General features: G+C 41.7%; 4 protein-coding genes and 1 long non-coding RNA gene across 12 annotated transcripts; 1 reads left to right on the top strand and 4 right to left on the bottom strand.

Moving 5' to 3' along the window:
• Positions 1 to 27,262: 27,262 nt before the first annotated feature.
• LOC135541041 (probable G-protein coupled receptor) lies at positions 27,263 to 33,249 on the bottom strand. Its single transcript, XM_064967177.1, has 4 exons — positions 32,896 to 33,249; positions 29,943 to 30,306; positions 29,384 to 29,544; positions 27,263 to 29,099 (listed from the first exon to the last, which is right to left on the bottom strand). Exons 2-4 carry the CDS (start codon positions 30,182 to 30,184, stop codon positions 28,189 to 28,191), a joined length of 1,314 nt encoding a protein of 437 aa, XP_064823249.1. The 5' UTR covers positions 30,185 to 30,306; positions 32,896 to 33,249; the 3' UTR covers positions 27,263 to 28,188.
• A 381-nt stretch (positions 33,250 to 33,630) lies between these two features.
• Positions 33,631 to 38,844, bottom strand: LOC135541672 (uncharacterized). 3 transcript variants are annotated; one of them, XM_064967995.1, is made up of 6 exons: positions 38,577 to 38,844; positions 38,044 to 38,174; positions 37,613 to 37,769; positions 36,609 to 36,808; positions 35,981 to 36,209; positions 33,631 to 34,067 (listed from the first exon to the last, which is right to left on the bottom strand). In XM_064967995.1, the coding sequence occupies exons 2-6, from the start codon at positions 38,152 to 38,154 to the stop codon at positions 33,958 to 33,960; spliced, it is 807 nt and encodes a 268-aa protein (XP_064824067.1). In that variant the 5' UTR covers positions 38,155 to 38,174; positions 38,577 to 38,844; the 3' UTR covers positions 33,631 to 33,957. The 3 variants fall into 3 exon arrangements, with proteins under 3 accessions (XP_064824067.1, XP_064824066.1, XP_064824065.1); XM_064967994.1 differs by having other exon boundaries at positions 35,981 to 36,206; positions 37,993 to 38,174; positions 38,577 to 38,840; XM_064967993.1 differs by having other exon boundaries at positions 37,993 to 38,174; positions 38,577 to 38,839.
• A 247-nt stretch (positions 38,845 to 39,091) lies between these two features.
• LOC135541671 (U3 small nucleolar RNA-interacting protein 2-like) lies at positions 39,092 to 43,729 on the top strand. The gene is made up of 14 exons (XM_064967992.1): positions 39,092 to 39,305; positions 39,412 to 39,497; positions 39,609 to 39,721; positions 39,860 to 39,927; positions 40,222 to 40,263; positions 40,487 to 40,613; positions 40,775 to 40,992; positions 41,083 to 41,183; positions 41,271 to 41,405; positions 41,544 to 41,606; positions 41,749 to 41,894; positions 42,526 to 42,605; positions 42,809 to 42,882; positions 43,390 to 43,729. The coding sequence occupies exons 1-14, from the start codon at positions 39,225 to 39,227 to the stop codon at positions 43,502 to 43,504; spliced, it is 1,449 nt and encodes a 482-aa protein (XP_064824064.1). The 5' UTR covers positions 39,092 to 39,224; the 3' UTR covers positions 43,505 to 43,729.
• A 4,697-nt stretch (positions 43,730 to 48,426) lies between these two features.
• Positions 48,427 to 118,813, bottom strand: LOC135541670 (metabotropic glutamate receptor 2-like). 6 transcript variants are annotated; one of them, XM_064967987.1, is made up of 13 exons: positions 118,044 to 118,813; positions 106,170 to 106,192; positions 103,565 to 104,209; positions 66,369 to 66,638; positions 66,019 to 66,198; positions 65,416 to 65,806; positions 63,382 to 63,500; positions 62,958 to 63,122; positions 57,112 to 57,225; positions 56,551 to 56,982; positions 56,044 to 56,283; positions 50,149 to 50,362; positions 48,427 to 49,728 (listed from the first exon to the last, which is right to left on the bottom strand). In XM_064967987.1, the coding sequence occupies exons 3-13, from the start codon at positions 104,078 to 104,080 to the stop codon at positions 49,643 to 49,645; spliced, it is 2,727 nt and encodes a 908-aa protein (XP_064824059.1). In that variant the 5' UTR covers positions 104,081 to 104,209; positions 106,170 to 106,192; positions 118,044 to 118,813; the 3' UTR covers positions 48,427 to 49,642. The 6 variants fall into 6 exon arrangements, with proteins under 6 accessions (XP_064824059.1, XP_064824060.1, XP_064824058.1 ...); XM_064967988.1 differs by lacking the exon at positions 106,170 to 106,192 and having other exon boundaries at positions 118,044 to 118,163; positions 118,602 to 118,813; XM_064967986.1 differs by lacking the exon at positions 106,170 to 106,192 and having other exon boundaries at positions 103,565 to 104,217.
• Positions 118,814 to 120,666: 1,853 nt separating this feature from the next.
• LOC135541040 (uncharacterized) lies at positions 120,667 to 123,096 on the bottom strand. Its single transcript, XR_010455906.1, has 2 exons — positions 122,429 to 123,096; positions 120,667 to 122,234 (listed from the first exon to the last, which is right to left on the bottom strand). It is a non-coding gene; the product is annotated as an uncharacterized LOC135541040 (long non-coding RNA).
• Positions 123,097 to 144,179: the final 21,083 nt, after the last annotated feature.

Here is a 144,179-nt window from a genome sequence, read left to right as displayed (position 1 = left end):
GGTCAAATAGCCCTTACACAGCCTGGAGGTGTTTTGGGTCATTGTCCTGTTGAAAAACAAATGATAGTCCCACTAAGCACAAACCAGATTGAATGGTGTATCGCTGCAGAATGCTGTGGTAGCCATTCTGGTTAAGTGTGCCTTGAATTCTAAATAAATCACAGACAGTGTCACCAGCAAAGCACCCCCACATCATCATACCTCCTTCTCCGTGCTTCACAGTGGGAACCACACATGCGGAGATCATCTGTTCACATACTCTGCGTCTCAGAAAGACACGGCTGTTGGAATCAAAAATCGCAAATTTGGACTAATCAGAAGAAAGGACAGAGTTCCACTGGTCTAATGTCTATTGCTCGTGTTTCTTGACCCAAGCAAGTCTCTTCTTATTATTTGTGTCCTTTAGTAGTGGTTTCTTGGCAGCAATTCGATCATGAAGGCCTGATTCACACAGTCTCCTCTGAACAGTTGAGGTTGAGACGTGTCTATACTTGAATTCTGTGAGGCATTTATTTGGCCTTCAATCTGAGCTGCAGTTAACTCTAATGAACTTATCCTCTGCAGCAGAGGTAACTCAGGGTCTTCTTTTCCTGTGACGTCCTCATGAGAGCCAGTTTCATCATAGAGCTTGATGGTTTTTCCGGATTGACTGACCTTCATGTCTTTAAGTAATGATGAATTGTTGTTTCTCGTTGCTTATTTGAGCTGTTCTTGCCATAATATGGACTTGGTATTTTACCAAATAGGGCTATCTTCTGATTGGCTCAAACACATTAAGAAGGAAAGACATTCCACAAATTCCCAAGGCACACCTGATAATTAAAAATGTGTTCTAGGTGACTACCTCATGAAGCTGGTTGACAGAATGCCAAGAGTATGCAAAGCTGTCATCAAGGCAAAGGGTTGCCAATTTAGAAGAATCTCAAATATAAAATATATTTTGATTTTTTTAAGACTTTTTGGTTACTACATGATTCTATATGTGTTATTTAATGGTTTTAATGTCTTCACTATTATTCTACAATGTGGAAAATAGTAAAAAATAAAGAAAAATCTTTAAATTAGTAGGTGTGTTCAAATTTTTGACTGGTACTATATGACGTGAAGAAAAGGTTAATTATAAATTATTTTTTATTAGTTAAGATCAAATTGTTATCCAGTAGGCTTTGATTACATTTCCAATATCCCCGTCCATGTGCACGTTTTTTAAGGTTAATTGGAGGCCAATTAGATGGTGGTCCGAATCGCATTCGGTCTCCTATCAATACTTTTTTTGCAAGAATGAATGAAAATGAGAATGAGACCAGGAAGTAGTCAAGACGGCTAGCTTGATTAAGCCTCCTCCATGTACGCTGTACAGTATATACAAAAGTATGTGGACACACCTTCAAATTAGTGGATTTGGCTATTTCAGCCAATACCAGTTGCTGATAGGTGTATAAAATTGAGCACACTGCCATGCAATCTCCATAGACAAACATTGTCAGTAGAATGGCCCGCACTGAAGAGCTCAATGATTTTCAATGTGGCACTGTCATAGGATGCCACCTTTCCAACAAGTCAGTTCATCACATTTCTGCCCTGCTAGAACTTCCCCGGTAAACTGTAAGTGCTGTTAGTGTGATGTGGAAACGTTTAGGAGCAGCAACGGTTCAGCTGCAAAGTCATATCCCACACAAGCTCACAGAGTGGGAGTGCCGAGAGCTGAAGCACATAGTGAGTAAAAATGGTCTGTCCTCGGTTGCAGCACTCACTACCAAGTTCCAAACTGCCTCTGGAAGCAACATCAGCACAAGAACTGTTCGTCGGGAATTTCATGAAATGGGTTTCCATGGCCGAGCAGCCACGCACAAGCCTAAGATCAACATGCGCAATGCCAAGCATCTGGCAGACTGGAGGACGGATATGGGTTTGGCGGAGCCCAGAAGAACGCTACCATAGTGCTAACTGTAAAGTTTGGTGGATGAGGAATAATGGTCTGGGGCTGCTTTTCATGGTTCAGTCCCCTTTGTTCCAGTGATGGGAAATCTTAATGCTACAGCATACAATGACATTCTTGAAGATTCTGTACGTCTAACTTTGTGGCAACAGTTTGGGAAAGGCCCTTTCCTGTTGCAGCATGACAATGCCCCCGTGCACAAAGAGAGATCCATACAGAAATGTTTCTCCAGATGGATGTGGAAGAACTTTACTGGCCTGCACAGAGCCCTGACCTCAATACCATCAAACACCTTTTGGATGAATTGGAATGCTGACTACAAGCCAGGACTAATCCCCCAACATCAGTGTCTGACCTCACTAATACTCTTGTGGCTGAATTGAAGCAAGTCCCGGCAGGAATGTTTCAACATCTAGCTGAAAGCCTTCCCAGAAGAGGAAGAGGCTGTTATAGTAGCAAAGGGGGGACCAACTCCATATTAATGCCCATCATTTCTGAATGAGATGTTTGAGGAGCAGGTGTCCACATACAACCATGTACTTGTGAAATTTGCACCAAAGTGATTGAAAAAAACTGCCTGTCCAGTTGATTTTCAGGCACTAGTATTCATTTGTTGTTTTAGGATGCCATCTTGTGACTAATTAGAAGCACTACAGGGCTTTGCTTTTTATTCTGGTTGAAGTTTGGAGTGGCCGGTATGACCCATTCATTACATTTACATTTAAGTCATTTAGCAGACGCTCTTATCCAGAGTGACTTACAAATTGGTGAATTCACCTTCTGACATCCAGTGGAACAGATTCCCCTAGCCTCGGTCAGCTTTTTGAAGTGTTCATTATTAACTAGAGGTGTTTTGTGTTTGTCTAGGTCCCATGCTCCTGTGCCCCTTGTGGGTGACATACCTTCAGATTTTTACCTTGTTCATCGGCAGAAAGACAGATGTTTACCTTGTTCAGGGGCAGAACAACAGATGATTTTTACCTTGTTTAGGGGCAGAACAACAGATGATTTTTACCTTGTTCAGGGGCAGAACAACAGATGATTTTTACCTTGTTTAGGGGCAGAACAACAGATGATTTTTACCTTGTTTAGGGGCAGAACAACAGATGATTTTTACCTTGTTCAGCGGCAGAACAACAGATGTTTACCTTGTTTAGGGGCAGAACAACAGATGATTTTTACCTTGTTCAGGGGCAGAACAACAGATGATTTTTACCTTGTTCAGCGGCAGAACAACAGATGTTTACCTTGTTCAGGGGCAGAACAACAGATGTTTACCTTGTTCAGGGGCAGAACAACAGATGTTTACCTTGTTCAGGGGCAGAACAACAGATGATTTTTACCTTGTTTAGGGGCAGAACAACAGATGATTTTTACCTTGTTCAGGGGCAGAACAACAGATGATTTTTACCTTGTTTAGGGGCAGAACAACAGATGATTTTTACCTTGTTTAGGGGCAGAAAAACAGATGATTTTTACCTTGTTTAGGGGCAGAACAACAGATGATTTTTACCTTGTTTAGGGGCAGAACAACAGATGATTTTTACCTTGTTTAGGTGCAGAACAACAGATGATTTTTACCTTGTTTAGGGGCAGAACAACAGATGATTTTTACCTTGTTTAGGGGCAGAACAACAGATGATTTTTACCTTGTTCAGCGGCAGAACAACAGATGATGTTTACCTTGTTCAGGGGCAGAACAACAGATGATTTTTACCTTGTTCAGGGGCAGAACAACAGATGATTTTTACCTTGTTCAGGGGCAGAACAACAGATGATTTTTACCTTGTTCAGGGGTGGAAAAACAGATGATTTTTACCTTGTTCAGGGGCAGAACAACAGATGATTTTTACCTTGTTCAGGGGCAGAACAACATGATTTTTACCTTGTTCAGGGGCAGAACAACAGATGTTTACCTTGTTCAGGGGCAGAACAACAGATGTTTACCTTGTTCAGGGGCAGAACAACAGATGATTTTTACCTTGTTTAGGGGCAGAACAACAGATGATTTTTACCTTGTTCAGGGGCAGAACAACAGATGATTTTTACCTTGTTTAGGGGCAGAACAACAGATGATTTTTACCTTGTTTAGGGGCAGAACAACAGATGATTTTTACCTTGTTCAGGGGCAGAACAACAGATGATTTTTACCTTGTTTAGGGGCAGAACAACAGATGATTTTTACCTTGTTTAGGGGCAGAACAACAGATGATTTTTACCTTGTTTAGGGGCAGAACAACAGATGATTTTTACCTTGTTTAGGGGCAGAACAACAGATGATTTTTACCTTGTTTAGGGGCAGAACAACAGATGATTTTTACCTTGTTTAGGGGCAGAACAACAGATGATTTTTACCTTGTTTAGGGGCAGAACAACAGATGATTTTTACCTTGTTCAGGGGCAGAACAACAGATGATTTTTACCTTGTTTAGGGGCAGAACAACAGATGATTTTTACCTTGTTTAGGGGCAGAAAAACAGATGATTTTTACCTTGTTTAGGGGCAGAACAACAGATGATTTTTACCTTGTTTAGGGGCAGAACAACAGATGATTTTTACCTTGTTTAGGGGCAGAACAACAGATGATTTTTGCCTTGTTTAGGGGCAGAACAACAGATGATTTTTACCTTGTTTAGGGGCAGAACAACAGATGATTTTTACCTTGTTTAGGGGCAGAACAACAGATGATTTTTACCTTGTTTAGGGGCAGAACAACAGATGATTTTTACCTTGTTTAGGGGCAGAAAAACAGATGATTTTTACCTTGTTTAGGGGCAGAACAACAGATGATTTTTACCTTGTTTAGGGGCAGAACAACAGATGATTTTTACCTTGTTTAGGGGCAGAACAACAGATGATTTTTACCTTGTTTAGGGGCAGAACAACAGATGATTTTTACCTTGTTTAGGGGCAGAACAACAGATGATTTTTACCTTGTTTAGGGGCAGAACAACAGAGGATTTTTACCTTGTTTAGGGGCAGAACAACAGATGATTTTTACCTTGTTTAGGGGCAGAACAACAGATGATTTTTACCTTGTTCAGCGGCAGAACAACAGATGTTTACCTTGTTCAGGGGCAGAACAACAGATGATTTTTACCTTGTTCAGGGGCAGAACAACAGATGATTTTTACCTTGTTCAGGGGCAGAACAACAGATGATTTTTACCTTGTTCAGGGGTGGAAAAACAGATGATTTTTACCTTGTTCAGGGGCAGAACAACAGATGATTTTTACCTTGTTCAGGGGCAGAACAACATGATTTTTACCTTGTTCAGGGGCAGAACAACAGATGATTTTTACCTTGTTCAGGGGCAGAACAACATGATTTTTACCTTGTTCAGGGGCAGAACAACATGATTTTGACCTTGTTCAGGGGCAGAACAACATGATTTTTACCTTGTTCAGGGGTGGAAAAACAGATGATTTATACCTTGTTCAGCAGCAGAACAACAGGTTTTTACCTTGTTCAGGGGCAGAACAACATATTTTTACCTTGTTTAGGGGCGGAAAAACAGATGATTTTTACCTTGTTCAGGGGCAGAACAACAGATGATTTTTACCTTGTTCAGGGGCAGAACAACAGATGATTTTTACCTTGTTCAGGGGCAGAACAACATATTTTTAGAGCTTTGGGATGGTAACTGAAAGGATGCAGTTGGGGGATTCAATTTGTAAGTCGCTCTGGATAAGAGCGTCTGCTAAATGACTTAAATGTAAATGTAAATGTAAATTCAATCTAGCAACCTTTCAGTTACCGTCCCAAAGCTCTAACCACTAGGCTACCTGCCGCCCCCCTGGTTCAACCCTAATCAAAGCCTTAACCACAACCCCAACCCTAACCCTAGCTTCATGTCCACATCCAGGTCACTGCACCAAATACCCTATATTTGACCTCTTAGTTATTCGTACACTTCTGACGACTCTTCCCACTGGGCACAAATGGGTTAAATCAATATTTTTTCAACATATTGTGAAGTGGAATCTACGTGGAAAATAGATAGGATTTTTAAAAAGTCATCAACTGTTGATTTGAGGGTGAAATGTGATTTGAAGACAAACTGGAACTAAAGCCGGAATAAGTCAGTGGCACAGATGGAACTATCCAAGCAGAAGATACATGTTGATATTTGGTTGTGTTGACAACCAAACACAATTCAATATACATTTTAAATACAATAATAACCTATTAACTGGTTGACAACTTAACAAAGGATATGTTGGATTCACGTCTCAAACTCAACCAAAAATAAAATAATGGGATTAACTCAGTGGCTCAAATGGAACTATCCAAACATTATATGCATTTCTTTAAATGTTGATATTTACTTTTGTAATACAGTAAATAGCTTAAAGTTAAGGCTATTTTGCAAACTGAATTAACATTCAACATTAAAACGAGTAACACATCCATGGCCACATTTTGAGGTTACTGTAACTACAAATGTCTTCTATTATGCAATCATATAAAGCGTGCATGTTCAAGATAGCATGCATAGGTCATCACAGGTCAGTGGAGATCTTCACAAATGCTGTAATAATCTGTGCAGAATGTTGAATGGCATTGATCACTTGGACTTTTAATGTAATCTTAACTGCAATCCAGGTCATTTGGTTGTGCTGTTAGATTAAGCACAGTGATACCACATTATTCTGTTGCATAAATAAACAAAATATCGGACATTGTATTCCCATTTTAACTTTGCTGTGCTTTTAAATGGTTAAAAGCAAAGAGATATACATTTGGGTGACAACTAAACCAAAAATCTGACATTGTTTTTCCATTGGAATTTGGTTGTGCTTTTAGATGGTTGAAAACACAATGATAACACATTGGAAATTCAATAAACGGTTGGCTGTTTTTTTGAGTGGGTGAATATATGCTCTAATCTCATTGATAAACGTCTCAACCAAATGTTACCCAGGTATCCAAGTTGAAATGATGTGGTTTGCCCAGTGGGTTGTCACTTACTTGCCACGAGGACGATCTACGGTATTTTATCTGTGATGATTCAAAAGCAGGTATATCTCTTGACTGTTTGATAATGGTAACACAGGTGTGAACACAACTCTAATGATCCTGACTCCCACTCTGTCCAGCCTGGTTCAACCCTATTCCTATTCTTAACCACAACCATAACCCTAACCGCGACCCCAACACTAAACCTAAACCTATCCCTCATAACCTCGTGGAAAGATACATCTCTCAGGTGAAACAGGAAACCTCTACTAAGTACATCTGCCAGTTGAAGAGAGAATAATGTGCAGCCTAGAACAAAGTGTATGAGGAAGGAAGTTGTTCATCACTCCACTGTCAGTGAGGATGAGGCAGCAGCAGGGTCTGGAACAGAACACAGCCTTGGATCTGGTCATCAACAGTAGAAAACCGTCAGAAGGTTGAAAGCATCGGAGAGAGGACTGTTGCCACATCGCTAGCACTCCTTCACACCGGGTTCAAATACTATTTGAAATCTTTCAAATACTTTGTGTGTTTGTCTGTCTGTAATGTCAGGAGGATGGGTTTTGCATTTGGACTATTAAATTGGTCCATTAAGCCAGGCAGGCCCAATCAAGCACAGTTTAAGTATTCAACACGATTTTAGATAGCATGTTAACCCTGTGCTCTTCTGGGGCAGCCATAATGTGGTTTATTACTCTATTTGTTCCCACTGGAGTGAGTAAGGTGGGTTTCGCAACATGCTTTTAGAGAAAATCCTTTCTGCTCCAAATCCAACCTTTGGACCCATTAACAAATCACTCACATGGCTATTAATAGGACAGTATCAACCTTTCACACCACCTAGCCAACCTGTTACTGTTATTCAAGACAAGGCAGCCGTAAAGTTTATTTTCAGCCTCTTTAGTTAAGACCAAGACCAGCACAGTAATATTCATCTGCACTAAAATGTGCCAAATTAATAAAAAAAATTTAACCAAAATTATTTCTGCCTTGATTGACAATGCCATATACATAGGTACATGGTGGTAGGTCTATGTTGAGTTGCAGAGATCCACTGGGCACCGACATCAGTTCAACGTTTTGATTTGAATTTGGTTGAGTTGACAACTAACGTGAAATCGACATCAAATGTCACCATGTCATTGGATTTAAGTAAAAAATATATTTAAAAAAAATTCCTTACGTTGATGACTTTTTGCAAATACAATCAGTTTTCCACATTGATTCAACGTCAACACATTTAATTATGAAATTATGTGGAAACAACGTTGACTCAACTTGTTTTTTGTTCAATTTGGGGGGCGGGGGGGGTTCTGTATCGATGGCTGATAGGTAGTTTCCTGTGTGTCTACCTACCTGACCACGCTGGAGACGGTGGTATGCTAATGGTCTGAACACCTAGTCTGAGCACCCTGGCAGATGGCCTCAGCTTGTTTGAGTCCCTGGATGTGTGTGCGTTCACTACTCCAAATGGAAGTGTCTGACAGAACCTTAGCTGCTCCATTTCTTCTTTTCCCTTGACCTCTGTCTCACCTGCCACACTCCTAATTGGGCTCATCCCTCTGATCCCTGGGTGGTGAATAGACCTGACCTGGTCCCAGTCCATCATTCCTCTGATCCCTGGGTGGTGAATAGACCTGACCTGGTCCTAGACCATCATTCCTCTGATCCCTGGGTGGTGAATAGTCCTGACCTGGTCCTAGACCATCATTCCTCTGATCCCTGGGTGGTGAATAGTCCTGACCTGGTCCTAGACCATCATCCCTCTGATCCCTGGGTGGTGAATAGTCCTGACCTGGTCCTAGACCATCATTCCTCTGATCCCTGGGTGGTGAATAGTCCTGACCTGGTCCTAGACCATCATTCCTCTGATCCCTGGGTGGTGAATAGTCCTGACCTGGTCCTAGACCATCATTCCTCTGATCCCTGGGTGGTGAATAGTCCTGACCTGGTCCTAGACCATCATCCCTCTGATCCCTGGGTGGTGAATAGTCCTGACCTGGTCCTAGACCATCATTCCTCTGATCCCTGGGTGGTGAATAGTCCTGACCTGGTCCTAGACCATCATTCCTCTGATCCCTGGGTGGTGAATAGTCCTGACCTGGTCCTAGACCATCATTCCTCTGATCCCTGGGTGGTGAATAGTCCTGACCTGACCTCCCTGGGTGGTGAATAGTCTGACCTGGTAGACCATCATCCCTCTGATCCCTGGGTGGTGAATAGTCCTGACCTGGTCCTAGACCATCATCCCTCTGATCCCTGGGTGGTGAATAGTCCTGACCTGGTCCTAGACCATCATCCTCTGATCCCTGATGACCTGGTCCTAGACCATCATTCCTCTGATCCCTGGGTGGTGAATAGACCTGACCTGGTCCTAGACCATCATTCCTCTGATCCCTGGGTGGTGAATAGTCCTGACCTGGTCCTAGACCATCATTCCTCTGATCCCTGGGTGGTGAATAGTCCTGACCTGGTCCTAGACCATCATTCCTCTGATCCCTGGGTGGTGAATAGTCCTGACCTGGTCCTAGACCATCATTCCTCTGATCCCTGGGTGGTGAATAGTCCTGACCTGGTCCTATTCCTCTGACCATCATTCCTCTGATCCCTGGGTGGTGAATAGTCCTGACCTGGTCCTAGACCATCATTCCTCTGATCCCTGGGTGGTGAATAGTCCTGACCTGGTCCTAGACCATCATTCCTCTGATCCCTGGGTGGTGAATAGTCCTGACCTGGTCCTAGACCATCATTCCTCTGATCCCTGGGTGGTGAATAGTCCTGACCTGGTCCTAGACCATCATTCCTCTGATCCCTGGGTGGTGAATAGTCCTGACCTGGTCCTAGACCATCATTCCTCTGATCCCTGGGTGGTGAATAGTCCTGACCTGGTCCTAGACCATCATTCCTCTGATCCCTGGGTGGTGAATAGTCCTGACCTGGTCCTAGACCATCATTCCTCTGATCCCTGGGTGGTGAATAGTCCTGACCTGGTCCTAGACCATCATTCCTCTGATCCCTGGGTGGTGAATAGTCCTGACCTGGTCCTAGACCATCATTCCTCTGATCCCTGGGTGGTGAATAGTCCTGACCTGGTCCTAGACCATCATTCCTCTGATCCCTGGGTGGTGAATAGACCTGACCTGGTCCTAGACCATCATTCCTCTGATCCTCTGATGACCCCTAGACCATCATTCCTCTGATCCCTGGGTGGTGAATAGTCCTGACCTGGTCCTAGACCATCATTCCTCTGATCCCTGGGTGGTGAATAGTCCTGACCTGGTCCTAGACCATCATTCCTCTGATCCCTGGGTGGTGAATAGTCCTGACCTGGTCCTAGACCATCATTCCTCTGATCCCTGGGTGGTGAATAGTCCTGACCTGGTCCTAGACCATCATTCCTCTGATCCCTGGGTGGTGAATAGTCCTGACCTGGTCCTAGACCATCATTCCTCTGATCCCTGGGTGGTGAATAGTCCTGACCTGGTCCTAGACCATCATTCCTCTGATCCCTGGGTGGTGAATAGTCCTGACCTGGTCCTAGACCATCATTCCTCTGATCCCTGGGTGGTGAATAGTCCTGACCTGGTCCTAGACCATCATCCCTCTGATCCCTGGGTGGTGAATAGTCCTGACCTGGTCCTAGACCATCATTCCTCTGATCCCTGGGTGGTGAATAGAGTCCTGACCTGGTCCTAGACCATCATTCCTCTGATCCCTGGGTCCCTGACCTGGTCCTAGACCATCATTCCTCTGATCCCTGGGTGGTGAATAGACCTGACCTGGTCCTAGACCATCATTCCTCTGATCCCTGGGTGGTGAATAGTCCTGACCTGGTCCTAGACCATCATTCCTCTGATCCCTGGGTGGTGAATAGTCCTGACCTGGTCCTAGACCATCATTCCTCTGATCCCTGGGTGGTGAATAGTCCTGACCTGGTCCTAGACCATCATTCCTCTGATCCCTGGGTGGTGAATAGACCTGACCTGGTCCTAGACCATCATTCCCTCTGATCCCTGGGTGGTGAATAGTCCTGACCTGTCCTAGACCATCATTCCTCTGATCCCTGGGTGGGTGGTGACCAATCCCTGGGTGGTGAAGTCCTGACCTGGTCCTAGACCATCATCCTCTGATCCCTGGGTGGTGAATAGTCCTGACCTGGTCCTAGACCATCATTCCTCTGATCCCTGGGTGGTGAATAGACCTGACCTGGTCCTAGACCATCATTCCTCTGATCCCTGGGTGGTGAATAGTCCTGACCTGGTCCTAGACCATCATTCCTCTGATCCCTGGGTGGTGAATAGTCCTGACCTGGTCCTAGACCATCATCCCTCTGATCCCTGGGTGGTGAATAGTCCTGACCTGGTCCTAGACCATCATTCCTCTGATCCCTGGGTGGTGAATAGTCCTGACCTGGTCCTAGACCATCATTCCTCTGATCCCTGGGTGGTGAATAGTCCTGACCTGGTCCTAGACCATCATTCCTCTGATCCCTGGGTGGTGAATAGTCCTGACCTGGTCCTAGACCATCATTCCTCTGATCCCTGGGTGGTGAATAGTCCTGACCTGGTCCTAGACCATCATCCCTCTGATCCCTGGGTGGTGAATAGTCCTGACCTGGTCCTAGACCATCATTCCTCTGATCCCTGGGTGGCTCTATCTCTGATCGTCCTCACAACAGCTTAAAGTGGTATATGACCGAGTGACGTCATAGTGGTGACCCTCTCCTGTTAGTCCACCTGTCAGTCCAGCTGTTTCCATGGTTTCAGTACAGCAGGTCAGACACCCCACTCCAACGCTCAACTCTCTAATCCCATTTCATAATGTCATGATGTCCCACTGGATGACCAATGTTTGACACGGATGGCAAAGACCTGAGAATAAATGTATTAGTTGGTTCGGCTAAGTAGCAGGGATAGAACCAGTGTAATTAAATCATAAAGAATACTCCCTGGGACATGCTCATTAATCAAACCAAGAGCTCCATCCCTCTTCCCTTGATTCTGCCCCTGCCCTGTTTTACTCATTATTTCACCCTAAGGCTCTGCTAAAGCCACAAAACTCAATATTATCATCACACCAAAGACAGACGGACAAAATATTGTTTGTTTGTTTGTTCTTGTTTGCCAAAGATATGAAGTAGCCTCACCCCGGCTTTAACAAGCACAACCAGAGATATGGCCAAAAGCAAAGCTTCACTTCATTAACAACATCCTATGAATCTTCATATCTTAACATAACATCTTAACATCTTCTTTGATTTACTCTGAATCTTCCATTGAGAGAGGGATAGGGTCATTGATGTGATTGTGTGCCCTTGTGTGCCCTCTTTGAAAGGTAGTGTGGTTCAGAAGAGAAGAGAGGCTTCTGATTGTGTTATAGTAACTTGTATCACAGGTGACCTGGCTACGTGTTCATCAAGGCCAGTGTGTGTGTGTGTGTGTGTGTGTGTGTGTGTGTGTGTGTGTGTGTGTGTGTGTGTGTGTGTGTGTGTGTGTGTGTGTGTGTGTGTGTGTGTGTGTGTGTGTGTGTGAGTGGTGTGTGTGCACATCAAGGCCAAAGTGGTGTGTGTTCATCATGGCCAAAGTGGTGTATGTTCATTTAGGCCAGAGCGTGTGTGTTCATTCTGGCCAGAGTGGTGTGTGTGTTCATCAAGGCCAGAGTGGTAAAAACCCTGGACAATATCTAATAGTTAGATCACCTACTTCACCGCCAATTGAAACCATTTTGAAACATGTATTGTGACCATCATCCATTATTTTTTATTGAATCAACTCTCCTCCAACGGCCAATTTGATTGGAGAGGATGGATGAGAAGACTATGATTCAGTTGACAGTGGTTGTTTTCGGAATATGATGAATCCATTGTGAGAGCTCGTTATGGTAAAGTCAACCATTTCAAAATGACATACACTATACAGTATATACAAAGGTATGTGGACACATCTTCAAATTACTGGATTCGGCTATTTCAGCCACATCCTTTGATGACAGGTGTATAAAATCGAGCACACATCCATGCAATCTCCATAAACAAACATTGGCAGTAGAATGGCTCATACTGAAGAGCTCAGTGACTTTCAATGTGACACAATCAGAGGATACCACCTTTCAAACAAGTCAGTTCATAAAATGTCTGCCCTGCAAGAGCTGCCCCGGTAAACTGTAAGTGCTGTTATTGTGAAGTGAAATGGCTCGGAGCAGCAATGGCTCAGCCTAGAAGTGATAGGTCACACAAGCTCACAGAACAGGACTGACGAGTGCTGAAGTGTGTAGCACTTAAAAATTGTCTGTCCTCGGGTGCAATACTCACTACCGAGTTCCAAATTACCGCTGGAAGAAATGTCAGGAAAATAACTGTTCTTCGGGAGCGTCATGAAATGGGTTTCCATGAAATGCACCAACCTAACATCACCATGCGCAATGCCAACTGTCGACTGGAGTGGTGTAAAGCTCGCTGCCATTGGACTCTCGAGCCGTGGAAACACGTTCTCTGGAGTGATGAATCACGCTTGACCATCTGGCAGTCAGACGGATGAATCTGGGTTTGGCGGATGCCAGGAGAACACTACCTGCCCCAATGCCTAGTGCTAACTGCAAAGTTTGGGGGAGGAGGAATAATGCTTTGGGGCTGTTTTGCATGGTTTGGGCTAGGCCCCTTAGTTCCTGTGAAGGGAAATCTTAATGGTACAGCATACAATGACATTCTAGACGATTCAATGATCACCTTTGGGATGATTTGGAACTCTTCCTGCGAGCCAGGCCTAATTGCCCAACGTCAGTGCCCGACCTCACTAATGCCTTGTGGCTGAATTGAACAAGTCCCCACAGCAATGTTCCAACATCTCGTGAAAAGCCTTTCTAGAAGAGTGGAGGCTGTTATAGCAGAAACTTGGCGACCAACTCCATTTCAATGCCCATAATTTTGGAATGAGATTTTCGACGAGCAGGTGTCCACTTTTAGTAATTTAGTGTAGGTTCATATCATATTAACATGCTTTATTAAACCACAATGCTCAAAACCATATAGAAAGCATATAGAAATCTAGAATCAAATCTTCTTTCTCTCCATAGCTAGATTTCCATTCAGTTATTATAAAAAGATCTGCATAAGAATATATAGATATGCGTTTCCATCCAACTTCTGTGATTTAGTCTGCCTATAAACTGTATGCTTTTCCATGACCCCATGGTAGTAGGCTACAATATAACATACTGTATCATTGCGTGACTCCAGGTTTACTTCAACATTATATGTATTATGCTAATGTTTACGCATAAATGCATTTTCACTGAAATTGTCACATGATCAATTTCACTGACAAAAAAATGTATCCCACCTTGTATAGCGTATTTATTTTGTGGACAATAGCTAGGTTTCCATCTAATTGCAAAATATGTTCATGCAACATCCAAACCTTGTAGAAAATATGTTGAATTGTACCTTTGAAACAACGTCAGTTCTTCAACATTATATCCACTATATATATGTAAATATATACTTCAATAGGCTGGGCAGCACCTCCTACTGGAGATTTGATCTACAGCTATTAATCTCTCATGAAGGGTTTTAACCAAGCCCTGCTTAGCTTTTATATTTGTCACTGACTGCTATTAATACTATAATAATAAAAATAATATAATATTTTTCACTGTTGCTATCGAAGTCTTTCCAAAGGGTGGCAGAGCAAATCAAATGTAACCATACTTTACAAGTCATATTGTATATCAGCAATTATACTATTTAAGGCTATATACAGTGCCTTCGGAATGTATTCAAACCCCTTGACTTTTTCCACATTTTGTTATGTTACAGCCTTATTCTAAAATGGATTAAATAAATACAAATCCTCATTGATCTCCACACAATTGTCCATAATGACAAAGCGAAAACATTATAGCAATTGTATTAAAAATGGAAATACCTTATTTACATAAGTATTCAGACCCTTTGCTATTGATCATCCTTGAGATGTTTCGACAACATGATTGGAGTCCACCTGTGGTAAATTAAATTGATTGGACATGATTTGGAAAGGCACACACCGGTCTATATAAGGTCCCACAGTTAACAGTGAATGTCAGAGCAAAAACCAAGCCATGAAGTTGAAGGAATTGTCCTTAGCGCTCCGAGACAGGATTGTGACGAGGCACAGATCTGGGGAAGTGTACCAAAATATGTCTGCAGACTTGAAGGTCCCCAAGAACACAGTGGCCATCATTTGGAACCATCAAGGCTCTTCCTAGAGCAGTCCGCCTGGTCAAACTGAGCAATCGGAGAAGGGCCTTGGTCAGGGAGGTGACCAAGTACCCTATGGTCACTCTGACAGAGCTCTAGAGTTCCTCTGTGGAGATGGGATAAACTTCCAGAGGGACAATCATCTCTGCAGCACTCCACCAATCAGGGCTTTATGATAGTGGCCAGACAGAAGCCACTCCTTAGTAAAAGGCATATGACAGCCCACTTGGAGTTTGCCAAAAGGCACCTAAAGACTCTCAGACCATGAGAAACAAGATTCCCTAGTCTGATGACACCAAGATTGAACTCTTTGTCTCGAATGCCAAGCGTCACGTCTGGAAAGAAACCTGGCACTATCCCTATGGTGAAGCATGGTGGTGGCAGCATCATGCTGTGGGGACGTTTTTCTGCGGCAGGGACTGGGAGACTAGTCAGGATCAAGGCAAAGATGAATGGAGAGATCCTTCAAGTCTCTGAATGTCTATGTGTGGCCCGGCCAGAACCCGGACATGAACCCAATCTAACATCTCTGGAGACACCTGAAAATAGCTGTGCAGTGACATTACATTACATTACATTTAAGTCATTTAGCAGACGCTCTTATCCAGAGCGACTTACAAATTGGTGAATTCACCTTCTGACATCCAGTGGAACAGCCACTTTACAATAGTGCATCTAAATCATTTAAGGGGGGGGTGAGGAGGATTACTTTATCCTATCCTAGGTATTCCTTGAAGAGGTGGGGTTTCAGGTGTCTCCGGAAGGTGGTGATTGACTCTGCTGTCCTGGCGTCGTGAGGGAGTTTGTTCCACCATTGGGGGGCCAGAGCAGCGAACAGTTTTGACTGGGCTGAGCGGGAACTGTACTTCCTCAGTGGTAGGGAGGAGAGCAGGCCAGAGGTGGATGAACAATTGTATTCAAATCAGTGCCCTTGTTTGGGTGTAGGGCCTGATCAGAGCCTGGAGGTACTGCGGTGCCGTTCCCCTCACAGCTCCGTAGGCAAGCACCATGGTCTTGTAGCGGATGCGAGCTTCAACTGGAAGCCAGTGGAGAGAGCGGAGGAGCGGGGTGACGTGAGAGAACTTGGGAAGGTTGAACACCAGACGGGCTGCGGCGTTCTGGATGAGTTGTAGGGGTTTAATGGCACAGGCAGGGAGCCCAGCCAACAGCGAGTTGCAGTAATCCAGACTGGAGATGACAAGTGCCTGGATTAGGACCTGCGCCGCTTCCTGTGTGAGGCAGGGTCGTACTCTGCGGATGTTGTAGAGCATGAACCTACAGGAACGGGCCACCGCCTTGATGTTAGTTGAGAACGACAGGGTGTTGTCCAGGATCACGCCAAGGTTCTTAGCGCTCTGGGAGGAGGAAACAATGGAGTTGTCAACCGTGATGGCGAGATCATGGAACGGGCAGTCCTTCCCCGGGAGGAAGAGCAGCTCCGTCTTGCCGAGGTTCAGCTTGAGGTGGTGATCCGTCATCCACACTGATATGTCTGCCAGACATGCAGAGATGCGATTCGCCACCTGGTCAGTGACGCTCCCCATCCAACCTGACAGAGCTTGAGAGGATCTGCAGAGAAGAATGAGAGAAACTCCCAAATATAGGTGTGCCAAACTTGTACCGTCATACACAAGAACAGTTGATGCTGTAATCGCTGCTAAAGGTGCTTCAACAAAGTACTGAGTAAAGGGTCTGAATGTTTATGCAACTGTTATATTTCTGTTTTTATTTGTAATAAATTTGCTACAATTTCTAAAAAATATATTTTTGCTTTGTCATTATTGGGTATTGTGTGGAGATTGATGAGGGTGAAAAAAACTATTTAATCAATTTTCGAATAAGGCTGTAACATAACAAAATGTGGGAAAAGTCAAGGGGTCTGAATACTTTCTGAAAGCACTGAAGCATTTGCAAAGTCATCAGCAGCAATTGTTTTAATTCAACCCAGGGTTCAACAAAAAATAGACAATATATATAAACCTAGAGATTCAAGTTTTGGTCGATTTCAAGTATAATCTTCAAGTTAATCCTTAATATGTTGCATTCACATCTCCATCTCTACCAAAAATCAAAGTTAAAGAATAGGACTAAATCAAATTAAATGTCATCTAAAGTGCATTTAAAGTTATGATTAGAATAGATTTAGTCCTATTCTTTAACTTTGATTTATTTCAATAATTAATTTGTAGACAAACTGGATGTTGAACTGTATTTGAAAAAAAATATGAACATTTGTAGTAGATGTATCTTCTGCTTTGATAGTTCTATCTGTGCTACTGACTTAGTCTGGTTTTATAATTTTTTATAATTTATATGTTTTATTCACGTTTCCATCTCAACCAAAAATCTAAGTTGGAGTATAGGACTAAATTAAATCAAATCAGGAGTTTGATTTGATTTATTTCTATTCTTTAACTTAGATTCTTGGTTTGTAGACAAACTGAAATTTTTTGACAACTAAACACAATTCAATATCACTTTTTCAATACAGTAAGTATCCTATTAACTTGTTGACAAGTTACAAATAATATGTTGGATTCGTGTCTTTAACTAAACCAAAAATAAAAGTTAATGGATAGGATTAAGCCAGTGGCTCAAGTGAAACTATCCAAGCATTAGATATTCTATAAATGTTTATATTTGGTTGTGTTATAATAATTTTTATGTAATACAGTAAATAGCCAAAAGTTAAGGCTAGCTCGAGACAACATAGGAAACTGGCAATATAGCTAGCTAGCTGTTATTTATCAACCTTGAAACCTTTTACTGCAGTGGGCTAAATCAGGGTCACACGGAGTGATTCTTGGTAGTTTAAACAAATCTACTTTGAAACAGAAGTTTACACCCCATACACATGATTATGGACTTAAAAAAATATGACACTTGTATGATGTGTGACATAGAGTTAATCTATTAAATGTTGAGTTTGCATCACAATATTACACTTCATATACATCACAGAAGCCTGAAATATAACAAAACACGAGATTTTCGTTGAGTTTTTGGAAATAATTGTTATTAATTATGACATTCTACCCATGAGGCCAAAGAGGGCGCTTTTGGTCATTGACTGCAGGAAAGGGTTTAAAATGAGTAACGACCATGGCCACATTTTAAGGTTAGCCTACTGTACCTATAAATGTCTTATGTAATCACAGAAAGAAGGCAATCATGAACAGCATTGATCACTTGCACTATGTGCTTTTAATGTAATCTCAATTGCAATACAGGTCATTTGGTTGTGGTATTAGATGAAGCACAGTGATAACATATTAAGTTGTTGTATAAATATAAAATATCTGACATTTTATTCCCATTTGAATTTTGTTGCACTTTCAGATGGTTGAAAGCGCAATGATAACACATTTAGATGACTACTAAATCAAAAATCCAATATAGTTTTTCCATTGGAATTTGGTTGTGCTTTCAGATCGTTTAAAGCATAGTGATTAAACATTCAATGTCTTTCCAGTGCATTTTCACAAATGGCATCTCACGCAGATACAGTCAGGTAGACTAGTCTACATGATGAGATTATTATGGAACGGCAGTCAAGCGTTGATCATCATGTCAACAGAATAAGACACTCAATATTTATTGGAAAGGAGCATTTAGCTCATCACTGTGCACTTTCATCACCCTGTGAAGTTCATCATAACGTATTAGATCTGTAGCCTAATAATCTGCATGGTTTCCAGAGTTGTAGTGGGAGGACTAGACCCCATATCATTACATAACTTCAAGATTACATCGATGTCATCAACAGACTATCACAGCTTACAGTGAAATAGGCACAAATTGCTTTAAAATCACTTTTTCAAGCATTACAGGATTTTCTTTACAATGCATTTTGTGTGTATTACACTATTTTCTTTCTTCATATCTCATTTGTGTACATTACACACATTGCATTGTGTTGTGACTAATGTTTTTTAGGTTAGCTAAGTGGCTAATGTTAGCTAGGCTATTTAGGTGGCTATGGGTTAAGGTTAGGGTTAAGGGTGAAGGTTAGTTAGAGTTAGGTTTAGGGGTTAGAGGTTGGGGTTAGGGTTAGGTAACATGCTAGCTACACACCTAAATCATATTTCTCTAAATGTTTGTGCAAAAATGTGTTTACATCCCTGTTAGTGAACATTTTATCATTTGTCAAGACCTACCTATCTGGCCCGACAGGACCTATCTGGCTGTCTGCCGGCCGGACCTACTGATCTGGCCGGTCGGTCAGAGCTGGCTATCTGGTCAGCCATCCACCTGACAGGTGTGGCATATCAAAAAGCTGATTAAACAGCATGATCATTACACAGGTGCACCTTGTTGTTGGGGACAACAAAAGGTCCCTCTAAAATGTGCAGTTTTGTCACACAACACAATGCCACAGATGTCTCAAGTTTTGAGGGAGCGTGCAATTGGTATGCTGACTGCAGGAATCTCCACCAGAGCTGTTGCCAGAGAATTGAATGTTAATTTTTCTACCATAAGCCATCTCCAACCATGTTTAACCACGCCATTTAACCATGCTCTCCGGCTTCCTCATCTGCGGGGTCATCAGAGAGGGGCGAGGGGGGATTCTGAGGAGTATTTCTGCCATTTTGTGGGGAAAAACTCATTCTGATTGGCTGGGCCAATGGGACCAGCACTTTACATGTTGCATTTATATTTTGGTTCAGTGTAGTTGGCATGTTAGCTAACCCAAATCTTAACCCTAACTAACCTTAACTCTTTAATTTCTTAGCTAGCATTGTAGCTAGGGTTACTAGGCGATCGTGTTATGCGCCCACCAATCCTCCCCGACCAACTTCCCTCCTGTCGTTTCTGTCTTAATCACTGTCTTTATCTGTAATTTAAATACTCTGTGTGTCTGTCACGAATTTCCAATAAGCAATTAGTCTATTTCTCAGAAGTCTGTTATAGTGGGTTGACATGGTTATCAGGCCTATGTCAATATTTGCTCATAAAGGAATTTCCAACGCCATTTCTTGCATAATACATTTTATCGACACAAAAAGATCCAACCATGTCGAACTAACAAATTATCTGTTGGCATTTATAAAATTGTACCGAAACTTCCTGCTTCCATCAGCCCTGTCGTAAATTGTTTTATGCGTCAGTTAATTAATCCGCATAAAATGGTTGGTTAGAAAGCTCCTTCGTAACAACATCAACTCATAAACTCACTGCATGGTCCATAGTATACCAATTATTAGTTTGATTTACATCCAATTGGTGACAGATTTTCATGCAAATATGCACATTCTTCCACCAGAGGTGTTTCCATCAAACTGAATTGTTGCTGATCAAATAATGTGCGTGATGAAGTGCACATAAAAAGCACTGTTGTTTCCTTGTAGGTGTAACGAAGATGCAGGAGGCAGGTGCAGTCGGCGAGTTTAATAAAAACAAACAGAGTGAATAAACGATCAAGAGTAGCATCTGAACATGAACAAGGAACAACACTGCCTGATGGGTGATAACAACGCAGTGCTCGATTAAGAGGGAGTAATCTGGGTAGTGATAAAGTCCTTGAACTCTACTGATAGTTATGTTGCAAAAACTGTTGCGATAAAAATACTGTACAAAAATATAAATGCAACATGGAACATTTTCAAAGATTGAGTTACAGTTCATATAAGGCTCAGCCAAGTAAAATTAATTAATTAGTCCTTAATCTATGGATTTCACATGGCTGGGAATACAGATAAGCATCGATTGGTCACAGATACCGTTAAAAAAAGATGTGTGGATCAGAAAACCAGTCAGTATCTGGTGTGACTTCCATTTGCCTCAAGCAGCGCGACAGATCTCACCTTGCATAGAGGTAATCAGACTGTTGATTGTGGCCTGTAGAATGTTGTCCCACTCCTCTTCAATGGCTGTGTGAAGTTGCTGGATATTGGTGGGAACTGGAACGGAACACGCTGTCGTGCACGTCGATCCAGAGCATCCCAAACATGCTCAATTAGTGATATGTCTAATGAGTGTGCAGGCCATTCTAACCCTAACTCTAACTGGGACATTTTCAGTTTCCAGGAATTGTGTACAGATCCTTGCGACATGGGGCCGTGCATTATCATGGAGATACATGATGTGATGGTGGCAGATTAATGGTAAGGCAATTGGGCTCAGTATCTCATAAGAGTATTGTGTTCATTGTCTGTAGCTTATGCCTGCCCATACCATAACCGCACCGACACCATGGGGCAAACTGTTCAAAACATTGACACCACATGATGCCATACACGTGGTCTGCGGTAGTGAGACTGGATAGACGTACTGCCAAATACTCTAAAATGATGTTGGAGGCGGCTTATCAGTGGTGTAAAGTACTGTCATGACGTTGGCCTGGTGGTAGGTTTATGACCGTCATAAATACCTCTTCCCCCCTTGTTCCTCTCTCTACCCTACTGATGTAACACTTTGTTAACATAGAGATTCTGGAAACATCAGAAGGTGGGGGGAAATGAAATATATTCTGGTAATCTGACCAACTGACCATATGCGGTGGTACTTAATGAATATGATGTCAGTTCAGTTGTCATCTGAGACATTGTCATCAATGATAAGATGACATAAACTCTACAGTGGAAAGTCTACACATCAGAGTTATCGGATTCACATGGAATTGTTGTTCAATTTAAATGTTTGAACATGAAATTATTTGTGATGGGATGAAATGTGATTTTAGCTTCTAAAATGTGAGATTTGGGTTTTCATAAGATAAGGCTCTGCTCAATCAGTGGCCCGACCCTGTGAAGGGACATGGGCTATAAAACGCCTTCCTCTCCCTTCCTATATAAGGCCTTGACGACAATATAACCTCCTGTTCCGAGGACGTGAGGACGACGGTCCGATGTCAGAATGGTTCAGATAATAACTAGGAAGGAACAGACAGAGTATCCCGTCTATCACACAACGACATTACTACAACATATCCAATTGACAACCAGAGACATTCTTCAAAGGACCAAGGACTCCTTTGGTCAACACGGCCTTCCATCGAGCACCAATCTACCGAAGCCCAGCTCAGAGTAAATATTTATTGCATTTTCCTTTTCCAAATGGGCGATAATTTAGAATGCATAAGATACTGTATTTATAATAGCACAGCTTCGCCCTTTGTTCCTCAGTCTTCCCGCTCTTTTACCCTCAAACCCAGCCCCTTTTCTTTTGTGTAAACAGCTGTCATATCTGTTCCGCCCGCTAGGGACCTTTTCCTTTATGGCGTCATTTGTAATCAAGTTATGATTTAAATATGTGTATGTGTAATTCTGTGTGATTAGTTAGGTATTTAGTAAATAAATAATTAAACCCAATCTTGTATTGCTGATTCAAATTGTTAGCCAGGGTTCGTGCAGATAACCAAGAATTTACAACTTTCATATGAGATTGAATTAAGATTAAGATTAATATTGACTGCTATTGATGTAAAATATTACTAGGTCTTTAAGAGTTTATTCAGAAGATAACAGCTCTATAAATATTATTTTGTGGTGCCCGACTCTCTAGTTAATTACATTTACATGATTAGCTCAATCAGGTATTATTAATTCCGGATAAATGATTTTATAGAATAGCATGTCATATCACTTAATCCGGCATAGCGAAAGACACAACAGTACTTAAGTAAAAATACTTTAAAGTACTATTTAAGTTGATTTTGGGGGTATCTGTACTTGACCTTACTATTCATATTTTTCCAAACTTTTACTTCACTATATTCCTAAAGAAAAGTATGTACTTTTTACTCCATTAATTTTCCCTGACACCCAAAAGTACTACATTTTGAATGCTTAGCAGGACAGAAAATGGTCAAATTCGCACACTTATCAAGAGAACATCCCTGGCCATCCCTACTGCCTCTGATCTAGCGGACTCACTAAACAAAAATGCTGTGTTTGTAATAGATGTCTGAGTATCCCCCCCCCCATAAAAATTTAAATACATTTTTCAAGACTTGTACTTTTACTTTTGATACTTAAGTATATTTTAGCAACTACATTTACTTTTGATACTTTAGTGTATTTATAACGAAATACTTTTAGAATTTTACTCAAGTAGTATTTTCCTGCACGACTTTCACTTTTACTTGAGTCATTTTCTATTAAGGTATCTTTACTTTTACTCAAGTATGATAATTGACTACTTTTTACACCACCTGCGGCTTATGGTAGAGAAAGGAACATTCAAATCTCTGGCAACAGCTCTAGAGGGCATTCCTGCTGTCAGCATGCCAGTTTTACGCTCCCTAAAAACTTCCGACATCTTTGGCATTGTGTTGTGTGACAAAACTTCACATTTTAGAGTGGCCTTTTATTCTCCCCAGCACAATGTGCACCTGTGTAATGATCATGCTATTTATTCAGCTTATTGATATGCCACACCTGTCAGGTGGATAAATTATCTTGTCAAATGTTAAATGCTCAGTAACAGGGATGTAAACAGATTTGTTTGGAAGGGGTGCGTCACCTGAGTGGGTTGATTCACTGATGTGGTCATCCTGTCTGGGTTGGCGCCCCCCCTTGGGTTGTGCCGTGGCGGAGATCTTTGTGGGCTATACTCAGCCTTGTCTCAGGGTGGTAAGTTGGTGGTTGAAGATATCCCTCTAGTGGTGTGGGGGCTGTGCTTTGGTAAAGTGGGTGGAGTTATATCCTTCCTGTTTGGCCCTGTCTGGGGGTGTCCTCACATGGGGCCACAGTGTCTCCTGACCCCTCCTGTCTCAGCCTCCAGTATTTATGCTGCAGTAGTTTATGTGTCGGGGGGCTAGGGTCAGTTTGTTATATCTGGAGTACTTCTCCTGTCCTATTCGGTGTCCTGTGTGAATCTAAGTGTGCGTTCTCTAATTCTCTCCTTCTCTCTTTCTTTCTCTCTCTCGGAGGACCTGAGCCCTAGGACCATGCCCCAGGACTACCTGACATGATGACTCCTTGCTGTCCCCAGTCCACATGGCCGTGCTGCTGCTCCAGTTTCAACTGACCTGAGCCCTAGGACCATGCCCCAGGACTACCTGACATGATGACTCCTTGCTGTACCCAGTCCACCTGACCGTGCTGCTGCTCCAGTTTCAACTGTTCTTCCTTATTATTATTCGACCATGCTGGTCATTTATGAACATTTGAACATCTTGGCCATGTTCTGTTATAATCTCCACCCAGCACAGCCAGAAGAGGACTGGTCACCCCACATAGCCTGGTTCATCTCTAGGTTTCTTCCTAGGTTTTGGCCTTTCGAGGGAGTTTTCCTAGCCACCATGCTTCTACACCTGCATTGCTTGCTGTTTGGGGTTTTAGGCTGAGTTTCTGTACAGCACTTTGAGATATCAGCTGATGTACGAAGGGCTATATAAATAAATTTGATTTTATTTTATTTTATTTGTGTACAACATTTGAGAGAAATACGCTTTTTGTGTATTTCAGCTCATGAAACATGGGACCAACATATTTTTGTTCAGTGTAGCAAACTTTCCCAATCTGGTTTTGGCGTATGCTCTCTTGGTTTTAATAATTGGCAGCCAAGCACTGATCATCAGGTCACCAGCATTCAAATATAAGGCTACCCTTGATATTTATTTGAAATACGTGCCCTTAACCTCCATAAGTTATGAAGTTATGAAATATGTTATGAAGCTCATCGTAACTTATTGACTCTAACTATGAACTATGCATACTTTTACACGTCGTGGTGGTTGTACAATGTAACATATCTTCACATAACTCCATGGCTATTTTATCAATATTTGCGCATAAATGTGTTTCCATCACAGTTGTCACATCTATTTCACCAACCCAAAAATTATCCACCCTTTTCTAACAGACCTATTTTGTTTAGTCGACATTGGAACATTTTACAGACAAATTAGCTGTTTCCATCAGCCCTGTCAGGGCCTCAACCTACTGTTGAGCGTTCAAATAGTAGAATACACAAGGTGCAATTTTGAAGTTTGGTTGTACAACAGCAGTTTTTCTCTTGTTATGCCATTCTTTGACAGTCACTCAATTTGTCATGTTAGCGAACAATTTTTAGATTGGTAAGTTAGTCTTGACAGCTATCTAAACTTATAGTAGTCATGGCTGAATACCGACCAGACACGCAGGGCATGCACCGAGGGGCCCTGATCTCCAGGAAGCCCCCATTGATTATTTTTGTCACTCTCACTCAGAAATCATTAACATAGCATAAGTCTTGGAACAAATGGTAGAATTGCAGGAAATTAGCTTTAAACTGCAAAAATGTCTCTCCGCCCCATGGCAAAATGTGTAGAATTGCAGAAAGCTTGCTTTAAAACTGCAACATTTTCTTTTCTCCCCATGGCAAAATTTGTAGAATTTACTTTCAAAACAAAAATTCTCTCCACTATCAAAATTGGGGCCACTAACATGTTTTTCCTGTGAGATGTGGGGGGACCCCCAACCAAATCTTGCATTGGGCCCCAAAAAGGGCTTTATGCATTTAAGACTGAAAAAAAGTATCTGCTAAATGTCATATATTATATTATTTGTATTATAATATTGTATCACTATTTCAAAACATGCTAATTGGTGTCAGTTGAACACCAAGGAAATGGTTCGTTTGAGAGTGTGTGGGTGTGTGTATAGATGTACACAGTTTACTCTCCGTGAGAGAGTTTGTGTGTATAAAAGGAACTCTAATCCTCGGCTTAATAAGAGTTGTGGCTCATTTTATGCCAGAACACTGTCATTCTAAAATTTTGCATTAATCTCTCGGTGTGTGTGAGTGCGTGTGTGTACGCATATGTGTTTAATAACCTGTTCCAGTATACCACTCCTCCTCCTCAGCATTGAGTGTGTGTGTGTGTGTGTGTGTGTGCGTGTGTGTGTGTGTGTGTGTGTGTGTGTGTGTGTGTGTGTGTGTGTGTGTGTGTGTGTGTGCGTGCGTGCGTGCGTGCGTGCGTGCGTGCGTGCGTGTGTGTGTGTGTGTGCGTGCGTGTGTGTGTGTGTTCAATATTCTGTATACGCCTTTACATTGAGGTGACAGTGTTTCCTGTAGACTTTATGTCATCACTAGGTTTTGTCCAGGTGTCAATATAATCGACCAAGGTCAACCTCCTTTAAAGAAAAACAGACCGAGACAGAGGCTGCTGGGGTCCTGTGTTGAGTTTCCATGCTGAATACCCTGCCTGTCATTGTTTATTCTGGATACTCCATCTCTGTAAATGTTCTACTGTAGAAGTGATAGCCATTTCAATATACAGTATTTGCACATCAAAAAGCAGAGCATCATAAACTGTCACTGTGTTATCATGCTTTTAGGATTTTACAATACTTGGCCCTGAATGTAGCCTTAATAAATACCCTGACCTTGTTTTTTAAACTGGTGTGTGTGTGTACATGTGTGCCTGCGATGTGTGTATACTAGGCTGTGTGTGTGTGTGTGTATTGGTGTGTGTGTGTTGTGTGTGTGACTCTGTTTAGGATGTATTTCCTCTGCCTGGCTGTCACAAGCTCAAGCTACCCTGAATTCCCTCAAAAACACTGAAGATGCTCCCACTTTCTGTTTTTTCAGGGCATTCCCATGACGACCCAGTCAGCTGTCAGGAGTGTGCAGAGCTGGACCAGGATCTGGAGCTCATTCATATGCATTTGTAGGATCTTAATTTGAGCCAGTTTGCTACAGCAGGAAAATTATCCTGTAGCAACAGGAAATGTGAATTATTATATGGATTATAGTTGATGGACAATTTTTGTAGGGGTTGATGTATTTTTCAGAAATGGAAATGACAAACTTCAAAAGTTTTTTCAACCCTCAAATACACAAAATTTCTCCTGCAACGGGGTGATCAAATATAGATCCTATATCTGTATCTATTCAACTCATCTGTTTATTTATCTACTTGTTTATCTATTTGTTCGCAGATTCCCATTTTCGTTCGAATCTGGGCCGTGCATAAAAGGGACACGATAGGCTTTTGAAAATGTAGCTCAGAATGTTCTTTTGCGTTGATCACCCGTGTCTATCTCTATCCCACATTATCCCTTAATCTCTCTTGGTGCTGTGTGGGAGTTATGGGGTGAAGTCTTCAGCTTTTCATAAATGTGCAGTGAAGAGGACATTCTTTTTAGAACAGCATAAGCGTAATTTCTTGCAAACAGATCTTTCAGAAGTTTATTTGTACAATTAAAGCTAAATCAACTTGCCCATATAGAAAGAAGTCACCTTTGAGAGTGTAGTCTCTGCCATCACCTGTAAAAAGGTAGCCTATTGAATGCAATGTGCTTTAATTTATGATAACGGATAATAACGCATTGCTTTGTAAGAAACATACTGTATATAGTTAAGAATATTGCAATTAAACCTCAATTGAGAACCAAATAGTAAAAGTATCAAGTTTGATTATGTGTAAAAGAAATAACTCAACTGTTACACTTAAAATGTTGAATGATCCCTGCATTGAACATTGGAATTAATAATAAATAGACAGTGAATATTTGATACAGAGGAAATACAATTTGTATTGTCTTTCAACTCAAAATGTGTACTAGTGGTTGTGTAGTAGAAGTGGTCGTAGAATATGTACAAATATAGGTGATTGGAATGGTTGGTGGTAGGTAGCTGAATTAGTCTCTCTATTAGTGGTAGTTGTAGCTAGAAATCACAATTCATAATTGAGAAAATAGTATTTTTCAGCACATAATGAACTTCAGTTATATGCTGGATTCTGGACTCACCTCTGGATGCAGAATAAACTCAATCTAATTAACAAACTAGAAATATCAAAAGAAAAACACTCTATTTGTTGTCCCTTCCAAGTGCTGTCTATGTGTGTTTTAAATCAAGGGCAGTGTGTAGCTGGTAGTACTGTTGCCACACTGTTACAGCAGTCAACTACAGTAGATGTCAGTGGCATGACATGCGTACAGTATCTACAAGTATTGTTACTGAACTCCTTAGGCATCTGCCATGGTATCTTCAACCCAGCAATCTGCCCAGTCTTGTCCAGGCTTAACAGTTTTAACTCTTCTGCCAATAACAGCAGACAGGTACCAGTGTCAATACAGTGACAGTATATAAGTGGGGACCAGGTTAGTATATCAGGGGCGTTTTAACTGAAATCCTCAGGTATCTGCCCAGGTATCCTGAAGCCAGCCATCTGCTGCCCAGTTTGGTCCAGGGTGTTCCTGGGGCTGGATGTGCAGGTAAAGCTGGCTCTGGTCTCCACCGTACAGCTGGTTCTCTGGAGGAACTGCAGGAAGTTCTCGTGGGCCGAGCCCTCGTGGCTGCTGGATATGGCCAGCTCGACGGGCCGGACAGAGTAGCAGCGCCGCAGCTTACACAGCTCCTCCCTGATCTGGCGGTTCAGAAGCCCGTAAAAGAAAGGGTTGACGGTGAAGGAGGAGTACGCCAGCCAGGTGACGGCCTTCTCTAGGTCGGTGGGGATCTTGGGCTGGTTGTTGATAGTCAGGTGCAGGTGGAAGGAGAAGTAAGGCAGCCAGCAGAGCAGGAACTGGCCCACAATGACCACCAGGGTGAGGGCGGCCTTGCACCCACCGAAGGGCCTGTGGTGGTGCAGCCTACTGGGGGCACTGCGGGTGGTGATGATTGTGGTCTGGCTGTTGATGGAGTCAGAGCGGTGTTTAGGATGACTGGCCGTCCAGGATGGTAACGGTCCATGCTGTCTAGCCGCCATGCGGGCCACTTTATAGACATTACTGTACACAGCGAAGATGACCACAGCAGGCAGGCAGAAACAGGCCACTGTGAAGAGGACAGAGAAGGCCCGGCGGTGGCTGCTGTGGCTCCAGTGCAGGGAGCAGTGGGCGGCACTGATGGAGCTCAGGCTGCTGTAGCTGGGCCAGCCGAACACAGTGGCCAGCCCCAGCAGGCCTGAGGCCACCCAGACCAGGACCATGACGACTGTGGCCAGCTTCAGGGTCATCTTTACCTCATAGCGCATGGGGTGGACAATGTAGTAGTAACGCTCCACGCTGATGGCCGTGATGGTGAAGATGGAGGCTGTAATTCATATCAAACTTTATAAATGGCTACACACAGTACAAAAATCAATGGAAAGTGATAAAAAGAAACAGAAGAGACTATAAAAAAGAGATGAATATAAGAACATAACAGTAAACCCATTGATTGATTAAAGGCCATGTGTCCAAAATGGCACCCTTTCCACTGTATAGGCCTAGAGCACTACTTTTGACCAAAGCTCTGATCAAAAGTAGTGCAATATATACAGAATAGGGTTTCATTTTGGATGCATCCCTAAATTCTGTCTGTCCCTTGTACTGTACCTGCAATGAGGAACACGTTGAGGAAGACGTATACCTGGCACTCCAGTACTGTGAACACCACACTGGCGAAGTACGGCGAATTGGACACAATGCCCAGGGGCATGAGCAGTACGGTACATAGCAGGTCCACCGCACACAGGTGGCACACAAAGACAAACTTCCTGAATTGAATGGAATTAACTGTATTAATCCCCAGAGAGGAAACAATATACACATGATACCTTCACTACAACACATTTAATTTACTGATGTCTGGTGAAACAAGTAGAATACATGAGATATAGTACCTACAATATTTCATAAATTAAACTCTAATTCAAGAGTATAAGCAATAGTAACAAGAGAATTGTGCATATAAAATCAGTGCATTAGACAATCATAGTTCTTATCATGGATCTGTTTGATTATAATCTGGTGTATGTTTAACCTGCCTGCTGGCCAAAATGAGGACCACAACAGAAATAAATTGTTAAGCTTTTTGGATTATCCGTGTTGATTATGCATTGTGGTTGAATTGTGTTATTAACTGGTAAAAAATGAATAAAAAAGTACCAAGTACCTGAGGTGCGGGGCCTTGACCACCACCACCAGCACGGCTGTGTTAGCCAGAAGGGCCACCACGTTCAAGGTCACCATGAACAATATCCCTGACAGGTCCTTGAAGCGTGTCTGGGCGTTGGGCAAGGTGCCCAGCTGTTTGCTAGGGGCCGAGGCGAAAGGCGACCCCAGCCCCCACCGCAGGCTGTCATTGGCTGTAGTATCACTGAGGTTGGGGGTCAGAGGTGAACCAGAGTGTTCCATAGTTCACAATGAGAGTTTCAGAAGAGACATCATGAGCGTTCCATTAGGACTAGACCCCATCTTTCACTGTGGTGGGCCAGGTGATTCATTCTGCTCAGGAGTCAAACAGATACTACTTTTCCCTGTTGGAAGAAAAAAGACGACTACATCAACGAATTGGGATTGTTTTTGGGGATAGTTTTGTATTCACAGTAAATCATCATAGACCAAGTTTTGTAGGCCATTACATCTTCAAAGACACATTGGTGAAAACAACACAACCACTGATATCAAGGTTTACCACTGCAAAAGCCAGGCAACAGTAGCTCAAAGTTATTTAATGTTTGCATGCATAGGCTTAGTTCAACCCTGTTCTGTTTTAATGATTGCAATGTCCCACTTAATACTGTCAAGGATAATAACAACAATTGTATGTCAAATCCACAATGGAAGTGACATTTTTCTGTTATTTAGGAATATGTTCTGTTTTCATTTTGTACACTGTACATTATTCCTTGTGTTCACAAGTATCCATAATAAACCCATCTATGTTGTTACTGCCTATTAGTTTTAACACAGTTGATTGGCACAGGTGTCTACCATCTACCCAAAAGCTATGGAAAAGGACATCTATAACATTTATAATATTGTATTAGAATATTTATTTAAAAAAAGGATGCTCTCTCTCCATCTCCCTCCCCTCCCACTCTCTCTCTTTCTGTTCGAGGAGAGGAGGACAGGGACCTGATCAATAGGAATAATTCATGGAGGAGAGGACACCCTCCCCCTCTCTCTCTTTTCTCCTCCATCCTTCCCTAACCTTTTGAAATGAGAGATAATGAGCTTGCTTGTTTTAGCAATGCAGCTGCAGGGGACTGACCCTGTTGATTAGTATGAACAGCTTACCGATCGCTGCAGCTGCACACAGCCCATCTGTAAATAGCCCATCCAACTACCTACCTCATCCCCATATTGTTTTAATTTACTTTTTTAAAACTATTTTGTACACCAGTATTTCTACTTGCACATCATCATCTGCACATCTATCACTTCAGTGTTAATTTGCCAAATGGTAGTTACTTCGCTACTATGGCCTATTTATTGCCTTACCTCCTTACTCCATTTGAACACTGTCTATACATGTTCTATTGCGTTATTGACTGTACATTTGTTTATGTGTAACTCTGTGTTGTTGTTTTTTGTTGCACTGCTTTGCTTTATCTTGGCCAGGTTGCAGTTGTTAATAAGAACTTGTTCTCAACTGGCCTACCTGGTTAAATAAAGGTGAAATGTATATATTTTTTAAAGTATGTGCCCTGTGTCAACCTGCCTGTGTAGGGCCATGCAATCTCTTACCAGGCCAGACTTGATCTCCTGATCCCAGCGACACACACAAAGCCACTGCTCTTCTACCCAGACTACATCAAAAACAATATAGTTCAATGAACACTGTCTTTTGGTAACATGAATGCACAACATAGGCCCAGTCACATTGATATTTCCCATGCTCCTGTTCAAAATGTTTCTCAGAGCCTGTGGATGTCTGTGTGTTTGTAACTTTCGAGGTAGTGGATTTCCTGTACCTCTAAACTTAAATGTCAGGCATAGAGTTACATCAGGTGTGTGACTTCAAAGCAACTTTATCTCCATCCACACAGCTCACATATTATGCCATGATCACACACACAGTCACCTGAATCACTGCTGTGCTAGGAGCATCATCCATTTCCCAGAACCTACGACTAATGCATTCTGTTCTGTCTTATTCCCATGTGTTCCAGACTACCATACTAGACCAGTGCTTCGCTACTGATGCTCTCTGCCCCTGAAATCTGCTCTGGTGTCCGGACAACAGATTGGCATGCCATGTTAACTAGGCAAGTCAGTTAAGAACAAATTCTTATTTTCAATGACAGCCTAGGAACAGTGGGTTAACTGCCTTGTTCAGGAAGTTTTGTTCAGGGGCAGAACGACAGATTTTTACCTTGTCAGCTCGGGGATTCAGTCCAACGCTCTAACCGCTACCTACCACCCCACAGCACAGGAAGGAATAGTCAGTGCATGTACAGTACAGTCTCGTGTGCGTTATGTAAGGTTGTCCCCGTTTTCATCCTGTCCTAGTATTACTCCTGCATACAGAATATGGCTTCTCCTTTAGGTTTCTGAACTGGCCATTTTCAGCCATGCAATAGCATTTGGTTGAATATCACTACATTCTTAGGAAAATTACTTACTAAAAAATATTTTATTTAGAAGTCTACTTCACCAGTTAAAAATATGATTTTCTTAAAATGTCTAAACTCGGACAATTGAAAATGTCTGTCAGTTACAGAAGTGCAAGAGGGTATTCACAAGTCTATGTACTTGAACAAGTGATCTAGTATCATTTGATTGAAATGAAAACATCTGCCACAAATAAATCACACCTCTATATATGAGACATTCTCTTTATGTACCACAGCAGGAAAATTGTAGTCCACATCAGCAACTCCTCTAGACAGTTTAGTATTGATTAAACCCAACACACTGAGCTCCAGCTGAATAATAGGTTACCTGAGCTTATTTCAACATGTACGCTAAGAGTTTTCATATATCTCAAATCTAATTACACAGTAAGTATCTATAGTATTTATTTCAGTGTATACCAGGCAAAAAATCTAGGTAATAAATTACTTTAAACCACAATAAACCTTTTTGATTTAAATAATTTAAATCATTAAATCACTACTCACCTGACATGAATTGTGTGTATATAAAATCCTCCTGTCACACTTTCCTTCATTAGAGTTAAAAGGGTACAACTACCTCAGAAGGTGCTGGTGTTTTCTGTCCAAGTGAAACTCTATTACAGTATGTCCCCAGGCCAGCTGTGAGGCTCTGGTGTCTGGGTCGGCTCCAACAGACAGTAAAACAGGTGCACCTGTTCCTAACCCTACAGACTTTTCTTAGTACCCATCAACCTCTTCGAGTTGATTTCAGGGACAACTCACTAAGGCTGGCTGCTCCTTCTAATACCCTGGTTCCTGGCAGTCTTGGTCCTTGGGTTGATAAGTATCCCTGATGGATGGATGTCCTGTGGAAAGGACTTCTGGGTAGGACCGGTGAAGGTGTTAGAGGAGAGTAGTGATAGACTGATAGATAGAACAACTGGCTGGGGGAGGGGCTAGCCATAGGTCACTGTTAGAAGCACATCAACAGAGGATCATTGGTGAGGATGTTTTTGTGAAACCACACCCACCCTCATTGTCCCACCCACACTCTGTTTCTCCCATCTATCAGTCAGTTTATGGCTGTGATTCCTCAACCTACACACACACACACACACACACACATTCTCTGTCCTCCTCCTGTCCCTCCAGGACTGCCCTGGGTGCTAAGAGTACAGACACACACAGTTAGGGGTTTAACATGTTTTTTTTATATATATAAAAAATGTAATTTAATAGCATTAGTGAAACCAGATTGGATGTTGTGGGAATCAGAAAGACATTTATTTAACAGGCACAATCAATATAGAATAATGTGTTGTTAAGGCTACTATGTGAGTCAATCTATCACAAATGTAATCTATAATATGTGTAGTCTACAGTACTCTTAAATCATACAAACAAACAAAGTCAATATCCTTCAATCAATGATCAAAAGTAACATCAACCAACTAAACTGTCTAAACACTGACATCTGTTGGTGGAATAAAACATTGCACTTACAGGACAGAAAACAGTAATTGCAATGTAAACAATTGTGTGATTATAACCTGGTATTTGGTTATTTTTATTTTTTTGAATGGAGATTTAACGGATCCCAAGTCTCTTCTTCAACAGTTTGTCTTCATTATTTAACTTTGTTCTGACGGCAGCTCGAATCGCACTGTAATCCACACCAAACTTTATCCTCACGTGATCTAGAAAAAATATAATTTAAACGTATTAAATGTATTATTGATATCTTTTATAATAAAAACCATACGGCGCCTTCAGATTCAGATCTGTGTCATTGTCCCACATACAATTCACCATAATAGGAAAGTGTAATTGTGTTTTTAGACATTTTTACAAATTAATAAAAAATGAAAAGCTGAAATGTCATTAGTCAATAAGTATTCAACCCCTGTTATGGCTAGTCTAAATAAGTTTTGGTTAACAAGTCACATAATACAGTTCCTTCACAAACTTTTTCCACATTTTGTTGTGTTATAGCTCGAATTTAAAATTGATGAAATTGAGATTTTGTCACTGACAATACTCCATAATGTCAAAACAAAATAAAAACTTTTTTTTTTTTTTTTACAAATTGATAAAAAATAAAAAACTTAAATGTCTTGAGTAAATACATTCAGGAGTAAAACTGTACTTAACAAGCCACATAATATGTTGCATGGACTCAATAATAGCAATAATAGTGTTTACATTATTTTTGAATGACTACTTCATCTCTGTACCACACACATACAATTATCTGTAAGGTCCCTCAGTCAAGCAGTGAATTTCAAAAACAGAATCAACCACAAAGACCTGGGAGGTTTTCCAACGCCTCGCAAAGAAGGTCACCTATTGATAGATGGGTAAAAATAAAGAAAAGCAGACACTGAATATCCCTTTGTGCATGGTGAAGTTATTGATTAAACTTTGGATGATGTATCAATACACGCAGTCACTACAAAGATACAGGTGTCCTTCCTAACTCAGTTGCCGGAGAGGAAGGAAACTGCTCAGAGGTTTCACCATGAGGCCAATGGTGACTTTAAAATAGTCACAGTGTGTAATGGCTGTGATGGGGGAAACTGCGGATGGATCAACAACATTGTAGTTATTCCACAATACTAACCTAAATGACAGAGTGAACAGAAGGACGTCTGTACAGAATAAAAATATTATAAACATGTATCCTGTTTGCAATAAGGCATTAAAGTAAAACTGCAAAAAATGTGCCAAGAAATTAACTTTATTTCATGTATACGAAGTGTTATGTTTCGGGCAAATCCAACACGACACTGAATACCACTCTTCATATTTTCAAGCATGGTGGTGGTTGAGTTTTTTTTAGTATAAACATAAATGGATAAATGGAATAGAGCAAAACACAATCCCAGAGGAAAACCTGATTCAGTCTGCTTTCCAACAGACACTGGGAGACAGATTAACGTTTCAGAAGGATAACAACCTAAAACACAAGGCCAAATATACACTGGAGTTGCTTACCTAAACCACATTGAATGTTCCTGAGTGGCCTAGTTAAAGTTTTGACTTAAATCAGCTTGAAAATCTATGGCAAGACTTTAACCTAACTAAAGCATTCGATGAATATCAGCACAACTGGACAGTTTTAGTGTTTTGGGAACCTCTATCTCGTCATAGCCCCACAACCTAAAGAAACATTCTAGGAATCTTCTAAGAACAGACTAAATATGTTCTGGAAACATTATTGTAACATCAGGTGAATGTTTTTTGCACCCTAAAAGAAACATTGTAGAATCATCCACACAACTGGATAGTTTATGTGTTTTGGGAACATATATTTTGTGACGTCCCCACAATGTTCTCACCATACTGTTTTCACAACCTAATGAAACATTCTTGGAACCTTTAAAGAACAGATTAAATATGTTCTAATCATCAGCACGACTGGACATTTTTTTGTGTTATGTGAAGATTTGCAGCGAACTAACAAATGTTCCGGGAACTTTCACAAAACCAATTTTAGTTTGCTGGAATGACTTTCCCTCGGGAACGAGGTCCTCCGACCTCAATGAGGCAACCTGGTTAAATTAAGGTTGAATAAAATAGACAGCAATAAGAAATAGACAAAGTACAGTACCTAGAAGGCCTCTCATGATGTCAGGGGGAAGTTGAGGTTTCTGGGTTTCCTCTTTGGCGATGTTACACCTCCTGCCCTGCAGACTGTGTGTGCCCAGCGTCTCCCTGTCAAACAGCACCATCAGCATGGCTGAGATGTACTTCTTGAAGTCCATGATCTCTGAGATCCCCTTGTACAGATTCCTCTGCACTCTCAGACCCCCGGGGAGGTGGATATAGTTAGCGTCCTGCTAAAGTTAAAGACAGAACTGAAGTGTCCATTGTCAGAGAATATTGCAAAGTTGATTTGTCAAAGACATATCTAGTTTTATTTTAGAGAGATACTTTAATTGAATTGCTGTATTTTATGTCCAGCAATGTTTGGATATTGTGTATCTCCTTTCATCAGAAGTACTCCCAGCCTGGTTAAATTAGACTGCATGATGCACTTACCATTTTTTCAGCTGTAGGTGGAGCATTTGGTCTGGTTTAACCTGGCTAAAGTAGAGTCCTAATGCCATATCTCAGGTCGGCTGTCTGAACCCAGGCAAACATGAGGCTATATACATAGTTTTCTTGAGAGGACAAGTTGAATGTGACAGTAGCAGCAACTACATTGTAGAATGGCCTGATGGGGGTGGTGACCTCACCTCTACCTCCTGTGACACCACCTGTGACATCTGAACTGGCACGTCCGCATAAGAAATGCTCTGCCCCTCACAGCTCTCTGGGGTGACAGCATCGTTCACAACATCATTCACATCATTCCCCTGCTGCCCCCGTGCATGGTCCAGAACAGTCCTCAGGTCATGGGCAGTGTGTCTCATCTGGGTCATCAGGTCATTCATCTCTGACAAAGTATTACAAGAGAGTATTATACACTCAGTGTACAAAACATTAGGAAAACCTTCCTAATATTGAGTTTCACCCCCTTTTGTCTCAGAACAGCCTCAATTTTTATGCGCATGGACTCCACAAGGTGTCGATAGCATTCCAGAGTGATGCTGGTCCATGTTGATTCCAATGCTTCCCACAGTTGTGTCAAGTTGGCTGGATGTCCTTTGGGAGGTGGACCATTCTTGATACACACGGGAAACTGTTGAGTGGGAAAAACCCAGCAGCGTTGCAGTTCTTGACACACTTAAAATCGATGCGCCTGGTCCCTACTACCATACCCCGTTCAAAGGTCAGTCTGCATCATGAAAAGAGAAGGTGTTCCTAATGTTTTATACACTGTGTATATAGACCATTCATGAGCAATCCCCCTAAATTATCAACCTTTTCCAATTTATATTTTCAAGATAACTGAGAACATTGGCAGGTCGTTCATCTCTGACAAAGTATTAGAAAATAATCAGCAACACCCATTTGACCAATGAAAATCAATTATTCAGTCAAGCCATGTTATAAAGATAGATAATCAGCAATCACCCTAACTGATTAGCTTACCCTTTTTCAGTGCATCATTGCAAGATAACGGAGTACATTGACAGTGGTGTTTATAATACTTAGAGTATCAGTCATGATAAGAAGTCTTTTTAAAAGTTAACACTGGAAAAGTTTAAGATTGATGCCAAAAAATGGTCTATTTGGGTAACTTTGAATACCCATTAAATACGATTCAATGAACAATTAGTGTAGTTTTACAACATACCTTTCATCTGTTTCAGTTCCCTCTCAGCCATCTGCCTGCATCTGCGCTCATATTTCAGTTCTGCTTGGAGCTGATCAATTTTCATCAGGAGAGTTATGGTGTCGGTTCTCGTTTCAGGACTTTGATCGTCTTCTTCCTCGAAGGTGATTGGTTCACCCTGAGAGAGAAACAAAGTATGACACTGTGTAGAATACAGTACAGTTACTACAGCACATCAACCATACAGGATATTGTACATGGGCCATAATCCTTACTGATACTGCAGGGTGGAAAGTAAGGGGTAAAGTATTCTGTGAAACAAATTAAATTAGATTGTAACAAGTGGTGGTAATCTGCAGTAATTGTTAGTAACTGATCATCAATTAAATAACCTCTCTCACCTCTATGGGTGAATATCCATCATCTGGTATTCTGTACTTCTCCTCTATTACCTCACCAAAGTCCTCCAGAGAATGATCCATGCCAATCTTCATCATTTTGACAGAAGAGCCTGTGTGGACACTGACAGAGTGTGTTGTTGTTGCTGCCCGCTTTGGTGCCATTACTCAGGTGGGCAAACGCCCTGATGAAATATATATAACACAGGCACAGAAAATAAGTACATTTGACTAAATACACAAAAATTATTTTCTTCAGGTCTGGAGCACTATAATTGTGTATTTGAATAAATAAAATATAAATATTGAAACTGTACATTACTTTTTTCCATCAACTTTTAAGACCATTATCCTCACATTGGGATTATATTTAAATAGGTTATTACTACATTGATGATGCTGTATGCGCTGCAATAACGTTAGCCACAAAGAGACTCATCTCTGTGGACGCCATATCAGGTCCTTTATAGGACGTGAGCTCTGCGCTGGCAGTTTTTTGGCATTTCCCAATATTGTACAAATTAGCCAATTTCAAGCAACACATTACAGATTTTAGCACATCATATTACAGCTAACGTTATACCCACCTGTGTATTCAATTTCGTTGCTGAGATCGCAGTGAGACTGGATGCAAATCTTTGTCAGTACATGGAAAAGTACTAGCTGGTACTAGCTAGTAGCTAGAGGAAGTAGTACTGCAGTACTGCGGTGTATTTGGTCGCATTAAGTATTTCAGTGTGTGCTTGATGGCAGTGAAAATATATTCGATTTTTTAAATAAAACGAGATAATTCCATTTTTTTAGGTTTGTGATTAACATGTTACCTTAATGTAAAATCATTATTTCATCATTTTAATTATTTACTTGGTTTAACTGCGTTCTGGAAGGAACCATTTGTCAGGATCACATATTTTGGGGAATGATTTTCCCCTGCACAAGTTTCCTTCTGAACACGGCAGGTCTTCTCAGCCAATCAAATTTAGACTTTAGTTCCTACTTGCTCAGGGATCCAGTGAGAGCTCTGTATTTGTGGGCGGGACAAACAGATGCCGCAATATTATCCAATCAACACCTCCATTTCAAAACAAGCGTCTGTAGTGTCTATAGTTTGGTTGAATTAGAAGAGAGAGAACCCATGTGGGTCTAATGTTGATTTGCGTGGTCAAATGTGTGCTAACTAGTGTAACGATTGACTAACTCTGAAGCACCGTTAAAACAATCTAAAGAATATAATCATGTCGTCTTTCTTTATAAAGAAAAAAGGACCTCCAAAGGTTTTCAAAAAGAGCGAGAATTCAGCGGGTTCCAAACGAAAGGTAAGGAGGTAGTTAGCTAACGTTAGCTAGCTATCTACGTAACCATTACAATGATGGCTAAATTAACTTTCTTCTGATCTGTGATGCTTGTGTGTTGGTGGTTTAGAATGATGGTGACACGGGAAACAAACTCAAGAAGAAGCTCAATTCAAAGCACAATGAAGAAATCTCCAGCGACTCTGAAACTGAAGGGTAGGCTTACTTACCCAATGTAGTTGACTGGCTTCACAGATAGCTATCTAAGTTGGCGAACAAACGTATTTTATTTACAGCTGTATGAGTTGAAACAATATATTTATGTAGCCCTGCAGTGCACAGAAAAAGGAGGGCCAATGTCGAAGAAGAGTTTGATGAGACTCCACAGGAAAAGAAACTACGATTGGCCAAGCTCTACCTTGACCAATTGAGGGATGAGGGTAAGGGAGTAACGTTAACGTTAGCTAGCTTCTGTAACTATTAATTGAGCTGTGCTAAATAGTTTTCTTTAACTTTATATTTAAGTGCTTATTTGGAATCTGAAGCTTCACTGTTCTGTCTTCATGTCTTATCAATAGAAGACAAGAAAGCAGAGGAAGAGTCTTTTGAGACTGACCTGATAGCTGGAAGACTTCAAGAAGAAGTGGTAAGTGTACTAGCTACAATTTGCAATGCTGATTATAAACTGGGTGGTTAGAGCCCTGAATGCGGATGGGTTAACAGCTGTGGTATATCAGACCGTATGACATTTATTTGTACTGCTCTAATGATGTTGGTAACCAGTTTGTAATAGCAATAAGGCACCTTGTGGATTTGTGGTTTATTGGCCATATACCACACCCCCTCATGCCTTAATATTTAATTATAGCCCTGATATATGTCACAAGTCCTTTTCTGAATATGGTATTGCCCTATAGTGAACACGTTCTCTTTTCCTCAGCTTGAACAGAAAGGAAAGCTTCAACGGATGGTTGCAAAAGATGTGAGTATCTTTGTTGGGTGTCTCCCCTATAAGCACTCTGTGCATGTCCATCCAGTATCCACACAGTGAGTTTTTTTATGGCCCATAGTGTGCTGTGTAACCCGAAGGCTGTGGTCATTTTGTAGGGCACATTGAAAAAGTGTTTTTGATTAGACCTACCCATTTCTGTCCACTTCTGTTTTGTGCCTACTAAACACAACCGCTATGTTGTCATGGTTTTTAGCTCCTGCCACCAGACACGTCAGAGATTCGTCTGTTGAGAGGCCACAAGCTGCCAGTCACCTGTCTGGTCATCTCTCCTGATGACAAGCACATCTTCTCTGCTGCCAAAGACTGCTCCATCATCAAATGTGAGTCAACATTTATATTTGTTTGTTTAATTCTCCAAAATAATCAAAGATAAGTTTGATGTTTTACTGAAATAGACTGTGCAAAATCATTCCCATGCTGCCTGAAATGCAACAGTCAAAGTAAGCTTATGTATTCTCCCATTTTTCTTCTGTAACTGCAGGGGATGTAGAGAATGGTAAGAGACTGCACACAATAGCTGGTGGGAGGAAAGGAACAGAGGATCGCCATGTTGGACATACAGCCCATGTCCTGTGTATCTCCATATCGTCGGACGGCAAGTACCTGGCAACGGGAGACATGAATAAGTTGATCATGATTTGGGAGGCGGCAACATGTAAACACCTGTACAAGTTCACAGGACATAGAGGCCCTGTGTCGGTAAGCTCTTCTTGCTTAAAAATGTGTTTTCTTTTTAAATTCTTATTTTTGTTGCACCTTCTCTCAAACTGGGCCATCTATTCTCCACAGGGCCTGTCCTTCAGGAGGGGCACCCATGACCTGTACAGTGCCTCTCACGACCGCTCCATCAAGGTGTGGAACGTGGACGAAAACGCCTATGTGGAAACCCTGTAAGTAGCTGACTAGTAATATCCGTGTGTTTCTTCAGGTTGGCATGAGAATTGTGTTTGTGTTTTATTGACTGTGTCTCTCCCTAGGTTTGGTCACCAGGATGTGATCACGGGGCTGGACAGTGGGAGTCGGGAGCGCTGTGTGACTGCAGGGGGGAGGGACCGCACTGTGAGGGTGTGGAAGATTGCCGAGGAGTCCCAGCTAGTGTTCCATGGCCATGAGTGAGTCTTTCTGGACTCCTTTCACTCTCTTTCTATGTATTTGTCAGTCTCACAACACTGTATTGTCTCTGTTGGTCCGAGAGTGTATATTCTCCTTGTGTGTTAACCTATTGGGATACTCCTCCCACTCTCGCTCAGGGGCTCCATCGACTGTATCCAGCTCATTAACGAAGAACACATGATAACAGGTGCTGATGATGGGTAAGTGTGTGGCTTTATACTCCACTAGGTGTCATCGCACTCCACATCTGTAGAGGTTCTGTAACCACTTCTCTCCAAACGGCACAGGATGGTCTATTACAAATGTTTTCATTAGTCAAAGATTTTATTTTCCTCACCTCAGTTCCGTCTCCCTTTGGAGTGTGAACAAGAAGAAGCCCCTCAGCACGGTGAAGGCAGCCCACGGTCGGCATGGTGACTCGGGGCTGGAGCAGCCCTACTGGGTGGCAGCCGTGGCGGCTCTGCAGAACTCTGACACCGTAGCCTCAGGTGCCAACTGCTGTGCGAGTCACCAGCTTTATAACACGCATCTATACACACGCACACACAGCACTGCAGAACTATTGACACTAGCTTCGACTGTGAGTCCTCTTCACCAGCTTTGCTATACACCATCTCATCTATACACATCTGTATACACCCTGTGGGTTATTAGTAATGACCAACCCCAAACTTCCACCTCTCCTTGCTATAATGTGTACTGTAAACCTATAGTGTGGTGCTGTACATTAGTGCTCAATCCTTGGTCCTATACACCGCCCTCCATATTTATTTGGACGGTGAAGCTAAATTTTGTAAATTTGGCTCTACTCTAACAACCAAGTTTGTAGAGTCAAAAGCTTGATGTAGTCATTGCGTGCTAGGAATATGGGAGCAAATACTGAACTTTTAGCTACTTTGTCCAAATTCTTATAGAAAAACAACTGCATGAAGTGCTGTGATTTCTCAACAGATACATGTGTTAAAATACTGTATTGTCACCTCATATAAAACATTTGATCTCAAATCCAAAATGCACTGATTTTTAGCTTCACTTTACACATAAATATGGGGGGGGGGGTGTATTAGGCGTTGACCGCTAATATTGACCTGCAGAATTGAGTAACGTGTCACTTGACAGGTTCACACAACTCTAAGGTGCAGCTGTGGAAGTGTGGCCAGGGGTTCCGTCACCTGGAGCCTCTCTTCAGCATCCCTGTGGTAAGCAAGTCCCAGCTACGCTGCTCCATACCTAATACACCCATAACTTGCGTTGCATTCAATCATTGTGTAGCATGACAATATGTGGTAAACCCCATGTCATTTAGACATTACGCATTCAGCCTATTTGTATAGGCCTATGTGTATGATCAACTGACTAGTACAAGTGTTCTGCACTAAAACATCTCTCCTCTCTCTATTAGCCTGGTTTTGTCAACAGTCTGAAGTTCTCCAGCTCTGGGAAGTTCCTAGTGGCAGGAGTAGGACAGGAGCACAGGTATGTACCCAGCTACTTACCTGTCATACAGAGATAGAGCGCACTTACTATCATTATACACTCATTGCTGACTGATCAAAATCCTGACTATATTGATCATGTACTCTGGGCCTACCCTTTGCGGTAAGCCTGTTTTCAGTGTTCTTTATGAAAGTAGTTGCAATGAGGACAGGTGCCCACATGGTGGCACTTATTTGACTCCCTCGACTGCTTGGGGCAGTGATGACAATACCTCCCATGTTTTCTTATTACAAGATTAAATGGCTTCTTTGACTGCGTTCACGTGCGAGCTGAAAATTTGTAAATGTCAGACTTGCTAAGTCGTTGTAGACAGGATCCTGCGGGAAGTATCATAATCAACCAATGGGTAGATCTACGCAAATAACTTGCAATCATTTGAACTCGGACACATACTTATATACTGCATCATTTTACGCATCACTTTATTCATGAAATATCTGTTTTGTCAATGATCTTTGTTTTTGTTAACGAAGTCTTTGTTGTCAGGCTTGGTCGGTGGTGGAGACTGAAGGAAGCAAAGAACGGACTCTACATTATTCCTCTGAAAAGACAACAGCCAGAGCAGGAAGGGGTCCAGAATGGAGAAGAGAATGGGGTTTAGTTGATCTATGTATGCCTTAGATTTTGTAAATTAAATTCTTTACACAAATGCTATTTGTGTTACATCTATCAATTAACTGCAGTAAACAGTTTCTGTTAGGGGGGGGTGACTTTTACTATAACTGTTTCTATGTGCAGATGGGCTTTGATTTCGAGTTAAGCGTTCTTAAATGCTATTTGTTTTGGGTGGAAAGTGAATAAATGGTGTTTCTACAGATATGCCATATTCTGACGGTGACTTAATTCCCTAATAATTTCACCACCTTTACGCATGAGGAAACTATGAATAAGGTCTCTCGAAGTGGAAAAGGTATCTCAGAAAATTTTCCCCATTAAAAAAAACCCCAAAACATTCTGCATGCACTGTCATTTACAATTAAGGGAATTGTAAATGGAGGGGGGGGGGGTGTTGAGTAAAAGTATAGGTACTTTAATAGAAAGTTACTCAAGTGAAAGCCAGCCAGTAAAAGTCAAAGTATTTGGGGTTTAAATATACTTAAGTATCAATGGTAAAAAAAAGTTTTATTTATTTAACTAGGTAGGCCAGTTGAGAACAAGTTCTCATTTACAACTGCGACCTGGCCGAGATAAGGCAGAGCAGTGTGACACAAACGACACCACAGTTACACATGGAATAAATACACGTAGTCAATAACGCAATAGAAAAGTCTATACAGTGTGCAAATGAGGTAAGCTTATAAGCCGTAGTGGCGAAGTAATTACAATTTAGCAATTAAACACAAGTGATAATGTTCAAGTAGAGACATGGGTGCCAAGGAGCAAAAACCATAATATGGGGTTGAGGTAGTTAGCTGGGCTATGTACAGGTGCAATGATCTGTAAGCTGCTCTGACAGCTGATGCTTCAAGTTAGTGAAGGGGATATGAGTCTCCAGCTTCAGTGATTTTTGCAATTCGTTCCAGTCTTTGGCAGCAGAGAACTGGAAGGAAAGGCGGCCAAAGCAGGATTTGGCTTTGGAGGTGACCCGTGAAATATACCTGCTGGAGCACATGCTACAGGTGGGTGCTGCTATGGTGACCTAGCAAAGACTTGTAGATGGCCTGGAGCCAGTGGGCTTGGTGACGAATATGAAGGGAGGGCCAGCCAACGAGAGTATACAGGTCGCAGTGTTGGGTCGTATATGGGGCTTTGATAGACTGCATCCAATTTGCTGAGTAGAGTGTTGGAGGCTATTTTGTAAATGACATCGCCGAAGTCAAGGATCTGTAGGATACCCTCATAAAATGGACTATGTTTGGCAGCATGGGTGAAGGATGCTTTGTTGCGAAATAGGTAGCCAATTCTAGTTTTAATTTTGGATTGTAGATGCTTAATGTGAGTTTGGAAGGAGAGTTTACAGTCTAACCAGACACCTAGGTATTTGTAGTTGTCCACATACAGTGGGGCAAAATAGTATTTAGTCAGCCACCAATTGTGCAAGTTCTCCCACTTAAAAAGATGAGGCTTGTAATTTTCATCATAGGTACACTTCAACTATGACAGACAAAATGAGAAAAATCCAGAAAATCACATTGTAGGATTTTTAATGAATTTATTTGCAAATTACGGTGGAAAATAAGTACTTGCACAATTGGTGGCAAACTCAATACTCTTTTGCCCCACTGTATACTAAGTCAGAACCTTCCAGAGTTATGAGGCTGGGCGGGCGAGTGTGAGCAGCGATCGGTTGAAGAGCCTGCATTTAGTTTTACTTGCGTTTAAAAGCAGTTGGGGGCCACGTAAGGAGAGTTCTATGGCATTGAAGTTCGTCTGGAGGTTAGTTTACACTTAGTCCAAAGAAGGGCCAGATATATACAGAATGGTGTCTGCGTAGATGTGAATCAGAGAATCACCAGCAGCAAGAGCTACATCATTGATGTATACAGAGAAAAGAGTCGGCCTGAGAATTGAACCCTGTGGCACCCCCATAGAGACTGCCGAGGGTCCGGACAACAGGTGCTCCGATTTGACACACTGAACTCTGTCTGAGAAGTAGTTGGTGAACCAGGCGAGGCAGTCATTTGAGAAAACAAGGCTGTTGAATCTGCCAATAAGAATGTGGTAATTGACAGAGTTGAATGCCTTGGCCAGGTTGATGAATACGGTTGCACAGTATTGTCCTTTATCGATCGAGGTTATGATATGATCGTTTAGGACCTTGAGCTTGGCAGAGGTGCACCCATGACCAGCTCGGAAACCAGATTGCATAGCGTAGAGGGTACGGTGGGATTCAAAATGGTTGGTGATCTGTTTGGCTTTCGAAGAACTTAGAAAGGCAGGGTAGGATAGATATAGGTCTGTAACAGTTTGGGTTTAGAATGTCTCCCCCTTTGAAGAAGGGGATGAACGCGGCAGCTTTCTAATCTTTGGGGATCTCAAACAATACGAAAGAGAGGTTGAACAGGCTAGTAATAGGCGTTTGCGACGGATAGGCGTTTGCGACGCAACAATTGCGATGGATAATTTTAGAAAGAGAGGGTCCAGATTGTCTAGCCCAGCTGATTTGTTGGGGTCCAGATTTTTTAGCTCTTTCAGAACATCAGCTATCTGGATTTGGGTGAAGGAGAAATGGGGAGGCTTGGGCAAGTCATTTAATCCTTATTAAGCATCAGACGGCACCATATTCTTGTTTTAAAAATGTATGGATAGTCAGGGGCACACTCCAGAGTTTATTTACAAAAGATGCATTTGTGCTTAGTGAGTCCGCCATGCCAGAGGCAGTAGGGATGACCACATGTTCTTTTGATAAATGTGTGAATTTGACTATTTTCCTGTCCCGCTAAGCATTCAAAATGTAACAAGTACCTTTGGTTGTCGGGGGAAAATGTATGGAGTAAAAAGTACTATGTTTTTTTTAGGAATGTAGTGAAGTAAAAGTTGTCAAATATAAATAGTAAAGTACAGATATCCCTAAAAACTACTTAAGAAGTACTTTAAAGTATTTTTCCTTAAGTACTTTACACCACTGCTGGAGACAAATGTAAAACCAGTCATATGGGAGAAAACTGAAGCATATCAACTTAACCACAGTAAAGTTTAGGAAGTTTTGTGCAGTTGTGTAACATTTACATTGTACGGCTTTAACTTGCAGGAATGGGCACTGTCAAATATCTTAATTATAGGCTACCCTGACTTTCTCTGTCCTATTTCTATCATGTTTAATATTAGTCACTATCAATATCGACCATAACCACATATTCAACTGCCAATTTACTGTTACTTCCGTTCAGTTTGTATAGCCTACATTACTATTACATTGTTTAGTTTACCTTCATTTGCTATTTCTGTAAACACAGTCACATCTGTGTGATTGTTGCTGAGGATCGTTAGCAACAGTTGATAATATAAAGAAATGTAGACTAATTAAATCTTTATGGAGTGGAGAGCAGACCAAACCATAACAGTTTGAAACTGACAAATAGCTCAGTACTTGGTTGTCATCATACAGTTCCATGGTTAGTGCAGGCAAGACTCAGGTATAGCCTACTATTGTACACTGTTCTCTCTAATATAATTCTACCGTACCAGTTAAGTTTTTCTTTATTTTTTCTACATTGTAGAATAATAGTGAAGACATCAAAATGATGAAATAACACATATGTAATCATGTGGTAACCAAAAAAGTATTAAACAAATCAATATATATATCACGTGCACTGTATTTAAAGGGATGTCTTAAGATAAATGTACCAAAAATGAATGAAAACTCCCCAAGTGGGAGGATTTTCAGCAATTGTATTTAGAGCTCGCAAGGTAGCCACTCCTGCAGAGCGCGTTGTGACTGAATGTGTGTAGGAAAGGCATAAATTCGGGATCGGCCCTTGGCACATGTCTAGCTGTCAGCTACACAGCTTGTGGGATGTTGATTGAGGAATCCCCTGAGATTTGGCTATTTGAAAATGAAATGCTTCTAACATCTTTTGCATCAGTAAACTTCTGAAACTCCTAAAATGACACCAAAGTTTACTTTGATAGATTGGCCTGATGTCATGTAGCCAGTAGTCACCACTCCGACCATAGGGCTTTAAAACAGATTTTTAACAGACAATGCTAATAGGCGTTAATAATCAGTGAGAATGGAACGCTGAAACTGGAATAGAACTTTTCCGTGCAACAATGTCTCTTCATCCAACCTGGGACAGGAGCTCCTCGGCAGGAAGCTGACGATGGTAGGAACAATACGAAAAAACAAGCCAGAGCTCCCACCTTAGCTGTTGAATACACAGAACAGGCCTATCAATCCCACTAAGTTTGTGTTCACAGCTGACACATCCCTAGTGTCCTACATGCCAAAGAAAGTCAAAAATGTGGTACTCATGAGTACACTCCATAAGAATGGGAGATTCTGTGGGCAGGAACATAAAAAAAAGAAATAATGGATTACAATGCCACAACAGGAGGGGTGGACAGCTTAGACAAGCTGGGGACTGGCTACAGCTGCAAAAGAAGAACCCTAAGCTGCCCACTTGTGATATTCTTCAACATTTTGGACATTTCGGCGTACAATGCGTTTGTCATCTGGGTGGCGTTGAACACAGATTTGAATAAAGGGAAGGTCCAGAGAAGATGGCTCTTTCTCGAGGAGCTGGGCAAAGCATTGGTAAGACCTCAAATCCAGAGGAGGCAACATATTCCAAGAACCCCAGCAGCCATTGTGAGGAAGGTTCAGGTGGAGGATGCTGGTGCCCCATCCACCCGACCCACAGAACCAACTCCAATACCTGAAGTAAGTATGAGTGTTGTTGTTCCATGTGTGTGTGTCTGACTCTCCTACCTTAGCCTGCTGTAACTATATATATATATATTAATTAGTGAGTGAGATGTTAGTAAAATTCCTGAACTAAGTGTTTTCATAATTCTAGATTGCAACCGGTAGCAACAAGAAGAGCTGCCAAGTGTGTGGACCCAAGAAGGACACAAAGACACAGTACACATAATTGATATAATTGATATGTCAACTAAGTATTTTTACATATATCCATCAGACCCGCGAACATTGGGTGAATAACAAAAACATGATCACCACACGGGTTAAGGAAAGGAGAAGAAATGTGAGGTGATTAAGACAAGCTAGCTGCTCTTCTACAGTTCATTGGTGCTGTCTCAGAAACCACTGTGAGAGAGAATATGTAGGCATGTAGATGTTACATCCAATAGTCATTTCAAACAGATTGGGTGCAATGTTTCTCTAGGTCCCTGGGCAGGGATGATGTTCACTGGTGTCTTGAGACGGTTAGCTAATAACACTGATTTAGTCCATTGCTAGTTGTAATTTAAGCAGTCCCCAAATGAGGAAGGACCCGAGCTTGCCAGTCCCTGGCAAAAATGAGGTTGAGAAACACTAGTGTAGACTGCTTCTTCCCGGAACGCTTGATGTATGTACAAATACCCATCGGGCAATGGTTGCTTTAATCCATCCTGTTGAGCCAAAACTGCCTAGAGACTTCTCTGAACAAAATACACAATAGCATTTTATGTTTTAATAATTAAAAAATAACACCATTTATTTACATAAATTACAAGAAAGCACAAACTGGTTCACCGAAGTCTACATTAAAACATTGTCCTTTATACTGATAGTAGGCTAGTTTTTAATCATCACTTTCACTATGATTCATCTCATATCATTCAAATGTAGTTTAAAAACAAGGGGTCAAATTAATTCAATAAGTGTTATGTATTAATAATATTCTAGTCAAAAAGAAAAATAATATTTTGATATCGCATTCACAGCACTGTAAGGACAAGATAAGATCAACCTTTTGTTATGACACCATGATCGCTTCACATGAACCACCTCATTCATAAGACTGATTCTCTGTACTGACAGCAAGGCATACAGCAGTGCATTCAACCACGAGTCTATCTTCAAACCAAGTCAAATCAATCACATACTGTTAAATCTATACAAAAATGCTTTACAGTCCTACATTACGGCACACTCCTAAGTATAGTCACATTATTTAGCTTTCACAGTTAAGTGCATCCTGGCCTCCCTCTGTCCAAATAGACAGACTCTACTGGTCTCTACTGTAAATGGGACTTAGATATGACAGCAGCCTTGTTGTACGAGAGGGGATGGAATTGTGATTTGTGTTGTTCTCAGGACAGAGGAATGATACAAGCAGCTCAACCTTCTTCACAAAGAGGACGTAGTGGAGTCCACTACCTCACGACCATTACAGACTGTTGTTACCGCTGTTGGCACACTGGTAGAGGCTGATGCTGGAAAAGAACGAGAATAGAGGGTAACATATTTTCAATAAAATACCAAATTAACAGACTAGTTATAAAGTGTAGGTATGACTTCGTTTTTCACATTGATTAAAGCAAGGGATCTGTTTTTGAGAGAATTTTGTGGTGTTCTACTTTTCCATAGGCCTATAGTATGGCAAACACAACAGTCTCGTCACACAGGGTTTACAACAGGTATCAACGATGAAGCAAAATGCTTACTTGCCAGTTCCCTCAACAGTGCAGTACAAATATTAATATAATCTGAATATAATAAAATCATAAATAGCAGTATGTTTCAGTTGATGGCTCACCAAAAATGACTGAAATATTTAGCTGATTGTACGATTTCTATGTGATGACAAAAATAAATGTTAATGTTTGTTTACAAAAAGCTAAAAAGCCATTTACCAGTGATAGAGACGTTACCTTTCCAGCAGCTGGAGCTGGGGTCAGACACCGTTGCTGATTTGACCGTGGCCCCAAAACGGTTGGCAGCCACTCTCAGCGTTGTCACGTTCTTCTGGGGCTGGAATAGGATGATGTGGACCTTAGGAGCAAAGAGACAGCCCAGCACCACCGATCCACTCAGACTGACAGAGATGCACATGGTGGTTGTCTGAACCTGTATGGGGTAGAGGGAGAGAGAGGAGGTTTGGTTAGAGTGAACGGGACTCACTGGACATTTGGAGGTAGCCCAGCCAGCACCACAGAGCCACTCGGACTGACAGGACTAGTATTAGATTAAATCAATAGCCTTGAGTTTGAGAGAAGCGAGAGAACGGGAAGGAGAAAGTAGGAGAGAGCGAGGAAAACTAGAAAATGCATGTTATTTCCTACTAACTTTGCTTAGAAATATTTTGTTGAGAGAAAATGTACTTGATACGATTGTGATGTGTTGTTGTCTCACCTAGTTATCTTAAGATGAATTCTGAATTCACCAATTTCAAGTTACTCTGGATAAGAGCGTCTGCTAACTGACTAAAATGTAATGTAAATATTGCTGGAAGCACTGGCTGAAATAATGAATGTCCATCTGGGAGACTCCAGGTTCATCACAATTAAATGAACAAGGCAGCTTGTTTTTCATGTGAGAATATCTCTGCAATGTTTTATCTAACCCATATTTAAAATGCAGGAAGCCCAGCCCAACTGCTGGTATTTTTAATGGCACACAAACAGAGATCAAAGCATCAAGGCTTCTGTTGCAGAGCCAAAAATGTGTCTACCACAGCTCCAACATGAACACTAATCATCTGTATTCAATATGTACACATTATTATACTGTTCATTCGTTCAGTCTGTCACTCCTTTCACAACCCTTTCTCAAATGTTTCTCTTTCAACTCAGGTATTGCTAGTGTTGACATTTATTTTTCTCAAAGTTTTTTTTACTAGTAGATGGATAAAGCACCGTTGAGATAAGGAGATGTCCTGGGGAAGCTCATAATGCATGGCCAATGTGATTCTACCCCTCACTCTCTCCCAGTGGCACACCAACAGAATCCGGACAGGCATTACACTAGACTAGATTCAGCCTTGGGCCACAGTTATAATACACCCTGGACTAAACTGTTTTGTTCGTTTTATACACATTGTCTCTCTTTATCTTGCTTACATGGCAACAAAGGCTTCATAGGCCAGACGCAAGGTGGTTAAAGCCCTATGTGGGCCTTGAAGCTATTCTTCATGCCCAAACGCATGTGGACACCCCTTCAAATGAGTGGATTTGGCTATTTCATCCACACCCGTTTCTGACAGGTGTATAAAATCGAGCACACAGCCATGCAATCTCCATAATCAGACAATGGCAGTAGAATGGTCCACACGGAAGATCTCAGTGACTTCAACGTGGCACCGTCATAGGACGCCAGCTTTCCAACAAGTCAATTCGTTAAATTTCTGCCCTGCTAGAGCTGCCCCAGTCAACTGTAAGTGCTGTTATTGTGAAGTGGAAATGTCTAGGAGCAACAATGACTCAGCTGTGAAGTGGTAGGCCACACAAGCTCACAGAAAAGGACTGCCGAGTACTGAAGCGTGTAGCACGTAAAAATGGTCTGTTCTCGGTTGCAACAGTCATTGCCGAGTTCCAAACTGCCTTTGGAAGCAACGTCAGCACAAGAACTATTTGTTGAGAGCTTCGTGAAATGGGTTTCCATGGCCGAGCAGCTGCACACAAGCCTAAGATCACCATACACAATGCCAAGCATCAGCTGGAGTGGTGTAAAGCTCGCCGCCATTGTACTCTTTTGTGATAGAGTGAATCACACTTCAACATCTGGCAGTCCGACAAACAAATCTGAGTTTGGCGGATGCCAGAAGAATGCTATCTTGCCCGAATGCCTAGTGCCAACTGTAAAGTTTGGGGGAGGAGGAATAATGGTTTGGGGCTGTTTCGCATGGTTTGGGCTAGGCCACTTAGTTCCAGTGAAGGGAAATCTTAATGGTACAGCATACAATGACATTCTAGACAATCTGTGCTTCCATCTTTGTGGCAACAGTTTGGGGAAGGCCCTTTCCTGTTTCAGCATGACAATGCCCAAATGCACAAAGCGAGGTCCATACAGAAATAGTTTGTTGTGATCGGTGTGGAAGCACTTGACTGGCCTGCACAGAGCCCTGACCTAAACCCCATCGAACACCTTTGGGATGAATTGGAATGCTGACTGTGAGCCAGGCCTAATCATCCAACATCAGTGCCCGACCTCACTAATTCCAACATCTAGTGGAAAGCCTTCCCAGAAGAGTGGAGGCTGAAATAGCAGCAAGTGGGGGACCAACTACACAATAATTCCCATGATTTTGAATGAGATGTTCGACAAGCAGGTGTGCACATACTTTTGGCCGTGTAGTGTATATTTGTATACAGATATATACAGTACAGTAAATAATCTATCCTGTTAGGCTATGATGTGATGTCATATAGGGCTCATCATCTGGGTGTTTATTGTTTAACAGTAAAATAAAATGTGGATGCTAAGCCTGTCTGTTGATGACTATCAATAATCTTAGACAATCTAAGCATTAGGCCCTGAGAAGCCCAGCTCCCATCCCTCCATCCCTCTATTCCCTCCTTCGAACTGATCTAAGCTGAGAACAGAAAACTAAGCTGCGGCAGTATTAGATTAGTCTTCCTATCTAAATGCCATTTTAGTAGAGGGATGCTAAGAACAAGAGTCTTCCAATCAAAGACAGTGCAGTTTGAAGATAAAACTGCTTCTCCAATAGAAATCTCAGATCACGCTTGTTGGCGATGATGAGATGGCGACGTTGGCAAGCTAAGCTCATGCGTAGAAACATGTCATCGGTCTAACAGGCATCTCACGCCGAACTGTGCATGTGCAGGCCTTCAAATCAAAGGTAATTCGATTTATAAAGATGTTTTGGACAAAAATTAAAATGTGTCAGTTTGTCCCTTTCACATGGTTGGAGTAATATGTTCAACTACTAAAGACATTGGCTCGAATCTAGGTTGTGCCTTTAAATTTCCAGAACATTAACAACTAACAACTAATCATTTTCAATTCTCTCTGACTTGTCAAACTGGTCTGTTTGGTCTTTTTCCCAAGCTTTCCCAGAAGTCTCGCGATCTTGCGCCTCTGGTTTAAGAAACTCTGTGATCCAACTAAATGCCCAATTACAGTGCCTTGCAAAAGTATTCATCCCCCTCGGCGTATTTCCTATTTTGTTGTATTACAACCTGTAATTTAAATGGATTTTTATTTGGATATCATGTAATGGACATACACAAAATAGTCAAAATTGGTGAAGTGAATGTTTTTTTTTTTTAATTAGATAAATACATAAATAAAAAGTGGTGCGTGCATATGTATTCACCCCCTTTGCTATGAAGCCGCAAAATAAGATCTGGTGCAACCAATTACCTTCAGAAGTCACATAATTGGTTAAATAAAGTCGACCTGTGTGTAATCTAAGTGTCACATAATCTGTCACATGATCTCTGTATATACAGTGCCTTGCAAAAGTATTCGGTCCCCTTGAACTTTGCGACCTTTTGCCACATTTCAGGCTTCAAACATAAAGATATAAAACTGTATTTTGTTGTGAAGAATCAACAACAAGTGGGACACAATCATGAAGTGGAACGACATTTATTGGATATTTCAAACTTTTGTAACAAATCAAAAACTGAAAAATTGGGCGTGCAAAATTATTGGCAAAAGGTCGCAAAGTTCAAGGGGCCGAATACTTTCGCAAGGCACTGTATACACCTGTTCTGAAAGGCCCCAGAGTCTGCAACACCACTAAGCAAGGGGCACCACCAAGCAAGTGGCACCATGAAGACCAAAGAGCTCTCCAAACAGGTCAGGGACAAAGTTGTGGAGAAGTACAGATCAGGGTTGAGTTATAACAAAAAAATTCTGAAACTTTGAACATCCCACGGAGCACGATTAAATCCATTATTTAAAATTGGAAAGAATATGGCACCACAACAAACCTGCCAAGGCAGGGCCTCCCACCAAAACTCATGGACCAGGCAAGGAAGGCGTTAATCAGAGAGGCAACAAAGAGACCAAAGATAACCATGAAGGAGCTGCAAAGCTCCACAGCGGAGATTGGAGCATCTATCCATAGGATCACGTTAAGCCATACACTCCATAGAGCTTGGCTTTACGGAAGAGTGTCCAGAAAAAAATCCATTGCTTAAAGAAAAATTAAGCAAACATGTGGGAGACTCCCCAAAGCTTGTGGGAGACTCCCCAAACATATGGAAGAAGGTACTCTGGTCAGATAAGACTAAAATTGAGCTTTTTGGCCATCAAGGAAAACTCTATGTCTGGTGCAAACCCAACATCTCTCATCACCCTGAGAACATCATCCCCACAGTGAAGCATGGTGGTGGCAGCATCATGCTGTGGGGTTGTTTTTCATATGCATGGCCTGGGAAACTGGTCAGAATTGAAGGAATGATGGATGGCGCTAAATACAGGGAACTTCTTGAGGGAAACCTGTTTCAAACTTCCAGAAATTTGTGACTGGGACAGAGGTTCACATTCCAGCAGGAAAATGACCCTAAGCATACTGCTAAAGCAACATTCAAGTGGGGAAACATTTAAATGTCTTGGAATGGCCTAGTCAAAGCCCAGACCTCAATCCAATTGAGAATCTGTGGTATGACTTAAAGATTGCTGTACACCAGCGGAACCCATCCAACTTGAAGGAGCTGGAGCAGTTTTGCCTTGAAGAATGGGCAAAAATCCCAGTGGTTAAATGTGCCAAGCTTATAGAGACACCCCAAGAGACTTGCAGCTGTAATTGCTGCAAAAGGTGGCTCTACAAAGTATTAACTTTGGGGGGGGGGGGTGAATAGTTATGTACGCTCAAGTTTTCTGCTTTTTTGTCTTATTTCTTGTCTGTCTCATAATAAAAAATATTTTTCATCTTCAACGTGTTGTGTAAATCAAATTATACAAAACCCCCCCAAAAATCCATTTTAATTCCAGGTTGTAAGGCAACAAAATAGGAAAAATGCCAAGGGGGTTGATTACTTTCACAAGCCACTGCAGAAGAGGGACGCTGGGAACAAGTCTTCCTTTCTAAATGCCTCATTAGAAAAGGGACATTGGGAACAAGAGTCTTCCTATCAAAATGCCCTGGTTGAATCTCCTGCACATTTCACTGTCGACGTTAGAAGAGAGAAAAACATACTTACTTTTCAAATCGTAATAAAAAGGTAATACAATGGCAATACTGGAGTTTTAGATTAGATACAGAAAATAATTTGGAGAATGTCTTTTTCTTCTCAGTAACAGTCGATGTGACCATACAGACTGGGGTTTAACGCCCACCTAATCAAGACTGGGTATCTCTATCTCCAGTGTCTTTGTTCTTGTCTTTAAAGCATCTCTATGACACATGAAAAGAAATACAGTCCTTTGATGAAACTCAGAGGAAGGTGATGATCAAAAGGAATGTATGTATGTCACCTAGATCCTTTGGTAAGCTATGACACATTCAAGGACTTATAGATTTTGAAAATAATGATCTGGGAGAAAAGACACCCACTGTCATTCATATCGTACTGACCCTTGTGTTGATAAGCACAATTAACTCATTCTAGTCCCTCATTTCATTACAATATATTGGAGTTGGGGTTGCATAAATTACGGTAACTTTCCTAAGATTCTCAAGTTGTCCAAAATCCTGGTTAGTAGATTCTTGAACTCTGGAGGGAATAAGCAGGAAATCTGAAAACCTCCAACCAGGATTTCTGGAAAACCTGGACCTTTTGGAAAAGTTACCAGCATTTTTACAAACCTAATTGGAGTCTATCATTCCCACTCACCCTGTAGTCGCTGGCCGTTACGTAGAAGATGGGCTGGAAGGCCAGCCAGATGATACAGGTGGTGTACATGGTAAACCCAATGAACTTGGCCTCGTTGAAGTTCTCGGGGCACTTCCTGGTCTTGAAGGCATAGACCGTGCAGAGGACGATGAGGATGCAGTTGTAGGCCAGAGCAGCCAGCATGCTGGAGTCCTTGCTGTTGCACTTCAGGGTGACTATATCCCTCCTCTCGGGGCTCACCTCCATATAATTAAATAGAAAAGAATAGTATTAGATATATTGAGTAGTGAACAGTATATTAATATAGAAAAGTATTATATATCTATGTTCTTGTGTCAGGCGTCACTGTCATTGTGCTTAACAGTATAACTTCCGTCCCCACCTTGCAAACACACATGACCACCCGCTTGACAACGCCTTATTACTCTATAGAAAAGCAAATTATTTGACAGCATGAGTGGAAACATTTCGGGCTGGGGGTTAGGAATCCAACTCTGTTACACCCACCTCCTTCCTGACGCCAGGCATCTCCACCAGGAGCCAGACCAAGGCCACCAGGAGCTGACAGGAGATCAGCCCACCACAGATAGCCACCTGGGAGGCCGGGCTGATGAACCTTGGCCGCGTGGCCCCGTCCTTCACCCCGCTGAAAATCCGCGCAATGCGGTTGGTCTTGGTGAGGAGCGCCGAGTAGCACACGGCAAAGGAGGTACCCAGGCCGAGTCGACGTAGGGTACACACAGCCGTGGAGGGCTTGGCGATGTAGATGAAGGTCATGCTGTAGCACATCAGGACCCCCAGCAGGAGGATGTAGGACAGCTCCCGCCCGCTGGCTTTGACCACTGGGGTGTCGTTGTGTTTGAAGAATAGGCCCACCACGGAGAGGGTACACAACATGCCCAGGCAGGAGATGGTGACCGGCCCAATAGCCCAGGCATCCTAAATCAAATCAAGGATTATTTAAAGTGTTATTTCACATGTATAAGTTGCAAAACACTTTACAGATTTTTTTTAAAAGGGAAGAAAATAGCAGCAAAAGAAGAGGGAGAGGGAAAACAGTGACAGTACCTCCCAGCGGATGTACTCCTCTGGCAGGTCGAAACAGCCTGTCAGGTTGGCCTGGGGCCACTGTCCAAAGCTACAGTCTGCACAGGTGAACTCATCCAGCAGGTACTGGTAGGGCTGGTAGGGGGAAAGGAAGTGTATAGTCCCAAATAGATGGTTTGTAGATGTTCAGTTGTTGTTAAACTACAGTGAGGGAAAAAAGTATTTGATCCCCTGCTGATTTTGTACGTTTGCCCACTGACAAAGAAATGATCAGTCTATAATTTTAATGGTAGGTTTATTTGAACAGTGAGAGACAGAATAACAACAAAAAAATCCAGAGAAACGCATGTCAAAAATGTTATAAATTGATTTGCATTTTAATGACGGAAATAAGTATTTGAACCCTCTACAAAACATGACTTAGTACCTGGTGGCAAAAACCTTGTTGGCAATCATAGAGGTCAGACGTTTCTTGTAGTTGGCCACCAGGTTTGCACACATCTCAGGAGGGATTTTGTAACACTCCTCTTTGCAGATCTTCTCCAAGTCATTAAGGTTTTGAGGCTGACGTTTGGCAACTCGACAATTCAGCTCCCTCCACAGATTTTCTATGGGACTAAGGTCTGGAGACTGGCTAGGCCACTCCAGGACCTTAATTAATGTGCTTCTTATTGAGCCACTCCTTTGTTGCCTTGGCTGTGTTTTTTGGATTATTGTCATGCTGTAATACCCATCCATGACCCATTTTCAATGCCCTGGCTGAGGGAAGGAGGTTCTCACCCAAGATTTGACGGTACATGGTCCCGTCCATCGTCCCTTTGATGCAGTGAAGTTGTCCTGTCCCCTTAGCAGAAAAACACCCCCAAAGCATAATGTTTCCACCTCCATGTTTGAAAGTGGGGATGGTGTTCTTGGGGTCATAGGCAGCATTCCTCCTCCTCCAAACATGGCAAGTCGAGTTGATGCCAAAGAGCTCCATTTTGGTCTCATCTGACCACAACACTTTCAACCAGTTGTCCTCTGAATCATTCAGATGTTCATTGGCAAACTTCAGACGGGCATGTATATGTGCTTTCTTGAGGAGAGGGACCTTGGACGATTTCAGTCCTTCACGACGTAGTGTGTTACCAATTGTTTTCTTTGTGACTATGGTCCCAGCTGCCTTTAGATCATTGACAAGATCCTCCCGTGTAGTTCTGGGCTGATTCCTCACCATTCTCATGATCATTGCAAATCCACGAGGTGAGATGTTGCATGGAGCCCCAGGCCGAGGGAGATTGACAGTTATTTTGTGTTTCTTCGATTTGCGAATAATCGCACCAACTGTTGTCACCTTCTCACCAAGCTGCTTGGCGATGGTCTTGTAGCCCATTCCAGCCTTGTGTAGTTCTACAATCTTGTCCCTTGTCAACTAAACCTACCATTAAAATTATAGACTGATCATTTCTTTGTCAGTGGGCAAACGTACAAAATCAGCAGGGGATCAAATACTTTTTTCCCTCACTGTAACATTCGACAATATTTGATGAGCACCTTTGGAACATCTACATTTAAAAAAGTCTAATAAATCAATTTAATATACACCATCACAATAAATATATTATTTATTAGTCAATATGATATGAAGAACATGTACAGTGCCTTGCGAAAGTATTCGGCCCCCTTGAACTTTGCGACCTTTTGCCACATTTCAGGTTTCAAACATAAAGATATAAAACTGTATTTTTTTGTGAAGAATCAACTACAAGTGGGTCACAATCATGAAGTGGAACGACATTTATTGGATATTTCAAACTTTTTTAACAAATCAAAAACTGAAAAATTGGGCGTGCAAAATTATTCAGCCCCTTTACTTTCAGTGCAGCAAACTCTCTCCAGAAGTTCAGTGAGGATCTCTGAATGATCCAATGTTGACCTAAATGACTAATGATGATAAATACAATCCACCTGTGTGTAATCAAGTCTCCGTATAAATGCACCTGCACTGTGATAGTCTCAGAGGTCCGTTAAAAGCGCAGAGAGCATCATGAAGAACAAGGAACACACCAGGCAGGTCCGAGATACTGTTGTGAAGAAGTTTAAAGCCGGATTTGGATACAAAAAGATTTCCCAAGCTTTAAACATCCCAAGGAGCACTGTGCAAGCGATAATATTGAAATGGAATGAGTATCAGACCACTGCAAATCTACCAAGACCTGGCCGTCCCTCTAAACTTTCAGCTCATACAAGGAGAAGACTGATCAGAGATGCAGCCAAGAGGCCCATGATCACCCTGGATGAACTGCAGAGATCTACAGCTGAGGTGGGAGACTCTGTCCATAGGACAACAATCAGTCGTATATTGCACAAATCTGGCCTTTATGGAAGAGTGGCAAGAAGAAAGCCATTTCTTAAAGATATCCTTAAAAAGTGTCATTTAAAGTTTGCCACAAGCCACCTGGGAGACACACCAAACATGTGGAAGAAGGTGCTCTGGTCAGATGAAACCAAAATTGAACTTTTTGGCAACAATGCAAAACGTTATGTTTGGCATAAAAGCAACACAGCTCATCACCCTGAACACATCATCCCCACTGTCAAACATGGTGGTGGCAGCATCATGGTTTGGGCCTGCTTTTCTTCAGCAGGGACAGGGAAGATGGTTAAAATTGATGGGAAGATGGATGGAGCCAAATACAGGACCATTCTGGAAGAAAACCTGATGGAGTCTGCAAAAGACCTGAGACTGGGACGGAGATTTGTCTTCCAACAAGACAATGATCCAAAACATAAAGCAAAATCTACAATGGAATGGTTCAAAAATAAACATATCCAGGTGTTCGAATGGCCAAGTCAAAGTCCAGACCTGAATCCAATCGAGAGTCTGTGGAAAGAACTGAAAACTGCTGTTCACAAATGCTCTCCATCCAACCTCACTGAGCTCGAGCTGTTTTGCAAGGAGGAATGGGAAAACAATTCAGTCTCTCGATGTGCAAAACTGATAGAGACATACCCCAAGCGACTTACAGCTGTAATCGCAGCAAAAGGTGGCGCTACAAAATATTAACTTAAGGGGGCTGAATAATTTTGCATGCCCAATTTTTCAGTTTTTGATTTGTTAAAAAAGTTTGAAATATCCAATAAATGTCGTTCCACTTCATGATTGTGTCCCACTCTTTGTTGATTCTTCACAAAAAAATACAGTTTTATATCTTTATGTTTGAAGCCTGAAATGTGGCAAAAGGTCGCAAAGTTCAAGGGGACCGAATACTTTCGCACTGTATTTCAGAAGAACGGACAGAATATGAGTTAGCCTACTGTATGTTAACTGGCTATGTTCCATGCCATACTCTGTTTGCGTGTTCATTTAGCAGACAAGATATGCTTAGAAGTCCGGTGCCATTACTTAGTTTTATCTGATTTTATAGTAAAAAGAATATCATTGAACTTAGCTGAATTAAAAAGAAAGGAGCGAGTGAGCATATGAAGTGGCTAAATTGAGCATAAAAGTGATCATTTGAAACAGGTCCTATATGCTACATTTAGAGTCATTTGTCAACTTTAGTTGTGAATGATGCAATCCTTAGAATGTCATATATGGGCTGCATGGTGCGACTATAGGTTTTTGATGATTTTAGAAAGTGACAAAAAAAAGCTTGCGCTCTGTTACTTGCCACAGGATGTACAGCTGTTCTCTCATCAAGTGATCATATTTTCACCCATCAGACTATTCTGAATTTATTCTTGTCTTCACTAATATGTCAAATTAGTTTAGATTGAGAATGGCCCATTATGAAATGGGCAGGAACAGTGGTAGGGGCCTCCATTCGAACTCAAATAGCGAATGGAGGCCGGGCACTTTCCTGGCAATCTGTTTTGTAGGCTACTTCGGTTTCAAAACGGAGCTGTGAACAACTGATATGAACAACTGAAAAATATAAGAAGACTTATTTCCCTCCATGCATCAACCTCTGTTTGAGGAGCACTTGATGACCGGCAGGTGATATTTCACCCAAACTCTGTATGCCATGGGCTCTCAAACCTCAAAGCTACCCCGTGCTTGATTCTGCTCAGGAACATCAATAGTAACATGTTTTCGCAACTAAACATATTTCACTAAACTGTTGACAGTCTGTCTGCATGCTCAATAAAGGAAGAAATGAGAGAGAGGAGATGGAAACACATGGTGGTGAGATATCCTATATAACTGAAGGTATCGTGTCACTCAATTTGTTCTCCCCCAGACTCATGGATAGAAATGTTGGAGCGTAGCACAAGGTATCCAGTCCATCCAGTATGCATAATTATATAGTCCACACTCAAAGGCTAGAGCAATTATGTACCAAAGACATCTAAAATCAGTTTTGTTTAGGGTTTTTCTGCCATGTGTAATATGCAGTTGGCTATTTATGGTATAAGGGCACAATCATAATTATTATTTTTTTGTTTTGTTTGATGGCTTAGGCTCATAAGCCTATGCATATCAATAAGCTCTAAAATGTGTTTTGAACTAATCATCACCTTAGAAAGCGCTGTCCATTTAGTTGTGTTAGGCTTTGAAACAACATCCACAACAACCATGTTTTACACTGTTTCAAACTGTTTCAACTCCTTTCTTCAAATTAATCATCACAGCGAGGTGAGTTTTAAAAGTACTATAAGCCTACTGTTCTGATGTGTTTGATGTGATTTCCAAAGGCATTGATGTCAGAGTGGTTAGAGGACAATAGAGCCATGAGTACCAGTCCATTAGGACCTGATGGAGGGACAATAGAGCCCTGAGTACCAGGCCATTAGGACCTGATGGAGGGACAATAGAGCCCTGAGTACCAGTCCATTAGGACCTGATGGAGGGACAATAGAGCCATGAGTACCAGGCCATTAGGACCTGATGGAGGGACAATAGAGCCCTGAGTACCAGGCCTTTAGGACCTGATGGAGGGACAATAGAGCCCTGAGTACCAGTCCATTAGGACCTGATGGAGGGACAATAGAGCCCTGAGTATCAAGGCCATTAGGACCTGATGGAGCGATAATAGAACCCTGAGTAGCAGGCTATTAGGACCTGATGGAGGGACAATAGAACCCTGAGTAGCAGGCCATTAGGACCTGATGGAGGGACAATAGAGCCATGAGTACCAGGCTATTAGGACCTGATGGAGGGACAATAGAACCCTGAGTAGCAGGCCATTAGGACCTGATGGAGGGACAATAGAGCCCTGAGTACCAGTCCATTAGGACCTGATGGAGGGACAATAGAGCCCTGAGTACCAGTCCATTAGGACCTGATGGAGGGACAATAGAGCCATGAGTACCAGGCCATTAGGACCTGATGGAGGGACAATAGAGCCTTGAGTACAAGGCCATTAGGACCTGATGGAGGGACAATAGAGCCCTGAGTACCAGTCCATTAGGACCTGATGGAGGGACAATAGAGCCCTGAGTACCAGTCCATTAGGACCTGATGGAGAGACAATAGAGCCCTGAGTACCAGGCCATTAGGACCTGATGGAGAGACAATAGAGCCCTGAGTACCAGGCCATTAGGACCTGATGGTAGTTAGCAAGTTGGGTACTACCAAAGCATGCCCAGAGTGCATAAAAGGATATTACCGTGACTCAATGGTCACACTTAATTTTACTGCAGTCATGACTCATCACTGCCAGTGTGGCGGTAACATGGTCACTGCAACAGCCCTATCCTAACCATAAACTTAAACTTAAAAAATAAGGTAAAAATAAGGTAGTGTATATTCAACTGGCAGAAATGAATGGTGCCGGCTGGAACACACCCTCAAAGTGAGCTACTGACTAACAAAAGATAAACTATACAGTGACAGAACAGTGTAATCTCTTACACTCTTCTCTCCTTGCTTGTGGATGTATTACCTGGCAGGGGATGCAGATCCAGCAGCACACGTCTCCAGGCTGCATGCTCTTCACCTCGTTCTTCCTACAGGGGTCGCTGCACTGGGAGGTGGGGGGCCCCTCGCCCGGGCCCCTCCATGGCACCTGGCTGGTGTTTAGGATGAGGCCCTGGGCCCAGTAGCCCACCTTTAGAGGACAGGAGTGGAGAGGAGAGATACTTGGTTAAAACAGAAATGTGTCTTCTGCCTTTTTCCCAAATGCAGACACACACACACACACACACACACACACACACACACACACACACACACACACACACACACACACACACACACACACACACACACACACACACACACACACACACACACACACACACACACACACACGGTGAGAGGCACATGGTCAGCCGCAGTACAGCACCCCTGGATGGAGAGCTACATACCTTCCTGTACACGTATTTATCCTCCTCTTTGTGGTAGTGGAAGATGTTGTAGCGGCCCAGACTGTCTCCGTAGGCGTCGAAACGCACCATGTTCTCCGTGTCCGCAGGTCTGAAGGGAGCTGAGGGAAACAGAAGTGTTGATAATATTCAGTCAATCTTGTCTTGGACTGTCACAACTTCCACCGAAGTCGGCTTCTCTCTTTGTTTGGGCAGCGTTCGACATAACCGGTATTTTAGCCATCGCCGCTCCACTTTTCATTGTTCCATTTGTTTTGTCTTTTTTCCCCGCACACCTGGTTTACATTCCCTAATCACACTACATATATATTCCCTCTGTCCCCCCCATGTCTTTGTGTGGGATTGTTTTGTTACGTGTTTTGTGTGACGCGCCAGGTTGGTTTTTCCCGGGTACCGTGTTTAACCCGAAGTATGTTTAATTGTTAAACATTTGCATTATTTTGACTGTTGTCACGCTTTTCACTTTTGCCATTTTGGCTGGAGGTTTTTGAACTAGTTGCGACCGTCTGTTGTTGCTTCTGCCAAATAAAGTGTGAGCCTGACAACTCTGCTCTCCTGCTCTTGACTTCTATACCAGTAGATCACAACTCTCTGCTCTCCTGCACCTGACTTCTATACCAGTAGATCACAACTCTCTGCTTTCCTGCACCTGACTTCTATACCAGTAGATCACAACTCTCTGCTCTCCTGCACCTGACTTCTATACCAGTAGATCACAACTCTCTGCTCTCCTGCACCTGCCTTCTATACCAGTAGGTCACAACTCTCTGCTCTCCTGCACCTGACTTCTGTACCAGTAGCACACAACCTGACATGGACAATGGAAATAGATTTCAGAAATGCTTCTATATTGTTATTATTATTATTATTGTTATAGGGTGTGATGCCTTCTTCAGGGTTTCAGATGAGGGGAAACAGAAATATATAAATTATGACATTTAAGAGGAATGAAAACTCCTCTTTAGTTAGATATTGAGTTTTAATATATAGTAAAACATTTTTTTTACATACTTATGTAAAAGTTTCCTTCATCGAAGATATTATGTAAAAGTTGCCTTCATCGAAGATATTATGTAAAAGTTTCCTTCATCGAAGATTTTATGTAAAAGTTTCCTTCATTGAAGATATTATGTAAAAGTTTCCTTCATCGAAGATATTATGTAAAAGTTTCCTTAATCGAAGATATTATGTAAAAGTTTCCTTCATCGAAGATTTTATGTAAAAGTTTCCTTCATCAAAGATTTTATGTAAAAGTTTCCTTCATCGAAGATTTTATGTAAAAGTTTCCTTCATCGAAGATATTATGTAAAAGTTTCCTTCATCGAATCAGTTTTCTTTTTAATGAATTCCTTTAATGCAAACATCCATTCGTGAGGCATGTTCTCAAAATACTGCAGGTGGCTTGCTAAGCATCTTACTCAGTCTCTATTTGTTACTGATGATCCCATAGATGTTAATTCATGTTTTATCACTGCAAATTGAATCTTCACCAAACCTTTCTCAACTCCACAGGGACACAACATCAACTGAAAAAACAATCTCATGCTCAATCCAGATTAGCATTTGTTTCAAATTGCCCCAATTTGCCAATATTCATGATTAAATAAATACATGTAATACTCAATTATATTTAGACATCAGTCTAGGAGAGGCTCAGGGTAATAATAGGATTACTCTGTGATTCTGAATTGCTTGCAGAGCACTTACCTTATTACATTGAAAATAAGAAAAGTAAGAATAAAACATTTCATAAACATTATGAGTGGCAAAGATAGTTTCATTCTATAGTATATCTAAACTTGTGTGGTGAATGAAGTATAGGCTAACATTGTTATATAGACAGTAATCAAGTCACCTGACCTTATATGGCTGTTAAGGCCATAAAAATTTAATTACATTATCCACAGAATTGGGTGCACTCAATATGGCCACCGGTCCACCCATTATGGAATATTTACAAGAATGGTGATGGCCCCTTCTATTTACGCTATTTCTATTGTTGAGCACTTCACTCACCATCAAACTTGGCCTTGAGGATGAAGTCTCTATAGAACCTCTTCCCAGTGCCTGGTTTCATGGCATCGCATATCTTGGTGGCATTGGGTAGGCACACCGCCTGCCTCATATTATGCAGGGCATGAGCCATAGCATACACCGCGTTGACTACAAACATGATTTTGGACTCCTGCTCAAACTTGCCATCCCGCAGACTGTGTTCGCTACAACCAGGCTCTGTGAGACTACAGTCGAAGCGGTGCTCCCAGAATTCTCTGAACCAGGGGTTCCGTGTGTTAGTGTAAGGGTTCAGCTTGGTGAAGTAGTCTGCAAACTCCCGGATGGGGTAGGAGGCCAGCTCGATGGTGAAGGCCCCCTCTGCTGCTGTCTCGCTTCCCCTCACCACGCTCTCCTGAAAATCATTCACATTTTATAATTAATTGGAATGAAAACATAACATTTACTTAACTTACATCTGCAGTTACCAACATCACAGTCACAAAACATGACATGTTATCGGAAACAGCAGTAAAATGATGGGAATCGATTATTATACAGGAATTGGTTTTATAATTGTTTGGGAATCGGGAATCAACCATTTTTGAATGGAGTACCAGACCCTACCTGCGCCCCCCAGCCATCGCTGGCCACCCAAGTGAAGGTGCTGTTCATGCGAGCGGCAGCCACCAGCAGCTCCCTGGCATCCTCACTGCGTGTGAACAGGATGACCACCTTGGCGTTGGACTTCTGCTGCAGCGAGCGGATCACCTGGTCGTAGCTGAACCGGTTCATCGAGCGGCTCACCTGTTTGACCAACAAATTAATTATGTACTAACTTATAGTTATTGCATGTTACAATAAGACACAGTAGTCTTCAACACTATTGAATCATTTACTCTGTATTAATTATTTAGCTGTGACAGGGGCAACAACAACAACAACAGCAAAGAACAAACAAATAACAATCGTCTGACCTTAGCCGAGGTGGCGATGCAGATTTGGCGGGCGCGGGCCTCCTGCTGGAAGGCATCGATGCCCGTCTCGCCGTAGTCGCCCTCAGATGCCACAGTGGACACGTAGGTCCAGTTGAAGTAGCGCAGGATCTCAGCGATGGCCTTGGCCTGGTAGAAATCAGGTGGCACGGTGCGGGCGAAGTAGTCATAGCGAGACTTGTCACTGAGCTTGGCGCTGGTGGAGGCATAGCTGATCTGAGGGATCTGGAAGAGGCGGAGGAGGTTGGCAACCTGGTGAGGGAAGGAGGTAGGGAGGGATAGGGAGAGAGGAAGTGGGGGAGGGAGGGAGGGATAGAGAGCGAGGGAGAGAGGAAGTGGGGGAGGGAGGGGGAGGGAAGGAGGGATAGGGAGCGAGGGGAGAGAGGAAGTGGGGGAGGGAGGAAGGGGGAGGAAAGGAGGGATAGGGAGGAGGGAGAGGGAGTGGGGGAGAGGAAGCAAGGGAGGGAGGGAGGGATAGGGAGGGAGGAGGGAGGGATAGGAGCGAGGGAGAGAGGAAGTGGGGGAGGGAGGGAGGGATAGGGAGCGAGGGAGAGAGGAAGTGGGGGAGGGAGGAAGGGGGAGAGGAGGGATAGGGAGCAAGGGAGAAAGGCAGTGGGGGAGGGAGGAAGGGGGGAGAGGAGGGATAGGGATAGGGAGCGAGGGAGAGAGGAAGTTGGGGAGCGAGGGAGGGGGAGCAAGGGAGGGAGGGAGGGAGGGGGAGAGGGAGAGAGGAAGTTGGGGAGGGAGGGAGGGGGAGGGAAGGAGGTAGGGAGGGATAGGGAGCGAGGGAGGGAGGGAGGGAGGGAGGGAGGGAGGGGGGAGGGAGGGAGGGAGGGAGGGGAGGGAGGGAGGGAGGGAGGGAGGGAGGGAGGGAGGGGGGGGAGGGAGAAGTGGGGAGGGAGGGCGGGGGAGGGAAGGAGGTAGGGAGGGAAAGAGGCAGGAAGGAAGGAAGGAAGTAGAGAGAGAGAGGAAGAGAGAGAGAGAGTGAGAGAGAGAGACAGATGGAGAGAGGGAGAGAGGAAGGTATAAACTATGTTAGCTAGTCCCAGACATTCAACACCTACACTTACATGTGTTAAACACCGTAAGAGAGCTTCTTCCTCATGTCAAATTCACACTGACTATAATCATCATAGGTCTCATTTAAATGACTCACACAGTGACAATGGCTACAGCCTCTGTATGGTTGTAGGAGATATATATGATAGATGTGCCCGCCTTCGATTAGGTGATCTCAACAGGCACACATATTTTACAAGTAAACAAACAAAACAACTACAGCACACCATTCTCTCTGTTTTCAGAGCTAATTTATCAGGGAGTGATATCAGATCCTCAGCCCCAGTCCAAAGGTGTCTATGACTGCTTCCTAAGTGGCACCTTATTCCCTATATATTGGCTCTCACTATATAGTGAATAGGGTGCCATTTGGGTTAGCCGACTAGCATAAATCTTTAATATCTCTACACCTCAGAGGACCCTCTTAAGAAGATCTTCTGCTGTCCAAAAATGTCTCTCTCTTTATCTCTGCATCTTCAGTCCAAAAATGCCTATCTCTAATGTATCTCTGTACCTCGGAGGATTCTCTTTTGAAAAGCTTCTGCTGTCTACAGGGCCGGTTCCAGGTATAAGCAACATAAGTGACCACTTAGGGCCCCGCAGCTGCAAGGGCCCATGGCAAAATGCGTAGAATTGCAGGAAATTAACTCTAAAACCTCAATTTTTGTCTACCTGAGGGTTTGACATTGTAGATAGAGAGAGGTAACCAGCCAATGCTCCTTTCACATGTCACACAATCTAACACTATCACTAACCCTGTCTACAATGTCAGTTATCCACATTACCTGGAGCAAGAGCCACCCATCCCAATACAGATGGAAGAAATGGATGACAACCATATCTGTTTAATTATGTGATAACAACCAGAACTTTGAGACAAGAACTTTACCCAGCAGCTTAAAGCTGTCTAGTCTCGGGCCAGACACACTAAAGCCATCAGATAGGCACACTGAGGTGTGTGCGTATGTTGTGGAATCCACCATTGATATTTAGACACCATAAGCTTATTATGCCCCAAATAACTCAGACATCATCTATTAATCTACCACGTGGAAGCTATTGAAAGCGGATGTTGCTGAGAGAGACATAGGCCTAATCACATAATTGAATAGAACAATATTATATTGTACCTCTGTGGAAAGCAGAACATGTTGAATAAATAGTCAACATCGATGAGTGTGAGTGTGTGTCTTTAGTTTTACTATCCTTTTGTGGTCCAGAAGTCCTCCAAGTTAAACAAGGAAAATTGTGGGGACATTTCGCCGGTCCCCACAAGGAAAAAGGCTATTTAAGGCTTAGGCGTTAGTTTTAGGGTTAGTGTTAAAATTAGGATTAGGGGTTAGGGTTAGGAGTTAGGGTTAGGTTTAGGGTTAGGGGTTTGGTGTTAAGATTAAGGTTAAGGAAAGGGGTTAGGGAAAATAGGACTTTGAATGGAAATCAATTGTTTGGTCCCCACAAAGAGAGTAAAGCAAATGTGTGTGTGCACGCGCTCGAGCATTCGTGTGTGTATGCCCATGTTTGTTCTTGTAATACCACTGTAACTACCACCTTCTCCCTCGAGCACATCAGGATGCCTAGGGGCTTCCACAGCCCTACCATTCCCATGGACCTCATTTAACTCCTCACTCTTTCACACTTCAGATCTTCATTATTTCACCTGCCTTCCCTTCCCAACACATGACAATAGAATAGTGACTTCTAACTTTTAGTTGACTAATTAGTGGCCATCATCCCTTTAGTTTTTCGGCCAGCACATAAGAATATTATGAGACAGTTATCCATCTTCATTTGAGGAGATTAATCCAGTATTTGATAGTTCTGGCACATCATTAATACACCCACAAAGTTCTGTGTTCTGTGCAGAATAGCCTACAGTATACTGTATAATACTCTGCATAGCATGTGTTGTGAGACGCCTCATGTCGTGCTGCAGCTGTATGTTCCCATTACAAATGGAAAGTAGAAATCTCTTGAGTCATAAGTATTCAACCCCTTTGTTATGGCAAGCCTAAATAAGTTCAGGAGTAAAAATGTGCTTAACAAGTCACATAATAAGTTGCATGGACTCACTCTGTGTGCAGTAATAGTGTTTTATGTGGTTTTTTCATGACTATATCATCTCTGTACCTCACACATACAATTATCTGTAAGGTCCCTCAGTCGAGCAGTGAATTTCAAACACAGATTCAAACACAAAGACCACAGAGGTTTTCCAGACATTAAATATCCCTTTGAGCATGGTGAAGTTATTAATTACACTTTAGGTGGTGTATCAATACACCTCGTCACTACAAAGATACAGACGCCCTTCCTAACTCAGTTCACAAAGAGCAGTGCATCTGCTCAGGGATTTCACCATGAGGCTGATGGTGACTTTAAAACAGTTACAGAGTTTAATGGCTGTGACAAGAGACAACTCAGGATGGATCAACATCATTGTAGTTACTTCACAATACTAACCTAAATGACCAAGTGAAAAGAAGGAAGCCTGTACATAATAAAAGTTTTCCAAAATATGCATCTTGTTTGCAACAAGGCACTAAAGTAATACTGCAAAAAATGTGGCAAAGCAATTATCTTTTTTGTCCTGAATATGAAGTGTTATGTTTTGGAGAAAATCCAATACAACACATTACTGAGTACCCCTCTCCATATTTTCAAACATAGTGGTGGCTGCATCATGTTATGGGTATGCTTGTTTTCTTAAGGATGTTAAGGATCTAAGGATGGGGGAGTTTTTCAGGATAAACAATAAACTGAATGGAGCTAAACAAGGGCAAAATCATAGAGGAAAACTTGGTTCAGTCTGCTTTCCACCATACACTGGGAGACTAATACATTTTTCAGCAGGACAATAACCTAAAACGCAAGGCTAAATCTACACTGGAGTTGCTTACAAGACGACAGTGAATGTTTCTGGGGAGGGAACGAGTTAAAGAGTTAACTTGAATCTACTTGAAAATCTAAGGCAAGACCTAAAATGTTTGTCTGGCAATGAGCAACAACCAATTTGATAGAGCTTGAAGAATTTTGAAAAGAATAATGGGCAAATGTAGCACAATCCAGGTGTGGAAAGCTCTTAGAGACTCGCCCAGAAAGACTCACAGCTGTAATCGCTGCCAAAGTATTGACTCAGGGGTGTGAATTCTTATGTAAATGAAATATTTCTGTATTTAATTTTCAATGAATTTACAAAAAAATTCTAAAAACATGTTTTCACTTTGTCATTATGGGGTAATGTATGTATATTGGTGAGGAAAAATATATATTTAATACATTTTGAATTCAGGCTGTAACACAACAAAATGTGGAATAAGTTAAGGGGTATTAATACTTTCTGAAGGCACGATATGTGGCTTTTTTGATGCTCTATGACTATACAACACTGCCAGTGGACTGATTATTTATTCTGAGCACATATGGCCCATGTGCGTCTTGGTTATGTGATGTGATATGGTGTTCATTGTACTCTCTTAAATCAGATTGGACTAGATTATATCCTCATGTGATACCCAGCAATTCATTTTTTCCACTTTAATGGACATTGGGTTTTGGTCCGTATCGTTGAGACCCATACAGTACATGCCACTACGTTAAGTCCTGTTGTTACTTTGAGAGGACATTATGGGCTTGTCAATGATATAACGTGTGGGGTTGTGACCTGGATAACTTTCTCTTCCTGGTTTTTCAAAATGTCTGCCAAACACAATTAGCACCTTTTATGGTAGTAGAAGGCAAATGTGTGTAATTGTGTAATTATAATCTTTGTAAGTTTGATATTCAAATTGCTAAGTAAATATCTCAGGAATAGTGTGGTGAATTTTCAGGGCAATGTCCTATTTTTATAACAGCTTCTTAATGTACTTTGTAGTGGACATCAGGATGTGCTAACTGTTTTTTCTGTAAAGTTAAATTGTTCATATTTACTATGAACCAATTCCTTATGTCCACTACAGTGCACATACAATTACAAATTATTTAAAGAAGGGGAGAAGGGGAAGAAACAGGGGTCATATGGGGAGAAATGGAGGATACAGTAAAGAGAGAAAGAGAGAGCGAGAGAGAGAGCGAGAGCGAGATCAATACATGTAATTTTGTAGTGAACATCAGGATATGCTAACTGTTTTTCTTTAGCTACTCTAAAGTTGACTGTATAGTCATATTTACAATAAACCAATTCCTTATTTTCAATACAGTGCACGCACATACAACAAAACATAATAAAAAATATTTATCACTTAATAAATACAACTGAAGTCAGAAGTTTACATGCAACTTAGCCAAATACATTTAAACTCAGTTTTCACAATTCCTGACATTTAATCCTAGTCAAAAATCCCTGTTTTAGGTCAGTTAGGAGCACCACTTCATTTTAAGAATGTGAAATGTCAGAATAATAGTAGAGAGAATGATTTACTTCAGCTTTTATTTATTTCATCACATTCCCAGTGGGTCAGAAGTTAACATACACTCAATTAGTATTTGGTCGCATTGCCTTTAAATTGTTTAACTTGGGTCAAACGTTTTGTTTAGCCTTCCACAAGCTTCCCACAATAAGTTGGGTGAATTTTGGCCCATTCCTCCTGACAGAGCTGGTGGAACTGAGTCAGGTTTGTAGGCCTCCTTGCTCGCACATGCTTTTTCAGTTCTGCCCACATATTTCTATAGGATTGAGGTCAGGGCTGTGTGATGGCCCCTCCAATACCTTGACTTTGTCTTTAAGCCATTTTTCCACAACTTTGTAAGTATGCTTGGGCTCGATGTCCATTTGGAAGACCCATTTGCGACTAAGCTTTAACTTCCTGACTGATGTCTTGAGATGTTGCTTCAATATATCCACATAATTTTCCTGCCTCATGATGCCATTTTGTGAAGTGCACAATTCCCTCCTGCAGCAAAGCACCCCCACAACATGATGCTGCCACCCCCATGCTTCACAGTTGGGATGGTGTTCTTTGACTTGCAAGCCTCCCCCTTTTTCCTCCAAACATAACGATGGTTATTATGGCCAAACAGTTTTATTTTTGTTTCATCAGACCAGAGAACATTTCTCCAAAAAGTATGATCTTTGTCCCCATGTGCAGTTGCAAACCATAGTCTGGCTTTTTTATGGTGGTTTTGGAGCAGTGGCTTCTTCCTTGCTGAGCGGCCTTTCAGGTTCTGTTGATATAGGACTAGTTTTAATGTGGATATAGATACTTTTGTACCTGTTTCTTCCAGCATCTTCACAAGGTCCTTTGCTGTTGTTCTGGGATTGATTTGCACCTTTTGCACCAAAGTACATTAATTTCTAGGAGACAGAACGCATCTCCTTCCTGAGCGGTATGACGGATGCGTGGTCCCATGGTGTTTATACTTGCATACTATTGTTTGTACAGATGAACATGGTACCTTCAGATGTTTGGAAATTGCTCCCAAGGATGAACCAGACTTGTGGAGGTCTACAATTTTTGTGGAGGTCTTGGCTGATTTCTTTTGATTTTCCCATGATGTAAAGCAAAGAGGCACCGAGTTTGAAGGTAGGCCTTGAAATACATCCACAGATACACCTCCAATTGACTCAAATGATGTCAATTAGCCTATCAGAAGCTTCTAAAGCCATGACATTATTATCTGGAATTTTTCAAGCTGTTTAAAGGCACAGTCAACTTAGTGTATGTAAACTTCTGACCCACTGGAATTGTGATACAGTGAATTATAAGTGAAATAATCTGCCTGTAAACAATTGTTGGAAAATTACTTGCGTCATGCACAAAGTAGGTGTCCTAACTGACTTGCCAAAACTATAGTTTGTTAACAAGAAATTTGTGGAGTGATTGAAAAACTAGTTTAATTGACTCCAACCTAAGTGTATGTAAACTTCTGACTTCAACTGTATGTTCAAAAACGTTTTTTTTTTTGCTGATTCTCAGAAAGATAATATGCTAATGAGCAGAGTATACTCCTAAAACAAGTACTCCCATTTGTGTCAGAAATAGAAAAAAAGACAAACAAAACAACTGAATAAAAACAAAACAAAAGTTTCATAATAAATGTACTGATTACTGCCTACCTACACTGTTGTCAACATTTCTACAGTCCTACGGATGGCATCTTACAGCTGATTGAGAGATTTTGTCCTCCAAATATCTGGGGTATTTCATCTCAAGGACACTGTTCCATAAATAAACATCAGTGCACCAAAGTGGATGGACATAAGGCAAGCTGGAGAGAGCAGAGAGATCAGCTAGTATGGTGAGTGCAACACTAACATACTCTGTGGAGTGTGCCTCCCTAGAGGGTTTCTCTATAAACTGACCATAGAGTTGGAAAGGGGGCACACTTCACACAAAAACCTCATGGGGCTGTCCATGCTGTCACAGAAGTGATAATGGCAAAGATAAGTGATGGTCTCTCTTCCGACCTCGATGGAGTTGACTGACATTAACACTGATCTCAGAACAGTCTTGCACTTAACCCACTCTGACAGTTCCATTTAAAATGCCCTGTATACCACAGGCCTGGGAGAACAGCAGACACACTACTGGTTCAAGAGGACAAATTGAGTAAATATGACGTATTTAGACAGGCAAAGTGCAATGCTCCCCCTGGATAACAGCAATCCATTCCATGTCCCCTTTCTGTGTAGACGCAGGGGCATCTACACTACTGTACGTACAGTACCAGTCAAAAGTTTGGACACACCTACTTATTCAAGGGTTTTTCTTTATTTTTACTATTCTCAATATTATAGAATAATAGTGAAGACTTCAAAACGATGAACACATATTGAATCATGTAGCAACCAAAAAAATGTTAAACAAATCAAAATATATATTTTATATTCGAGATTCAAAGTAGCCACCCTTTGCCGCATTCTCTCACCAGCTTCACCTGGAATGCTTTTCCAAAAGTCTTGAAGGAGTTCCCACATATGCTGAGCACTTGTTGGCTGCTTTTCCTTCACTCTGCGATCCAACTCATCCCAAACCATCTCAATTGGGTTGAGGTTAGGTGATTGTGGAGGCCAGCTCATCTGATACAGCAATCCATCACTCTCATTCCTGGTCAAATATCCCTTACACAGCCTGGAGGTGTTTTGGGTTATTGTCCTGTTGAAAAATAATTGATAGTCCCACTAAGTGCAAACCAGATGGGTTGGCGTATTGCTGCAGAATGCTGTGGTAGCCATGCTGGTTAAGTGTGCCTTTAATTCTAAATAAATCACTGACAGTGTCACCAGCAAAGCACCCCCACACCATCATACCTCCTCCTCTGTGCTTCACGGTGGAAACCACACGTGGACATCATCCATTCACCTACTCTGTTCACCTACTCTGCATCTGTGAATCAAAAATCTCAAATTTGGACTCATCAGACCAAAGGACAGATTTCCACTGGTGTAATGTCCATTGCTCGTTTCTTGGCCCAAGCAAGTCTCTTCTTCTTATTGGTGTCCTTTAGTAGTGTTTTGCAGCAATTTGACCATGAAGGCCTTATTCATGCAGTCTCCTCTGAACAGTTGATGTTGAGATATGTCTGTTACTTGAAGTCTGTGAAGCATTTATTTGGGCTATAATCTCTGAGGCTGGTAATGTATCATCTGCAGCAGAGGTAACTCTGGGTCTTCCTTTCCCGTGGCGGTCCTCATGAGAGCCAGTTTCATCATAGTGCTTTGAAATTTCTTGACATTTTCCACATTGACTGACCTTCATGTCTTAAAGTGATGATGCACTGTTGTTTCTCTTTGCTTATTTGATCTGTACTTTCCATAATATGGACTTGGTCTTTTACCAAATAGGGCTATCTTCTGTATACCACCCCTACATTGTCACAACTCAACTGATTGGCTCAAATGCAATAAGAGGGAAAGAAATTCCACAAATTAACTTTTAACAAGGCACACATGTTAATTGAAATGCATTCCAGGTGTCTAATTCATGAAGCTGGTTGTGAGAATGCCAATAGTGTGCAAAGCTGTCATCAATGCAAAGCGTGGCTCCTTTAAAGAATCTCAAATATAAAATATATTTTAATTTGTTTAACAGTTGTTTTGGTTACTACATGATTCCATATATTATTTCATAGTTTTGATGTCTTCACTATTATTCTACAATGTAGAAAATAGTAAAAAATAAAGAAAAACCCTTGAATGAGAAGTTGTATCGGTCACGATCGTTATAATGAATGTCGGACCAAGGCACAGCGTACTTAGAGTTCCACATGTTTATTCAGATGAAACTCACAAAAAACAATAAACAGCAAATGAAACGTGCAGCAAATGGAGTGCTCACAAGCAACTAACCAAAAACAAGATCCCACAAAAACCCAGTGGGAAAGGCTGCCTAAATATGATCCCCAATCAGAGACAACGATAGACAGCTGCCTCTGATTGGGAACCATACCAGGCCAACATAGAAATACAAAAACTAGAGTACCCACCCTAGTCACACCCTGACCTAACCAAATTAGAGAATAAAAGGCTCTCTAAATTGAGGGCGTGACAGTATCCAAACTTTTGACTGGTGCTTTATGTAGTGCGGAGCCGAAGATGGACTGAAATATGAATCCACTAAGAGCATTAAACTGTAACATATCATTAATAAAGCACTAAATACAACTGAAAGTCTTGTTAACTGAAGGTCATGTAAACTTTAATAAATACATTTTAGTATAAATTGGCAACTTCTATCAATACATAAGATACAGTAGCCAACATTGATTATAGATGCTTGGATTGGTTACCTGTCTATGCAACTGTTTTAAGCACAAGAGTGTACTAGGTAGCATGGACCAGAAATGACATCACAGCTCTCATTATCTGACATTTTATACTTTATTCCACTGCATGTATCCGACTACACTGAGGCAGGTAGTCACACATGCTTGGGTCCCACATCCTCCACCACTCTCAGACAGGCAGTGAAGTGTCAGTTAGCTGTCACCAGCAGAAACTGAAAAAGGATCAGGATACCACTGGAGTGTGTGACAGTAACTGTCTGTGTATGCCTTTCTGTACTCACTCTACTCTCCATGTCTCCTTTACTCTTTATGTCACTCTTTTTCTCTCTCTCATTATCTCTCTCTCTCTCCCTCTTCCTGTCTCCTTCCGAGGGACAACAAGAACACCTCAGCTGCCTTGGACCCTTATTAATTGATCAATTAAATCTTAGTTTCCAAAAATATAATTTTCAGCAACTTAACCTTTAATTGACCGAATTTCTTTATTCAATTTGTACTTAAACTCTGCTAATATGATTAGGGTAGACTGTATTATTGAGATAGAGAGTTTAAAATGCTAGCTGGGAGTAGCATTCCACTTACTGCTGCTTTAACTCTGGCCAGGTTCAAAGGGGGGTTACATACTGTATTTGTTTATGTATGAGTGGAATCATAGCAAGAGCAGTTCCATCACCACACCTCTGGCAACCTCCAGTCATTTCAGCTGTTAAATGTTGATATGAAAATATGAAAATGAATGTGCAGAAGCCTATATATATTCCCCAGAGTAGACTTGCTGTGTTGCAGCAAATATGTTGCAAAAACCAACTAATGGGATTTAAAATATAATTACTAACAAACTCCCCTGGTTAGCTTTTAAGCATAACTGATAGAATGAGAGAATGCAGCTTATAAATCCATCACTGACAATGCAGTCCTTTAAGGGTTGAGAGTTTGAGTTATACATTGCATCTCTATACATACATGAGACTACATAGACATAATGCTCCAGAGACTGTTTGAGAGCTAAGAGTTCCAGTTATAGGTACAATAAAGTCTCACGTAATTGGTCAGCTCCTCGATTAAGCTCTGTGTCCATACCTGTTAAGAGAAGAGATGAAAAGATGTGGAGAATGAGGAGCGGAACTGGAATGTGGAGTTGTCCCCTTCTCTTCCGAAATTTGAAAGATGCTAACACCTGCAAAATTTTGATTTGTTCAAACAACGCATAAAAAATAAAAATAAAAACGGAACTACTGCTGCTCGTTATCCCACACATCCCATTCCTTCCCAACAGATACTATGGTACCAGTTACAGTGGGGCAAAAAAGTATTTAGTCAGCCACCAATTGTGCAAGTTCTCCCACTTAAAAAGATGAGAGAGGCCTGTAATTTTCATCATATGTACACTTCAACTATGACAGACAAAATGAGGGAAAAAAATCCAGTTAAGGGTTCTGTATCCCAATGGACAGGATGCATCTACACATCAAACTATACATCCATCAATACATCCATCAATGCATCCATATATACTCCCATCTATACATCCATATATACACCCATCTATACATCCATCAATGCATCCATATATACTCCCATCTATACCTCCCATCTATACATCCATCTATACACCCATCTATACATACATATATACTCCCATTTATACATCCATCAATACATCCATATATACACCCATCGATACATCCAACATCCATCTATACATCCATATATACACCCATCTATACATCCAACATCCATCTATACATCCATATATACACCCATCTATACATCCAACTATACATCCATCAATACATCCATCTATACATCCATATATACACCCATCTATACACCCATCTATACATCCATCTATACATCCATCAATACATCCATCTATACATCCATCAATGCATCCATATATACTCCCATCTATATATCCATCTATAAATCAAACTATGCATCCATCCATACATCAAACTATACATCCATCTATACATCCATCAATACATCCATATATACATCAATCTATACATCCATCAATACATCCATATATACATCCATCCATTCATCAAACTATACATCCATCAATACATCCATCTATACATCCATCAATACATCCATATATACATCCATCCATTCATCAAACTATACATCCATCTATACATCCATCCATACATCAACCTATACATTCATCAATACATCCATCAATACATCCAGCTATACATCATCTATACATCCATACATACATCAAACTATACATCCATCAATACATCTATATATACATCCATCTATACATCCATATATACATCCATATATACATTCATCTATTCATCAAACTATACATCCATCTATACATCCATCCATACATCAACCTATAGATCCATCCATACATCCAACTATACATCCATATATACATCCATTCATACATCCACGAGAGACGGTTTGATGAGAAGTCACCTCTTCAGATGAGATAGGAGCAGAGAAGGGGCTGAGTTAGAGGACGTATGTACATGAGACAGCCTGGGTGCGGGCGAGTGGCAGCTCTTACTCATCTACACGTATGTCATGATTTTTTCAACATGGAAAGCCCATCTGTACATCCCAGAGGGCCATGCCAATCATGAAGATGGGATGACGAGGAAGGAGGAAAGGAGGCTAAGCTACAGATCCACTATAGATGAAATGTAGAAGAGAGCAACTCCAGCCTGTCTTTTGGCCTCTCCTCTCCATCCAACCTTCTACCATTGGAACGTACGCACGCATTAACACACGAACACATACACACACTCTCAATCCATCCATCCATCCAGACTACTATCATGGGACCATACAAGCATGTGCATGATCGTATCAAATGCAGAGAGTCATTGTAACTGAATGTAATTATACTGTTATGATATGACAATCATTTGATTGCCAATGAGATGATGTAAATTGTTACTTTTTTTATCTCAATCTTGTTCTCTTTGGCAGTCTCTATGGCCATTAAGATCTGTGTATCCACTGTCCAAGGCAATGGTGCTTAGCTTTGCCTGGTTCATCATAATCAAAACCATGCCAGTATATATCATACACACTACAGGAGTGAAAAATTCCAGTCAGTCATTATTGACCGAGAGAGGCTGCATGATGTCTGGCTGTCTATTAAACCTTATCGATCTGTGTGTCAATGAAAAGTAGACGTGTGCTGAAGAAATCAGTAGAGTGCTCAACATTGAAATAACAACACCTCACAACCTCAGCATTGGATCAAGACTGGGGAAAATATACTGAACAAAAATAAAAACTCAACATGTAACATTTTCAAAGACTTTGCTGAGTTATAGTTCATATAAGGAAATCAGTCAATTTAAATTAATTCATTAGGCCCTAATCTATGGCCCTAATCTGGGAAGCCAGGCCCAGCCAATCAGAATGAGTTTTTCCACACAAAAGGGCTTTATTACAGACGGAAATACAACCTCCGAACCTCCCTGCTCCTTCCTCTGACAATCCCGCAGGTGAATAAGCCGGATGTGGAGGTCCTGGGACGGAGTGGTCTGCTGTTGAATGTACTGGCAAACTCGCTAAAACGACATTGGAGGTGGCTTATGGTGGAGAAATTAACATTCTGTCAACAGCTCTAGTGGACATTCCTGCAGTCAGCATGCCAATTGCATGCTCCCTCTAAACTTGAGCCATCTGTGGCATTGTGTTGTGTGACAAAACTGCACATTTTAATGTTGCCTTTTATTGTCCCCAGCACAAGGTGCACCTTGACCTTGGTCTATAGCAAGTGGCAACGGTGAGAGACTTGTTTCTGGAAAGGTGGATTTTTAAAAGTAGAAGCTCGAAATGTTTGGGTACAGACCTGGATAGTAAGACAGAAAGCTGCAGGCTATCTCTGCAGTAGATTGCAACTCTGCCCCTTTGGCAGTTCTTTCTTGGCGGAAAATGATATAGTTAGGGATGGAAATTTCAGGGTTTTAGGTGGTCTTCCTAAGGAAGAATTCAGACACGGCTAAGACATCCGGGTTGGCAGAGTGTGCTAAAGCAGTGAAACTTAGGGAGGAGGTTTCTTATGTTAACATACATGAAACCAAGGCTTTTACGGTTACAGATGTCAACAAATGAGAGCACCTGGGGAATAGGAGTGGAGCTAAGGCACTGCAGGTCCTGGATTAACCTCTACATCACCAGAACAGAAGAGAAGTAGGAAAAGGGTACGGCTAAAGACTATAAGAACTGGTCGTCTAGTACGTTCAGAACAGAGAGTAAAAGGAGCAGGTTTCTGGGCGCGATAGAATAGATTCAAGGCATAATGTACAGACAAAGGTATGGTAAGATGTGAGTACATTGGAGGTAAACCTAGGCATTGAGTGATGACGAGAGAGATATTGTCTCTAGAAACATTTAAACCAGGTGATGTCATTGCATATGTGGGAGGTGGAACTAAATGGTTGGCTAAGGCATATTGAGCAGGGCTAGAGGCTCTACAGTGAAATAAAACATTCACTAACCAGAACAGTAATGGATAAGGCATATTGACATTAGGGAGAGGTTGGCCTGGCATGCTTGGGAATGGTTGGGCTGGCTGGAGACCCGGCGATTCAGACAGCTAGCAGGCCGAGGGACGTCGTGACGGAGGAAAGTCTGTTTTAGCCTCCTCCTGCGGTTCTGTCGATAGACCAGTCGTGATGGTTTAATAGGACTCCGTGTAGCAGAGGGATCCAGTCCAATTGGCAAATGGATCTATTCAGCTAACAGTCCAGTATTCTCTAGACAGCTAGCGGGCCGCGGATAGTAGGCTAGCAGATGGTCATTCAGGGGATGTCGCAACGAAGGGGCCTGTTGGAAAAAAAGACCCTAGGGCAAATTACGTCGGTAGTCCAGTCGTGATGGATAAGCAGGGCTTCGTGTGGTAAAAGGGGCCCAGGCTGATTGACAAAATAGGAATAGTGTCACGAGAAATAAAGCTGTAATGTAACATGTGGAAAAAGTTATGGGTCTGAATACTTCCCGAAGGCACTACAGTCAGCATGCCAATTGCATGCTCCCTCTAAACTTGAGACATCTGTGGTATTGTGTTATGTGACAAAACTGCCCATTTTAATTTGGCCTTTTATTGTACCCAGCACAAGGTGCACCTGTGTAATGCTGTTTAATTAGCTTGCCACACCTGTCAGGTGGATGGATTATACTTTTGACCAGAGCCCCATGGGCAATATATAGTGAATAGGAAAAGTAGTGCATTATATAGCGAGTAGGGTGCCATTTCAGATGCAGACTGTGAGATGTTACCTGATCTGCGGACATTGCTCTTTACCAGGAAGACACCCACAGACCAATCCACCACATGTTAATTACCTCTAACACTTCCTCCATCCTCCACACCAACAACAATGCAAGGCTCTGAGTGAGTGACCTCAAAAACCACCTTGATAAACACACCTACTCACACACACACACACACACACACACACACACACACACACACACACACACACACACACACACACACACACACACACACACACACACACACACACACACACACACACACACACACACACCTGTGTAATTCTGGTTCTCTCCCTAGTCTCCTGCAAAGCGGGACCAATTAAAAAACGTCAGAAATGACTCTTTTTCATATCATCACAGCTGATACCAGAAGATATAAGCATGGCATGCATATTTATGAATACACAGTGCCTTTAGAAAGTATTCATTACCCTTGACTTTTTTCACATTTTGTTGAGTTACAGCATGACTACAAATTTGATTAAATTGAGACGTTTTGTCACTGGCATACACACAATATCCCATAGTGTCAATGTGGAATTATATTTTTTCAAAATGTATACAAATTAATTAAAAATGAAAAGCTGAAATGTCTTCCGTCCATAAGTATTCAACCCCTTTGTTATTGCAAGCCTAAATAAGCTCAGGAATCAAAATGTGCTTACCAAGTCACATAGTAAATTGAATGGACTTACTCTGTGTGCAATAATAGTGTTTATCATGATTTTTGAATGACTACCTCATCTCTGTACCCTACACATACAATTATCTGTAAGGTCCCTCAGTCGAGCAGTGAATTTCAAACACAGATTCAACCACAAATACCAGGGAGATTTTCCATGTCTCTCAAAGAAGGGCACCTGTTGGTAGATCAGTAAAAAAAAAGCAGAGCATGGTGAAGTTATTCATTTCACTTTGGATGGTGTATCATAACACCCAGCCACTACAAAGATACAGGTGTCCTTCCTATCGCAGTTGCCAGGGAGGAAGGAAACCACTCAGGGATTTCACAGTGAAAACTGTGGATGGATCAACAACATTGTAGTTACTCCACAATACTAACCTAATTGACATAGTGAAAAGAAGAAAGCCTGTACAACATAAACACATTCAAAAACATGCATCCTGTTTGCAACAAGGCACTAAAGTAATACTGCAAAAAATATGGCAAAGCAAATCACTTTTTGTCCTGAATACAAAGTGTTATGTTTGGGGCAAATCCAATCCAATCCTGAGTACCACTCTTCATATCTTCAAGCATAGTGGTGGCTTCATAATGTTATGGGTAGCTTGAAGGATTTTGAAAGGAATAATGCGCAAATATTGTATAATCTAGGTGTGCAAAGCTCGTAGAGATTTACCCAGAAAGACACAGCTGTAATCTCTACCAAAGGTGATTCTAACATGTACTGACTCAGGGGTGTGAATACTTGTTTAAATTAGATATTTATGTATTTCATTTTCAATAAATTAGCAAAAATGTCAAAGAGAATGTGTGTAGATGGGTGAAAAATATATATTTAATCAATTTGAATTCAGGCTGTAACCCAACAAAATGTGGAATAACTCAAGGGGTATGAATACTTTCTGAAGGCACTGTAATTACATGTACAATGCAGTGTGGAACACCCACAAGTTCTGAACAAATATATGACAATTCATTCCATGTCGCCTTGTGAGAAAGGGAAAGAAAATAAAACAACTTCTCTGGGAGACTGGAGAGATAAAAGTGTGTGTGAGTGTGTGTGTTTGTGTGTGTGCACATGGATATCGATTGGCTGGCATTATTACGGGGTGGCAGGAAGCCTACTGGTTAGAGCATTGAGCCTGTAAGGTTGCTAGATTGAATCCCTGAGCTGACGAGGTAAAAATCAGTTGTTCTGCCCCTGAACAAGGCAGTTAACCCACTGTTCCCTGGTAGGCCATCATTGTAAATAAGAATTTGTTCTTAACTGACTTGCCTCGTTAAAGATCTGCCCCTTTTTTCATTTTTTGCCTAAAATTTCTAATCTAACTGCCTGTAAAATCTAGCTGCCTGTAACTCAGGCCCTGAAGCAAGGATATGCATATTCATGGTACCATTTGAAAGGAAACACTTTGAAGTTTGTAGAAATGTGAAAGGAATGTAGGAGAATATAACACCGAAGAACTGTAAAATGTTATATTTCACAGAGTCGTGGCTGAACAAGGACATGGACAACATACATCAAGCTGTTTTGTCTATTTTACCTCCACAAACCGATGCTGGCACTAAGACCGCACTCAACTGTATATGGCCATAAGCAAACAAGAAAAGGCTCATCCAGAGGCAGCGCTCCTAGTGGCTGGTGATTGTAATGCAGGAAAACTGAAATCTGTTTCTACTTTATGTCTACCAGCATATCACGTGTGGAACTAGAGGCGAAAACAACTCTACATCACTTTTACTCCACACACAGAAAAACACATATAAACCTCTCCCTCCATTTGTCAAATCTGACCATAACTCTGTCCTCCTGATTCCTGCTTAGAAGCAAAAACTCAAACAGGAAGTACCAGTGGTGCGCTCAAAATGGACATGGTCTGATGAAGCGGATGCTAAACTACAGGACTGTTTCGCTAGCGCAGACTGGAATATGTTCTGGGATTCATTAATAAGTGCATTGATGACATCTTCCCCACAGTGACCGTATGTACATATTCCAACCAGAAGCCATGGATTACAGGCAACATCCGCACTGAGCTACAGGCTAGAGCTGCCACTTTCAAGGAGCAGGACGCCCTGTGAAGAACCATCAAACAGGCAAAGCGTCAATACAGGACTAACATTGAATCTTACTACACCGGCTCTGACACTCGTCGGATGTGGCAGGGCTTGCAAACTATCATGGATTACAAAGGGAAACCCAGCCACGAGCTGCCCAGTGACGAGAGGCTACATTGACCTTTTTTGCACACACTTTTTTCTCTAATCACATACCCTGCTGCTACTGTTTATTATCTGTCACTTAATTCCTAGTTATCTGTACATATCTACCTCAAATACCTCATACCCTTGCACATCAACTCAGTTGTGGTATCCCGTGTATAGAGCCAAATTAGTGTTACTCATTGTGTATTTATTATTACTTGTATTATTATGTGTTTAACTTTTCTATTATTTCTCTATCTTCTTTCTCTCTGCATTGTTGGGAAGGTCCCCAATAAGTAAGCATTTCACTGTTAGTCTACAGCTGTTGTTTATGAAGCATCAGACAAACAACGTTTAATTTTATTTTGATTTGATTTGAATCTGATGTCATCCGACCTTCCCATCCTCTCACATTCTCTCACTTCTAAACACCATTCTGCTGCACTAATTAATGTGCCGCACCGTGGCTGGCAAAGACATCCTGTTTAAAAATAACAGATTCAGGGAGGAGAAGGTGTGAGGAGGGAGGGAGGCACAAGACGAACAATACCTTTTTTGAAGTTCAAACTAAAGGAGAAATATGTTTTACCCTGTCTTGCAATCTCTGTGTGAAGCTCAGTTGAGCTCAAAACACAAACAGTGATCTGTCCACCTTCCTATCCACTCAGTATGACACTAAACCTACACTCCTATATCTTCCTCATAATCTTCATTATCCACTCTGAAATAACAACACCCCACCACCTAAAAATCACAGTGGACCTACTCCCTCAAACACCACATATTATTGCCTCCAGTGATGAGTTATAAAACAGAAGATGTGTGTCCTGTTTAATAGCTGTACATACTGCCATTTGTTTTGTGTTCCTCTAATTAAAAGCCACCATCTGGAACAAGGCTTAAAGGTCCAATGCAGTTTTTTTTTAAAATCTCAATATCAAATAATTTCTGGATAACAATTAAAGGAAAGATTCACCCATTTTGAATGCTATATTATTTGTGTGCGTCTCTGAGCGATGTTCTAGTGAATCAAATAAAATCAAACTTTATTTGTCACATGCGCCGAATACAACAAGTGTAGACCTTACCACGAAATGCTTACTTACAAGCCCTTAACCAATTTACCACCTGGTGATGTCACCAGACAGGCCAAAACTCCATCACACCACAACAGGAAGAAATAACAGCATGACTTTCAAGGACAAAAGAGAGAAAGTTAAGATTAAAACGTAGATTTGTTGTGACACATATATACAGTAAGAGCGCACCAATCAAGTGATATGATATTATGAAGAAATCACCATAGAGAAACCATATGAAATTATTATCTGTTCTATGTTCAAATAATTATATTCTGTATGGACGATAGATGTGTGCTTGCTATACCTGGGAGACAAGGCGGCAGTTTTAATGTTCTCGAAGAAAACTGTAGCCTGCTAAGCACAGTCTGTGCCTTCCGTTGCTTTGAAATTACTACTTTGCACTTGGATCGTGTTCCTTATCTGTCAGATTATCCCTATATGTGGATTACAAAACAGTTCGCAAAGAAAGTTTCATGAGTGTGGATGCACCTTCAAAAAAGTGTCTGTGTTGGGTTTATTGAAATACATATTACTGAACTGATAAATCACCAACTACGTTCCCATAGTTTTTTCTTGCTATAAATCCTGTTTAATTTTGGGAGATATGTGATTATGTGATAGAGTGTTCAGAGTCTCTCAATATAATTTGCAGCAATTATTTATTAATATCCAGCACCTGCTTTAAGACATTTACGTAAATATGTAAAGGTTTATTTAAGTTGACAAATACAAATATTTTCCAGACTATTCACATGGAGTATGGTGTTTAATTGTGAGGAGTGCACACAAAACCTTCTGTCTGAATACAAATACATGACCACAGCATGCTCAAACTAGTATACTGTCACGTTCTGACCTTAGTTCTTTTGTTATGTCTTTGTTTTAGTATGGTCAGGGCGTGAGTTGTCTATGTTCCTTTTTCTATGTTTTGGGATTTCTGTCTTTGGCCTGGTATGGTCAATCGTTGATTGAGAACCATACTTAGGTAGCCTGGTTTCACACGCTACCTTTTTGAGTTGTGGGTGATTATTTTCCGTGTCAGTGTTTTGTTCCACTCGGAACTCTTTCGGTTTTGTTTTTTCACGATGTCGTTTATTGTTTTGTTCATTGTTAATTATTCTTATTAAAAACCAAGATGAACACTTACCACTCTGCGTATTGATCCGATCCTTGCTACTCCTCCTCAGAAGAGGAAGAGGAAAGCCGTTACATATACAAACAGACCAACTCAGTCGACGTCTGTCAGGTACTGTGGAAAGACAGGTACGGGCAGTAAGAGTGTGCTGTAGAAATAGCCCCAACTCTGACCACTAAGAGCACCACTGTAACGACCGTTGGTGGAAGAAGGTGAGGACCAAGATGCAGCGTCGTAAGTGTTCATCATTATTTTAATAAACTGAACACTAAATATAACAAGGAACAAAAGAAACAACTGAAACAGCTCCGTCAGGTGCAAAACACACTGAACAGAAAATAACTACCCGCAACCCATAGTGGGAAACAGGCTGCCTAAGTATGGTTCTCAATCAGAGACAACGATTGACAGCTGCCTCTGATTGGGAACCATACCAGGCCAAAACCAGAAATACAAAACGTAGAACAAAAACATAGAAAAAAGAACAGAACGCACACCCTAGTCACACAATGGCCTAAACAAAATAGAGAATAAAAGCCTCTCTATGGCCAAGGTGTGACAACCACACATATAGATTCAATTTCTAGTTGTGGTGGGTTTACAGTAGCAACATAATTCATATAAAGCGCATCATGTTAATAATGTTATAAAATGTATAGGCTATGCCATTATCATTTGCACCCATGAATAAGTAAATTCCAAACAGATTAAATGTTTCTACTTGTGGTGGTTGGTTAGTAACAGCACAATTCATAAAACCTAAATTTGGCACTTGAACTAAGTGTCATTTAGGCCATAGTTACACCTTGCATTAACATGTGGTTGTTGTCATCCAATCAAGATGATCCGGACACTACCTGATCGAGATTTGTTGCTTGTAGCTGGCGTAGGTGTCACGCCCTACCCATAGTAAGCTGTTTTTTCTCTGTGTTGGTTGGGGCGTGATAATACTTGGGTGGGTCATCTAATCGTTTTTTTGTATTTCTATGGTGGCCTGATATGGTTCCCAATCAGAGGCTGCAGTTTAAAGTTGTCTCTGATTGGGGATCATATTTAGGTGGCCATTTCCTCATTTGTGTTTGTGGGATCTTGACTATGTGTAGTTGCCTGTCAGCATTATTTTGTATAGCGTCATGTTTCGTCTGTTCATTTTGTTGGTGTTCGGTGTTCATTCATTAAAAGAGAATGTAAGCATACCATGCTGCGCCTTGGTCTCATTCCAACGACGGATGTGACAGAAGATCCCACCAACAAAGGACCAAGCAGCGTGCCCAGGAGAAGGAAGTATCCTGGACTTGGGAAGATATCCTGGATGGGAAGGGATCCTGGACTTGGGAGGAAATCCTGGCAGGACAGGATCGACTTCCTTGGCGGGAGTCGCCTAGGAGCATGAGAGGACAGCAACAACGTTGAGGAGGAAGGCCACAGAAACCCCAATATTTTGGGGGGAGGAGGCACATGGAGCAGTCGGCGGAGCCGAGGAATGAACCAGAGCCAGTCAGAGAGTCGAGTGAGGAGCTCGACGCAAGATTCCGGAGAGAGATGCTGGCGTTGAGAGCTCTGTAGAGCGGGCGTGCTGAGGTGAGTGCCATCAGCCCGGTGCCACCTGTACCGGTCCCACGCATCAGGTCTCCAGTGCGCCTTCACAGCCCAATGCGTCCTGTGCTAGCTTCCTGCACTTGCCCTGCTGGAGTGAGCATCCAGTCAGGAAGGGTTGTGCCAGCTCTGCGCTCTAGACCTCCAGTGCGCCTCCACAGTCCAGTACGTCCTGTGCCTCCTCTCCGCACTCGCCCTGAGGTGCATGTCATCAGCCCGGTGCCACCTGTACCGGTCCCACACATCAGGTCTCCAGTGGGCATCCACAGTCCAGTACGTCCTGTGCCTCTTCCCCGCACTCGCCCTGAGGTGCGTGTCATCAGCCCGGTGCCACCTGTACCGGTCCCACGCATCAGGCATCCAGTGAGCCTCCACAGTCCAGAGCTTCCGGCGACATTTCCCAGTCTGGAACCTCCAACGACGTTTCACAGTCCGAAACCTCCAACTACGGTCTACAGTCCGGAACCTCCTGAGACGGTCTACAGTCCGGAATCTCCTGAGACGGTCCCCAGTCCGGAGCCCCCAGCGACGGTCCGCAGATGATTTACAGTCCGGAGCCTCCAGCGACGGTCCCCACTCCGGACCCCCCAGCGATGGTCCCCAGTCCGGACCCCCCAGCGACGGTCCGCAGACGATTTACAGTCCGGAGCCTCCAGCGACGGTCCCCAGTCCGGAGCCCCCAGCGACTGTCCACAGTCAAGGGTCTTCAGCGACGAGCGGCAGTCCAGAGCCTCCAGCAGGGGTTCCCAGTTCAGAGCCTCCGGCGATGATCCATGGTCCGGTGCCTCCATCAACGAAGCCTCCAGCGAAGATCTGCAGTAAAGAGCCTTCAGCAGGGGTTCTCAGTCCGGAGCCTCTTGTGACGATCCTCTTGTGACGCACCAGAGCCGCCATGGATGAAGACGTATCTGCGAGCAGAGTGGGTACTTCGTCCCGCACCGGAGCCGCTCCCGACACCCTGCGTCATCCATCATAGATTCCCACCCGGACCCTCCCCTATTGAGACAGGTTTTGCGGTCGGAGTCCACACCTTTGGGGGTCACGCCCTGACCATAGTAAGCTGTCTTTTCTCTGTGTTGGTTGGGGCATGATAGTGACTTGGGTGGGTGGGTCATCTAGATGTTTTTGTATTTCTATGGTGACCTGATATGGTTCCCAATCAGAGGCAGCTGTTTATCGTTGTATCTGATTGGGAATCATATTTAGGTAGCCATTTCCTCATTTGTGTTTGTGGGATCTTGACTATGTTTAGTTGCCTGTCAGCATTATTTTTGTACAGCTTCACGTTTCGTTTGTTCATTTTGTTGTTGTTTTCGGTGTTCATTCATTAAAAGAGAATGTACGCATACCACGCTGCGCCTTGGTCTCATTCCGACAACGGACGTGACAATAGGTGCGTCTGTTACGGCCAATACAGCATGGCTTGGAAGCATTAGCATCCAGGATCCCCCAAAAAGTTTTAGAAATGGTAATAGAATGTGTCTTTTATCTGCACACTGTGTTCGCATTGCGACCAGATTCCATGGTCCCTCCATATATGCAAATTAATCCAACCTGACTTGGACCTACCCCTATGACACAAGCTATATAAATTGACAGAAAATGATACAGTTTTATAGTCAATAGTTGTACACTCTCATAATTACAGCCTACGTTTGTTATCCAAAGTTTTAAGACTTGGTGTAATAGTGTCCCGATAATCTCAACCTGTTCACAGCCGTACATATAAATATTCTGTGAAACTTTCCTATCACTCAAAAAGTCAACACACAAACGAGCTGAGTATCTGGATGTGTACAATTACAATTAATGCACAGCATAAATAAAAATTACACTTAGGCACCAATGCACACAGCAGAAACAGAAACCGGATAAGTTAGAGTATCTTCTCCGAATGGTTCAACGCATTTATCCAAAAAGGTGTCTGTACAGGGTTGATCTTTACACATGGACGTTAACATACGTTGACTTTATATTATTGTCATCTTGTATTGAAAGTAACTTTTGTCATTGCTATTTTGTGAAGTTGTCTCCACCTCTATTTTAACGCAACGCTAACTTCCACAACAATGCTGTTTGAGAAAGACCTGCCTTCTCCAGTGGCAGATAATCATATGTACTGAACATGTTGGGAAAAGGTCAGCTCTTTGTTTTACTACGAATGATTTGCAATCGTGGAAGTGGCCTCGCTCATGCTTTAAAGCTATGCATCAGTTCGGACATCTTCTGCACTTCATTGATATGCGATTTATCTGGAAAATGCTAAAAGATTCACAGAATATAATATAATAGAATATCATACACTCTAAAAATGATTGCATTAGATTCCAGAGGTCAGATTATTATTCAGTAGGCCTATAGGCCTAAACAGTTTTACCAAAGCAGCAAAAGAGTAACATGCTGGGAGAAGGACCGTTTTTGGTTTCCTCCAAATCATTGATCAGTGATAAGTCAGTAACGGAGGCTCTTTCACTCATCGAGGGTTGATCAACTGACATACTAGCAGTACAGAATTTAAACTAAACTACAAATGTATTGGAGATGCAAAGCGGACTATGCTGGAATCACAGCAGGAGTTAGCAGTGCATCACAAGTGTAGGGCAAGGTATAATGTAGGCCTAATTTCCCCATGTACCTTTAGATCTAGCCAGAGTAGACTTTTATAACATTTCCATAGACAAGCCACTGTATTATAATACCACTGTAGCCTATTCATTTCATATCTGATATAGCAACTGACTTAAGATTATTCTTCACATTCCCCCAAAAATTGAAAAATTATTCAGCAGATCAATATCACCATTATCCAGCGCTGTCCAGAATGAACGGTGAGATGGTCACATAATACCACGTCCAGCTCTGAATAAAATTGACATTGGGTTCTCCAGTTCACACTCCTGCTATTGGAGACCATCCTACCGATTCTCGACTTTGGCGATGTCATTTACAAAATAGCCTCCAACACTCTACTCAACAAATTGGATGCAGTCGATCACAGTGCCATCCGTTTTGTCACCAAAGCCCCATATACTACCCACCACTGCGACCTGTACGCTCTTGTTGGCTGGCCCTCGCTTCATACTCACCTCAAAACCCACTGGCTCCAGGTCATCTACAAGTCTCTGCTGGGTAAAGCCCCGCCTTACATCAGCACACTGGTCACCATAGCAGCACCCATCCGTAGTACGCACTCCAGCAGGTATATCTCACTGGTCACCCCCCGCCTTTCCTTCCAGTTTTCTGCTGCCAATGACTGGAACAAACTGCAAAAATCACTCCCTCACTAGCTCAGCACCAGCTGTCAGAGCAGCTCACAAATCACTGCACCTGTACATAGCCCATCTGTAAATAGCCCATCCAACTACCTCATCCCCATACTGTATTTATTTATTTATCTTGCTCCTTTGCACCCCAGTATCTCTACTTGCACATTCATCTTCTGCACATCTACCATTCCAGTGTTTAATTGCTATATTGTAATTAGTTCGCCACCATGGTCTATTTATTGCCTTACCTCCCGTATCCTACCTCATTTGCACACACTGTATGTAGACTTTTTTTCTTCTGTATGTTTGTTCATTCCATGTGTAACTCTGTGTTGTTGTATGTGTCGAACTGCTTTGCTTTATCTTGGCCAGGTCGCAGTTGTAAATGAGAACTTGTTCTCAACTAGCCTACCTGGTTAAATAAAGGTTAAATAAAAATAAAATCAAAACAGTCCTTGGCCTTTCTGTACGATGTTTTGAAATATTAGATTTTGCGCGTGAGAACAGTAGAACCCTTTTTTCTCTCATACTTCTATAAATACTTCTATATATCTCATTTCGATTTAACTGTGGCATCCGACCACAATGTCAGTAGACACTTGGATTCCAACACCATGATCGTAATTCTGGAACAATTGTAGAGGTATCATAACCCACAATTACTAGCTCAACTGTCCGGTGTGATTTCTTTTTAGAGGACGGGAGAACCGTCACAGAAAGATTGATAAGCTTTTGCTGTCAGGATTTGTTTACACTTCAAGGATATTCGTAAAAGATGCTTCTTTGACTACACTTCCAGTCGAAGGGGTTTTTCTGTATTTTCACTATTTTCTACATTGTAGAATAATAGTGAAGACATCAAACTATGAAATAACACATGGAATCATGTAGTAACAAAAAAAGTGTTAAACAAATCAAAATATATTTTAGATTTGAGATTCTTCAAATAAGCCACCCTTTGCCTTGATGACAGCATTGCAAACTCTTGGCATTCTCTCAACCAGCTTCACCTGGTTGAGTACTCACATATGCTGAGCACTTGTTGGCTCCTTTTCCTTCACTCTGCGGTCCGACTCATCCCAAACCATATCAATTTGGTTGAGGTCAGGGGATTGTGGAGGCCAGGTCATCTGATACAGCACTCCATCACTCTCCTTCTTGGTCGAATAGCCCTTACACAGCCTGTAGAAGTGTTGGAAAATTGTCCTGTTTTTTAATTGATCTGTTATTTTACCAGGTAAGTTGACTGAGAACACGTTCTCATTTACAGCAACAACCTGGGGAATAGTTACAGGGGAGAGGAGGGGGGTGAATGAGCCAATCGTATAATGGGGATTATTAGGTGATCGTGATGGTTTGAGGGCCAGATTGGGAATTTAGCCAGGACACCAGGGTTAACACCCCTACTCTTACAACAAGTGCCATGGGATCTTTAATGACCTCAGAGTCAGGACACCCATTTAACGTCCCATACGAAAGACGGCACCCTACACAGGGCAGTGTCCCCAATCACTGCCCTGGGGAATTGGGATATTTTTAGACCAGAGGAAAGAGTGCCTCCTACTGGCCCTCCAACACCACGTCCAGTAGTATCTAGTCTCCCATCCAGGGACTGACCAGGACCAACGCTGCTTAGCTTCAGAAGCAAGCCAGCAGTGGTATACAGGGTGGTATGCTGCTGGCATACACAAATGATAGTCCCACCATGCCCAAACCAGATAGGATGGCGTATTGCTGCAGAATGCAGTGGTAGCCATGCTGGTTAAGTGTGCCTTGAATTATAAATAAATCACAAGTGTCATCAGCAAAGCACATCCACACCTCCTCCTCCATGCTTCCCGGTGGGAAATACAATTGCAATGCAGAGATCATCCATTCACCCACACCGCAACACACAAAGACACGGTGGTTGGAACCAAAAATCCAGGTCTAATGTCCATTGCTCATGTTTCTTGCCCCAAGAACGTCTCTTCTTCTTATTAGTGTCCTTTAGTAGTACCAAACTACTAAAAGTGGCAGTAATAAAACCTCTCTTGAAAAAGCCAAACCTTGACCCAGAAAATATTTTAAAAACTATCGGCCTATATCGAATCTTCCATTCCTCTCAAAAAATGTCGGAAAAGCTGTTGCGCAGCAACTCACTGCCTTCCTGGAGTTAAACAATGAATACGAAATGCTTCAGTCTGGTTTTAGACCCCATCATAGCACTGAGACTGCACTTGTGAAGGTGGTAAATTACCTTTTAATGGCATCAGACCGAGGCTCTGCATCTGTCATTGTGCTCCTAGACACCATCGATCACCACATTCTTTTGGAGAGATTGGAAACCCAAATTGGTCTACACGGACAAGTTCTGGCCTGGTTTAGATCTTATCCGTAGGAAAGATATCAGTTTGTCTCTGTGAATGGTTTGTCCTCTGACAAATCAACTGTAAATTTCGGTGTTCCTCAAGGTTCCGTTTTAGGACCACTATTGTTTTCACTATATATTTTACCTCTTGGGGATGTCATTCGAAAACATATTGTTCACTTTCACTGCTATGCGGATGACACACAGCTGTACATTTCAATGAATAATGATGAAGCCCCAAAATTGCCCTCGCTAGAAGCCTGTGTTTCAGACATAAGGAAGTGGATGGCTGCAAACTTTCTACTTTTAAACTCGGACAAAACAGAGATGCTTGTTCTAGGTCCCAAGAAACAAAGAGATCTTTTGTTGAATCTGACAATTAATCTTAATGGTTGTACAGTCGTCTCAAATAATACTGTGAAGGACCTCGGCGTTACTCTGGACCCTGATCTCTCTTTTGACAAACATATCAAGACTGTTTCAAGGACAGCTTTTTTCCATCTACGTAACATTGCAAAAATCAGAAACTTTCTGTCTAAAAATGATGCAGAAAAATTAATCCATGCTTTTGTTACTTCTAGGTTAGACTACTGTAATGCTCTACTTTCCGGCTACCCGGATATAGCACTAAATTGCTAAATACGGCTGCTATAATCCTGACTAAAACCAAAACATTTGATCATATTTTCTAGTGCTAGCCTCCCTACACTGGCGTCCTGTTAAGGCAAGGGCTGATTTCAAGGTTTTACTGCTAACCTACAAAGCATTACATGAGTTTGCTCCTACCTATCTCTCTGATTTGGTCCTGCCGTACATACCTACACGTACGCAACGGTCACAAGATGCAGGCCTCCTAATTGTCCCGAGAATTTCTAAGCAAACAGCTGGAGGCAGGGCCTTCTATAGAGTTCCATTTTTATGGAATGGTCTGCCTACCCATGTGAGATACGCAGACTCGGTTTCAACCTTATCCCCTCTTATCCGGTGTCCTGTGTGAATTTAAGTATGCTCTCTTTAATTCTCTCTTTCTCTCTTTCTTTCTCTCTCTCGGAGGACATGAGCCCTAGGATCATGCCCCAGGACTACCTGGCATGATGACTCCTTACTGTCCCCAGTCCACCTGGCCGTGCTGCTGCTCCAGTTTCAACTGTTTTGCCTGCGGCTATGGAATCCTGACCTGTGCACCGGACGTGCTCCCTGTCCTGACCTACTGTTTTCAACTCTCTAGAGACACCAGGAGTGGTAGAGAAACTCTGAATGATCGGCTATGAATTGCCGGCTATGAATTGCTGACTTGCTGCACCCTCGACAACTACTGTGATTATTATTATTTGACCATGCTGGTCATTTATGAACATTTGAACATCTTGGCCATGTTCTGTTATCTCCACCCGGCACAGCCAGAAGAGGACTGGCCACTCCTCATAGCCTGGTTCCTCTCTAGGTTTCTTCCTACGTTTTGGCTTTTCTAGGGAGTTTTTCCAAGCCACCGTGCTTCTACACCTGCATTGCTTGCTGTTTTGGGTTTTAGGCTGGGTTTTTGTACAGCACTTTGAGATATCAGCTGATGTACAAAGGCCTATATAAATACATTTTATTTTATTTGAGTAGTGGTTTCTTTGCAGCAATTCGACCATGAAGTTTTGATTCAAGCAGTCTTCTCTGAACTGTTGATGAGCTGTAATTTCTGAGATTGGTAACTCTATTGAACTTATCCTCTGCAACAGAGAACTCTGGATCTTCCATTCCCATTGGCGGACCTCATGAGAGCCAGTTTCATCATAGTGGTTGATGGTTTTTGTGACTGCGCTTGAAGAATCCAGAAAGTTCTTGAAACTTTCCGGATTGACTGACCTTCATGCCTTCAAGTAATGATGGACTGTTGTTTCTCTTTGCTTATTTGAGCTGTTCTTGCCATAATATGGACTTGGTCTTTTACCAAATAGGGTTATCTTCTGTATATCCCCCCACCTTGTCACAACACAACTGATTGACACAAACGCATTAAGAAGTAAAGAAATTCCACAAATGAACTTTTAACAAGGCACACATACTAATTTAAATGCATTCCAGGTGACTACCTGTAACGGTTTGCTTCATGTGAAAGAGAGTCGGACCAAAATGCGGCGTGACTATTTAGATTCATGTTTTAATAAAACAAGGGACACGAATCAATACAAAAAAACAACAACCGTAACACCAAAACAGCCTAAACTGGTGCAAACTAACACAAGAACAGGAACAAGGACAATCACCCACGACACACTCAAAGAATATGGCTGCCTAAATATGGTTCCCAATCAGAGACAACAATAAATACCTGCCTCTGATTGAGAACCACTTCAGACAGCCATAGACATAAGCTAGAAAACCCCACTAAGCCACAATCCGAATACCTATGAAAAACCCCAAGACAAAACACACCACATACCAAAACCCATGACACACCCTGGCCTGACCAAATAAATAAAGAAAACACAAAATACTAAGACCAGGGCGTGACACTACCTCATGAAGCTGGTGAAGAGAATGCCAAGAGTGTGCAAAGATGTCCTCAAGGCAAAGAGTGGCTATTTGAGGAATCTCAAATATAAAATATATTTTGATTTGTGTAACACTTTTTTGGTTACGACATGATTCCATATGTGTTATTTCATAGTTTGATGTCTTCACAGTAAAGAAGAATCCATGAATGAGTAAGTGTTCTAAAACTTTTGACCGGTATTGTACCTCTGGAGGTGGTCAGGAAGATCTAATCACAAGCAGTTCACAATGAATATTTTGCTTCTCTACACCTGTCGACAAATGTGGGCACAATCAGAATGTGGAAAAGATCTGGACAACTGACGCATGTTAGAACCAGGTATAAACGGGGCTCCTGTCATCAGTGATGCTTCACCCCAAGTCTCATCCAGATGGCCATACAACCTTTTCACATCAGTGTGAGAAAAACCATCTAATCTATTCGGAATGATGCTATGCCATGTGCTCTCTGTCTGAGTGTCCTGTTATAGCCTATGGATACATCCCAAATGGAACCCTTTTCCCTATATAGTGCACTACTTTTAATAGGGCTATGGTCAAAATTAGCGCACTATAAAGGGAATAGGGAGTTCCATTTGAGATGCAAAATGGTTCCATTTGGGATGCAAAATGCTTTTAATCTGGGCAGTGAATGACTGGGTAATAGCACAAACAGAAGGCCAGCATATCACACAACCCCCTCTCAGGCAGCAGTTGGCACCAGTGACAGGCATCCAGGCTGAGGCAGCATCGCTGCATCGTCCCCCCATCCCTAGTCAGGTGGACAGGTCTGTGCCAAGATTCTGTGTTTCTATGTGGCCCTGTTGCACCCCACAGATGGGAAAAGCAAAGCTATTCCTCTGAAGGATGCAGGCAGAATCACAGAATGGAATAACATTCTAAATTAGTGTTATATTGTAACTCTATGGGCAGAGCTCTCCAGGGGTGTCATTTCAAATAAAATAAAATTAAAACCAAATCAAATTTTATCTGTCACATACGCCGAATACAACAGGTGTAGACCTTACAGTGAAATGCTTACTTACTTAACCAACAATGCAGTTTTAAGAAAATACCTACAAAAGATAAGAATAACAAATGATTAAAGAGCAGCAGCAAATAACAATAGCAGGGCTACATACAGGGGGTACCGGTACAGAGTCAATGTGTGGGGGCACCAGTGTCGAGGTAATTGAGGTAATATAGTTATTAAAGTGACTATGCATATATAATAACAGAGTAGCAGCGTTCCGGTGGGGAGGGGGTAGCCATTTGATTAGCACTTCAGGAGTCTTATGGCTTGAGTGTAGAAGCTATTTAGGAGCCTCTTGGACCTAGACTTGGCGCTCTGGTACCGCGGTAGCAGAGAGAACAGTCTATCACTAGGGTGGTTGGAGTCATGGATAGAGGTCATGGATGGCAGGAAGCTTGGCCCCAGTGATGTACTGGGCAGTATGCACTACCCTTTGTAGTGCCTTGCAGTCAGAGGCCGAGCAGTTGCCATACCACGCAGGGATGCAACCAGTCAGGATGCTCTCGATGGTGCAGTTGTAAACCTTTTGAGGATCTGAGGACCCAGGCCAAATCTTTTAGGTTTTGTCGTGCCCACTTTTGTCGTGCCCACTTCACAACTGTCTTGGTGGGCTTGGATCATGTTAGTTTGTTGGTGATGTGGACGCCAAGGAACTTGAAGCTCTCAACCTGCTTCACTATAGCCCCATCGATGAGAATGGGGGCGTGCTCGGTTCTCCTTTTCCTGTAGTCCACAATCATCTCTTTTGTCTTGATCAGGTTGAGGGAGAGGTTGTTCTCCTTGACCCACACGGTCTCATCGTTGTCAGTGATCAGTCCTACCACTGTTGTTTCATCAGAAAACTTAATGATGGTGTTGGAGTCGTTCCTGGCCGTGCAGTCATGAGTGAACAGGGAGTACAGGAGGGGACTGAGCACGCACCCCTGAGGGGCCCCTGTGTTGAGGATTAGCATGGACGGATGTTTGTTACCTACCCTTACCACCTGGGGGCGGCCCTTCAGGATGTCCAGGATCCAGTTGCAGAGGGAGGTGTTTAGTTCCAAGGTCCTTAGCTTAGTGATGAGCTTTGATGGCACTATGGTGTTGAACGCTAAGCTGTAGTCAATTAATAGCATTCTCACATAGGTGTTACTTTTGTCCAAGTGTGAAAGGGTAGTGTGGAGTGCAATAGAGACTGCATCATCTGTGGATCTGTTGGTGCGGTATGCAAATTGGAGTGGGTCTATGGTTTCTGGGATAATGGTGTTGATGTGAGTCAGGACCAGCCTTTCAAAGCATTTCATGGCTACATAAATGAGTGCTACGGGTTGGTTGTCATTTTGGCAGGTTACCTTAGTGTTCTTGGGCATAGGGACTATGATGGTCTGCTTGAAACATGTTGGTATTACAAACAGGGAGAGGATGAAAATGTCAGTGAAGACATTTGCCAGTTGGTCAGCGCAAGCTCGGAGTACAAGTCCTGGTAATCCATCTAGCACTGTGGCCTTTTGAATGTTCACCTGTTTAAGGGTCTTACTCACATTGGCTGCGGAGAGCATGATCACACAGTCGTCCGGAACAGCTAATTCTCTAATGCATGTTTCAGTGTTACTTGCCTCAAAGTGATTATAGAAGTTATTTAGCTCATCTGGTAGGCTTGTGTCACTGGGCAGCACACGGCTGTGCTTCCCTTTGTAGTCTGTAATAGTTTGCAGGCCCTGCCACAAGCGTCAGAACCGGTATAGTACGATTCGATCTTAATCCTGTATTGCCGCTTTGCCTGTTTGATGGTTTATCTGAGGACATAGTTGCATTTCTTACAAGCTTCCGGGTTAGAGTCCCACTCCTTGAAAGCAGAAGCACTACCCTTTAGCTCAGAGCGAATGTTGCCTGTAATTCATGGCTTCCGGCTGGGGTATGTACGTACAGTCAGTGTGGGGACTACATCCTCGATGCACTTATTGATAAAGCCAGTGACTGATGTGGTGTACTCCACAATGCCATCTGAAAAATCCCGGAATGTATTCCAGTTTGTGCTAGCAACTGCTTCATCTGACCAGTTTTTTTATAGACCGAGTCACTGGTGCTTCCTGCTTTAATTTTTGCTTGTAAGCAGGAATCAGGAGGATAGAATTATGGTCAGATTTGCCAAATGGAGGGCGAGGGAGAGCTTTGAACTTGTCTCTGTGTGTGGAGTAAAGGTGGTCTCGAATGTTTTTCCCTCTGGTTGCACATTTAACATGCTGATAGAAATGAGGTAAAACTGATTTAAGTTTCCCTGCATTAAAGTCCCTGGCCAGTAGGAGCGCCACCTCTGAATGAGCATTTTCCTGTTTGCTTATGGCGGTATACAGCTCAATGAGTGCCAGCATTTAGTACCAGCATTGGTAGACAGCTATGAAAAATACAGATGAAAACTCTCTGTGTAGATAGTGTGGTCTGCAGCTTATCATGAGATACTCTACCTCAGTCAAGCAGAACCTCAAGACTTCCTCAGATATCACGCACCAGCTGTTGTTTACATAAATGCATAGGTCCCCACCCCGTGTCTTACCAGAGGCTGCTGTTCTGTCCTGCCAATAGAGTGTATGTTCTTAATGTCGTCGTTCTGCCACGACTCGGTGAAACATAAGATATTACAGTTTTTAATGTCCCATTGGTAAGATAAACGTGCTTTCAGTTTGTTCCATTTATTTTCCAGCGATTGAACATTAGCTAGCAGGATGGAAGGCAAGGGCATATTAGCCACTTGTTGCCTGATCCTCACAAGGCACCCTGATCTCTTTCCCGCGAAATCTCTTGTTTCCTTCTCCAGAGAACGAAAGGGACCTGGGCCTGGTCGGGTGTCTGTATTATATCCCCCCCCCCCCCCGTCCGACTCATTGAAGAAGAACTCTTTGTTCAGTTTGAGGTAAGCAATCACAGTTCTAATGTCCAGAAGCTATTTTCGGTCATAAGAGAAGGTAGCAGTAACATTATGTACAAAACAAGATACGAACAACGTGAAAAACAAACAAAATAGCATGGTTGGTTAAGAGCCGATAAGACTGCAGCCTTCCCCTCCGGTGCCATCACTAACCCCCACTGGCCCTGGTGGTGTCCATCTCCCACACTATACTTTGCCTCTGATTCTGTGGCACAGTGGGACAGACTGGGTAAGCATAAACATATATACAAACATCCCTGCCTCTGATTCTGTGGGACAGACAGTGCCTCTGATTCTGTGGCACAGTGGGACAGACTGGGTAAGCATAAACATATATACAAACATCCCTGCCTCTGATTCTGTGGCACAGTGGGACAGACTGTAAGCATAAACATATATACAAACAGCCTCTGGGACTGGGTAAGCATAAACATATATACAAACATCCCTGCCTCTGATTCTGTGGCACAGTGGGACAGACTGGGTAAGCATAAACATATATACAAACATCCCTGCCTCTGATTCTGTGGCACAGTGGGACAGACTGGGTAAGCATAAACATATATACAAACATCCCTGCCTCTGATTCTGTGGCACAGTGGGACTTACTGAGTAACATAAACACATATACAAACACTCAACAGTGGGAAGGAGTGAGGCAATCACTACTCAAAAAGGAGTGAGGCAATAAAAGGAACCTGGAAGTATAGGGCCACTGCCAACAGAACATTAAACCCCAATTACATTATGACAGTACTGTAAGCATCTATTCTAATTCTAATCCATACGGAAACACTCAAAAGCTCAGTTTTTTCCAAAACCTTTATGGTGACTGTCTAGTAAAGTGTCCCTCTTGTCACCCTTTCTCACACACGGTGAAGTATCCACTTCCTTTCAGCTCTCCTGTCACCGACTGTCACTGACTGTCACTGACCACAAAAGGGGCCGGGGATCCATAAATCTCTACTCTCTCAGTAGGGAGGCTTTGTGTTCACTGCTGCCTCAATTGACTAGACTGGAGTGTATAATGCAGTCCCTGCTGTGTAGTCTGGTGTTTCTGTAAAGTACCACACTGAGAGGTATAGACCGGAATGCACTTTATGTGGACACTGAACACAAGCATACATTAGATCTTAAAAGTTAGAAATAGAATACAGAATAAAATAAAAGAATGCAGTCGCTGGAGGATGTCATAGTGAATGATCCTTTTCCGGATAACTTAATGGCGTCATGAGCAGAAGATTTATCATTCATTCAGCAAAATGAACCTACTGCTCTGCCTCATCACATCTGACAGAGACTCATCTATCAAGGGATTTGTTATAACGTCCAGTGAAGACTCGTCATCTAGCGCTTGCTAGGAAGCATGGCAGAAGTGAATACTTTTCTTGATAAATCCCTCCAGAAGTAACTTGTCGTGGACCACGTCTGCTTCCCAAATGGCACCCTTTCCCCTATGTAGTGCACTACTTCTGACTAGAGCCCTATAGGCCCTGGACAAAAGTAGTGCACTACATCAGGAAAAGGGTGACATTTGGGAAGCAAACTATGTTTCACCAAGCCTTGGCACTTTACAAAAGCCTCCCCATGAAGTCACAGCTCATAAGTGTGATCATATTGTGATCTGATCCGTACATGTTTTGACTGGCATGGTGCTGATGGATTCTGTAGCAGACATGCTGCAACACTCCATGATGACACTTCTGTCTGTGGGATCACTTCATCATAAGCAATACACATACACACACACGCATGCACACTGTAAACACACACACACCTCTCTATCAGCCCCATCGTTGACATAATCAATAACTAACAACGTCCCTCCCAGTGTAACGCCCGTCTCTGAATTATACAATTATTCTCGCTGGCCTCCTTTCCTTTACACCTAGTGCATCATGGGTAATTACAGTAGCCTAAACCCTGGGAGTGGAGAACAGGCATTAATTAAGTAGCTACGTCTCTGACTCCATGTCGCCGCAGGCTCCTCTTCATAGGTGTGGAGAAAGGTCAACGTTCCCCGCGTTGCGGATGGAAGTTATCGCGCTGACAATGTGATGGAGGTCCCTGTGAATGAATGCCGTGGCGGAGGAGAGCTTTAAACACCTACTGCAGGCAGCTACTGCAAGCCTCCCAGATTGATAATTATTCCAGCCCGACCAGAGCCAAACAAAACTGTTAAAGCTGGAGCTAGAGGAAAGTTCCTATGGCTCAGCGGAGGTAGGCAGCTAGCTTGGGATAGGATGCCATCCACTTCTGGTAACTGTTTTCTTCTTCTCTTTTAATTTTTTTTTTATAGATTTTTTATATTAAAACTTCCTATTCAACGAGACAGCATCTCAAAGACATAGTGTACACACGTATAGACACAGCAACCCACTCAAACATAAACACACAAAATCAAGCACACACACAGGCACACATGCACGCACACACACACAAACAAAAGCAGTATGTGGAGTACTGACTAATGGAGAGGAACATGACAACATCTCAGCTGGAACCAATTAGTTAGAGAGCTTTGATTTGTCAGCAAGAGCTCAGAGCTCTATTCAATCTCTCTGTTTCAGCTCCATTTCTCGCTCGTGAAACCTGAATACTGATCAATGTCAGCATCAACATCCTGTAAGCAACACGTCTCTACCGGCACGTCTGACATATATCTACCAGAAGATATACAGATGTAGGATCTTCATTTTGGCCAGTTTGCTACAGCAGGACAACAATCATGCAACAACAGGAATTGTGAATTAATTATATTATTAATTATGTGGATTATAATTCATGGCCATTTTTTGTAGGGGTTGATACATTTTGTGTTAGGGCAAATCAAATCTGACATTTTAAAATGGGAATTACAAACTTTAGAATCCTTTTTAAACCTCAAATGAAGATCCATCTGTATGCAGGCATAGGCACAGAAAAAATAAATAATTCAACACCAGATACAGATGTGCAAAGGAATAATTCTGTGTGGCTAACATGTAAAAAGACTGCATATCTGCATTGTCCAAGGCTCGTTTTGGAATCTGTGATGACTGAAAGAACCTGAACAAAAAACCTGAACGAAAAAGTCATGCTATCCGCTGGTGGGTACGGGTAGCCTACCTTACGGTCAACTGTTTGTAATGTGTCATATAGGCATAATCAAAAATCACATTGTATGTGGATTCATTCATAGTATGAAACACAAAAAAATGACACAATGGGGACACCTTAGACTGCTATGCGTGAGATGTGAGTCGACAAGGTGTAAAAGTGTGTAAAAGTACCTGTGTGGACCATAGACCATAGACTGTATAGAAATAACTGGACACAGTCATAACCAGCTAATGAATAGATTCCTATGAGTAACGTACCTGGATAGACACGTCGCTGTAGGAGCCCCCGATGACTCCAGATATGGCCAGAGGGACGTCATCCTGGATGGGGTTGGATCCGTCTGGGCAGATGAACCCCGGCTCATGCACCTTGGTGAGGGAGGCTCGTACGAACTCCAGGCTTTGCTCCAGAGCGTAGGTGTCCTTAGAGCAGGTGTCTAGGATGTGGGCTCCCAGCCTGAGTCCCGGCAGCAGCCGCTCGTCCGCGTTGATCTCATCCAGAGCTAACAGCATCGCCTCTAGTCTCTGGATCCCTCTCTGCTCGTTGATCTTCCCACAGTCCTCCGCCACCTCGCCCTTCTCATGCACCGGGAACAGACCACCGATCACCAGGTCCCCATCGATGGTGATCTCCCTCTTGGTGGAAGGAGGGAATCTGTTGTTAGGGCTGGGCAGGGCCTCTGGAACGAGCAAGTCAAAGAGGAGCAGGTGGAGGGACCACCATGGGGCAGCCTTGGCCCAGAGCCCAGGACAGAGGAGGCCGGAGGTGGGCATGGTCAGTTCAGGTAGCTGAGATCAGTGTAGTGGGTGGTGGGTAGAGGAGTGGGACACAGGAGGTTCTTACAGGGGCTGGGGCTGGGTGAGGTGGATCGCTCTAGAGCCCTCTCTCGACACTCGTGGCATCTTGGTTACTCATTGCAAGTGGAGGAGAGAAGATGGAACAATATATCATTATTCATGTTACAGTGCATCAATATTGTGGCATTTCAGTCATAAAAATAATTAATTCACATTTGTAATTCAAATAGTATTTTTCCCCCTTTAAAATACAATAAAATAATTTATTCCAAACTATCACAGATGCTTTTTGCTCCTACTTCTCATGGGAGGAGGATGTGAACATCCAGACTTTCCTCTCTACCTCCAGTCCAGTTTAAGGTGTAAAGGGAATAGATGGCTTCATTTCCCCATCAATCTTTCAACAACCTTTAAAGGTTGCTTTACAGCCCTTCTATAAGAGCTCTCTATCTTAAAGACTGGCTACTGGCTGTCATGGCTCTCGGCGCATTCCTCAAGCAGCACTTCATCCCTGCAAATTGTCTTGGGCCACACAACCAGACTGTCAGCCATCTCAACAGATGAGTGAGTGTGTCACCCTTCCTCGGCAAGCCACTGTGTGTGTGTGTGTGTGTGTGTGTGTGTGTGTGTGTGTGTGTGTGTGTGTGTGTGTGTGTGTGTGTGTGTGTGTGTGTGTGTGTGTGTGTGTGTGTGTGTGTGTACGTGCGTGATTACATACATGTTGGAGACAAGAAGCACTGGATTATTTTACTACTCTGCATGGATTTCACAGCACCCCATTCTACTGCCATCTCACTCTAAGACATTTAAATACCTTCATTCTCCCATTTTTACTAATTCTTCATATACTTTTTATCTCTCTCTCTCACACACACTGTCTGTCTGTCTGTCTGTCTGTCTGTCTGTCTGTCTGTCTGTCTGTCTGTCTGTCTGTCTGTCTGTCTTTCTCTCCCATCTCACTCTTTCTACTATGTTGCTCATAATGATGCTTCAGTTAAAGGACCGCTGGTTAATGAGGTCCCTGTTAGCCTTATAGTCTTGTCTGCGTCTTAAATGGCACCATATTCTCTATATAGTATGCTACTTTTGAACAGGGCCCATAGGGCACTGGTCAGAAATAGTGGACTATGTAGGAAATAAGGTGCTATTTGGGATGCACAATTTGTAATCTGTCCTTTATAATGCTCACTGAGCATGTTAACTTTTCCATGTGTTTGTGCCCTTCATTAAAATATGTTAGAAAGTCAAATTCTGGGCAGTCCAATTGTTCATCTATGTGTGTAATTTCTTGATAGATATCACACCCTTAAAGTCTTTCCTGACTACCCAGACTCCTTGCTCTGACCAAACTCTATGCCACGCCCACGGACGTTAGTTTCTTCTAAGCAATGAGTCTAGATCTGACTACCTCCCCAACACTTCACAGAATGCGGACACATTGGGAGCATCTGATTGGTCCAGAAACCGATGGGTTGGGCCAGAACTACAACACATGTGGGTAAAGAGGCGGTTTGAAAACGTGTCATTGACTTTGACACTCTGATTGGTTATAGACAATCCAATCGCTGATGACTTTGTTTTGTACAACGCCCCTCATCACCACAAACGACTTCAATGATGGCAATCTCAGACTGAAGAATGTAGCGAGCATATAGCAGTTGATTAATTTAGTTTGAGTCGTCAGGCTATGCATTTTCCACAGGCTTATTGATAGTATTTCTTAGCAATAGCAGTTGGAAAGCCTCTGCTCTTAAAAAAATGGTCAGAATATTTACAGTGGTCATAGCCTACTTCAAGTGAAGCTAATCGAAGACAAATCGGTAAAGAAAAAGCTGGATCAAACATTTACAGTATAGCATCATGGAGTATGAACCATATTACCCAAGAACTATCATCAGCTTGCCGTGCCTTACAAAGAGATATTCTCACACTTGGAAGGGCTCTCTTCTTCGCTAACTGAGGTTGCCATGGAAACATTGTGGGTAAAAAAAGAGGATGGTGGTATTGGTGGTGGGGGAGGGGTAGTGGGCAATATGACAAGAGTGTTGCTGAAATAAATTCTCACCATATTGAGGTTATATATCTGGTCTGTTAGGGGTTGAAAGTATATTTTGATTGGAGGTACAGGGAGAAGGAGAGAGAGATAAGGAGAGGGATAAAGAGGGAGAGAGAGTGATACATGTGTTTGTCAAACAAAGCCGTGAAGCATTTGTAATGAATAGGAAAATATATTGAGAGAATATTATCTTGATATTCACAAATAGACATTCAGGATATACATTAATGACCATTTAATATATACTCAACTGTGAGCAAAAGAAAGATGATAGATAGCAGGCTCCCTGTATAGGATGTAAAGGTGTGCGTCCTAAATGGCATCCTATTCCTTATAGTGCACTACTTTTGACCAGGACCTATAGGGAATAGTGTGCCATTTGGGATGCAAGCACAGTAGTGATCAACACGATATCAACAAGAAACAATCAATTTACACTAAGGAAGCATATAAGGAAGTAGTCTGACACATACACCACTTTCTCTTGTGATTTCTATTTCACAATCAACATTCAATTTCAAACTATGATTGATCATCGGAGAACTTTCTGAAGGAAAGCTGAGGTAATCAGTCACATTAGCTGCTGGACACCACCTCTTCACCAATGGGAGATAGTAGCTATAGCTGTTAGTTGAAGGTGTGGCTGGTCTTTCAATCAACCATCTCACTCATAGGGGAGAGTGTGGTGAAGTTGAGCAAAAGGGGTAAATTCAATTGAGCCACCCTTGTTTCTAGAAAACCATACACAAATTGAATAATTTGACCAAATATTTAGGAAGTAGTCATCATTTCATGGAGTCTGTGAAGGATGAAACTACATGGGAAAAGTGGTAAGCAACTTAAAATAATGTATTGTGTTAGAGGTTTCATGATGCTTGTATCTAAACCAAAGTACATACTTTTAAGATTGTTCTATACATCAGTTGGGGTCTCTGTAGGCTTCAATAAGAGGTTCTTAACCGAGCATCAACGTGAGCTGGGTGGGCTAATATAGTAAAAATGTTTGCGTTGGGGTAAGTTGAGCCAATGGCTATTGGGTAAGTTGAGCTAATGGTTGAGCCAATGGCAAGTTGAGCATATTAAAGTGTTTTCTTTCCAGGCGTAATGCAAAGCATTATCTCTGGGATATGAGGTACAGTAATAACAGGGCCTGGCCTATGTTAAAAAAAAATGTTACGTTTGTTAAGCCTGTATTAAAAGATGCTTAAAAATATAAAAAGACAAAACTGGTATTGTGTTGAATTGTGTTCTGGAAATAAAGATAGACATGTTTTTTTTTAAGACCGTAGTCCTAATATTTAGCCTCCAGTATTTATGTTGCAGTAGTTTATGTGTCGGGGGGCTAGGGTCAGTTTGTTATATCTGGAGTACTTCTCCTGTCCTATTCGGTGTCCTGTGTGAATCTAAGTGTGCGTTCTCTAATTCTCTCCTTCTCTCTTTCTTTCTCTCTCTCGGAGGACCTGAGCCCTAGGACCATGCCCCAGGACTACCTGACATGATGACTCCTTGCTGTCCCCAGTCCACCTGACCGTGCTGCTGCTCCAGTTTCAACTGTTCTGCCTTATTATTATTCGACCATGCTGGTCATTTATGAACATTTGAACATCTTGGCCATGTTCTGTTATAATCTCTACCCGGCACAGCCAGAAGAGGATTGGCCACCCCACATAGCCTGGTTCCTCTCTCGGTTTCTTCCTAGGTTTTGGCCTTTCTAGGGAGTTTTTCCTAGCCACCGTGCTTCTACGCCTGCATTGTTTGCTGTTTGGGGTTTTAGGCTGGGTTTCTGTACAGCACTTTGAGATATCAGCTGAGGTACGAAGGGCTATATAAATACATTCGATTTGATTTGATTTAATTCTGTACAGAAATGTGTATGCGACTTAACTTACCCTGTCCTGCAGATCAACTTAACCCATACCTGGGTTAAGAGACCACTTTTTTTTGACAAGCTAACCTTTTGCCATCAGAACAGCCTCTATTCCTCAAGGCATGGACTCAACAAGGTGTCGAAAGTGTTCCACAGGGATGCTGGCTCATGTTGACTCCAATGCTTCCCACAGTTGTTGCAAGTTGTCTGGATGTCCTTTGGGTGGTGGACAATTCTTGATACATACGGGAAACTGTTGAGAGTGAAAAACCCTGCAGCGATGCATTTCTTGACAGTAACCGGTGGACCTGGCACCTACTACCATACCCCGTTCAAAGTAATTTAAATATTTTGTCTTGCCTATTCACCCTCTGAATGGCACACATACTATACACAATCTATGTCTCAAATGTCTCAAGGCTTAAAAATCATTATTTAACCTGTTTCCTTCCCTTCAGCTACACTGTTTGAAGTGGATGTAACAAGTGACATCAATAAGGGATCATAGTTTTCACCTGGATTCACCTGGTCAGTCTATGTCATGTTTTCTATATCAGTGTATATGTAAATATATATGTTAGAAATAATACTATATTCCCTTAAAGGAGTGATGCTGAATGTAAAAAAAGGGCTCAACTTACCCCACTCTCCCCTACATGCTGTTGCTGAACCTTACCCGGTTATAAATACATAATCTCAACCAGTTTTGCAGTTGAATTGATATCCTGTCGACCAGTTTTGTTCACTGGTATAGGCTATAAGGGTACTGATGTTGATCAACTTTGCCTAGCTCTGATCCATTGTAGTAGACATTATAGAGAAGTTCATGTAACACTGTTTGTCATGACAAACCTCTTAATCTTAAACATTTTCTAAATAACGTAGTGCAGTACACTGTGAAATGTTAAATTTCAAAGTACTTTGCATTTCTAGTACAGAGGGAATGTGCCCATCTAATAACTTATGGTCACAGTGTGAATATGTAACATATATCATTTCCTGTCACTCTTCCTGTGTGTGGGCCCCTGGTGCATCTCTTGTGTGTGTGCGTGCGTGCGTGTATAGTATTCAGCCACACCCCAGCAGCAGACACAGCAACAGGCAATGAAGCAAATTAGCCGGAACAAGTACAATGATTGCTGCTGAATATGCCATCTCTACAGAAACTCACCACGACGTAAGGGATAATCAACGAGGGGCTATGCATTCTATGGAAAATAATGAACGATGTTAAAGGTGTTCCACAACGCCCTAGCGGAGAATGCATAGAGCCCCGAGCTGATTAACCCTTTATACCATGGCTATAATTTAAATAATTTGCTCTAGAAATGTGTTCATTTGCCAGTAGAAATTTGTTCGAAACCCACTGAAGTAGCTACCAAGTTTACAAGATAGCTACAGTAGTTGCCTTGGTATCCAAACAAACAGACGTTAGCTAACCAAACCATCAGTCCTAGGTTGCTATTATAAAAATTGAATTCAACAATGCCAACACTGTTTTCAATTCAACTTTTGCTTTCAAAAGCAGCTTGAATATAAAACATGTAAGAATGAACTATAGCCAATGAATTCTACAATGCTGATATAACATGCATTATAGGGAAATAATGCACACTTTAGAATGCCCTTCAAGCCAATCAGATATGAATACTCAACAATGCTAAATACATTCCAAATATATAAATGTCTTTATAAACTGGGCGGTTCGAGCCCTGAATGCTGATTGGCTGACAGCCGTGGTATATCAGACCGTATACCACAGGTATGACAAAACATTTATTTTTACTGCTCTAATTACCTTATTAACCAGTTTAAAAAAATAAAAGAGCAATAAGGCACCTTGTGGTTTGTGGTATATGGCTAATGCGTCGTGCCTACGAACAGCCCTTAGCCGTGGTATATTGGGCATATACCACACCCCCTCGTACCTTATTGCTTTGCCCAGGGGTAGAATGACAGATTTTTACCTCGTCAGCTCAGGGATTCGATTGTGTGTAGAGTGCGTGTCTTATCATGTGTTTGTGTAAGCTTGTGTCTGTGCCTGTGTGTATGTCTCTTCACAGTCCCCGCTGTTCCATGAGGTGTATTTTTATCTGTTTTTTAAATCTGATTCTACTGCTTGCATCAGTTACCTGATGAGGAATAGAGTTCCATGTAGCCATTTCTTTACGTAGTACTGTGTGCCTCCCATAGTCTGTTCTAGACTTTGGGATTGTGAAGAGACCTTTGGTGGCATGTCTTGTGGGGTGTGCATGGGTGTCCGAGCTGTGTGCTACTAGTTTAAACAGACAGCTCTGTGCATTCAGCATGTCAATACTTGTTACAAAAACAAGTAGTGATGAAGTCAATCTCTCCTCTCCTTTGAGCCATGAGAGATTGACATGCATATTACTAATGTTAGCTCTCCATGTACATTTAATCGTGCTGCCCTGTTCTGAGCCAATTGTAATTTTCTTAAGTCCCTCTTTGTGGCACATGACCACTTGTCTGGACAGTAGTCCAGGCATGACAAAACTAGGGCCTGTAGGACCTGCCTTATTGATAGTGTTGTTAAGAAGGCAGAGTAGTGTTTTATTATGGACAGACTTCTCCCAATCCTAGCTACTGTTCCATCAACATGTTTTGAAGTGACAGTTTACAATCCAGGTTACTCCAAGCAGTTCAGTCTACTCAACTTGCTGAATTTCCACATTACTCATTACAAGATTAAGTTGAAGTTTAGGGTTTAGTGAATGATTTGTCCCAAATACAATGCTTTTAGTTTTAGAAATACTGTATATAGTCATACTTATACATAGACACACTGGCTTCACTCAAAGCCAGTGGCATGTCATTAGTAAAGATTGATAAAAGTAAGGGGCCTAGACAGCTACCCTGGGGAATTCATGATTCTACCTGGATTATGTTGGAGAGGCTTCCATTAAAGAACAACGTCTGTGTTCTGTTAGACAGGTAACTCTTTAGCCACAATATAGCAGGGGGTGTAAAGCCATAAAACATATGTTTTTCCAGCAGCAGGCTATAACCAATCAAAAGCCGCACTGAAGTCTAACAAGACAGCCCCCACAATCATTTTATTATCAATTTCTCTCAGCCATGCATGTTGAATGTCCTTCCCTATAAGCGTGCTGAATGTCTCTTGTCAATTTGTTTACTGTAAAATAGCATTGTATCTGGTCAAACAATTTTTTCCAAACATTTACTAAGGGTTGGTAACAGGCTGATTGGTCGGCTTTTTGAGACAGTAAAGGGGGCTTTACCATTATTGGGTTGCGTAATGACTTTTTCTTCCCTCCAGGACTGAGGCACACACTTTCTTGTAGGCTTAGATTGAAGATATGGCAAATAAGAGTGGCAATATTGTCCACTATTGCCCTCAGTAATTTTCCATCCAAGTTGTTAGAACCAGGTGGGTTATCACTGTTGATAGACAACAATCATATTTTTCATCAAAATTACAATGCTTGTCTTTCATAATTTGGTCAGTTATACTTGGATGTGTAGTGTAAGCATTTGTTGCTGCCATATCATGCCTAAATGTGCTAATCTTGCTGATGAAAAAAATCATTAAAGTAGTTGTCAATATCAGTGGGTTTTGTGATGAATGAGCCATCTGATTCAATTAATGATGGAGTTTGCCTTATTGCCCAAAATTTAATTTGAGGTGATTCAAATCTTTTTACTATCAATCTTTATATAATTTATATTTGTTTCATTGTATAGTATCTTCTTCTTTGTGATTGGCATGGTGAGATCATGAAGCCTACATATATGCCAGCCAGATCCTTCTTCCTGCATCATATTGTGCATTCCAATAATATCTCCTTTCTCTTGAAGTGTGTACTTCTTCACTTACCTTCATAAATTTGAAGGATATGGCTGGTATATGACAACTCCCTCTAGCCAATGCCTAACACCAATCCAATGCTTAAAACTGTGTGGGGAGTAGTGAACAAGATTATTGGGACTGAGCCACAGTCTTCTAGCATGAGCTATGGGGTCCAGGTGAGCCAAAACAGTTTTATTGATGTTAGAAATCGAATCATCACGCTTGACTGTCTCTTGGACCAGATGGGTTCAGTGGGGGCTCTCAATTCGCCGAGCCCATCTGAGAATGGGAGTTTAATGGCCAAATCAGTGCCAAGCAGGAAGACCAAGAAGGGACAGGAACTAGGCCAAGGTAAGGTCTAAGGACTGACTGGCATAGATGCTAAAAGTCCTTAAAAAAGTATCATACAAGTCTCCTACAGATATAGCATGCTGACACATGATACCTTAATTTGGCTCAGTTAACCAACATTTTGATCCAAGAGTGGATTTTTGTCTGAAGAGATTTGGGGACACATAAGCTTGAAGATTGGAGGTAGGTAGAAATATCAAATTATATTAGTTACAAATATTTTTATTATTATTTTTTTTTAAAGGTTGTTTTTTTTTAACCCCTTTTTCTCCCCAATTACGTGGTATCCAATTGTTAGTAGCTACTATCTTGTCTCATCGCTACAAGGGAGAGACAAAGGTCGAAAGTCATGCTTTGGATGTTTCGGCCCGCCACAGGAGTCGCTGGTGGGCGATGAGACAAGGGTACCCTCCCTAACCCGGACAACGCTAGGCCAATTGTGCGTCGCCCCACGGACCTCCCGGCCGTATTAGTGACAATATTAAGGAAACATTTGCCACTTAGCAGAGGCCGTACTTATCATTTTCCTGAAACAGGAGATAGATAACAGACAGAGAAAACCAAGAGAAATTTGACGTGATTTGGAGCTGCTGCTACAACCGTCGACGCTCGCTCAGCCTCCTCTTAGTTCTTAGGTATCTTCTATCAGGCCTTGATCACATTAAATCTGGCTCGTGGCAGAATCGGCCGTCACGATTGCACTCGGCAGCCAAGAGAGCCGCTTCCTCCCTACCCAGCTGTCTCTGCACAATTATTCCCTGTGAAACAGGAGTTCAAAAAGAGAAAACAGTGTGCCTTGCTCCGCTTTGAACCCTCAGGTAGCCAGATAGCACACACATACAGTACCCATCCCACACAAGCCTCACATCACGTGCATGGAAAAGCTGTTTGTCTCTCCAACTCAGATCACTCTAGCAACATAGGCTACATTAGTCAACCGCCTCCAATACAATGTACCTCTATCTTGGATCCAAATAACAACCAACTATTGAGTGACTAAGTACAGTTGTTGCTTTGAGCATGTGTTTCAACCAAACACAGGTCTTGAAGATCATACAGATGACAGTTGGTACAGTATGGTTCACTGGCTTCAACTGTACAAAGAGTCCCAATTAAGCTTCTGTTTGCATCAACTGTGGGCAGCAGAAGCTTGTGAATACACTGATTTAGAACAGTCTAGAATAGATTCTACTGTGCTGGACATTCAGGTCAAATAGATTGCAGCTTGTCATCTTGGTAAATGGTGCACGATGGCACCTTCATATGGACGGTGATGTATAATTGTTATGTTTTTATTTTTTGAACCTTTATTTATCCAGGTGAGTCGTTAAGAACAAATGATTATGTCCTCTTGGAAGACAATGGTGTGTGGCACCTTTACATGGGTGTTGATGTCCTTTTGGTAAAAAGAGCATGGCATCTTCATATGAACCTTAATGTTATCTTGGAGCATGACACCTTCATTAGTTGGTAGATGTCCCCATGCTCTGTCAAGTGGAACCCTGATCAGGCGATGAGATGTCAGACAGCAGCCAGTGTTGAACGGACTGACCCCACCTCCCTAACGGACCTGAACACCATCATACAACACATGGTGGAGCCAGAAGGAGCCTAAGCCTGGTTCGCCCTCAGACAGAGAGCCCAGCTGCTCAAGGCACTGCTCAAATACAGCCTTCATAGATTAAATATGCCTGATTTTGTCTATCATAACATTGGTAATATAATGGGTATTACCATTGGTATGAGTATGATTGGCCGGTGTGAGTATACTAAGTACTTTATAGTCATTGATTAAAGTATGATTGATGCGCAGTCTGTAATGTTAAAAATAATGACATTTCAATGAAGAAACAATTAAACAATTCATGCTAAGATGAAATATTGAATACATAATACATACAGTGCCTTCAGAAATAATTCATACCCCTTGACTTATTCCACATTTTGTTTGGTTACAGACAGAATTCAAAATGGATTAAATGGATGTTATTTCTCACCCATCTACACACAATACCCCATAATAACAAAATTAAAACATGTTTTTAGAAATGTTTGATAATTTATTGAAAATGAAGTACAGAAATATCAAATTTATCTAAGTATTAACACCCCTCAAAGTCAACACTTTGTAGAAGCACCTTAGACAGTGATTACAGCTGTCAGTTTTTCTGGGTACGTCTCTAAGAGCTTCGCACATGTGGATTGTACAATATTTTAAAAATTTCTTTAAAAATAATTCTCAAGCTCCCTCAAGTTGGTTTTTGATCATTGCTAGACAGCCATTTTCAAGTCTTGACATATATTTTCAAAACTGTAACTAGGCAACTCAGAAACATTCAATGTCGTCTTGGTAAGCTACTCTAGTGTATATTTGGCTTTGTGTTTTAGGTTTTTTCCCACTGAAAGGTGAATTTGTCTCCTAGTGTCTGTTGGAAAGCAGACTAAACCAGGTTTTCCTCTAGGATTTTGACTGTGTTTAGCTCTATTCCATTTATTTTTATCCTAAAACACTCCCTAGTCCTTGCCGATGACAAACATACCCATAACTTAATGCAGCCACCACCATAATTGAAAATATGAATTGTGGTACTCAGTGACGTGTCGTGTTGGATTTGCTCCAAACGTAATGCTTTGTATTCAGGACATAAAGTTAATTTCTTTGCCACACTTTTTGTAGTTTTACTTTAGTGCCTTATTGCAAAAAGGATGTATATTTTGTACAGGCTTCTTCATTTTCACTCTGTAATTACGTTAAGTATTGTGGAGTAACTACAATGTTGTTGATCCATCCTCAGTTTTTTCCTATCACACCTATTACACTCTGTAACTGTTTTAAAGTCACCATCAGCTTCATGGTGAAATCCCTGAGCAGTTTCCTTCCTCTCCGGTAACTGTTAGGAAGGACGCCCATATCTTTGTAGTGACTGGGTTTATTGAAACACCATCCGAAGTTTAATTAATAACTTCACCGTGCTCAAAGGGATATTCAATGTCTGCATTTGTTTTACCCATCTCCCAATAGCTGACCTCCTTTGCAAGGCATTGGAAAACACCCATGGTCTTTGTAGTTGGATCTGTGTTTGAAATTCACTGCTCAACTGAGGGACCTTATAGATAATTGTATGTGTGGGGTATAGAGACTATTTAGTCATTCAAAAATTATGTTAAACACTATTATTACACATAGAGTGAGTCCATGCAATGTATTATGTGACTTGTTATTTAAGCAAATCTTTACTTCTGAACTTATTAAGGCTTGCCATAACAAAGGGTTTGAATACTTATTGACTCAAACATTTCAGGTTTTCATTTTTTATTCATTTGTAAAAAATAAAAATAAAAAATCTAAAAACACAAGACACAGAATCGACAACAACATGTGGAAAAGGGCAAGGGGTGTGAGTAGTTATGAAGGTAACAATTACTCACACCCTAAAACATCAATAGACACCTTGTGTTGATGAATGGAAATAACACCTGTAATCATAAGGGGATAACACTTCTTATTCTAGACAGATAAGCTTAAAGGTGGAATCTATTTGTGACAGAAATAATCATGATTTGGATTTACCCATGTGATACAGCACCTTTCCAGCTTTCTTATCTCTCCATGTGACTAGTTATGTTTCAGTGCTCCATTTCATCTCTCAATCCAAACACACACACGCATGCACACAAACACACACACACATGCACACAAACACACACACACATGCACACAAACACACACACGCATGCACACAAACACACACCAAATGCACACAAACACACACACGCATGCACACAAACACACACAAACACACACACGCATGCACACAAACACACACACGCATGCACACAAACACAGACACGCATGCACACAAACACACACACGCATGCACACTAACACATACACAAAAATAAATGCTTGTCAATTCCATTTTTCCTCAAAATGAGCCAAAATGTTAACTTCAAGTCCTTCCCCCGACACTCATCTCTGCGTTGCTAGGTAATTTTCACCAGCACAGTGTGAGAATGCCCATGACTCAATAGGCTTCAAAATGAACTCAAAAAGTTCAGTGGCTGAATCCAACTCTGATAGGTACTTCAGATTTCAAGTAGCTCTCACACAGGGACATTCAGAAGGCCAACTGGTGTTTTTTTGTGAATGTATCAAAAATCTGCACTCCATAAACAGAAGCCTATTCAAACCAAATTGTGTGATTGAATAGCCATTGTAGGCTACAATATAGTGCATTCGTGACTGCGTGTCAAATTCACACAGGAGGGTTTTGGGCTCAATCCAAAAAGAAGTCCTCCAACTAGGACCTACTTTCAGTGGGGTGATAAGAGGCTTTTGACTCTTTCTACATGAAATGAATGGGGCTATTGGCGCTGTATAGTGAGAAGAGACACAACACACAATGGGTGTCACTTCAAAAAAGGAAGGAAGGTATTTTGAAGGTGTTTCATGAAGAGGAATGGAGCTCAATAAAATGAATCCCATTTACATATGCCTATCGCGGATCTATGTCAGTTTCTGAGGAGAGTAAACATTGCTCATATGGCAATCATTTCTGTGGCATACATGCACATTTGAATGTACTGAAGTGATGTCCAAGAGGAAATCATACATTTGGACAAATTACAAGACCTAGCCAAGTGTACTCAAATCCTCACGCTCAAAAGCTTGCCCTGTGAAATCAGCAGAAAGTCATGTGGCTTAAACCTCCAACACGCCGGTTGGTCATTTCGACCGACGAACGGTTCATTTTATACATGGAAATAACACCCACAGTAAAGCTTTCTATGCATTCTCTCGAGACCAGAGGAAATAATTCCCTTCTATTTAGATGATGACAGAAATAACAGAGAGGACAGAGTTAGTGGCCTACAGTGAGAAGAGAAACCAGACAAAATCCAATTAGCCTCAGCAACATATTAAAGTCAAATCCTACCTGTTTACCACATAATGTTATCTAACAATGTATTAATATAGCGCCTGCTGCTACCCTAGGGTGACCTACCTTATCTGCTGCTATGGTGAGCATTACATTTTAGACCAGATATCTGACGTCTCATGCAGTGTGGCTATTATTGTTTCACTGGCAGTTTTTTGTGTGTGATTGGTATATTTCTCTGTTTGTAGGCTACCGCCTGCATCTCCAGCTTGGCACTCAATACAATTCAAATAAAATTCCTTCCTCTAAAGTTATCATCATAACTCTTAAATATTTGCGTCGTAAACCTGTGTGTAATTTCTATATAGCCTACCGATGTGCAATAACTTGGCTATAATTAAGTAATAAACAATGGACCGTCTAAGAATATTTCATTCAAAAAATATACTGATTTAAGTAATTCTGACCTGTCACACTTTGTATTAGATAATGTGACTCCAGTGGAAGTGGCAACTACATGTGCCTGTGTTTATTAACAATTGATTCCAAATTATATTCAAACAGCTTGTAAATTCATAATCTTTCTTAGAATAGAAAATAGTCTGTGTAGGCTATTTCCATAAATTGCATAATGTTGCCATATAGCATAGGGCTAGAATGCGTAAACCTACATTGATATGGTGGTAAAATAAACAGCTATTTGTGCCAAGACAGTCAGCTACAGACCGTAGCTATCCTGTTCTTTATTCCCTATATTCCTAACAATCCACATGTTGTAATAAGCGCTGTTATCATTAGACTATCATGTATTGTAGGCTATAGAGATGTAGAAAGAGCATTAAATAATGTGCGTGTAAGCAATGCGTCAGCTCATGCTATATAGATGCAAAAGTATTTGTGATCAAACTGGCGCGCTGTGAGTAGCCTAGCCTAAAACAGGAGAGTTCATTTCTTACCTGGTAGCATTTATTAAAATCTTGTCGTAGCCTTATCAAGACTTCGAGGTTCAGTCATCCGATCCCACCAAAATGATGACCATTCAAGTCACTTCTTTCCAAAGTTGTGTGGACCTATGACTTTTGAAATAGTATAAGAACTTTTAAGACAAATTGAGTCCGGAAGTCGGGAAACCTCGCGCGTCGGTCTCCCAGGTGGAGCAGGTGGGAACTGTCCTTGGTTCTGAAATCGAGTTCAGAATGACACGGGTAGCAAATTCCTCTACGTTGTTGACCACATAGTTGTGATCAAAGTTACACGTGCCGAGTGTATATAGTAGACTATTATGACTGTATGACTTTAAACGGACAGACCGACCAGAGTAGATAGTCAAGTAGGCCTATACAGTTACATAATTCAAAATGTTCCTAAATGTCTCGGCAAGCGCTATTCAAAACCACGAAGCTGTGTAAAATATTCCAAAACTTAGAATTCTCATTAGCAAATGTACACATCACGCGCCATTTAATAATACGATTATAACATTCTTGCCTATTGTGTCACTTCGAATGAAATACCTTCATAGCAGAAAGCGGGAGAGAGAGATCCTTCTATGCGCTGGAGTTCATCAGGATCAATTTAGAAACAGGCACACACCCTGACTATTGAGGAGGACAGTGGACACGCGATGTTGATAATCTTCAGCTCAGACCAACCTCTCTGCTTTGTAGTCTCGGGCGCAAGTTGCTTGGTGTATAGCAGTTGTGCTTGGAATGCAGGTTGCAGTCTGTTATTACTATTCATAAAATACTAGTGGTAAATTTATTTACAGTACCAGTCAAAAGTTTGGTACTGTTTTCTACTATTTTATTAATTTCTACATTATACAATAATAGTGGAGACATTAAAAATATGAACTAATTCATATGGTATCATGTACTAACCCAAAAAGTGTTAAGCAAATCTAAATATATTTTATATTCTTCAAAGTAGCCACTCTTTGCCTTGATGACAGCTTTGCACACTCTTGGCATTCTCTCAACCAGCTTCATGAGGAATGCTTTTCCAATAGCCTTGAAGGAGTTCCCACATATGCTGAGCACTTGTTGACTTCTTTTCCTTCACTCTGCGGTCCAACTCATCTCAAACCATCTCAATTTGGTTCAAGTCGGGTGATTGTGGAGGCCAGGTCATCTGACGCAGCACCATCACTCTCCTTCTTGGTCAAGTAGCCCTTACACAAACCTGGAGGTGTGTTTTGGGTCATTGTCTTGTTGAAAAACAAATGCCAGTCCCACTAAGCGCAAACCAGATGGGATGGTGTAATGCCGCAGAATGCTGTGGAAGCCATGCTGGTTAAGTGTGCCTTGAATTGTAAAAATCTCAAATTTGGACTCATCAGACCAAAGGTCAGATTTCCACCAGTCGAATGCCCATTGCTCGTGTTTCTTGGCCCAAGCAAGTCTCTTCTTATTATTGGTCTCCTTTAGTAGTGCTTTCTCTGCAACAATTCGATCACGAAGGCCTGATTCATGCAGTCTATGTTGAGATATGTCTATTACTTGAACTCTGTGAAGCATTTATTTGGGCTAGAATCAGAGGTGCACTAACTCTAATGAATTTATTCTCTGCAGCAGAGGTAACTCTGGGTCTTCCTTTCCTGTGGCGGTCCTCACGAGAGCCAGTTTCATCATAGAGCTTGATTGTTTTTACGACTGCACTTGAAGACATTTTCAAAGTTTTTTGAAATCTTCCGGATTGACTGACCTTCACGTCTTAAAGTAATGATGGACTGTCGTTTCTCTTTGCTTATTTTATCTGTTCCATAATATGGACTTGGTCTTTTACCAAATAGGGCTATATTCTGTATACCACCCCTACCTTGTCACAACACAACTGATTGGTTCAAACGCATTAAGAAGGAAAGGAAATTTCACGAATGAACTTTTAACAAGGCACACCTGTTTATTTAAATGCATTCCAGATGACTACCTCACGAAACCGGTTGAGAGAATGCCAAGAGTGTGCAAAGCTGACATAAAGGCAAAGGGTGGCTACTTTGAAGAATCCCAAATATAAAATGTGTTTTGATTTGTTTAACACTTTTTTGGTTACAACATTTATTCCATATGTGTTATTTCATAGTTTTGATTTATTCACTATTCCTCTACAATGTAGAAAATAGTAAAAATGAAGAAAAAACGTGGAATGAGTAGGTGTGTCCAAACCTTTGACTGGTACTGTACATAAATCGTTGCTGCTGTAAATATTAATTTTGGTCCTTCATGGAATGCCTTTCCAAAAAAAATAATACAATCCCCCTCTCATTAAATCTGATATCCACCAAATACCTTTGATGGTCTTTATCGATGTGCTACTAGGCTACTCTTATAACATTAGGCTGTTAATAACCGCAATACATTCATGGCAAGAACTTTATTCCAATTGCTCAATTTCATGTTTCTTCTTAAGCGTCAAAGACTTCCCAAACTTCAGTATTTAAATTCACATTTTTTTCCAAGAATCTTTGCCTGGCTTGGATACTATGGAGATTGGACTGGTGTCCTTCCATTTCCATTCGATTACAGGACTGTAGCCTATTGTAACGGTTCTCGTCTGGTGAAGGAGAAGCGGACCAAAATGCAGCGTGGTATTTTTGATACATGTTTAATGATGACGAAAAAACACGAACAATACAAAAACAACAAACGGAACGTGAAAACCTATACAGCCTATCTGGTGACAACAAACACAGAGACAGGAACAATCACCCACGAAATACTCAAAGAATATGGCTGCCTAAATATGGTTCCCAATCAGAGACAACAATAAACACCTGCCTCTGATTGAGAACCACTCCAGACAGCCATAGACTTTGCTAGATAACCCCACTAAGCCACACACCCAACACCCCACAAAACCCCAAGACAAAACACACCACAATAAACCCATGTCACACCCTCGCCTGACCAAATAAATGAAGACAAACACAATATATTACGACCAGGGCGTGACACCTATAAGACTGCTGCCTTCTGTTAGTTAGTGTGAAGAGGTTCCATTGGCCGTGTTTAATGAGTGCCTGTCCAGTGCACTGTCATGGATAGGCTACCAACTACCATCAGGGCACCCCCCCCCCCACCCTCTTCCTATCTAAATTTAGTGGATTCTTTAACAGGAGGAATGGAGTCACCATGCATACGGAAGGGTAGCCTAGCCTACTATCATATCATAATTGTCAGAAGTCTTCCGTCAGCTGTCTAAAGATATGTCATTTTAGAACATAAATGAGTGTGAGTTGAAGTGCTTAAACTCCCTTTATAGATGAGTTATATTTGATTAACACCAACAATTTATAAATCACACACCATTCTGTGGTTTTGAGTTGTAGTGTTCTCATCCATTGTTCACACAGACGCACGCACACACATACAGATGTTATTAATATACAACAAGTGTATTAGTTTGTCTGTGAGTGAGTGTACTTGTCACTGGGCATTGTGGTCAGAAAGCTGAGAGGGGAGTGGCTTATTGCTCATCTTAGTAAGCTGTGGTTAGAAAACTGGAAACGCCAGACAACTCCCTCGTCAACAATGAACTATCTATTTGACTATACTACTGAGGGGAGTTTTTATTTTTAAATGTATATATATTTTTCTACTGTATTATTGACTGTATGTTTATTTATTCCATGTGTAACTGTGTTGTATGTGTCAAACTGCTTTGCTTTATATTGGCCAGGTCGCAGTTGTAAATGAGAATTCTCAACTAGTTTACCTGGTTAAATAAAGGTGAAATAAATACAATTAAAATAAATAAAAAAATAGGTTAGTTATTTTTAGCTCTCTACTTCCATAATGACACAAATTCATGGGGATAGGGGAGCAATGGAGATAGAGAGGTAGACAGAGATAGACAGAGAGGTAGAGAGGTAGGGAGACAGAGGTAGAGAGGGAGACTAAGAGATAGAGAGGGAGACAGAGATAGACAGAGAGGTAGAGAGACAGAAGTAGAGAGGGAGACTAAGAGATAGAGAGGGAGACAGAGAGAGAGATAGAGAGATAGAGAGGGAGAGTGAGAGAGGTAGAGCTTGTAGGTGGCAGGTGGACAGAGGACTGTCTGTTTGGGCCACTCAATGATACAGCTGTTGTAAACAGCTGTTTGGATAGGCTGGGACTGGATGAGGTGTGGTGGATTCCCACCAGAATGTCCTGAACACAGTCAAGAGAAGTAAGAGCAAGAGAAAGGGAGAGATATAGAGAGTTTATCACTGCCTATTATAATTCTTTATAGACTACAGACTTTGACCTTAAAAACTTGATGATATTGTCTCAGCCAGTCCAGAGCCGGCAGGCTATTTCATAACACTTTTGTTGAATTTCTTCAATGGTGTTATAACACCTACCGGTATAACATCAACCAAATGACTGTTGCATAATCTGTCACAGAGGAAGTGCTCATGAAGTCCTCATCCCCCCTCTCTTTCATTCTGTCTTTCCTCCCCTTCTCCGGTCGTCTTTTGTTGTCAGCTCGTCTGAATGGGGACACAACCAATTAAGAGAAAATCTGGAAACAAGAACAGGAAGCAACATAAGAGTACCAAATCATTCAATCTCAAACAAACTTATTTCATTACCTATCTCTCTCTTTCCTGTCTCTCTTTCTCTCTCGCTCTATTTTCTCACCTCGGGACAAACAGAAAAGTTTGTTTTCAGTGGGAAAGAGAGAGAGGGAGAGACAGTGTGTGAGAGAGAGAGAGAGAGAGAGAGAGATGGCAAATGGCAAGGGGTTGGTATTTGTTTGTTGCACAATTCCCCCTCTGCCAACACAAAGGGACCAATTTCCTCCTGAAATAGACTTTTAGTTTAACGTTACAATGAGGAGCTCTGGGGAGGAGGAGGGCGAGAAAGAAGGATGGTAGATAGAAGCATTAATGTCCTGGGGGAGTATAGAACACGGTCTATCATCAAAGACTTCCTGTCCAGTGGTCACTCACTGTCTGATGAAACATCTAGATGTTGTATTAGGCTAAGAACCAAGTAGGAATAATAACAACAAAAAACTCTGTGTCTGTGTGTGTCTCTCTCGCTCGCTCTGTTGTTCCATCATTTGGAGAAGGATGAATGCATGTTGTGGTAGGTGGGTCATGAAAAATGCAAGTAAATGTTTATCCAAAACATATCTCTGCTTGCACTTATTAATTTACTTACCAAACCATGTTCTTTCATATCAATGGTTACAGTAAAAGTGAGCTGGTAATGCAGTACCAAGCTCAGCCACAGTGGGGTGCTTGCAAATCTGGACTTTGCACTGTTCCAGGGTGAGTTACTACAGATATGTCCCAAATGGTACCCTATTCCCGATTTAGTGTACTACCTTTGACCATGAACCATAGGGATGGATATAGGGTGCCTTTTGGGAAGCAACCATCCTTTCCCTCCTCACTATTTCTCACCTTATTTCACCAGATACTGTAGGGCATAGCAGGCTGGTGGGGGGAGCTGTAGGAGGACGGGCTCATTGTAATGAGTGGAACGCTATCAAATTCATCAAACATATGAAAACCACGTTTGACTCTGTTCCATTAATTCCATTCCAGCCATTACAATGAGCCTGTCTTCCTATAGCTCCTCCCACCAGCCTCCTCTGCTGTAGAGTTCATCAATTTAATCACACAATTCAGAGAATGCTCTATAAATTACTATGAATTCATGCACACACACACACACACACACACACACACACACACACACACACACACACACACACACACACACACACACACACACACACACACACAGCTCCCAAAGCAGTATTTAGCATAATGACAAAACATAACATCGCATGTCTTCTCTGACATATAACCTAATTTGTCTCATGTTCCTACAGTAGAACAGTATACCACATGGGCTGCAATGTTCCTAATCTAGATAATAATTATTAGCAATTAGACCAGAAATGCAAATACACACTACAGGTCTTTACCAAATGGTACCCTAGTGCCTATGGTCAAAAGTAGTGCACTAGAGGGACTAGGGTGCCATTTGTTTAATCAGATTGGTACAACTTGTGCCATATCAGAGGTTCTCTCTCAGGCCCTGTAAACACATAGGTTGTACAACTAGGGTTGCATTATTACAGGAACTTTCAATACCCCTGGTTTTCCAGAAATCCTCATTCCGGATTTCCTGCTTATTCCCTCCTGAATCTTGGAATCTTCCAACTGGGATTTTAAAGAAAACAGGGGATTTATTAACATTATCCAGAATTTTGTAACCCAATGTGCAAGTGATGTACAAGGCATTTGACACCATAGTTGCGATACACAACTGATATTCTTAAGATGCAACAGAGTTTGTCTGCACAAACATATTTACAACCACTGTGTGGTGTCTCCAAAACTTTCCGATGTATTAAAACAGTTGTGTCCAATGCTTTGGGCATCAGTTGTACAACTAGAGTGTGTATAGGGCCTCTCAGTCTGTCTTACTGGGTCTAACATTTGAGTCTTGCTCTCTGAGGCAACTAATATATAACTGAATATTTAGAAATTGAGTGAACATAGAAATTACTTATGTTGTGACCCTTAAAGAAATAGCAGAACTGTGTTTGTTGATAAACATGTTTTATATGCTCATCATTTTCATTCATTCTGCTTAGTAACACAGCACCAACAAAACTCTTGGGAGAACAGTGTTGTTTACCAGAGCTGCAAAAATGGGCAAATCAGTTTGATATCAGCATTAAGACCCTCAAAATGTCATCTCCCTCTGGGTTGGTATCAACCTTGTCATTATGGTCGAAGTCCCAAATTGTTGACTACATTTGACCAGAGCCTTAGGGTGCCATTTGGATGCACACTGTTCATCACATCACATGCCAAATAGACAACCTCAGTACACCTACCCTGAGGGGGAATGTCCACACCTGCACCTAGTGAACCTACGGGAAAAAAGCATGTTTAACTAAGTGCACCTGCACACAACCTGAGTGTACAAAACATTAGGAACACCCTCCTAATATTGAGTTGCACCCCTTTTGCCCTCAGAACAGCCTCAATTCGTCCGGGCATGGACTCTACAAGGTGTCGAAAGCGTTCCACAGGGGTGCTGGCCCATGTTGACTCTAATGCTGGTGGACCGTTTCTGAACCTTTCTATTCTCATAGTTTCTACAGATTGTAAATAAAATAATTGTTTTTGCTAAGAGTAAGTTTATATTATTTATCAATTGACTATGATTTTTAGAATCACACTGCAGTGTTATTTGCAGAGTTAGCTCCAAGTAGATGTTACAATTGTTTTGCTATCCCCAAACCTGCGACCAAAAACAGGCTACATACTGTATGGCGGCACCAAAACAAGTGACCTAATGATTCTGTCTCTTCGCAGCAAAATATGCAGAGCTGGGATGGTTGCATATAACATTATGTTGGTTGCAAGAATTTTGTATAATAATTGACATATTAAAAACGTTGAGTTTTTCTCCAGCGCTGTTTTGTATCAGTTCATAAACCATGTTAATGTTTACTAATTTAAAAAATTACTCTCTCCAGAAATAAGTCTCTCACTGTTGCCGCCTGCTACCGACCCCACTCAGCTCCCAGCTGTGCCCTGGACACCATTTGTGAATTGATCGCCCCCCATCTAGCTTCGGAGTTTGTTCTGTTAGGTGACCTAAACTGGGATATGCTTAACACCCCAGCAGTCCTACAATCTAAGCTAGATGCCCTCAATCTCACACAAATCATCAAGGAACCCACCAGGTACAACCCTAAACCTGTAAACAAGGGCACCCTCATAGACGTTATCCTGACCAACTGGCCCTCCAAATACACCTCCGCTGTCATTAATCAGGATCTCAGCGATCACTGCCTCATTGCCTGTATCCGCTACGGGCCCACAGTCAAACAGCCACCCCTCATCACTGTCAAACACTCCCTAAAACACTTCTGCGAGCAGGCCTTTCTAATCGACCTGGCCCGGGTATCCTGGAAGGATATTGACCTCATCCCGTCAGTTGAGGATTTCTGGTCATTCTTTAAAAGTAACTTCCTCACCATCTTAGATAAGCATGCTCCGTTCAAAAAATGCAGAACTGAGAACAGATATAGCCATTGGTTCACTCCAGACCTGACTGCCCTCGACCAGCACAAAAACATCCTGTGGCGGACTGCAATAGCATCGAATAGTCCCCGCGATATGCAACTGTTCAGGGAAGTCAGGAACCAATACACGCAATCAGTCAGGAAAGCAAAGGCCAACTTTTTCAAGCAGAAATTTGCATCCTGTAGCTCTAACTCCAAAAAGTTCTGGGACACTGTAAAGTCCATGGAGAACAAGAGCACCTCCTCCCAGCTGCCCACAGCACTGAGGCTAGGTAACACGGTCACCACTGATAAATCCATGATAATCAAAAATTTCACAAGCATTTCTCAACGGCTGGCCATGCCTTCCACCTGGCTACTCCAACCTTGACCAACAGCCCCCCCCCCCCCGCGCAGCTACTCGCCCAATCCTCCCCATCTTCTCCCTTACCCAAATCCAGATAGCAGATGTTCTGAAAGAGCTGCAAAACCTGGACCCGTACAAATCAGCTGGTCTTGACAATCTGGACTCTCTATTTCTGAAACTATCCGCCCCCATTGTCGCAACCCCTATTACCAGCCTGTTCAACCTCTCTTTCATATCGTCTGAGATCCCCAAGGATTGGAAAGCTGCCGCAGTCATCCCCCTATTCAAAGGGGGAGACACCCTGGATCCAAACTGTTACAGACCTATATACATCCTGCCCTGCCTATCTAAGGTCTTCGAAACCCTAGCCAACAAACAGATCACTGACAATCTCAAATCCCACGTACCTTCTCCGCTGTGCAATCTGGTTTCCGAGCCAGTCACGGGTGCACCTCAGACTAGCTCAAGGTACTAAACGATATCATAACCGCCATCGATAAAAGACAGTACTGTGCAGCCATCTTCATCGACCTGGCCAAGGCTTTTGACTCTGTCAATCACCATATTCTTATCGGCAGACTCAGTAGCCTCGGTTTTTTAATGACTGCCTTGCCTGGTTCACCAACTACTTTGCAGACAAAGTTCAGTGTGTCAAATCGGAGGGCATGTTGTCCGGTCCACTGGCAGTCTCTATGGGGGTGCCACAGGGTTCAATTCTCGGGGCGTGTCTTTTCTCTGTATATATCAATGATGTTGCTCTTGCTGTGGGCGATTCCCTGATCCACCTCTACGCAGACGACACCATTCTGTATACTTCTGGCCCTTCCTTGGACACTGTGCTATCTAACCTCCAAACGAGCTTCAATGCCATACAACACTCCTTCCGTGGCCTCCAACTGCTCTTAAACGCTAGTAAAACCAAATGCATGCTTTTCAACCGTTTGCTGCCTGCACCCGCACGCCCGACTAGCATCACCACCCTGGATGGTTCCGACCTAGAATATGTGGACATCTATAAGTACCTAGGTGTCTGGCTAGACTGTAAACTCTCCTTCCAGACTCATATCAAACATCTCCAATCCAAAATCAAATCTAAAGTCGGCTTTCTATTCCGCAACAAAGCCTCCTTCACTCACGGCGCCAAACTTACCCTAGTAAAACTGACTATCCTACCGATCCTCGACTTCGGCGATGTCATCTACAAAATAACTTCCAATGCTCTACTCAGCAAACTGGATGCAGTTTATCACAGTGCCATCAGTTTTGTTACTAAAGCACCTTATACCACCCACCACTGCAACCTGTATGCTCTAGTCGGCTGGTTCTCGCTACATATTCGTCACCAGACCCACTGGCTCCAGGTCATCTACAAGTCCATGCTAGGTAAAGCTCCGCCTTATCTCAGTTCACTGGTCACAATGGCAACACCCACCCGTAGCACGCGCTCCAGCAGGTTTATCTCCCTCACCAACTTTAAACATCTGCTATCTGAGCAGCTAACCGATCGCTGCAGCTGTAAATAGTCTATCGGTAAATAGCGCACCCAATTTACCTACCTCATCCCCATACTGTTTTCATTTATTTTATTTTCTGCTCTTTTGCACACCAGTATATCTTCCTGCACATGCCAATCTGATCATTTATCACTCCAGTGTTAATCTGCTAAATTGTAATTATTTGCCTACCTCCTCATACCTTTTGCACACAATGTATATAGACTCTTTTTTTCTACTGTGTTATTGACTTGTTTATTGTTTACTCCATGTGTAACTCTGTGTTGTCTGTTCACACTGCTATGCTTTATCTTTGTAAGGTCGCAGTTGTAAATGAGAACTTGTTCTCAACTAGCCTACCTGGTTAAATAAAGGTGAAATAAAAATAAAAATAAAATGTGACATGGAATCGGTACATGGAAAATCTCATCCCAATTATTTAGCAAACGGTATGGTGGAGTTGTACATTTTTTGGTACTTAAATGAAACTGACACACTTTTTTTATTTATCACAATTTTGGTCTTCAATGCAGGGCCAACAGTCAAGTTCCTTACCTTTTCCCTGTTCCACTTGCCTCCTCCATTGTTGCGGTAATGCTGCAATCGGTTGTAATTTTGGAGAGAGCAGACATTTCCATATATTTTGTTAACTGCATGTGAGACTTAACTCCACCAGTCCTATTTATGATATAATTTATAAAGATTATATCGTTTAATATTTTTTTTATAAAAAAAAAATCTATTAGTATATTTGAGTTTAACCATACTGTGATATTTGTTATAATATTTTTTATTTTTTTCTTCTGGTGGATTAAACTGAAATTGCAGCCAGATGTATATGGCTCATTTTAAAACAGGCAATATTTTGGAGATTATTTCCTTTTCAAATAACCGAAAGTGAGAGGTGTAAAAATGCCATTCTTACTAATCTGCTAGAGAACCAGTTTGAATTTAAGTATAGTTTTCGTATGACTGAAGCATTTAGTGAAAGGTGCAATGATTTAATATTTAATAATTTCTGCCCTTCCGAATTTCATATTCATTAAATATATAGGCATGTTTAATTTTGTCTGGTTTGCCATTCCAAATAAAGAGGAGTATTTTTTGGTCATATAATTTAAAAAACAAGTTGTTAGGTGTAGGCAGGGCCATATAAAAGCTTAGTTTTATTACAAAACAATAGGTAATATGGTGCACGAATCATAATTCTGTTTTAATGCAGAGAGGTCAGAAAAATGATCTAGATCCTGTATGAGGCTGTGCAGGGATACAAATTGCAGATTTTTCGTCAGCGTTTTTGTTTTTAAGCCCTGGATTTCTAAGCCATTGATATTGTTGGATCTGATTTGAATAGCTAACATTTCGATGGCCATAATAAATAGATATACCAATAGTGGACAAGTTAATACTTCCTGAAAAGTAGCCATTATTTACTATTTTACACAGGTGGTAGATCATTCCTGATACACACAGGAAACTGTTGAGTGTGAAAAACCACCATGTTTGCAGTTCTTGACACATTCAAATCGGTGCGCCTGGCACCTACTACCATACCCTGTTCAAAGGCACTTAAATATTTTGTCTTGCCCATTCACCCTCTAAAACATGAAACATGTGACATCAATAAGGGATAATAGTTTTCACCTGGGCAGTCTATGTCTTGGAAAAAGCAGGTGTTCCTAATGTTTTGTACACATTGGAAATAATTGACAGCAACATAAAAAATGTGGGTATACATTGCAAACAGGGCTTGTATCAGTATCAGAGTGGGTGTTTGCAGCACTTTGAAGTTTGCCTGAGAACAAGTATACACTAACCAACTAGCCTTGATTTCACAGAGGAGTGAAAAAGCAACTGAATTGAACAACCTAGAGGAAAGTTGTTGTGATGGATAAAACAATGGATGGATTGGATCAAGCTTTGTTTGATTGATGATCTTTTGAAGAAAGTGGTATGTGTGTGTCTATGTTCCCTTCTCTCATATTCTCTTTTATAGAATGACAAACGACAGAGAAATGATATAACATTCCATACATGTCTGTTGCAGGGGAGGCTCCTCAGAGAAAGGGTAGGACCATCCTCCTCAGTGAACTTCATTAAAATAAAAATGGTAAAACATTGAAAAAGTTATCCTTTTTAGATAAAACTATACTAAATATATTCATGTCACCAAATAATTGATTATAAACACTGTTTTGCAATGAAGGTCTACAGTAGCCTAAACAGCACTCAGTAGGGTAGCACCATTGTGTAGCCGGAGGACAGCTAGCTTCCGTCCTCCTCTTGGTACATTGACTTCAATACAAAACCTAGGAGGCTCTTGGTTTTCACCCCCTTCCATAGACTTATACAGTAATTATGACAGCTTCCGGTGGACGTCCTCCAACTTATCAGAGCTCTTACAGCATGAACTGACATGTTGTCCACCCAATCAAAGGATCACAGAATGAATCTAGTACTGAAAGCATAAGTTACAGCTAGCTAGCTAGCACTGCTGTGTGCATAAAATGTGGTGAGAAGTTGACTCAAAGAGAGAGAAAGACAATAGTTCAACAGATTTGAAACAAATTAATTTCTTCAAAAATGAAGCAGAAGCAAGACAGAGAGAGAGAGGATTTCATTTTTTTTCAGTTTCAAATCAAATCAAATTTTATTTATCACGTGCCGAACACAACCTTACTTACAAGCCCTTAACCAGCAATGCAGTTTTAAGAAAATACCAACAAAAAAAGTAAGAGATAAGATTTTTTTTTAAAGATCAGCAGTAAATAACAATAGCGGGGCTATATACAGGGGGTACAGAACAGAGTCAATGTGCGCGGGCACCGGTGTCGAGGTAGTTGAGGTAATTACAGTGCCTTGCGAAAGTATTCGGCCCCCTTGAACTTTGCGACCTTTTGCCACATTTCCGGCTTCAAACATAAAGATATAAAACTGTATTTTTTTGTGAAGAATCAACAACAAGTGGGACACAATCATGAAGTGTAACGACATTTATTGGATATTTCAAACTTTTTTAACAAATCAAAAACTGAAAAATTGGGTGTGCAAAATTATTCAGCCCCTTTACTTTCAGTGCAGCAAACTCTCTCCAGAAGTTCAGTGAGGATCTCTGAATGATCCAATGTTGACCTAAATGACTAATGATGATAAATACAATCCACCTGTGTGTAATCAAGTCTCCGTATAAATGCACCTGCACTGTGATAGTCTCAGAGGTCCGTTAAAAGCGCAGAGAGCATCTTGAAGAACAAGGAACACACCAGGGAGGTCCGAGATACTGTTGTGAAGAAGTTTAAAGCTGGATTTGGATACAAAAAGATTTCCCAAGCTTTAAACATCCCAAGGAGCACTGTGCAAGCGATAATATTGACATGGAAGGAGTATCAGACCACTGCAAATCTACCAACACCTGGCCGTCCCTCTAAACTTTCAGCTCATACAAGGAGAAGACTGATCAGAGATGCAGCCAAGAGGCCCATGATCACTCTGGATGAACTGCAGAGATCTACAGCTGAGGTGGGAGACTCTGTCCATGGGACAACAATCAGTCGTATATTGCACAAATCTGGCCTTTATGGAAGAGTGGCAAGAAGAAAGCCATTTCTTAAAGATATCCATAAAAAGTGTCATTTAAAGTTTGCCACAAGCCACCTGGGAGACACACCAAACATGTGGAAGAAGGTGCTCTGGTCAGATGAAACCAAAATTGAACTTTTAAGGCAACAATGCAAAACGTTATGTTTGGCGTAAAAGCAACACAGCTCAACACCCTGAACACACCATACCCACTGTCAAACATGGTGGTGGCAGCATCATGGTTTGGGCCTGCTTTTCTTCAGCAGGGACAGGGAAGATGGTTAAAATTGATGGGAAGATGGATGGAGCCAAATACAGGACCATTCTGGAAGAAAACCTGATGGAGTCTGCAAAAGACCTGAGACTGGGACGGAGATTTGTCTTCCAACAAGACAATGATCCAAAACATAAAGCAAAATCTACAATGGAATGGTTCAAAAATAAACACATCCAGGTGTTAGAATGGCCAAGTTAAAGTCCAGACCTGAATCCAATCGAGAATCTGTGGAAAGAACTGAAAACTGCTGTTCACAAATGCTCTCCATCCAACCTCACTGAGCTCGTGCTGTTTTGCAAGGAGGAATGGGAAAAAATTTCAGTCTCTCGATGTGCAAAACTGATAGAGACATACCCCATGCGACTTACAGCTGTAATCGCAGCAAAAGGTGGCGCTACAAAGTATTAACTTAAGGGGGCTGAATAATTTTGCACGCCCAATTTTTAAGTTTTTGATTTGTTAAAAAAGTTTGAAATATCCAATAAATGTCGTTCCACTTCATGATTGTGTCCCACTTGTTGTTGATTCTTCACAAAAAAAATCCAGTTTTATATCTTTATGTTTGAAGCCTGAAATGTGGCAAAAGGTCGCAAAGTTCAAGGGGGCCGAATACTTTCGCAAGGCACTGTATGTACAGTAGTGCAAAAAAGTATTTAGTCAGCCACCAATTGTGAAAGTTCTCCCACTTAAAAAGATGAGAGAGGCCTGTAATTTTCATCATAGGTACACTTCAACTATGACAGACAAAATGAGAGAAAAAAATTCAGAAAATCACATTGTAGGATTTTTAATGAATTTATTTGCAAATTATGGTGGAAAATAAGTATTTGGTCACCTACAAACAAGCAAGATTTCTGGCTCTCACAGACCTGTAACTTCTTCTTTAAGAGGCTCCTCTGTCCTCCACTCGTTACCTGTATTAATGGCACCTGTTTGAACTTGCTATCAGTATAAAAGACACCTGTCCACAACCTCAAACAGTCACACTCCAAACTCCACTATGGCCAAGACCAAAGAGCTGTCAAAGGACACCAGAAACAAAATTGTAGACCTGCACCAGCCTGGGAAGACTGAATATGCAATAGGTAAGCAGCTTGGTTTGAAGAAATCAACTGTGGGAGCAATTATTAGGAAATGGAAGACATACAAGACCACTGATAATCTCCCTCAATCTGGGGCTCCACGCAAGATCTCACCCTGTGAGGTCAAAATGATCACAAGAACGGTGAGCAAAAATCCCAGAACTACACGGGGGGACCTACTGAATGACCTGCAGAGAGCTGGGACCAAAGTAACAAAGCTTACCATGACACATGACTCAAATCCTGCACCTGCAGTTTGCAAGAGAGCATTTGGATGATCCACAAGAAGATTGGGAGAATGTCATATGGTCAGATGAAACCAAAATATAACTTTTTGGTAAAAACTCATCGCGTTTGGAGGACAAAGAATGCTGAGTTGCATCCAAAGAACACCATACCTACTGTGAAGCATGGGGGTGGAAACATCATGCTTAGGGGCTGTTTTTCTGCAAATGGACCAGGACGACTGATCCGTGTAAAGGAAAGAATGGATGGGGCCATGTATCGTGAGATTTTGAGTGAAAACCTCCTTCCATCAGCAAGGGCATTGAAGATGAAACGTGGCTGGGTCTTTCAGCATGACAATGATCCCAAACACACCGCCCGGGCAACGAAGGAGTTGCTTCGTAAGAAGCATTTCAAGGTCCTGGAGTGGCCTAGCCAGTCTCCAGATCTCAACCCCATAGAAAATCTTCATTAAAAAATCAAATCCTAAAATGTGATTTTCTGGAATTCTTTTCCTAATTTTGTCTGTCATAGTTGAAGTGTACATGTGATGAAAATTACAGGCCTCTCTCATATTTTTAAGTGGGAGAACTTGCACAATTGGTGGCTGACTAAATACTTTTTGCCCCACTGTACATGCAGGAGGGTTATTAAAGTGGCTATGCATAGATGATAAAAGAGTAGCAGCAGCGTAGGTGGGAGGGTGGGGGGATGGGTGCAAATAGTTTGGGTAGCCATTTGATTAGCTGTTCAGTAGTCTTATGGCTTGGGGATGTTTAGAAGCCTCTTGGACCTAGACCTGGCGCTCTGGTACTGCTTGCCGTGCGGTAGCAGAGAGAACAGTCTATGACTAGGGTGACTGGAGTCTTTGACAATTTTTAGGGCCTTCCTCTGATCCTGCCTGGTATAGAGGTCCTAGATGGCAGGCAGCTTGGCCCCGGTGATGTACTGGGCAGTTCGCAATGCCTTCTGTAGTTCCTTGTGGTTGGAGGGCGAGCAGTTGCCATACCAGGCAGTGATGCTTTCACTTACTTAGCTAGCAAATGCAGCTGGTTAGTTTAGTTACTCAAACACCCGGCTCAAACAGAGGGATACTATGTTAGCTAGCTGGCTATGACTTTCCAACACAACACTTGAACTCTTTCCAAGCCAAGGTAAGCTTTTGGTTTTATTAATTTATTGTCACCGGGACCCGCCGGTGTAACTGCTTACTGACTGTACACTGTAACGTTACTGCATGATTGTAGTGGGTTTACTAATGCATTAGTTCTATTAGCTATGTTGACTCGGATGTTACTTTGTGTGTAGCGGTTATGACATGGTTTGGCTTGGGAAGTTTTTTTTGCTTGGTCACATACAGTACAGTTGATGTGTTATTCATTGAAGTCCACAAATGAAGGGAAAAGGTGAGAGGAGGAGTGCAAAGAGGCTAGAATGAACACAATGTGGTTGCCATGATCAGGGGTGTCTTCATTACGCCAATTCTGTTGAAAAACATTTCTTAAACGGAAGCAAACGAAACGGGGATAAAAATACCTGAATTTGTCCAATTAAAAACTCTCCTTTGCAACTGTTGGACTAATGATTACACCCTAGATCAGCTAGATGCAGGCACTAGTATGCAAGGTGGTATTGAATGTGTCACTGTCTGTCCATGTGTCACTGTCTGTCATCTCAAAATTCTCTCAACTTGTGTGCACTTACGTTGTAAACTTTTATTCATAGGCTAGTTTGTAGCAACCTCATGATGGGTATAGGGAAAATTTGAGTATCATGTAGTAGCCTAAACCTACATTGAACTGGGTGAATGGAATATGAATGACAGTCACCCAACATGCTGTAATAGAAATTAGGCCATGCTCATGAAAAAATAATCATCCTCCCTCATCATAAACGGCACTGACCGCCACTGGTCTGTTGTTATATATACTTTCATAGTACTTATCATTATTGTGTTTTACAAGACAATATGCTGGGGAACAGTTATTGTAACTGTCTGTTATGAAGAAGACACAGGAAAAGGAAGACAAAATGTACATGTTGGTTGATTATATACACTGGGTATTGTAAGATTTGACCTCCCTTGGATTTTAATAAAAAGATATTGCACTACAAAGTGGTAATCTTATAGACATTTTTTTGTAATTGATCTACACAAAATACTCCATAATGTCAAAGTGAAAATAAAATTCTACAAATTAATAAAAACAAAACTAAAATATAGTAGTTGCATACATATTCAACCCCCTTGTTTAGGCAAGCCTAAATTAGTTCAGGAGTCAAATTTGTCTTAACCTCTTGATGCTATGGGGGCGCTATTTCATTTTTGGATGAAAAACGTTCCCATTTTAAACAAGATATTTTGTCACAAAAAGATGCTCGACTATGCATATAATTGATAGCTTTCGAAAGAAAACACTCTGACGTGTCCAGAACTACCAAGATATTTTCTGTGCGTGCCCTAGAACGTGAGCTTCAGGCAAAACCAAGATGAGATGGCATCCAGGAAATGAGCAGGATTTTTGAGGCTCTGTTTTCCATTGTCTCCTTATATGGCTGTGAATGCGAGAGGAATGAGCCTGCCCTTTCTGTCGTTTCCCCAAGGTGTCTGCAGCATTGTGACGTATTTGTAGGCAGATCATTGGAAGATTGACCATAAGAGACCACATTTACCAGGTGTCCGCCCGGTGTCCTGCGCCGAAATTGGTGCGCAAAAGCCAGCTGCCAGTATTTTTCCATGGGATACAGAGAGGAAGGCAAGCTTCCACGAACTGCATATCAATGAAGAGATATGTGAAAAAACACCTTGAGGATTGATTCCAAACAACGTTTGCCATGTTTCGGTCGATATTATGTAGTTAATTCGGAAAAGTTTTACGTTGTAGGTGACTGAATTTTCGGTTCGTTTCGGTAGCCAGACGCAATGTAGAAAACGGAACGATTTCTCCTACACACAGACGCTTTCAGGAAAAACTGCACATTTGGTATGTAACTGAGAGTCTCCTCATTGAAAACATCAGAAGCTCTTCAAAGGTAAATTATTTTATTTATTTGGTTATCTGGTTTTTGTGAAAATGTTGCGTGCTAAATGCTACTCAAAATGCTATGCTAGCTTTGCATACTCTTACACAAATTAGTCAATTTCTATGGTTCAAAAGCATATTTTGAAAATCTGAGATGACAGTGTTGTTAAGAAAAGGCTAAGCTTGAGAGCAGACGCATTATTTTCATTTTATTTGCGATTTTCAGAAATCGTTAACGTTGCGTTATGCTAATGAGCCTGAGGCTTTAGTCACGATCCCGGATCCGGGATGGGGAGTTCCAAGAGGTTTTAACAAATCACATAATAAATTACATGGACTCACTCTGTGTGAAATAACAGGGGTTGACTACCACTTTCATGGACGCTAACTGCTTAAGCTAACACAAACTCCTTTTTGGAGAAACTCTTTTGGCTCATCACATACGCTGCTGTTACTGTTATTATTTATCCCATTGTCTAGTCACTTTATTCCTACCTATATATACATATCTACCTCAATTACCTTGTACCGCTGCACATTGACTCGGTGCTGGTACCCCGTGTACATAGCCAAGCTACCATTACTCATTGTGTATTTATTTATTTGTCTATTTATTCCTATTTATTTTCCTACTATTTATATTTTCTTTCTCTCTGTATTGTTGGGAAGGGCTCATCAGTAAGCATTTCACTGTTAGTGCACACCTGTTGTTTACAAAGCATGTGACAAATACAATTTTATTTGATTATTCACAATAGTATCTGCGGGAGTTTTGTTAAGAGTCTGAATGCTTTCTCTAAACATTGCCACACATCACTTCCAGTATGGTTTTGGACACATAAGGAACATATCTTTCATATCAGCGAGAAATCATAATTTAAAAAAAAGTTTCAATTACTACACATCTTTACAGGGTTAGGGTTCCCACACGGTCATATTTCCATATCACAGAGCTTGTTTCCAGAAAACAGATGGAAGACAGAGTGTACTACCTGTGCTAATTAGCTATCTTTGTGTCCGAACACCTGTGTGTAAATGAAAGACAGATGCCAAAAACGTGTTGTCACTGAAAAACACTGTTTGCTGCAACTGTGCGCATGCCCCGCCCCCCTGAGGATCTGTCTTTTTCAGCCATCTATCTCCTGTGTCTGAGTGGTGCAAAATCCACCTGTCACATCTCACTGGATTGCTTTCATTTTACTCCTGCGACTCTCTCATACTCTTGCTTGTGTGATATTACGTCTGATCTCACAAATCAACTAAAGCATGTATAGATAGGTGTAATCTCGAGGCAAGAGAGTTGATTTTTAATCTGAGGATATCCTGCTAATGACACACTTCAATCAGTGATTAATCAGTAATTAATCAGTAATTAATGAGGCGGTCTAGACAGCAGAGATGAGCGCAGGTAGGCTTTGACCAATACAGAGCAAGTTTTTTGGTGGTTGCAGTCCTGTTCCACCCCTTTATAATAATATACAAAAATGTGCAAATACACAGTGTATTTATGCAAATAAGGCACATATTATTTTGGGGAGCACTTTATCCACTGTGTGATTTGTATTTTTTGTATTTATTATGAATCCCCAAAGCAGCAGCTACTCTTCCTGAGGTCCAGCAAAATTAAGGCAGTTTATACAATTTTAAAACATTACAATACATTCACAGATTTCACAACACACTGTGTGCCCTCAGGCCCCTACTCCACCACTACCACATATCTACATACATCCATTTGTATGTATAGTACGTATGTTAACGTATGTGTGTGTGTGTATGCGTGTGTCTGTGCCAATGTTTGTGTTGCTTCACAGTCTCGGCTGTACCATAAGGTGTGTTTGCATCAGTTTTTTAAAATCTAATTTTACTGATTGCGTCAGTTACTTGATGTGGAATAGAGTTTCATGTAGTCATGGCTCTATGTGGTACTGTGTGCCTCCCATAGTCTGTTCTGGAGTTGGGGACTGTGAAGAGACCTCTTGTGGCATGTCTTGTGGGGTATGCATGGATGTCCGAGCTGTGTGCCAGTTGTTAAGACAGACAGCTCGGTGCATTCAGCATGTCAATAACTCTCATAAATAAAAGTAGTGATGAAGTCAATCTCTCCTCCACTGTCAGCCAGGAGAGATTGACATACATATTATTTATATTAGCTCTCTGTGTACATTCAAGGGCCAGCCGTGCTGCCCTGTTCTGAGCCAATTGCAATTTTCCTAAGTCCTTCTTTGTGGCACCTGACCACACAACTGAACAGTAGTCAAGGTGCGACAAAACTAGGGCCTGTAGGACCTGCCTTGTTGATAGTGATGTTAAGAAGGCAGAGCATCGCTTATTATTGACAGACTTATCCCCATTTTAGCTACTATTGCATCAATATGCTTTGACCATGACATTTTACAATCTAGTGTAACTCCAAGTAGTTTAGTCATCTCAACTTGCTCAATTTCCACATTATTTATTACAAGATTTAGTTGAGGTTTAGGGTTTAGTGAGTGTTTTGTTCCAAATACAATGGTTTTAGTTTTAGAAATATTTAGAGCTAACTTATTCCTTGCCACCCACTCTGAAACGAACTGCAGCTCTTGGTTGAGTGTTGCAGTCATTTCAGTCGCTGTAGTAGCTGACGTGTAGTGTTGAGTCATCCGCATACATAGAAACTCTGGCTTTACTCAAAGTCGTTAGTAAAAATTGAAAAAAAGCAAGGGGCCTAAGCAGCTACCCTGGGGAATTACTGATTTATAACTGGATTACATTTGATAGGCTTCCATTAAAGAACACCCTCTGTGTTCTGTTAGACAAGAAGTTTACCAAGGGTTGGTAACAGGCTGATTGGTCGGCTACTTGAGCCAGTAAAGGGGGCTTTACTATTCTTGGGTAGCGGAATGACTTTTGTTTCCCTCCAGGCCTGAGGGCACATGCTCTCTAGTAGGCTTCTTGATACTACCCATCCCGTATCCGGGATCGTGAATATAGCCTCAGGTTCATTAGCATAACACAACGTTAACGATTTCTGAAAATCGCAAATGAAATGAAAATAATATGCCTGCTCTCAAGCTTAGCCTTTTCTTAACAACACTGTCATCTCAGATTTTCAAAATATGCTTTTTAACCATAGCAAATCAAGCATTTGTGTAAGAGTATTGCAAGCTAGCTTAGCATTTTGCGTAGCATTTAGCACGCAACATTTTCACAAAAACCAGATAACCAAATAAATAAAATCATTTACCTTTGAAGAACTTCGGATGTTTTCAATGAGGAGACTCTCAGTTACATAGCAAATGTTCAGTTTTTCCTGAAAGAATCTTTGTGTAGGAGAAATCGCTCCGTTTTGTACATCACATTTGGCTACCGAAACAAACCGAAAATTCAGTCACCAAAACGTCAAACTTTTTCCAAATTAACTCCATAATATCGACCGAAACATGGCAAACGTTGTTTAGAATCAATCCTCAAGGTGTTTTTTCACATATCTCTTCATTGATATGCTGTTCGTGGAAGCCTGCTTTCGTCTCAGAATCCCATGGAAAAATACCAGCAGCTGAAAATGACGCACCAATTTCAACGGAGGACACCGGGCGGACACCTGGCAAATGTAGTCTCTTATGGTCAATCTTCCAATGATATGCCTACAAATACGTCACAATGCTGCAGACACCTTGGGGAAACGATAGATAGGGCAGGCTCATTCCTGTCGCATTCACAGCCATATAAGGAGACAATGGAAAACAGAGCCTCAAAAATCCTGCTCATTTCCTGGTTGCAGTTTCATCTTGGTTTTGCCTGTAGCTCCTGTTCTGGGGCACTCACAGACAACATCTTTGCAGTTCTGGAAACTCCAGAGTGTTTTCTTTCCAAAGCTATCAATTATATGCATAGTCGAGCATCTTTTTGTGACAAAATATTTTGTTTAAAACGGGAACGTTTTTCATCCAAAAATGAAATACTGCCCCCAGAGTTTCAAGAGGTTAAATTGAAGATGTGGCAAATAGGAGTGGCAATCCGTCTGCTATTATCTTCAGCAATTTTCTATCTAGATTGTCAGACCCTGATGGCTTGTAATTGTTGATAGACAACAATCATTTTTTCACCTCTTCAACACTGACTTTACGGAATTCAAAAGTACAATTCTTGTCTTTCATAATTTGGTCCGATATACTTGGATGTGTAGTGTCAGCGTATGTTGTTGGCATGTCATCCCTAAGTTTACTTATCTTGCCAATGAAAAATTCATTCGTTTGCAATATCAAAGTCAGTAGTTTACAATATCAGTGGGCTTTGTGATGAATGAGCTATCTGATTCAATAAATTAAGGAGACGAGTTGGCTTTTTTCCCCAAAATGTCATTCAGTTTTCCTCATCAATCTCCACACAATGCTCCATAATAACAAAGCAAAAACAGGATAAGAAATGTTTGCAAATGTATTAAAAATAAAAAACAGAAATACATTATTGACTTAAGTACTCAGACCCTTTGCTATGAAACTCAAAATAGAGCTCAGGTGCATTCTGTTTCCATTGATCATCCTTGAAATGTTTATACAACTTGATTGGAGTCCACCTGTGGTAAATTACATTGATTGGACATGATTTGGAAAGGCACACGTCTATATAAGGTCCCACAGTTGACAGTGGATGGAAGAACGGAAGAAGTTTGGAACCACCAGGTTTGGAACCACTTTTCCTTGAGCTGGCCATCCGGCCAAACTGAGCAATCGGGGGAGAAGGGCCTTGGTCAGGGAGGCGACCAAGAACCTGTTGGTCACTCCGACAGCGCTCCAGAGTTCCTCTGTGGAGATGGGAGAACCTTCCAGAAGGACAACCATCTCTGCAGCACCCAACCAATCAAGCCTTTATGGTAGAGTGGCCAGATGGAAGCCACTCCTTAGTAAATGGCACATGACAGCCTGCTTGGAGTTTGCCAAAAGGCACATAAAAGTATCTCAGACCATGAGAAACAAGATTGTCTGGTCTGATGAAACCAAGATTGAACTCTGGCCTGAATGCCAAGTGTAACATCTGGAGGAAACCTGACACCATCCCTACGGTGAAGCATGGTGGTGGCAGAATCATGCTGTAAAGATGTTTTTCAGCGGCAGGGACTGGGAGACTAGTCAGGATCGAAGATGAACGTAGTAAAGTACAGAGAGATCATTGATGAAAACCTTCTCCAGAGTGCTCAAGACTTCAGACTGGGGCGAAGGTGAACCTTCCAATAGTACAACGACCCTAAGCACACAGCCAAGACAACCCAGGAGTGGCTTCAGGACAAGACTCTGAATGTCCTTGAGTGGCCCAACCAGAGCCCAGACTTGAACCTTATCTAACATCTCTGGAGAGACCTGAAAATAGCTGTGCAGTGATACTCCCCATATAACCTGACAGAGCTTGAGAGGGTCTGCAGAGAAGAATGAGAGAAACTCCCCAAATATAGGAGCTCCAAGCTTGTAGTGCCATACCCATTAAGGGCTTAAAGCTGTGTAAATCACTGTCAAAGATTCTTCAACAAAGTACTGAGTATAGGGTCTGAATACTTATGTAAATATAATATTTCAGTTTTTTATACATTTGCAAACATCTCTTTAACCTGTTTTTGCTTAGTCATTACGGGGTATTGTGTGTAGATTCATTAAAAAAATTAAAATAAAAAATTAGAACAAAGCTATAACAAAATGTGGAAAAGTCAAGAGGTCTGAAAACTTTCCCAATGCAACCAAAATCCCTGAACGTTCATTATTTGTCTGTGCCAGTAAAATGTTTCATGCACTATAAATCAGTCAATATCTGATCGATTTACAAATTTCAAAAAGGTTTGAGTATCTCCATCCATTGTCCAACTGTTTTATTTATTAGAATTGTTTTTAAGTGCTTACAGTAAGTGTATTTAGTATTTGTGAAATGATTTTGATGTGATATGTAAGTAGAGGGATTTCTGTTTCTAGAACCATACTGCAATTGAGAATCGATTCACGTTTAGATGGAGTAATTAACTGTTTTTGATTCCAGAGCCAAATCACCTTCAAACAGAACATTGCAATGTCCTTGAACTCAGGAGTAACGTCAGGGTCCTTTAGTCCACTATTGGGATAGGGGTTGACATTTTTGAAATGACTATCCCTTCCTCTGTCCACCATATAGTCAATAATTGAATTTACAGCACAGATTCAACTACAAAAACCAGGGAGCTTTTAAAAAGCCTCATAAAGAAGGGCAGTGATTGGTAGATGGTTAACAATAAGATATCAGACATTGAATATCAATTTAAGCATGGTCAAGTTAATAATTATGCTGTGGATGATGCATTAAACCACCCAGACACATCTGAGATACAGTCATCCTTTTGAACTGAGCTGCAGGACAGGAAGGAAACTGCTCAGGGATGTCACCATGAGGCCATTGGTGATATTAAAACAGCTATGGACTTCAATGGCTGTGATGGTTGAAAACTAAGGACGGATGAACAACATCCGGGGCGGCAGGGTAACCGGAAGGTTGCAAGTTCAAACCCCTTAGCTGACAAGGTACAAATCTGTCGTTCTGCCCTTGTGTAACAAACAACTCCCTACATAGTGCACTACTTTTGACCAGAACGCTATGGGACCTGGTCAAAGTAATGCTCTATGTAGGGAATAGGGTTCCATTTGAGGCACACTCAGGGTTAGTAACAGGAATGAACTGAAGTGGACATTCTTCCCTGCATGCCTTGTATTATTCATCTCTGAGAGTGGAATAAATGGTGTGATCTTGAAAATACCTTAACACTGCTGCTCATGAATTTACAAAACCGTTTACATAAAACTTTGATTTCTGGTCTACCAGTTATTTAATTACAGATGTATACATCCCTCTGTGTCATCTGTACACTCCCAATTCCTCCCTCTCTTCCCTTCTCATCCCTCCCTTCTTAATCTCTCCCATTTTTTTCACTTACAGCTGAGCATATCATAGCAATTGACTCAAATGATGTCAATTAGCCTATCAGAAGCTTCTAAAGACATTACATCATTTTCTGGAATTTTCCAAGCTGTTTAAAGGTAGTCAACTTAGTGTATGTAAACTTCTGACCCACTGGGATTGTGATACAGTAATAAGTGAAATAATCTGTCTATAAACAATTGTTGGAAAAATGACTTGTGTCATGCACAAAGTAGATGTCCTAACCGACTTGCCAAAACTATAGTTTGTTAACAAAAAATGTGTGTAGTGGTTGAAAAACAAGTTTTAATGACTCCAACCTAAGTGTATGTAAACATCCGACTTCAACTGTACATATGAGATGAGTAATACAAGATATGTAAACATTATTAAAGTGGCTAGTGTTTCATTATTAAAGTGGCCAGTGATTTCAAGTCTGTGTATATATATATATTTTTCCACCTTTATTTACCCTGGTAGGCAAGTTGAGAACAAGTTCTCATTTACAATTGCGACCTGGCCAAGATAAAGCAAAGCAGTTCGACACGAACAACAACACAGAGTTACACATGGAGTAAAACAAACATACAGTCAATAATACAGTAGAAAAATAAGTCTATATATAATGTGAGCAAATTAGGTGAGATAAGGGAGGTAAAGGCAAAACAAAAGGCCATGGTGGCGAAGTAAATACAATATAGCATATAAAACACTGGCATGGTAGATTTGCAGTGGAAGAATGTGCAAAGTAGAGAGAAATAATGGGGTGCAAAGGAGCATAAATAAATAAATAAATAAATACAGTAGGGGGAGAGGTAGTTTGGGCTAAATTATAGATGGGTTATGTACAGGTGCAGTAATCTGTGAGCTGCTCTGACAGCTGGTGCTTAAAGCTAGTGAGGGAGATAAGTGTTTCCAGTTTCAGAGATTTTTGTAATTTGCTCCAGTCATTGGCAGCAGAGAACTGGAAGGAGAGGTGACCAAAGGAAGAATTGGTTTTGGGGGTGACCAGAGAGATATACCTGCTGGAGCGCGTGCTACAGGTGGGTGCTGCTATGGTGACCAGTGAGCTGAGATAAGGGGGGACTTTACCTAGCAGGGTCTTGTAGATGA

This window comes from Oncorhynchus masou, chromosome 6, assembly GCF_036934945.1.
Source record: "Oncorhynchus masou masou isolate Uvic2021 chromosome 6, UVic_Omas_1.1, whole genome shotgun sequence".
Classification (NCBI taxonomy): domain Eukaryota; kingdom Metazoa; phylum Chordata; class Actinopteri; order Salmoniformes; family Salmonidae; genus Oncorhynchus; species Oncorhynchus masou.
This window is presented reverse-complemented; position numbering and strand designations above follow the sequence as displayed.

What these genes read in the sequence shown, in the direction of transcription:
- LOC135541671 (XM_064967992.1), top strand. Translation starts at nt 39,225, where the DNA reads ATGTCGTCTTTCTTTATAAAGAAAAAAGGACCTCCAAAGGTTTTCAAA. An exon ending in TGACCAATTGAGGGATGAGG is followed by an intron (nt 39,722 to 39,859) that starts GTAAGGGAGTAA and finishes TCTTATCAATAG; the next exon opens with AAGACAAGAAAGCAGAGGAA. An exon ending in AGACTGCTCCATCATCAAAT is followed by an intron (nt 40,614 to 40,774) that starts GTGAGTCAACAT and finishes CTGTAACTGCAG; the next exon opens with GGGATGTAGAGAATGGTAAG.
- LOC135541041 (XM_064967177.1), bottom strand. Translation starts at nt 30,184, where the DNA reads ATGGAACACTCTGGTTCACCTCTGACCCCCAACCTCAGTGATACTACA. An exon ending in GTCAAGGCCCCGCACCTCAG is followed by an intron (nt 29,545 to 29,942) that starts GTACTTGGTACT and finishes CATTCAATTCAG; the next exon opens with GAAGTTTGTCTTTGTGTGCC. An exon ending in CAACGTGTTCCTCATTGCAG is followed by an intron (nt 29,100 to 29,383) that starts GTACAGTACAAG and finishes TATGAATTACAG; the next exon opens with CCTCCATCTTCACCATCACG.
- LOC135541672 (XM_064967993.1), bottom strand. Translation starts at nt 38,154, where the DNA reads ATGGCACCAAAGCGGGCAGCAACAACAACACACTCTGTCAGTGTCCAC. An exon ending in ATGGATATTCACCCATAGAG is followed by an intron (nt 37,770 to 37,992) that starts GTGAGAGAGGTT and finishes TTTCTCTCTCAG; the next exon opens with GGTGAACCAATCACCTTCGA. An exon ending in GGAACTGAAACAGATGAAAG is followed by an intron (nt 36,809 to 37,612) that starts GTATGTTGTAAA and finishes ATACTTTGTCAG; the next exon opens with AGATGAATGACCTGATGACC.
- LOC135541670 (XM_064967987.1), bottom strand. Translation starts at nt 104,080, where the DNA reads ATGCCCACCTCCGGCCTCCTCTGTCCTGGGCTCTGGGCCAAGGCTGCC. An exon ending in ACAGCGACGTGTCTATCCAG is followed by an intron (nt 66,639 to 103,564) that starts GTACGTTACTCA and finishes TTCCCTCACCAG; the next exon opens with GTTGCCAACCTCCTCCGCCT. An exon ending in AGGAGTACATCCGCTGGGAG is followed by an intron (nt 56,983 to 57,111) that starts GTACTGTCACTG and finishes GATTTGATTTAG; the next exon opens with GATGCCTGGGCTATTGGGCC.